This window comes from Prionailurus bengalensis, chromosome A1 (genome assembly GCF_016509475.1).
Source record: "Prionailurus bengalensis isolate Pbe53 chromosome A1, Fcat_Pben_1.1_paternal_pri, whole genome shotgun sequence".
Taxonomy (NCBI): domain Eukaryota; kingdom Metazoa; phylum Chordata; class Mammalia; order Carnivora; family Felidae; genus Prionailurus; species Prionailurus bengalensis.
Genome location: NC_057343.1, coordinates 232,310,562 through 232,430,472, shown reverse-complemented (window position 1 = coordinate 232,430,472; position 119,911 = coordinate 232,310,562). Strand labels below are relative to the sequence as shown.

Here is a 119,911-nt window from a genome sequence, read left to right as displayed (position 1 = left end):
CGTGAAAGGGTCTCAGATGAAAAGTCCCTGACCCTCCCTCGGGGCAGTCCCTCAGATGAATTACTTAGGCATCCTTCTAGAAATATATATATATATATATATATATATATATTTAAAAAAATTTTAGGATGGGATGCCTGGGTGGCTCAGTCGGTTAAGCGTCCGACTTCAGCTCAGGCCATGATCTCGCGGTTTGTGGGTTCAAGCCCCATGTCGGGCTCTGTGCTGACAGCTCAGAGCCTGGAGCCTCCTTCGGATTCTGTGTCTCTCTCCCTCTCTCTGCCCCTCTCCCACTCACACTCTGTCTCTCTCTCTCCTTCAAAAATAAATAAACATTAAAAAATTTTTTTTAAAAATGAAAAAATTGTAGGTTTTATGTAAGTAATCTCTACACCCCACGTGGGGCTTGAACTCGCAAGCCTGAGATCAAGAGTCGCATGGTCTTCTGACTGAGCCGGCTGGGAGCCCCCTAGAAGTATATTTTAAATGTTTCCTCCCCTTCCTGTGTCATCCAGAGGAGTTCCTGTAGCACGTACAGCTTCTTTCTCGTGTTTTGGGGAGAGTGTGCGTGGCCCCTTCGCTCGTGTCGGTCGGTGGCACCCAGAATTGTTGGACGCAGGTGTGCCGTGGCTCACTTAACCATTTCCTGGTCCCGGCTCATCGTGGTGGTTTCGGCTCCTACCATACGCAAGTCGTGAGGAGCCTTGACCTGACCTGTGTACACAAGTGAATGTTTCTCCGGAACAGGTGTGTAGACGGGATTTGCCGGATCGAAGGGAAGGCCGATGTAAATTTCGGTAGGCACGGCTGTGTTGTCCTTTCCAAAGATGCCCGAGAGAGCGAGTGAGGGGATTGGCCCACCCGCAGTGGGCGAGAGAGGCTGTGCCCCCCCCCCCCCCCGCAGCAACACCGGCCGCTCATCAGACTTTCCTCCGATGTTTGCAGTCTGATGACTACAAAGTTGTAGGGAGCCTCTTTTGATGTGTCTTTTGACCATTTTCTTTAAAAAAATTATTTTTTGGGGCGCCTGAGTGGCGCAGTCGGTTAAGCGTCCGACTTCAGCCAGGTCACGATCTCGAGGTCCGTGAGTTCGAGCCCCGCGTCGGGCTCTGGGCTGATGGCTCGGAGCCTGGAGCCTGTTTCCGATCCTGTGTCTCCCTCTCTCTCTGCCCCTCCCCCGTTCATGCTCTGTCTCTCTCTGTCCCAAAAATAAATAAAAACGTTTAAAATAAATAAATAAATAAAAAAATAAAATTTATTTTTTTATGTTTTATTTTTTATATTTGAGAGACAGAGCATGTGCAGGGGAGGGGCAGAGAGAGGGAGACAGAATCCAAAGTAGGTTCCAGGCTCTGAGCTGTCAGCACAGAGCCTGATGCGAGCTCGAACCTATGAACCGTGAGATCATGACCTGAGCCGAAGTTGGCCGTTTAACCGGCTGAGCCACTCACGTGCCACCACCCCCCAAATTTTTTTTTAATGTTTATTTTTGAGAGAGACAGAGAGCATGAGGAGGGGAGGGGCAGACGGAGAAGGAGACAGAACGTGAAGCAGGTTCCAGGCTCTGAGCTGTCCGCACGGAGCCTGATGGGGGGCTCGAACCCACAAACCACAAGATCACAACCCAAGGCAAAGTCCGACGCTTAACCGACTGAGTCACCCAGGTGCCTCAAATTTTATTTTTTTTAAAGTAATCTCTACCCCCAACATGGGGCTCAAACTCCTGACTCCAAGATCAAGACTCTCACACTCCACTGACTGAGCCAGCCAGGTGCCCCTGGGTTATTTTCGATGAGACGGAAAACAACTCCTATTTATTTGGGAAATTCAGCCCTGTCTTTAGGAAGTCTGAAGTCTGACACATTAAAAGATCATAACTCTACTCCCCGAAAATCATAATTATTAAGGAAGGACCTAACTGGGAAGTCACATTTTAAATAAAATTGTCCAGGCCATGACGGTGATTGGAGACTATTTGTATTTGTTGTTTGTGGAAACACAAATGAGGTGTGCATGTGTTGGGTAGAAATATTAGTAAATAGGGAATATGTACGAGGGATAGTCCTTTAGCACAGTGAAAACCGGGGCGTGAAAAGTGACGGGGGTGGTCTTGCCCCCGCTGTTTTCCTGACTGAATCTGCTGGGAGACGGTGAAGCTCCAGGTCCCCGCCCACTGAGGCTAAGGGCGCAGTGGCACAGGCCTCAGGAGGGTGCACCCCAGGGTGCCCTCCCCCATCCGCTGGCTTCCGGAGCAGCGTCTCCACATGGGGCAGTCGTGTGGTCAAGTACGTCATCCCCTGAGGATCTCAGGACGGCCACCTGCCTGTAGCCCCGGTTCCCCTTCACCAGGAGGGGTCGCTGGCTCCCCAGGGTCACTCCTGCCCTCTCCCTTGGTGATAGCTGGTTTGCAGCCGGGGGGCGGGACAGGTGGCCTAGGTGGCCTGAAAGCCCCCGGTCTGCCGACAAAACAAAGTTCGATGTGCAGACGGCTCAGGTCCTTGGTGAGCTGGCCAGCAGCTCCCGATCCCAGGGGTCACCACCTCCCCCCCCTCCCCCACATCAGGGTTGGTGAGGTCACAGCCGTGGGCGGCCGCCACCCAGCACCGCCCACCTCAAGACCTGTTATCCTGCCCGAGCTCATTCTTGGTCTCACTTAAAAAAACAAGCAAACAAACAAAAACCTACAAAATGTTAATACATTTTCCTGGCAAATAAATAAATGAAATGTGTAAATCAGACTCTAACCTGCCTTGATATTTTAAGAGCGGTATTTACAAAACAACACCAAGAAATTCAATCGCAGGGATATGATTTCAACTTTTCTCTAGCTCTTACTGAAAAAAAGAAAACAAAGGGAAATTTGTCAGCGTCGAGAGCCTAGGTGAGAAGAAGCTGGACCCCGGGAGCCAGGGGGCTCTCTCTGGGCCACCAGAGAGACAGGGGGGTTCTGGATTGTCAGGTGGGGGGGGAGTTAGCTTGTAGCGGGAAAGGTTGCAAAGTGTCTTCTCTCCCTGGGCAAAGGAGCCTGGGAATCCCGTCCCCCTAAACTCTGCACACTGAGGGACCCCTTCCCGACACTCGCTGTCCAGCTGTCTCCCACCTTGCTGGCCACTGGTGTCACCAGCCCCTTCTCCTTGCTCGACCCCTGAAGGCGAGAAGCCATGAGCGTAGAGGCCTCGTCTTTGGGGCTGAGTGCCATCTCACAGCATCTGGAACAGGACTTGGCCCATGGCAGCTGCCCCAGGAGTATCTGTGGACTGGCGAGCTGGACTCTGGCCTCCTGACTCGGGACCGAGGCCACGAGCAGAGTTCCGCTCTGTCCCTTGGGCGGCGGCACAGTGGACCCAGGAGCGCGTGGACCCTGGGTCCACCCTACGCCCTTCTGGCTGCAGGGCTCCGGGCAAGGAGCCTGCCTCGTGCTTCCGCGTCCTCGTTTTTGAAGTGGGGATCTTCCTGGTTTGTAGGGTTTTCAGGAAGATTTAATTAAACGACACAAATTGTACCGAGCTCTTTATCAGGGTGGACACGGAACTGGCAGCCAGTAAAAAGTTGTCTCCTTCCTTTCTCTGCTTGAGTCCTCCAGACTCCAGCCCGAGGACAGTCCCAGCGACATCTGCTAACTTGAGACCAGACTCCCAGGCGGGTGAGTGGAGCTCTCCACCCTGCCCTCCCCCCACCGGCTCCCACATACGTCTGCTCACTTCCCCCGGCTCTGAAAGGTCCTTGACTTCACGGAGGCCACATCCGTGACCTACTGGACCTTTCCATCCTGACGCTGGAAGGATGCCGGCCGCAGCCGGCACCTGCACCAAAGGCACTTGGGGTCCCCCAGACAGAACCCCTGCATCCCACAGAGGCAGGAGGAAAGAGAAGAAGGCCTCGCTTCCCTCTCTGTGCCTGGCCCTGGGGCAGCCTTGAGGGCTGAGCTGGGGCCCCCATCCGGGAGTCATTCCGGGTTCTTCCCCATCTGGGCTGTGCTGCCCTCTGAGCTGCTCTCCGTGTCCTCTCCAGAGGTCATTCACAGGGCCGGGGCTGTGTTCCCGGGGGGCGGGGGGTGAGCAGAAGCTGGGGGCGGTCCCACGCACACCTCGGGGAGCCACCAGCCTCCTCATCTCGTCTGCCCAATGGTCAAAAATCTGACCTGCCAGCAGCCGCTTCCTGCCGGCGGAGGGGGGAGTGGTATCGCCTCTGGGGATCCGGCTGATGAGGCCGCGTTGATGAGGGTACTGGCCTCCGACAAGGACCGTGTTCAGCGAAAATGGAAACCAGTGAGATCGGCTCAGTGGTAACCGCGCTGTGGAAAATACCCAGCTTTCCTGGATCCCGTCTGGCTTTTCTCCCAGAGGAGCAGACGGGGAAGATGCTTGGCTTGCTTAATGAAACGGAGTGACAACATGCAGATTCTAGGCGGTGCGGGGCAGGGTCTTTGGAGACGGACAGACGGGTCCAGTCCCGGCTTCACTACACGTTCTCGTTGTGTGACAGCAGCGCTAGTCATTTCCGTAAAGAAGAGTGAATCTCTGAAGGAAGTCTGCACACCCGGCCTGTTGCCTGGACAGAGTCTGGGGGCCACTCTGAGCACAGGCTGTGCACCAGTTGCCTTGACAGACTGTCCTCAGGGGTTGGCCCTCACTTCTCTGCCTCCACGGCCCCCAGGTGACGGGGAATGCCTCTGGAGAACCCTTGCGAATCCCAGCGGAACGTAGGCCAGTGCAATCATGGCCTGCGGCGGGGATGCGGTCAGGCACGTTTGAAAGGCCTTCTGCGTCCTAACAAGCTCCATTAGGAGAGAGAGAATCCGGCCACAGCTCTTCAGCCCCAGGCCCTGTGTGAGTCCCTGCAATGGTGAGCTGCCTTGGATCGTGCATGGTTTCCAAGCGGCTGGAGAGGGGCCCCAGCTCCTCGATCTTAGGGCCACACCGCCAACTGTGGGTAGTCGGCCCCGATCGGTGCTCGGCTCAGCTGCTGCGGTATCCTCAGGGCCAGGAGCAGCATCCCCGACCATCTGGGTCAAGATCTTTCCAACCACCGTGAGAAGGAAGGAGGAAGGGGGTAGGAGGGTGGTCCCCCTCCCCGAGAAGTGCATCATTTCTCCCCAGGGCCTGCAGGGGAGCCCCGCTAACAGGCCCATCCTCGGGCCTTCTGGGAGCAGGGGGTGCCCCCCCGGGTGGACGGTTGCTGCCAACCTGCCCTCCGACCATCCAGCCATCTGGGATTAGAAAAGCAGGCAGAGAGAGAAGCGGGCCTCTGCTCTCAGTCCCAGGTCCGCACGTCAGCACCCAACGGTCCTGGCCCTGGCCCGTGCTGGCATCCGCAGCATTAGAGCTCAGGACGGTGGAGTCTGCCCCTGCCCTGAGAACCGGAGAACACAGCCAACAAGGTGTTTAATTACTGTGAGCTTCTCTTCTCTCTGCTATAAGCAGGTAGAAATTATGCTGCTTTCCTGAAGGACTTATGGACACAGGATGCTTCAGGAAATCAGGACAGGAGAACACACGAGGAGCCTGGCTGGTGGTCTTACTGCAGGTGTCGGAGAGGGTGGAAGGGGGGCCGGCCTCATCGAGCGTCATCCCGGACAACCTTACCCACTCTCCCCAGTTCGGATGTGCTCCCACGGGAACCTCATCCCTGCCCCGTCGTCTCTGGATGGTCTCGCCCCCTTCCTTCCCTCACGCAACCTTGATATTCCGTCTATCGCGTCCTGCTTGTATGCCGACCCAGCAAATATGAGCCTGGTAGTGGGCTGGACGAGTCATTTACCAGGCTTGCCATGACTGCCCCAGGGTGCTCCTTCCCGGGAACTGGCCTCTGGTTTTCTGACCTCATGGTTTCCTGGAGCAGCTGCTGATGGAGGTTGAGGAGTGACGTCTCCCCCCTTTGTTCCAGGGAAAACGCACTCCCGCTCGGCCACGGTGAGCATTTGTATCAAACAGGATTAGGTTCAGCTGCACGTGTGAGAAAACTCAAGAATGATCATCGCCGGCGTCACTGGTATCAATGACCATCATCGTCATTACGATTCATATCACTGTCAAAGCTTACGATGCTACTGTGGGCCAGGCGCCCCAAAACCCTGGAATAGAAAGTCTAATTAGCCTCATTTTACATATGGGGAAACTGAGATAAGGAGAGGTCGAGAGGGGCGCCTGGGTGGCGCAGTCGGTTAAGCGTCCGACTTCAGCCAGGTCACGATCTCGCGGTCCGGGAGTTCGAGCCCCGCGTCAGGCTCTGGGCTGATGGCTCGGAGCCTGGAGCCTGCTTCCGATTCTGTGTCTCCCTCTCTCTCTGCCCCTCGCCCGTTCATGCTCTGTCTCTCTCTGTCCCAAAAATAAATAAACGTTGAAAAAAAAAATTTAAAAGGAGAGGTCGAGAAACCTATCCAAGGTCTCAGGGCTAGTGAGAGGAGGCGCTGACATATACTCAGTGTGTGCTCTGAACTTTGCTGTTGTGGCCAAAAAATAGTGGCTTAAACACTCGAGTGTTTGTTTTTCTCTAAGCGAAGTCTAGAGGCAGGTTGGGGCTGGCATGGTGGTTCCATTGTCATAGGGATCCAGGCTCTTTCTGTCTTTCTGCTCCGTCACCCTTGGCAACAGCGTCCGTTCCCTTGGTTGCCTCATAATCCCAAGTGGCTGCTGGAGCACAGGCCATCATACCTGTTTTCCACATAGGAGAAAGAGGTGAGGGGCAACAACAGGCAAATCTTCTGGATGATCCAACTCCCTAAAGACACCCCCCACTTGTATCACATTCACCAGAACTCTGTCCTGCGCCACGTGTAACTGTCAGGTTGCAAAACAGAGCTGTTAGAAGTGAGCTCCTTGCTTGTACATCTATAATGGGTTCCATTCCCAAGAAGAGGGGGGAAAGGGCCCTGGGAAGAAGCTGGCATCCCTGAAGAAAAGCGGAAAGGTCAGTGTTTTTCTTTGTATTTTCCGCTCTCGGTCAACTCCCAAAGGGCAAGCAGGGGGTGGCCCCATCCTCTTGTCCATCTGATTTTGGGGGACGCTCACCACTGTAGACCAGCTCTCCCCATCGGCTCTCCTTTCGAGCTCCCTGCCCCAGCCCCACTGGAGATGAGGACCCGCAGCATGTCCATAGGGGGGGTCCCATTGACCGCTGGAGGAGACGGGGTCTTGAACTTGGAGTTGGAAGCTGGACTTTAGTCTCTCATGATTTCCTCCCTTTCGTTCTCTGGCTCAGGAGGAATGGGGTCCAAATTTCTCCTAGGTTTACCCATCCTGGGAGCAGGACCCAGCGCCTGTCGGGCTCCGATCCAGATGTTTGACAACCAGAGGACCTCACTGTTGTTCCTCCCACTACTGACGCCTACCACCCCTGGGATGGCTTCCGTGCATTGGCAGAGCAACGTCTGCCCTCTTCTGTGGGGAGACAGAGGAGCCTGGCGACCGTCCGGGTTGTCAGAGGGTAGGGGATGGATGCAATGTGGAAACGGCAGTGGAGCGTTCTGCTCTTCAAAGATTGGTGACGAAGGGGCGCCCAGGTGGCTCGGTCGGTTAAGCGTCCGACTTCAGCTCCGGTCACGATCTCATGGTTAATGGGTTTGAGCCCCCTTGCGGGCTCTGTGCTGACAGCTCGGAGCCTGGAGCCTGCTTCGGATTCTGTGTCCCCGCCCCCCTCTCTGTCCCTCCCCCGCTGACGCTCTGTCTCTTTCTTTCTCAAGAATAAATAAACGTTAAAAAAAAAATTAAAGACGGGTGGTGAACAGCCTAGAGCCTGGTGGTCAGATCAATGTCACTTTGCCACCTTCTAGCCGTGTGAGTGAAGCAGGTTATCTACCGCCCTGTGCTTATGGAATATCAACAGTGGCAGCGTCTACCAGGTAAGGTTGCCGTGAGTCCCTGGCACATGGTAAGTGCTCAGTAGATGCGAGGAGGAAGGTGATGGTGACGGTGATGGTGAAGATAATGGTGGTGGAGGTAGTGGTGGGAAACAGGTCTCCTTGGATGCCTTTGTGATTCCTGAAACACCGTAACTCTGGTTAAGTCTCTAGAGTTGAGACAAAGCAAGTAATAAGTGCTCCGTTATCATTTTCTCATTCTGTTCAGATTACCTAATTGTCCTTGAGGAAAACACTTGTTTATCAAACTGATGCTGGTTCTCTTTCTTAGACATTGTGATGGTTTCTGCCTCCGAGGTAATCATCTTCTGGTTGTGGTGGTGTTTCCTAGGATGACTTTTTGGGGGGATCCTTTTAAGACGCTAAGGGGCTCTATGAGGATAGTTCAAGAACCTATTAAGTTGACAAAAATTTGTTTTAAGGCAGGAAAAAAGCTTCAGCTGTGAAACCCACACAATAAGTACATGAAGGGCTTCGTTAGTTATCTTAACTCACTTAGCATCCTCCCGGGACCGTTAGAGGCATATGACGTGACGTTAATGTCGTCTGAGGGGGGTTCCTGATTATGCTTTAAGGAAATCTGACTTAGGATTACTCCAAACATGGTTTCCTAGGTCCGTTGGTTTGTTTGGGTTGTGATTTTTGTTCACAGGTCCTTTCTCCTCCAAAATCTGCTCAATCTACACGAGTCTGAGCTGGTGCTGGTCAGGATGTGGGTTTCTCACATGGGTCCTACGGGCAAGGATGGGTGTTCACCCACCGTGCTCTGCTCTCCAGGTTGCAGGTGCAGAAGATCCAGGGACCACAAACCCTTGGGCTGCCTTTCTGGCTCTGGCCTGACACCAACTCTGATGTTGGGTAATTCTAGGGACTGGAATTAGGATGAGTCTTAACGTAACCGAAAAAGCTGCTCGTTTGTGCCGAATGACTTCCGCAGTCACACAGGGCTTCCCCGGTTAGTGATGTCACCCTGGCAGATAGGGTTTCTAGAAGTGACTGAACCTGGAAGTCTCTAATCAACTGATGTACAGAGGCTGAGGCATCATTGGCACCGAAGGTGGAGACTTTTGTGGTCAAGCACGTGACTTTTGCAAATGCCTGTTCCGTCTGACGCCCTGAGACCTGTTTTCCAGCCACCTTGTGATGTCATCCAGCTGTGCTGTGCATGTTGCGGCTTAAGAGTAGAACCAACTCACTGGACATCCTCACATCTGAGGGGTAGAAAGGATGTCAGCATCGCACACATGGAGTTGTGGGTCAGAAGCGGCCGCCTCCCCACGAGGTCACAGCTGGTCTTAGTCCTTCTGTGACAGAGACAAGGGCTTGTGGAGGGTTGCTGGTGGGTGTGGAGGGTGGGGACTCTGCCAGGAGACAGGGACATAAGGTGTGGCTGAAGTCCCGGCTGAAGGAGAGCTTCACCTACACAGCTTTCTCTTCCCTCCACATTATGCTCCGAGGCCGGCTCCATAGACAGATGCTGTCTTCCAAGTTCACCCTTCACCCCTCTGCCGTGTGTACGAACTCCGAGGCTCATCAGCTTGAGCCATACAAGGTCCATTTTGGAAAATAGGCTGCAGTCATTTGGAAAGAGTTTCTAGACCTTCTTATGAGAATCTTTAAGTAGCTGAGCCAAAAGCCTGTGTGTCTGTCCTGCCTGTTCTAGGTGAGTGTGCTGAGGGAGCCATGGGGGACATTAATCTCTGCTGTCCTTTGTATCGGTGACTGAGAAAACAGCCGTTATGCTGTGCGCGCTCCCTGAAGGAAAGGGCTTGCTTTATCTAAAATTTTCCATTGCATCCAGGAGCGGATCTGAATCAGGGTGGTTTGCTATTTTCTGCTCCAGGGACGGAAAAGCACACAGAAGTTCCAGCTACATTAGCTGCCTGTACCAAGCATGCCCTTGTCACTGAAACACATATATTTCTTTTTCAAGAGTCCAGGATGAGGGAAATTTGCCTTTAATTATGTAATTTCATTGTGAGAAGTCATGGACTTCTAGAACAGGACCACTGAGGTTTCTCAACCTTGGTATTGTTGACATTTTGGTCTGGATGATTCTTTGTGGTCGGGGCTGCCCTGTGCATTGTAGGAGTTTGGGTTGCACCCCCCGCCTCCACTCGCTGGATGCCACCCCTAGTGCCCCTCTCTTCCTCCCCAGTCCCCGGCTGGGATATTGCCAAAGGTTTTCTGGGGGTAAGATGGCTCCCCCGAGTGAGGACCACAGCCCTAGAGATAATGAAGACTTCGTTAGTATCCAAGTACATTCTGTGTTCTCACTACATAGAGTCAGGATGGTTCGTTTTTGCCTGTCCTCTTGGCTGGGCCACGGGGCCTAGATATTTGGTCGAATGTTATTTTGGATGTTTCTGTGAGGTTTTCGTTGAGATTCACATTGAGATCGGTGGACTTTGAGGGAAGCAGAGTGTCCTCCATCATGTGGGTGGGCTTCATCCAGTCGTGGGAAGGCCTGAGAACAACGGAAGACTGGAGTCCCTCAGCAAGAGGGAATTCTGCCAGCAGATGGCCTTTGAACTTCAACTGCACTGGCTCTTCTCTGGGTCTCGCACCTGCTGGCCTACCCCGCAGATTTTGGACTTGCTGGCCTCCGTAATCACGTGAGCCAATTCCTTAAAACAAATCTCTTTATCTATTTCTCTGGCTAGCTATTCTATCTATCTATCTATCTATTACCTATCATCTATCTATCATCTATCTATCATATCTATCTATCATCTATATCTATGGTCATCTCCCATCGTCTCCTGTTCTGTTTCTCTGGAGAACTCTAGCTAATACAACTATTGAGGAAATTTCAAGTCCTCGGAGTTTCACAGCTCACCACCACCACCCACTCACCCCCTCTCGACTTCAGGAGCATATGGCCGTAGACGCCTCCTGGGACGGTTATGAAATGCCTGGGATTTTTTGGTTTGGTTTTGCTTTTGTTTTGTATACTGCAGAGGCCAGCAGGATACAAAGTCTTGGGGGGAAAAAAAAGTTTACTTTGGGGTTTGTAGAAAGAAGCACGTAACCAGCATGGCAGCTGTGACGTTCGAAAAAGCTGGAGAACAGCAGAAGGGCACCGCCGGCCGCTGAGGCAGGAGGCAGATGTTTTCGAACTAATTCATTAATTAAAAACCTGCTGGGTCTGGCGATCTCTTTCGTCTCCTTCCAGGTCCTCCCTCCAGCCCTGCCCTTTCTTGGGGTGCCTGAAGGCGGTATCTGCCCGGGCCGGGCAGCGCCCTCCACTTTGCCGGTGGTCGTTCCACTGTCTCCAGTGGTTTCCACTGTTTCCGGCTGCTTTTGTTCCCGCCACGGGCCTGCCGCACCCTGAAGCTTGGCTCCCAGTGGGTGCTGGCTCCCTGCGCCCGTGCCTGGCTTGTGAAAGAACCCGGATCAAGGATGGGGAGAGTGTTGTTCGGGTTTGGGCATGTGCTCGTGCCCCCCCTGAGTCGGCATTGGGGGGTCATAGAGCATGGGGTTCTCGAGAGGTCTACAGCAGGGCCCCACCGCCTTCGCCCTGTTTCTTCGGCCTCTTAGTGGTGTTTGCTTTAACCGGGCAGAGTCTCATGGTGTCTCTAGTCTTGCATCCTAAATAACAGCCACCGTGATAGTGATGATAAGTTAAGATCGACTGAGTGCTCACCCCTGTCACACGCACACAGCCTCATCTGGGAAGTTCAGGAAGTTTCCCTTTGGCAGTGATAAAGCCGAGGCCCAGAGAAGAAAAGTGAACTGCTCAGGTACGGAGTGGAGAGTGGCACATGACCTCAGAGGGCCCACGCTTGCTCTGGGCTCCGATGACGGCCGGCACAGCTCCATCAGGGGCGGACCGTGGTTTGAAGAGTGGAGTCGAGGCGGGCCCCCGAGTAGATGGGCATTGGTGCCACCGGCATGCACCTGAGGACGGGACAGGGTGTAATATGGCCCCTGTCTTCCTCCCTGGACCCAGAGAGGGACTGGCACAGGAGGGGATGTGTTGAGAGTGGGGAGCTGGTCTCCCCAGACCAGGCCAGGACCTCGCAGGTGATCCAGAAGGGCCCAGAGAAGGGGTGGGGGGCGGGCGGGGGTCTGCTTCTCTACACCAGGGGAGAGCGCAGGACTCTGGCTCCGTGGGTGCCCCCCCATAACCTCTTGTGTCTTGAATCAACCCAATAACACTTGTGAAAGTCACAGGGGGATGTCTTGCTGAAACCAGTCAAGGGGCTGAGCTTTGTACTAGGGAGACATGAGCCCAAACAGAGCACCGGGCACAGCAGGCAGAGCTAGGGGCCAATGCAAGCCTCGTTGACCTCTGGGTCACGTCTGTCCTAGGGGGTCCTCAGGGTTCTAAGGCTCTACCCCTCCCTGCTGTGCTGATCATTAACCGAGCCTCTCTGGCCTCCTCTCTAATCCCAGACACCGCCTGGATTGGCACCGACCCGGCCCTCCTTTTCTGCAGTCTTCTGTCCCTGCTATCCAAAACCTCCACACCCTGCCAGCACCGTCTGCCCATGTTGGGGGTTCTGTTCTTTTGAAACTGGTATTAACCAGCTATCTAATGAAGCTGGTATCTAATATGACCATAGATGTACCAGTATCAATGATTTTTTCGTATTCTTGCAAAATTGCAAAACCCCTTTCTCTGCATACACAGCGGCCCAATTAGATAGCTGGAGACCTGAGGACCAGAGATGCTAATTGGAGAACTGGATTCGGCAGGGGCAGCACTGGAACCACTGAGTGTGAGCTCTCCCCCCACCTCCACCCCCCCCCCCCCCCCCAGTGCATGGCCTGGCACCCCAAGCCTGCCTCAAGGGCCCCTCACCATCTCTTCATCTCATCATGGGCATGTCTGGGCGGGTCTGCTCCAGACCCGCCTCCTTTAAGGCTCAGCTCAGCACAGGACAGCCGCCCTGCCCTCCCCTTTTAAAAAGGGCAGCAGCTAAGCGAAGCTTCTTGTCCCTGTGGGGTTTTTAGATCAGCATTTGCCCTCCTCACAGCCTTTCTCTGTGGTTTGCATCTTCTGCTTACAGTCACCCTGTGCCTATCCCAACTGCTGGCATCCAGTAACCTTGGGGTTCCCCGTCTCCCCGAGGATTTCAGCACAATCCTTGGGGACTCAGCATCCAAACTGCCCCCTCTAGGCCATCTCATCCTCTCCACTTTCCTCACTTGGATCTTTGCCATCCCGCTGCCTGGCTCCCTCGAATTCCTCTGCCTGCCAGTCCCTCCGGCCATCCTCAGACCCCCAAGGAGGCACCTCCATGGCGTCCGCCCCTCGGGGCTAGCAGGCGGTGAGGTGTGTTACTGAACTTACCCTCTGTGCTAAAACTTCCCGCGCCCACGTCCGAGTGTTCCTGGGGTCTTGCCTTGTCTGGCGATCGGTGCGATGCCGCGGTCCACCTCCGAGGCGGCCCAGAGGGTGCTGGTGGACAGCGCGTGGGAAGTGCTTACTTAGCACAGTAATGAACACCCAGCTTGAGTCAGTGGCGACCTTCCCTGGGCGGAGCCCACGCTCGTCTAGCTGGCTGGCTCGTGGGGTAGGAAAGCACCTGCATTCTGTAACACGTCCTTGGCCTTGGCCCCCATCTCCATCTTGAGGGCAGGCGGCCTCTTCTTTCTCCAGTTCCTCCCCTTCAGGGCTGGAGGAAGCCCTAAGTTGGGATGGAATAATTCCACTACAGACCCACGCGTGTGTGTGTGTCTGTGTCTGTGTGTGTGAACCATTCTTTCTGCGGCTCAGAAACAGGTTTCGTCACCTTTAACCCTGTGCATCAGCCACCCTGCCCTTCACTGCCCTATTCTGCACACGACATCCTCGCAGGCTTTCCTGGTGGCCGAGTGCCCGCCTGTGCAGTGCGAGCTTCAGCTGTCCCCCCGACTCCGCGTATTCTGCTGGGTCCGCGTGGGTTCTGTTCCCTGCTCCCACCCCTTCCCGAGCCTGAGCCTCCTGCACTCCAGCACCTGTGCCATCGGCCCCCGTGGGCCCCGCAGGGGCTTCCTCCGCAAGCACGTTCCAGTAAGTCCCCCGGTCGCCGGTGCCGAACGACTCCTTCCCCGTCAAACCTGCTCTCCCACCAGCTGGGCTCCTCGCAGGCTGCTCCTCTCTGATTCCTGTGAAATCTGGCCTGTCTCTCCTCCTCCCAGACACCCCTGCTCTCGGGTCAGTGAGGGCGATGGAATCAGTCACCTGCTGACGTAGCTCCTCATCCTCCTCCTCCTCCTCAGTCTCCGTGTCCTGCCAGCAGAACTCTCCAGAACCCACGCCCACGCGGCCCCTGGCTTGCCTCTCTCCGCCTGCCTGGCACCTTGGGCTCACATCTCCATTGTGTCCCCAGCGGCCCGTGCCCACTGTCTCCGTCCCCAGGCCCCACTGTCACCCCCACCCTGGCACCACCACACGCCTCGGCCCCTCCTTGTCGAAGCCCTGCTCAGCAGCTCTGTGCGGAGGCCCCACACGGTCTGCCGCCCCCCTCACCTCTTCTCCACGATGGCACCTGCCCCATCATGCCGTCCAGGCCCCCGACGGCAGCACGGTCCCCTCCTCGTGCCCTCGGCATCCAGCCACGCCTGTGGTCCTGTCTTGGCAGCTCCCTTTCTGCGTGGGATTTCTGTTCCTCGGTCCGGCGAGCACCGCAGAGTGGGGCCCGATGCTGAGGAGGCCGTGGCCCTGGGGTCAGAAGGATCTGGAGTCCAGCCTCAGCTCTGCCATTTGTTAACACGGACTTAAAAAAAAATCATTATCGAGATACACTTCCCACGCCAACAATCTGTCCGTTGAAAAAATGCACAATTCGAGGGGCGCCCGGGTGGCTTAGTTGGTGAAGCGTCCAACTCTTGGTTTCGGCTCATGAAACCAAGGTCGTGATCTCACAGTTTCATGGGTTTGAGCCCCGCGTCGGGCTCTTTGCTGACAGTGTGGAGCCTGTTTGGGATTTTCTGTTTCCCTCTCTCTCTGCCCCTCCCCCGCTCACGCTGTCTCTGTCTCTCTCAAAATAAGTAAATAAGCTTAAAGTAAAGCGCACAATTCTGGTTTGGCATATTCACAGATGTGTGCAAGCATCTTCTCAGTTGACTTTTGAGTATTTTCATCGGCTCAGGAAGAAACCCTGTTCCCTTTGGCTCTCACCCACCTCCCTGTCCTCCCTGCCCCCACCAGCCCAAGAGCCATTGTCTTTAGATATTCTCTAGCCTTTCCTATGAACGGAACCCCATAATACATGGTCTTCCGTGGCTGGCATCTTTCACGAGCATAATGTTTTTCTTTTCATTTTTTAAAGTTTATTTTTTGAGAAAAGAGAGAGAGAGAAAGCACAGGCAGGGGAAGAGCAGAGGGGAACAGAAGATCCAAAGATCCAAAGTGGGTTCTGTGCTGACAGCAGGGAGCACGATGTGGGGCTCGAACTCACAAACCGTGAGACCATGACCTGAGCCGAAGTTGGATGCTGAACTGACTGAGCCACCCGAGCGCCCCTGGTTTTCAAGGTTTGTCTGCCTTTAACCTTTTTATGACCAAATATTCTGTTGTACAGATATACTACGTTTTGTTTATCTTCAATTGATGGACATCGAGGTTGTTTGCACCTTTTGGCTATTAAGAACAATGCCACCAGGGGCGCCTGGGGGGCTCAGTCGGTTAAGCGTCCGACTTCAGCTCAGGTCGTGATCTCACGGTTCGTGAGTTCGAGCCCCACGTGGGGCTCTGTGCTGACAGCTTGGAGTCTGCTTGGGATTCTCTCTCTTTCTCAAAAATAAACATTAAAAAAAAAAAGAATCGTGCCGCTAATAAGTGTTTGTGCACACACATTTGTGTGGACGTATGTTTCCATTTCTCTCCATGGCTGCAACCATTTCACATTCCCGATAGCGCTGCACGAGGGTTCTGATTTCTTCACATCCTTGCCAACACCTGCTGTCCTTTGACTTTGTTGATTTTAGCCTTCCTAGTGGGTGCGAGGTGGTCCCTCACTGTGATTTTGATTTGCGTTTCCCTGGTGACCAATGATCCCCAGCATCTTTTCATGTGCTTGGTGGCCATTTGTATATTTCCCTTCGACAAATGTTTGCTGACAGTGGCTTTTGCCACTGGGCACTGGGCTTCAGTCTTCCTGTCTGTGAAATGGGACAGCCACCACCGATGGAAAACTCTTATAGGGAAGAAGATGTGGGATCTGGAAGCATGTGGCTCTGGACTGAGGACATGGGCAGAGACAGCTGCAGCCTCACAAGCCACAGGGACCAGGGGACAGACAGCCTCCTGCGGCTGGAGGCACCAACCACGCCCACACCTCTCCCCTGCTACCTGCAGACGGGCTTTGACTGCTCCCTGGCCGGTAATCTGCAGCGGGTAAAGCATTCTTACGGCTAAGTTTATTCAAAAAAGCGATTTACAAAATAGATAGTCAAACAGTGTGAGCCGGGAGGGAGGTTTCTGGCTTTTCAGCACATGGTTGATGCTCTGGGTTGAACTGTGATTCCCCAAAAGCTATGTTCAAGTCCTACCCCCCAGCATCTGTGAACACGGCCTTATTTGGAAATAGGGTCTTTGCAGATCAAATTCCTTACCATAAGGTCATACTGATTAGGGGGAACCATTCAGTGGTTCAAGTGTCTAAGGACATTGTTCAATGATGGTGTCCTTAGAAGAAAGAAATGTAGACACAGATGCACAGAAAAGATGTCCACGTGACGACGGGGACAGAGATTGGATTTATGCTGAACCAGCAACGCACGCCAAGGAATGCCAGCAGCCATCAGAAAGGGAAAGAGCATCACCCAGGGCCTTCCCAGGGAGCAGGGCTGGGCTGACATCTCGATTTCAAGCTTCTAGACTCCAGAACCATGGAATAATAGATTTCCATTGCTTCAAGCCAGCCAGTTTGTGGTATTTGTTAGGCAATGATGTGGGGAAAATGTAGGTCACAATGATGTTAATAATAAAGGCCTGGGGACAATTCTGTTCCATGTTGGTTGTGTGTTTTGCATTTCTGTCCACCAGCGTTTGACAGAGCCCGACTCCCTGCCCGGTGACGCTAAATACGTGAGACCCTCATTTTGTTCCCAGTCTCTTAAGACGAATGTGCTAATGCAAACAGCGGCTCCAGAGGGGACACGAGGGCTAAGGAAAGGCCAGGCTGGTTGGGAGATGCCAACTCTGGCCTGTCAGATGCCTGACACTCAGGTCCTCACCTGAGGGAGGAGGAGGCCCCGGGTGGGGAAACTTCAGGGGACCCTCCCAGTTCAATCCCAGGGTCTAACAGTTGTGCTCTCCTCCTCCACACAGGGTTCCCGGAGACCTCTGGAGAAAGGTGAATGTCTTTTTCACCAAAAGCTGCTCACAGCCACCCCTGGGCTTACTACTAATTCCTTCTTAAGTCTGTCCCGAAGGGCCTCCCTAGCATAGGGCCAGCTGCTGGGCTCAAGTAATATGTTTTAATCAGCTGCATTAAGCTTTCCCATTTTCAGACATTTTAAAGTAGCTGATGAGACTCAAGGCGTCAGCCGTCCAGAGGGTCGACTTTGTGTCTGGGCAACAATCTGTGAAAGTATCCATGACGTGTGCATGTGCCTGATTCTAGTGAAAGCGTCGGGGAGCCCCTGTAAAATGTAGAAGAAAAAAAAATCTCTGAAATATAAGAAAAAACAAACCATGAGAAGAGATGCGGGACTTTTATTGCAATCGTTAATAATCTTGAGGTCAACAATTGAACTCATTCAGGAAAATATTTTGCGTTTAATGATTTAGAGCCCAGGGCTACATGACAGAAGTAGCTAAAAGTACACGAGAAAAAACGCACCTTGGGAAACAGCCCGGCACCCGGGGCCGCAAAACTAAAAAGTATCAAGGAAAAGGATGCGTCTTAATTTCTGTAGCAGACGGTACAATGGTCCGCCCAGGCCGGACCCGGTCCTGGGAGGTGGCTGCTTACTCACTGTGCTCTGCGACATATGCCCCCCAACAGCCAGCAACCCCCCACCCGCCCTCCCCCCCTAGTCTGCAGCCCTGCAAGCCCGATGATACCAACATCTCCACGGCTAATACTAGATGTGATGACAGGGCACCTTGAGGGTTATTCGCTGGCCCTCAGCAAATCAGCGAGCAGAGAAAGCAAACCTGCCTTTAGAAGGTGAAGCAGCGTTGGGCTCCCCCGTCGGGGAAGGGCGAGGGGCGGGTCTGATGAGGTCTGATGAGGTCACGGTTCCCAGCTGGCAGGTGCGGCTTTGGTAAGGACATCGGGCGGCCGGCGGCGCTGGCCTCCGGCAAACACGGCCGTCGGCGGTGGCCGGTCAGGGCCCGGACAGCACAGCATTCGAGTGGACCGGCCCTTTGGCTTTTCGGAACAATAAAGCACTCGACCGCCGTGAGCCCAAGAGCCGTCCAGGGCCGCTCCGGGCAGGAAGGACGGGCTGCAAGAGTAGGACCGTCTGACTCGCGCAGGTGAACGGCCCGGCAAACCGCACGCGGGCAGAAGAAACTCAGGGCAGTGGGACTGACAGGTGTTTTCTAGCTCACGTGGAACACGGTGTTTCTACCTTCTTCTAGGCAGAGTTTCATCTGCTCTTTCCACAACGCTCTTGCTTTGGGGTTCCAGACCTAGCTTTACGTCCACTCCTCCACCGGTCGGTGGTGGCTTCTAGAACTCAAAAGCGGCTCTAGAGGGGAGGACGAGAAACGCAGGTTTGCCTGATTGCCCCGCTGGAGGCGGTCTGGATCGGGGCCGTGCCGGGTTTGGGACGCACACGGAGATCTCATTCTGGAGCTGTTCCCTTTGCACAGACGGTCTACGTTCTCCTTCTCCAGAAGGTGGTGGCTCCTGGGATTCAAAAGCCATTTCAAAGACGGGAGCTTCTCTTTGGCTTTTCCCAGGAGTACCTGGTGTCCCCCTACAGCGACCCCCTGTCACACGGGAAGGAGAATTCAGTAACGCTGGTGCCACTTTCAAAAGCCTGCCTTGCCCTGCCTTTCTGAAACGCGCCCCTGTGATTCCGAAATGCGTCCCCTAGGTGTTAAGACGCGTTGTCCTGTTACCAAAAAGCATGAAATGGTCCACTTTCCCTCCAGCCTTAGTCTCCTCCTCCCAAATCTGCGCCCTCGACGACCGCTGATGTACAAGTAAAGCTGGGCTTTGAACACTTCACTTAGGTCTCGGCAAGTTCTGCTAAAGGCATGTACAGGGGCACGCTGACCCTCAAACGACATCAACCAGGACTCCCTGCAAACGAGGTTTGGGGTCAGATCCTTTCTAGTGTCAGACATGGAAATTTAAGGCAAAGGACGGGGCGCTTCACTTTGTCTTAGATTTCCCAGGGGAGCAGCGGGTTGAAGAAAACGCCAATTGTCTCTGCCGGGGAGATACCAAAGGTCGGAATATCGAGGCACTGCTGGTGGGGGCGCTGGGGCCTCGCCATTCACTTGCGAGGCTGCTGGATGTGCTGGGTTCTTGGGGAGGGGTGCTTGTCCATGGAGGCGTGGGGCTTCTGGTGAGCCACCTGGGCGGCCGCCGGTGGGAAGTCTTTGTCACCCTGTCAGGAGACAGAATGCACCAGCTCACCAACACTGAACAGCGGGGTAACTCAAGAACAAAGCCCCCGACCCCACGTCCTCTGGCTTCCCCGTAGGGTGGGCAGTGGGCTGGGGAACCTGCTGGCAGGTAGAAGGCTGTCTCCTGGGACCGTGGGGGTCCTGAAGCTGTCTGGGGTGCTGAGGGGGGCACCCAGAGGGTGACAATGCTGTCTGCCCCCCTTGCCGTGAGCTCAGGTCTCCATACGACTCGCTCAGGACTAAGCCGGTATTGGGTGGCTTTCTTCTTCGAGAACTGTGACCTGTACATCCAGGGACAAAACAGAACCAAATCCAGTGTCCTAATTCTGATCTGCTGCCACGGCCGAGTCAGGGCACTTGTTGGGAAGGAGACACAGCCAGGGCAGGGCTGAAAGCCGTGAGATGAAGCCAGATCCAACCTGCTGAGTCTCACAGAAGGCACCCGGCTGTTTGTCGGGGAGGAAATGCCTTCTTGAGACAACAGTGCATGTGTGATGGTGGCTGGGGCCCAGACCATGGCAAGCAGGCTGGAGCCCTGATGTGCAGGGGCTGAGCTGTCACCGTGGGGTGACTCTGGCCTTGTGTCAGCATTTAATTTTCTTTTGTGTATTTGAGGAGCCACCTGTGTGTCCCCCAGGGTCCTGGGGCTCCGTGGTGAGCTGTGTCCAGCAAGAGCATTTTCTTAAGTCCTCACGTGCTAAGGGCTCGGATGTACTGTGAGCCACAGGGCTATGGTTGGCACTGCTGTGCCCTCCCTCAAAGGAGAGTGTGCTGCTGGGTCATTAAAGGAAAATGTTGGGGGACACCTGGGTGGCTCAGTCGGTTAAGCACCCGACTTCAGCCCAGGTCTCGATCTTGTGGTTCGTGGGTTCGAGCCCCGCGTCGGGCTCTGTGCTGACGGCCCAGAGCCTGCAGCCTGTTTCGGATTCTGTCTCTGTCTCTCTCTGCCCCTCCACTGCTCACACACACACTCTCTCTCTCTCTCAAAAAATAAACATTAAAACAAAATTTTTTTTTAAAGTTGGGTTTCACCAGAACTGGGGCTCTTGAAAAGTAAAGGGTGCGACAAACCCCCCCTGAGTTTAGTCTGGGGGCGGCAGACATTTGTGGTAACGGGCCAGACAGTAAATATTTCGGGCTTCGTGGCTCAGCTGCCACTGGAGCAGGAAAGCAGTGTAGACACGCATGAATGGGTGTGGCCGCGTGCGGCTAAAACCGCATCCACAGCTAAAAGGCATCCACGGACACCGGGATGTGAATTTCATGTCATTTTCATGTGTCACAACAGCTAACTCTTATTTCGATTCTTATTAAGTCTTGTTTCGCTGGGGAGCAGCCGACCCTGGCTGAGTCGAAAGAGAAAGGGGAGCACGAGGAAGGCGGGGGGCAGGCAGCTCCGGCTCCTCTGTGTGAGCCCTGCTGGCAGTGCTCGCCACACAGTGCTCGCCGTGGAAGCGCTCCACGGACACGACACAGCCCAAGGGCCTCTGGGCCCCGACAGATGAACGAATGGGGTCTAACAAAGACAGGAGGAGTCCCACAGCACACCGAGGGTTTGGCGGAAAGGCTCTTACCCGGGCGATCACACCAGAGATGAACACGGTCGGTTTGGGTGGGCTGCAAGACAAGAAGAGAAAAGGCGATTTCAGGGAACAACTCACAGAAGTGGAGGGAGGCAGGCAGCGCGAACTGGAGGAGGTGGGTTTGGGGGAGTGTAACAGACGGTGACCCGGGAGGACGGAGGAAGGGGCAGCCGACCTCCTCTAGTATCGCATCCCACCCCCCGCTGGCCATTGGGGCCCTTCTCCCGAGGCTGAGTTCGGGCAGGAGCGGGAGACCAGCAGGCAGCAGGTGAGTCCTGTGCTTTCTTTTGTTGTCGTTCGGGGGGCTGTCCCCAAATTGAGGCTAGGGGCAAGCCCAGGTGTTTTTGTTTCAAGAGACGATGGACACAGGTGCTTCCTGAGGCAGGGAAGAAACAGGGTCGCACTGGGCTGAACTCGGAGACCCCCACCAAGGAGGCATTCTTCCGGGGCCCTTGCAAGGTGCGCGGCTTCTTTCTGGCAGCTTCTAACGGGTGAGATCCCAGAGCCGATGCAAAAGCTCCTGGCCCCTAGGAGACCCAAGTATTAAAAACGCAGGGTCCTTGAGAAGCTACTGTCATTTCTTAACATCTCAAGTCATACTGAGCTCGCCCACCTGTCAGCAAGACTGGGGAGGTGGGGGACAGGACCAAAGCAGTAACTGTGCATTGCTGAAACGCAGACAAGTTCAAACGTGCTGAAGTCAGTTGTCATTCTACCAAGTGGAAATGATCGCAGTTAATAGATGGATATCCATCCTGTCTTTCTTTCTGTGGACAGACACACTTGTTTTCATATTAAACTTCTTACAAAAGAGTCACGTTGTCTTCTGTATTTAGGATACGCCGAGCATACTTTCACGTTAGCATACACTCTCCTGTGCATTTCCGAAAGTGGCTGCACGTCATCATTTAAAAACAGGAGAACACAGTTCCAGGGAGTACACAGGTGTGCACCCCCTGAATGCCTCCACCAGAGGTGAGGGGACCGGGGAGCAAGAGGTGAATACAACGCCAGCCTGGCAGGGAGAGGGTAACGGGGGGTGCGGGCGGCTCCGGTGGGTGGACAGCCTTGCTGGGCAGACAGAGGGGGGTCCATCCCGTGAGCTGCCCAGCTCGCCTCCCACCTGCTCTGCCGGGCATCCTGGGAAGGAAACCACTTGTCTTAGCTTTGTTTTGCCGCAGGCAAAAGTCCCAGTATTCGGTAAGTTCACTGTTTATATCCCTAACAGTTGAGCTAAAATACCCCAAATTCCCCCAAGTGATTTCTGTCACTTCAGGAGACTAAGAAACTTCAAGTCTTACTAAGCAGCACAGAAACGTCCCCTATGTGACTGGTTTTCTTTCGCTTTTGTTGTGTGCTTAAATGGGTTGATTTTTTTTTTCTTTTATTACACATATGATTTGGCTACAGGATCAATAGCCAACCAGAGATGAATGAGTTCAACGCAAGTGTGAGTCCCCCACGTAGTGTATTTGGATTCTAACATTTCATAAATGTTTTAGAAAGGAATATGGTCCTGGCACCATAAAACTTTCTTACATTTTGAATGTTCCTTTAAAAATCTAGGAAGAGGGGCACCTGGGTGGCTCAGTCTTCGGCTCAGGTCATGATCTCGTGAGTTCGAGCCCCGCGTCGGCCTCTGTGCTGACAGCTCAGAGCCTGGAGCCTGCTTTGGGTTCTGTGTCTCCCTCTCTCTGTGCCCCTCCCCTGCTTGTGCTCTGTCTCTCTCTCGAAAAAAAGATTAAATAAACATTAAAAAAAATTAAAAATAGATAAAAAATAAAAATGTGGGAAGAGCCTAAAGCAGGGACGGTTCCATTTCGTCAACTAATCACGCGGCATCACCTTCCAGGGAGGCACCGCCATTGTTTTGTACCAAGAGCGTATGATTGCTTGAATCATCTCCACTTTTCTTGGTTTTGTAACCTCAGTCAAGGCTCTTAAAGGCAGTAGAGACAGCTCCCTCCCCTCAGCAAGAACTGGGTGAGAAAGTCACCCACAGAGAGTGAATCTGGCCAGAGTAAATACACCGTAGAGTGGCTTCCCTGGTCCAAAGTGAGCCCCAAAAGGTGGCCGAGGAAAGCATGAGCCATTATCTATATAGAACACGTATGCCTGGGCGTCCGGGTGGCTCCGTCGGTTAAGTGTCCAATTTCAGCTCAGGTCATGACCTTGCAGTTTTTGCGTTCGAGCCCCACATTGGGCTCTCTGCTGGCAGTACAGAGCCTGCTTCAGATCCTCTGTCTCCCTGTCTCTCTGCCCCTCCCCTGCTCGTGCTCTCTCTCTCAAAAATAAATATTAAAAAAAGCCCACATATGCCCTCTCTCTCTCCCCCTGTCTCTTTCTATACGTGTATGTATACATTCATTATTGAAAAACGGACAAAAGCAGACAAGACAAAAAGTTAAAATCACGTGTAATTCTACCTGTGTGTATAAAACACACAGATGCACATTTACGCCCAGAGCCAGACGATAAGGAAACTGCAGCCATATCAGCAGGTTACGCTCCTGGGGGAGTAGCACCTGGTTCTGGAGAAAGGAGGTGGCCTGTCGCAGGCAGAGTATAGCAGAGTGCCAGCCTGCAGTGGGTCCCACGTCCTGAACCCCTGGAACGCCCGGCCCCCTCCGGATGTCAGTCCCTGCCCGTGGCTCCTGGGATCTGATCATCAGTGCCCGCTCCCCTGTGTGCGTGGAGGAAGGGTCTCCGGACCCTAGGAGCCCCATCACGGGGTCCCACGCTTCCACCCGATGGCCCCCTGACCCTCCTCCAAAGAGCCCTTCAAAGTCTGGGTATTTCCATGCAGGTCGGTCCCTGTGTGTCTCCCACGTTAAACACGAGGGTGGGTTCCAGTCCTTGCCTTGAGAACATCGCGGGACATGTGTGTCAACGATCCTAAGAGGTCACTAATGGCCCTGGTCCAGCCCCAGCATCAGAAAATGCACGTGGAGGGAGGGAGCGGCCCTGCCTGGAATCTTGACTCCCACAGGCTCCCCTCCAGGTGAGTCTTTCAAAGAGACCTCCCCGCACGACAGTAGAGCGTCCAGAGCGACTCTGGGGACTAACAGAGACCCCGAAATAAGAGTGCCCCCAGCCCGGCTCACTCCCTAGGGGGTGTGCAGGGGCTGTGGGCACAGAACCTGAGGATGGTGTGCAAAATGGCGCTCCCCTCGCCGACCCCCGTCTTCCGGAGGCACCTGCGCCTTGACGAGTCCTTACTTAAGCTGTTGGGCTTTAATGGCTTGTTGGATTCGGCTCATAAAGGGAAAGTGTGTCCGTGAAAAGCAAGCTGGACTCAGAGGAAAGAAATACGCTCTGAGAACAGTCTGGGCGATGGGTGGAAGACAGCCGGGTGCTGGTGGCTCTGTACGCCAGATTTTTAAAAAAATTTTTAATATTTATTTACTTTTGAGAGACAGACAGATTGGAGTGGGGGTGGGGCAGACAGAGAGGGAGACACAGAATCCGAACAGGCTCCAGGCTCCGAGCTGTCTGCACAGAGCTGGATGTGGGGCTCGAACCCACGGACCACGAGACAACCACCTGAGACAAAGCTGGACACCCAACCGACTGAGCCACCCAGGCGTCCTGAGCCACCCAGATGTCTTAGGGCATGTATATTCTGTACAAAATGGCCCTTTAGGGTTGCAATGGAGGGAGGGGAGTTTCTGAAACATTCTGCTGAAATTCAGGAACCACCTCTGGTTAGGGGTGAGAAGAGGGAACAGGTGATGGGCGCATAAACCCCATGGCCCCTTTGGAAAGGAATCCGGAAACGGTGGGCAACCCAAATTGCAGAAGTAAACATTAACATTCCATATTAACAGAAATATTACAAGATAAGTAAATACTAAAAAATTCAAAACTCAAATATCCTCTTTTCCAGCCTTTGGTTTTTGGTGTTGTCTTAAGTACATGGCACTGATCGTGCCTACGCGTCAGGCTTCTTGCCGGGCTTACCGGCGGGCACGGGCCCACGGGGTTGCCGAGAGAGCTGTGCAGGGGTGAGGGGTGTGGCCCAGGGAGCCACTGAGGCCACACCACCCCCACGTCTTGGCCATGGCAAGCCCCATTCCTTCCGCCAGGTGCGGGGTTTGCGACCCCCTGTTCAAAGGGACAGGAAGTCGCCCTCTGCGCACCCAGAGGGCCGATCTGGGCAGAGGAGCAGGGGCGCCAAGCTGGCTTCGGTCTGAGCAGACTCTGGGGCGCAGCCAAAACTAGGCATTTTCCATCCAGTTAAGACGCCCGGGAAGCGGCGGTGAAGACCTCAGACTTCATCCGGCTTCCCTGTGCTCCCGCGTCTCCATCTGTCGGTGCTGCTAAGAAATACAGCACCGGAAGCCACAAGGGGAAAAGCCCTGCAGATTTTTAGGTAGGTTTTTTCCATGTTTTTTATTTATTTTTGAGAGAGAGTGTGAGTGGAGGAGGGGCACAGAGAGCGGGACAGAGAATCATCCCAAGCAGGATCCGCACCGGCAGCACCGAGCCCGGTGCGGGGCTCGAACCCACCAACGGCGAGCTTTCAGGACCCGGGCCAAAATCAACAGGCAGACGCTTAACCGACCGAGCCAGCCAGGCGCCCCTGCACTGTTTTAAGTTTTAACAACACATTCAAGAAATGTGCTGTACGTGCACACTCTTACCTAGCCTGCAGGGGAGGCCGGGGCCCGGGCTGGCTCTCGTCAGCGGCAGGTACACGATGCTCCCGAAGACGGTGTGCACTCTCCCCTCCCCGCCCGGTCTGCTTTAAAATCCCAGCTAGCTCAGCAACTAATTTATTTACCGTTGTCGCCGCTGTAAATCGTACAGCTGTACAACGGAGTGGCAATACGTTCACGATGTCACGCAGCCACCTCCACCGCCCGTTTGCAGGGCTCTCGCATCCTTAGGAGACACTAGTAAACAGCAACCCTCAACCCCCTCCCCACCCCCTGCCCACCCTCCTCCTCACCCCCCTCCCCCAACCCCCTCCCCAGTCTCCTCTCCCAACCCCCACCTCCGGTCCCCTCCCCAGCTTCTTCCCCCAACCCCCTCTTCCAGCCCCGTCCCCACCTCCTCCCCAGCCCCCTCCCCAGCCTCCTCTCCCAGCCCCCTTCCTCATCCCCTGCAACTGCTGTTCTACTTTCTGTCCTAAGAAATCAAACTACTCTGGGCACCTCGTATGAGTGGAATCACACAATATTTGTCCTTTTATGCCTGGCTTATTTCACTTAGCATAAGGTCACCCAGGTTGTAGCACCTAGCAGAGTTTCCTTTTTTTAAAAAAAAGTTTATATTTATTTTGAGAGAGAGAGGGAGGGTGGGAAGGGCAGAGAGAGAGAGAGAGGGAGGGAGAATCTCAAGCAGGCTCCACACTGTCAGCTCAGAGCCTGATGCAGGGCTTGAACTCACTAACCGTGAGATCATGACCTGAGCCGAAACCAAGAGTCAGATGCTTCACCACCGACCGAACCACCCAAGTGCCCCAGAACTGCTTTCGTTTTGAGGCTGAATTATATGCCATTATATGGGTAGGTCATGTTCCGTTTTTCCATTCATTGCTGATGGACATTTGACTTGTTTCCACCTTTTTGGCTCTTGTGATTAATGATGCTATGAACACTGGTCTAATAGGATCTGTTTGAGTCCCTGCTTTCAAATCTTTCATGTACACGCTCAGAAGCGGAACTTCTGGGTCATACGGTAATTCGTGTTCAGCTCTGAGGAACCGCCAAGCTGTTTTCCATAGACGTTCCCCCGCTGAGGTTCTCCCCAGCAATGCACAAGGTTCCAGTTTCTGCACATCACCAATACTTGTTCTGCTCTGGGGTTTTTTGATAGTAGCCATCCTAATATGTGAAAAGTGGTGTCTTATTGTTTGGACTTAGCAACTAATTTTTTTTTTCAAATTTTCATTTAAATTCTAGTTGGTTAACATACAGTGCAATATTGGTTTCAGGAGTGGAAGCCAGTGATTCATCACTTACATACGACACCCAGTGCTCATCGCCGAAAGTGCCCTCCTTAATGTCCATCACCCATGTAGGCCATCCCCCCCCCCACCTCCCCTCTCCCCGGCCAGCAACCCTCAGTTTGTTCTCTACATTTAAGAATCTCTTGTGGTTTCCCTCTTTTTTCTTCCCTCTCCCATATGTTCGTCTGTTTTGTTTCTTAAATTCCACCTATGAATGGCATCATAAGGTAATTTGTCTTTCTCTGATGTATTTCGCTTAGCATGATACACTCTAGTTCCATCTACGTGGTTGCAAATGGCAAGATTTCATTCTTTTTGACGGCTGAGTAGTATTCCCCCCACGTATACATATACGCACCACACCTTTATCATCCATCAGTCGATGGACACTGGGCTCTCTCCAGAGTTTGGATATTGTCGATAGTGCTGCTATAAATACTGGGGTGCACGTGGCCCTTCGAATCTGTATTTTAGACTTAGCAAACCAACGTAAGTATATGCTTTCCGGCAGCACAGAATACTACGTATCCATGTATATTGATCAGTCGTTCAAGGTCTTTATGACACAAAACGCCCCCCGGAAATCTTCTTCCCTTCTCTGATACAAAAAAGGCTATAATCACCTGTAAGGACATACGGCAGCTGCCTGTGACAAGATGACCGAAGGCTGACCTCTCCCATGCTACCTAGCGGTGACATCTAGTTCCGCGTGGCTCCTCTTCTGGCACAGACTGTGTTGCGGATTTTCATCAGGGTTGGCCAAAGGGCCCCCTAGCTCTTTGTCTTTTTCCACCTACTATTAATAGAATCTCAAAACTGGTAAACGATTGTTCGTTACATTTGTCTAGTAGAAACGCTTTCTAAGCTCCTTGAGATGTGGTAGCTTAAACGAAAATTCACCAACGAGAAACCCCGGCAAGAGTCTGCTTACAAAGCTGTGTTCGCAAAAACACACATATTTTAAATTCCATTAGGGCTCCATGCACAGCATAACGTACATTTCCAAGATTCTATAAACTGTGATCGCGGCTTTGAGGATTTATTTAATCTGATGAGAATCATTCTGACAGATGTTGTTTTGAAGATGAGCATTACTTTCTCTCAGGAAACAGAGACGGTGAAAAATATTGTTCCTGCCCTCCCCACATCCTCGGGCTTTTCCAGTGTTTAAAAAACCACACTTATCTAAATTTAAGGGAATTGCAACCGAGGCGGAATTAGCAGGGATTAGCGCCCCAGGAACGGCTTCTATCGGCAGAAAACTCCAAACTTCCTCACACCTGCCCTAAGCAGCTGCCAAATATGCACAGAGGTTTCCAAGGCTCACCTGTTCAGGACCACATCACAGTCTCGACAGGGTCCTCTGTCCTGAACTCCAGATCTCATTATTTTATTTCCGAAGTTTCCTTGATGAACAAGCTCCATGCTTCCTTGGCATCCCAGACGGGGGACGAGATGCCAGGAATGCGTGGTGGACGAGCGTCCCCGTGGAAGGCGGACGGCCCTCAGGACTGGGTTTTCTGGTCTCGTCTTTAAATAAAAGTCCCCAGGGGTGAGAAAACCATTCATGGTTTCAAAACTCTGCTAAAAATCTAAAACAGCAATTATTGAAATAAATGGCCACATATTTAATTTAGTGCAACACATCCAAATGACAGTCCAACATGGGATCCACAGAAAAAGCGTCAAGATTACTTTACATTCTTTTTGTGTGTCTTAAGACCTCACGACCTGGACTGTCAGTACAGGCCTCGGGAGGCGTGACGTTTTCTGTCCACTCTGCCAGGAGAGACTCATCCGCCCTGGACGTTAGGGCCGGGAAGGAGGCTAATGCGGCCTGATCCAGCTTTCCTCCCCGTGGACGGCCGCCCTGGCCCGCGCCCTCGCGTCTCTGCACACGTGAGCCTGAGGGCCCTCGGGGAGGCCTCTGCACCATCTGGGGCTCCATCCCACGACCAAGGCCTCTTCTGCGGGACAGGCCTTCGATGTTTGAGGAGGGCTTCCACAAGCCTTGGGGACACCCCCTTCCCAGGCTAAAGGACAGGACTGTAAATTCCTTCACTGTCTGGGGCCCTCCCCCACAACTTCCATTCCAGTGTGGTCTCTTGACCTTTGCCCTGAACCACACCGACACTCCAGATGCACCCCAGCAGCCCAGGCCTCTGCAGGATGCCTACCGGGTCCAGGAACGTTGATGCTCCTCTTCCTCAAAGCTACGGAGAGCAGCGCAGCCCAGGGAAATGATTCTGGGCTCCCTGGCAAGGACCAAAACGCTAAGCTTCCCAGGATTGCTATCGGTAGGCAACATGGTGGGCGTGATTTGTAGCTACTGCTCTGCAGCAACCCTGCTTTCCTAGCTGCTTACATGGGGTCCTTCCTCCTCCTCCTCCCTTTAATTCCGGGGAGCATCTGTTCTAGGTTTCTGTGAACGGCTGGTGATGTTTTATGCCTACGTGAGCGTTTGGTCTATGCCTCCCCAAGTGTGCTGGCAGAGATTAGGGTAGCTTGGTTGCTGTGTAGGAGCATTTTGGGATGGGGACACACACACACACACACACACACACACACACAGTGATCAGTAGGACTGGGAATCCAGACAAGTCACCCATCCCACTGCAAGTAGTCAAAATGGCGGCAAAGGCATTGCTGGAGAGTTCTATTTAACAGAATTATTTTCATGTTAGTGCTTTCGGTCTGGGTTCAAGGAAGGCCACTATGTTATCCTCTGCAAGTATTTTCTCCTCTTCACGTAAATGCACTCTGAAAATATCAGAGGGAGAGGTTTGTATACAGATGGGGTCATAAAAGCCTGTAGCGCGTTGTTTCTTAATTTTTCTAAGGGATGACAATGATCTCAGATGATAATAGCTACTATTTATTGACCACTTACCATGGGCCAGGCACTGAGTTAAGTGCTTTACGTAGAATTATTGTATCTAACCCCCTCAAACTTGTGAGGCAGGAACTACCATGTCCATTTTACAGATGAAGGAATGATAAATTAGAGAGGTTAAGCAGTTTGTCTGAAGGCTGCATGGCCAAGGACCGTGATGACGCGTGACGGGTTTTGTGACAGAAAAGACTTGGCAGAAAGTGATCTGAAATGCTCAGTACTGAGGCCGCCAGCCTCTCCTCCACCCACAGCTCCTGGTCCCAGAACAGGAGACAAGGATGGAAGGAAGACCGGCCGGGACGCTGGCAGTGGTCAGTGGTAACCCAGCGCCATCCAGAAAAGGCTACATCAGGACCCAGGAGCGAGCCATCACGTGACACTCCTTCCTGGTAAGAAAACAGGTGTGCGCCCGGAAGGGGATTTTCCCTAAAAATCTCCCAACAGTCAGAGTTGTCTGGCGAGTCAGGGAGCAGTGCTTACACGAACACTCAGGCCCAGAAGGCTGTGTCAGAGTTTTGATTTCACTTTCCAATAAGCCGCTAACAGTTCTGCGAGAAGAGGCCTCCTCCCCCGAGGACACACGACAGAAGCCACACCCCCGCCAATTTAATCTGCGGGCTGCTCACAAGAGGCGTCGTGCTGCTCCCAGACCGCAGAGACTTTCCGGGGTGCTGTGTGCGGTCAAAAGGGGAGGAAGAGGCAGGACCCACCCAAATGCAGCCCCGCAAATGGAAACACAGTGCACCTGACCGCAGATGACTGTGAGGGCTCCTCTGTGGCCCCAGACGCTGCCATTTCTCTCACACGCCTCAGCCTCGGTCACACTGACTGAGCCCCCTGGGGCCACAAAGCAGGGCTTTCCCCTCAGGGGGTGACCCAGCTCCAGAGGCCGGGTGCAGGCGCAGAAGTAGACATGGTGACCAGCTCTAGGACAGCGACGAACAGGGTGCTCTTCTTAGAGGAGGGGGGGTCATCGCGGACCCCGACAAGGTGACATGTGAGCTGAGTCATGGGAAGGACACGACCTGTGTTCTCATGGAGTTTATGGAAAAGTATATCCCTACCTGGGGTGATATATATATTTCCCAGTAAATGGGAAACAAACCCTTCCTAGCCATTTTTTTTCTTGACATATCTTTCTGGCTTGGCGTTAATTTATTTGGGTTATTAATTTTCTAGACACCAAAATAATAATTAGCATGGCTGGGGACCAGAAGGAAACAGCTTACTTGACTGCATTTCTTTGTAATGTCATTCTTCAAAGACTGACAGTCAAGGTTGTTGGGCGGCCCACAGCACTCCCACAAGATGGCGCTGCTGGTCCTTTTGCTGGCTGTAGGGCCGCAAAGCTCTGGCACGCTCTGCACGGAGGACAGCTGAAGCTGGATGTCCCCGGTGGGTAGGGGCACCTCAGGACGGGCATGTCCCCCGTCTAAGGAACAGATGATTGTCCAGGGAGTCTGTCTAAAGGGAAATAAAACACGACTCAAGGGCTTTAAATAAAATTCTAAATCTAAGGAGAAATAATCTGGAACCCAGTTCCTTCCGGATTTGGTATGTGGAGTTTGTAGATCTTTTTTAAAGGGCCCGAGCAAAGGTACTTTTCTGGGAGAGAATGTCTGAGCCTGTGTTCAAACCTGTCTCCTAACACCTTATTTTCAAGGAGACGACTGAGGCTCGGGGTCAGGAGTGGTGCCATGTCACCCCCTTGCTCACACCTACCGAGCATCTGACCTTGGGACAAATCCTTAGCCAGGCCTGATCCTCCTGAGTCCGTCCTAGAGACGCGTGGGGGTCCAGGTCTCTGAGGGCTTCTCAAACGACTTCTATCCAGATGACATTCCACCCACAGATACATGGCTCACTGTTGGCCCAGATGCCAGCACTTTAACCCCTGCTATTTAGAGAAGGCTGTCAGCCCAAGTCCTGAGTGTGCAGGATGAGTGTGGCGTAGACGTGAACGATGCGTTCTATAGACACTCAGGATCCACTGGGAAAGCTACTGATTGTTTCAACAGGACCTGGGAATCTTCATTTTCCCTCTAGAAAATGAAGCTCCAGAAGCTACTCTGAGCTTAGTGCTCTGTCCATACAGAGATCCCATCGTGTGACTGATGGATTTCCCTTCTTCTCTTTGTCCTTACCTCCTGTCCCTGTTCACTGGACACAGAGAAGGTCCACGCAGCAAGCATTCTAATTGTTAGCTCACATCTCATGGACTTAATGCACAGGGTCGTCCCGGCCAGAGGGAGTGTCTGCGCGCATCACAAGAATGGGTTGACCACATTGGATGAGGGAAACCACGCTTTCGGGCGGGGTGTGGGTGGGCTGCAGGGTGCTGGGCACCTGCACGCTTTAGAAAATCCACCTCATTCGGCCACTGCCTCTGTAGAAAGTTCAGGAAAGATGCAGAAGCATAGAGGAAAGTGTGCAATGGAGCGTTTGAGGACCCTGGCTTTGGAGACAAACGGCTCTGGCTTCAAATCTCAGATCAGATGAGTAGCCTCTCTGAGCCTCAGGGTCCACTTGTGTAATGGGAACACCACCTCTTTCCCAGAATAGTTGACAGTTTAAATGGAATAATGTATACACTGGGCTTAGAATTATGTCTCCGCCAACAGAGTTACATTAAGTGGTAACAGATCCTGAATTAATATCCAAAATAAAGACAGCCCACAAGGTGTTATTGTGTCTTCTAAATTGTAACTTAAAAATTCTTTTCCTTTCTTTCTCTCTCACTCCCTTCTTTCCTCTCTCCTGCCTCCCTCTCTCTTGACTACAGAATTCCAGAGTTTCTTAGAGCTTCTTTGAAGAATGCCAGGGTTTCCATCTTGTTTTCTCACTCCTTGTTCTGAGCTCATACGGTCACACTGGGGTAGGAAGGGAGGGTTTTTACAGAGAGAAAAGGTCCCTTACTGCCAGATTCCTGTATTATTCAAAAGGCATAGGGGGGAAAAAAAAGACTGCCTCCTTTATGTTGCTAAACGTTTCAGGGAAGATACCTTTTTAGGAAGAGTGTAGATTATCATTAAAGACAAGGGCTAAGTTTAAAAAAGAAAAAAAAAACGAAAAAAACAATCTGTGTGTTGTATCACATGGCAATGTAGGAGATGCTGGGAAAAAAGCTTGCCTGTTGGTTGAAGTTCCAAAGCTACACTGTTGGAAGATGTTTGCTGTAGGTGGGTGGCCCCTTGAGAAGCTAAATCAAGGAATATTTTGGTGATACTTGCAAAGGCTCCTCGGTGCCGCCTGGGAAGTTGCTGTTCATAAGTTCTTGTTCTGCAGTCCACTCACTCCGTACAACAGGGAAATGCTCTTTTCTCCGGCTTAGTTTGTATAATTATCAGACAATCTGTGTAACTATCATATTTACGCGTCAAATTTTTTAAACGGTACTTCATTTCCGTTAAGTAGCATTGACACTTAAAGCTATTCCATCTTTGGTTCTGAGCACATCCATGTTTTGGGGTCAGACTCTTGAAGTTCAATTGCAGGGAATGCCGGTGAATAAATAGTTCGTGCTGAGTGGGTGGGTGCTAAAATCAAAGTATTTACTGTCTGTGTTCTGGAATCAGATCCAGTCGGCTGTTCAAGGTCATGGGTCACGTTTACAATTATGTGATTTGGGGAGGAGGGTGTCCATAGTTCCAAGTATGTATTTTCTCTAGCTGTTACAGCTTTAAGGGATTGTGTAAGTAGGAAAAAATCGGACAAGTGTTAACAGAATTCCCATTAGGATGATGTACAAACTGACATTATATCAAATACAGACACCAAGAATCTCACGTGGTCTAGGTCCACTTCCAGCTCCAGGAGAACAGGTGGCTGGCCTGAAATGGGACCAGCCAGCGTGAAGATGTTTTTTCGGGAACACCCGACAAGAAAAAAAGGAGAGATGCCCGATTTCACTTGCTCTCAGGAGATTTTCGGCCACGGGAGCTTTGCATCAAGCAAAAGTCAAAACATGGCCTGGGAGGACTGAACACGGCTTAGGTTAAAGTCAAGTACACGGGATGATGGACAAGAGCTTTCGGATTTCTCTGTTGCTGGATTCGCCTGTAATTATATCCTTAATCCACCCTCCAAAGTCCTGGCAGGGAGGGATTTTGTGAGCTGACAGCAGCAGCAGGAGCCCAGCCAGCCGGGCAGGACACAACACGCTGCTGCCTTCGAAGGTCCCCGGATTGCAAACTCAGCTGCTTCCTGACTGAAAACACTAGCTCCTGGACCCTCCTCGGGTCACGCCGCACCCTCATGCTTTTTCAGCAATTAACAGAAATAGAGGAGCAAAGTCAAGCACCCAGAAATCGAAACCCACCTCTAACTCTGCTTACTTTTACAAACCAGTTAGTGAGTTACGAGGACTTGCGTTCAATCCAAGAGCCCCGCCCTCCCGCACCTGTTTAGAACAGAGGCTCCGGAATATCCAAATAGCGCGCGAGCATGACAGGGACAGGCCGTGGTGTGGACTAACGTCTAAGTCACTTACGCTGGTGAGAAAAGCACTCCGGGCACTGACTAACGTCTTCCTTCACTCCCTGACACTGAACGGTCCTACTGCTCTGATCCCGGTGACCAGCTCACTCCCTGGGTAAATTAATATAGTCAGGACCCTAAGGTTTATTTGTGGTTTGTCTGTTGGTATCAGTTGTTTATTCATTCAACAGACACACGTCTAAAAGTACCAAGCACGCCTCAAAATCGGGCAGCGTTGGAGTTTCATCTGACGCACTTCCTGCTTCCTGCTGTTCAGCAGCTCGAGGGACACCGGGCTCGCCCCCACTGCTCGTCACCGTCTCTTCTCCTCCACTAGCGAGTGTTTGGTGATCATCCGTTGTCTGGGACTCCGCAGTGGGGGGTGGGTGGAGGTGGAAGCCATCAGAGAGCTGGACCCAGGGCCCCTCGAATGTCATCAAGGGGGGACTCCTGTGAGGTTTCCCAGAAGCGGAAAACAGGTCATCATGATTTTCTAGACACAGGTCATTCCTGTTTCAGTGTGGCCAGTCTCCGTAGCAACCATAAGAAAACCGAGCATATCCTTGTCTTCACCCACAGGAAGGACTTCCACGGGCCGATTCTCCGTCAAGGATGCAAAGTCCCCCAGGGCTGCTCCTGGGGACCCTGGGGAACCAGAGCATCTCTCTGCACTTGGTGAATAAGGACCTCAGGTGGAGGAGGAAAGAACAGAAGCACGGGGTAAAGCAAGCTTCCGACACATGGTGCCCTGGACCCCATGCCCGAGGCTCTCGTTACCACTTCCTCCTTCCAAGTGCTCCCTTTAGGCATCTGCTACCTTTCTTTCCATGGGGACAGCCAGAAACCTGCTTTTGCCACCAAAGAAGCATTCAACGTGCCTTGTATGAAAAAGTGAAGCAGATAACAGAACGGTGAGGCAGTTCCGTGGCGCTGAAAAGGAGAACAGGGCCGCCAGACAGAAAACGGGCATTGTGACAGCCAGGTGGCAGCAGACACTTGAGACTCAGTTTCCTCACCCGAAATAAGGAACTAATAACTCCTCTGGAGCTCAGGGGAATTTGGGGAAGATCAAGTGAGCTCCATGTGGTAAGGCAGACTGTACATAAAAGCAGTGACTCAAGGAGAGAACCATTATTAGATTCGTGGGTAAACTGAAGATATATCGAGGCCACATTAGAGAGGGGAGGGAGGACAGGGTGATGGCTATCATATGCAGAGAAGTCAGAGCAGAGAAGCACATCCTTGTGCCTGGAGGACAGCTCCCGGCACCCTTAGGCAATGCTTGGGGACCACGGTGCGGATGTTGCCAGGTGGGGAGAGGACTGAACCAGCAATGACCTGGAGGCCAAGGAGAGACTGTCCCGAGGCCACGGCCATACAAAGTGAGGCTCAGGCTGAGGGAGTGAGGGAAAGTGTAAGAACAGCAAGGTTACAGTTCAGAGTGTAAGAACTCACTCCTCTGAACTTCACAGCAGTGAATCACAATAAATGTAAATGAGCTAAAATGTGATGCAAACAAGGTTGGGACACCTGCTGGGCCTGCAGGAAGAGGCATTTGTTAGGGTTGGGAGAGGTGGACCTTTCAGTTGAAGAGTTGGTTCTGGCTGTGGAGCTCGACCCGACACAGCTGAGGTCTAGAACAGTGCAGATGCCAGTGGCATTGGGGGGTCTGCACACGGGGATCTCTGCATGCCACCAACATGCCTGGGCCCCTGCATCGAATAAGCATTTTCTGGGAAACCACTGGTGCCAGCCACAGGGCTGGGTACTGAGGATACAAATGGGGCCTGCCCTCCTGGAGCCTAACTGCATGAGGGCCCTGGGCTCCCCAGGGTGGACTGGAACTCAACACAGACCTAACCTACTTGCCAGTGAACCCAGGGCCCTTGTTTCTCTAGGTCACATGCTCTAGATAAGATAACCCAATTTTGCTTTGCATTTTGTTAATCAAAACCAGAATACACTGCCTGACAAATGGGAGTCCTCATGTGGGCAGTGGGAGAGAATATTCTCTTCTAGAAACTCTGTGGGTCCTGGAGGAGGGGGTGTAAACCCCTGTGTTTGCACTGTTCCATAGCCTCAGGTAGGCATCTGATGATCAAGCTGTCACCTAGGAAACCAGAGGGACAGACCACAAGGAAAGGTGCTGCCCGGGAGGAAATGGGAAAGGTGAGGGGCAGGGCGCCTGTGGGGGCAAGGCAGGGACTGGGGCATCCACTCACTTTGAGGCTTTTCCTAAGGAAACAAAGGAGATACGTAAACAAAGCACCCAGATCAAAGTCATTTGCATCGATGCTGCCTGTTTCACAAAGGCAGCCGGAATGGGAGCATTTGCTTGGAGGGCTGTCTTAAGGAACTAAGTTCTATCAGGTACAAAGGACCCTAAAGGGGAGCTCTTCTTAAGCTCAAGATGCAATTTGTGCTTTTCCTCGGCATTTGCCTCAAAAAAGTGCTGATCTGACTAGAAAGGAAAAGACAGCATCTTTATGGTGCAGTAACACGGCTGGGAGAGAGTCTTAAACCACTCTCGGTGACATCCGTACAAACATTTTCTGCAATGCAGTCTTCAAAAATGATACAAAGGCAGATGGCATGTTTGTCTTCCTATGTTTTCTAGGAAAAAAGAAGCAGCTAAGCCCTGCTGCGTCCTCCTTGACCGGTGGAGGGGATGCAGAATCAGCCTCAGCTGTCCCTGGGGTGGTCATGCGTCCCTGATTCCTGGGGCTGCTGGCCCGGCCTCGGTCCTGGCATAATTACTAGCCACACCACCTTTCACCCTCAAACCATACTGGTCTAAACATGTTGCAGGGTCACTCCAAGCCGAGATGCAGAATTCTAGAATGAACCTTAACATTCCCGGGGCTTTTAGGAATTTCGTTGTGCATGGAAGAAATGTTAATGTCCCCTCTGGTCTATTAACACTGAGTCAGCTGGGAAACACCTGCTTGAAGGCCAGCTAACATGCTATCTTTCCAATGCCTTCCCCGATCTGCCGGCCTGTGTGGATTCTTTCCCAGCTGTGTTCCCGCAAAAACTTCCCACTTATCCGTGCAGCGTAGACTTTTGCACAACGAGTTCCCCTTGAAGGTCAAGGACGGTGGTGACAATCTGTTGTTCCGAAGCACTGCAGTGTCTGGTGTAGACAGAGCTTCAACAAATGCGGCCAATGCCACGTGAGCACTGCTGGCCCAGGCTGCAGCAGAGGCGGGATCGAATTACCCCAGGGGATTAATTGGGGATGTTTGTTGCCCACGTCTTGGAAATGCACGTGACTCCTTGTGTATGGAGGGCCTCAGAGGTTTGCAAGGGAGCCATCAGAGATCAGGTGGATTTATTTTTGTTACCTACCGACCAGCTGGTGATGGGGAGGGAACCTGGGGTTCTTGAATTAGTAAACGGCTTGAATTAGTGAGAAAGGGCTGAGGCTAAGAGGCCCTTCTTCAGATCACCTCACTTCAAGCTTCCATCGGTCGGATCTTGAAGGACATGGGTGCTAGGGGCAGTAAAAGGAGAAGGAAGGGTCTTCTTTAAACCATTCTCAAGAGTCTGAATTAAGACATTTAACAGGAAAAACCCCATCGTCTTTCTATATGGCAATTCCTGGCAGGTGCCAACAAGGGCTGGATTTCTTAGCAGGACTCTTCCCGTATTTCCCCAAAAATCTAGAATGGGTCAAAAAGTACAGGTAACCAGACTGAGGTCCTGGCTCAAAGGCAGCCAACCTTGTAAAGAAACCGGCGTCTTTTTTATGAAATGCGACTTCACCCATGACAAAAGTCCAGTTCCATGCAAAAGGGACTGTAGCGTCGAAACCATCTTCTCAGGAGCCTGGAGCAGATCAAAATGTGCAGCCTCCGTCACCACCCGTCCCCTCAACGCGGACAGTCTTACAGGCTTTGCCTCTTCAGCTGGATTCTCAAATGCCCGAAGGACCCAGGTCTTCATTTGGAAACTTCTTCCTTACCTACGGCCGTCTCCTAACGATGGTTGCTCATCTCAAGTACATGTTAGGACACACGGCCGGCTGCTGTGGACTCGACTCCCTGTTGTCACCAAGCACTGAAGAACATGAGTGAGGTCCAGTGCCAAGCCAGAGCGGTCACTTATGTGGACACAGAGAGGCTTTTTCCCCCTCAGAAACAGTATTAATGATGCCGAGGTCCCCGTAGTGTCTCACAATCCACGGAACCAAGGGCAGGACACGAAATGCCAGTGAGGGGAGTCTCGGGACTGAGACTGGCTGGCTGGTTTCTGCAGCCCCCGGGTGCGGGCAAACGCCTGACTCCACGTGGACAGGTCGCTTTGCTGTGTCAGGTACTCTACGCTTAGGAGCAGTTGTGTGGGATTCTGTTTTAGCATTCTGGAAGCATCACTGAGGGAGGAGCCCGATGACGTGAGCTCTAAAAGGCCTCTTTTCCCTAACAATTAAAAGAAATATACGAAAGGATCCAGAAGGGATGAGTAAGTTATTAAACTATTAGGAAGTGGCTATAAATGTGCAGTGTTGATTCAGTAATTTACAGCAGACCGGTGCAACAAGACTTCTAAGGCTCACGAAACACTGCTGGCTTCTGGCGGTAGCTGGCTTCCTGGGGTGTGAGCCAACTGCTTCTTTACTGAACAGCCTGGGCGAGGGGGTATCAGGGAGCCTTCTCCCTGGCGGCCTCCCAAAGGGCCCTGATGGAGGGAGAGAGCGGGTCCGTGGTGGGACTGTGCCTTCACCTCCCCCAACCCGGTCCAGAGCCTGGCACCCCCGCCTTGTCTATGGCTTCAAGAGGGAAGCAACGGGAGGGGGCGGGGAGGCGTCTCGCCAGGTGCCACGACAGTGCTGAGCGTTCATCACGGGGCGGCAGCCCGTTACCTTGATCCACAACAGCGTGGCCTGCTCCTCAAACCCTCTGCCGGCGTGGGTGCCATTCGCTTCACCGGTGCCTCAGTTTCCATTATAGCCCCTGACCTCCTACCTGGAACCCGCGGGGCCAGACAGGTTTCAAACTTCAGATTTTTTTTTTCAAAATGTTTAAAGACAACATGTTACATCAATCGTGTATGATGAACACCCCCACAGGGGTCCTGGGGCAACACCCCATATTTAAACTCATTAATATCTTCTACAGCAAAACGTACGGATATTGCACCAAGTATGGAAATTAGCCGGGAAAGGACCATAAGCAGCCTCACACCAGTTCAGTTTTTTGCCACCGTGTGAGTTTCAGCACGAAGACGTAAAACCTTCGCAGTTTCCCGAGGCCTCCGGACTGAGCATTCTGCTTGTCCTGGGGACATGTGGGCACTTTCCGATTACGCCTTGCTAAGCGGCTCCGGCTACCACTCCCTCCGGCACCAACAGACAGAACTGGATTTGGAAGACACAGGAGGGCACAGCCGTCAAGGGGGAAAGAGCAGCCTCGGCTTCACTCACTCTGGGATTACCCGGGGAGGCTGTGGTCGGGTCTATGCATGTATCTATCCAGAGTCAGCACGGTTCACGCATGTAAGCAAAACCTTGGCAAGGCAGAAGAAAACCGATGCGGCCAGAATTTCTCCCCAGTGGTCAGCTCCACCACCTCCTCTCCTGGCGGAGACGACGGACGGCACACGAACACCCCGTCTTACCTCTGCAGGCCTTTTGCTGATCTCCGGAGCCTGTCTGCCCAGGTTCCAGGGCCCTCCGCTGCGAGGTGTGCAGGGTGGGTGGCACACGGGTAGCCCTGGCCTCCTTTTATACAAGGAAGCAGCTGACTGGGAGAGGTGGCCAAGTCCCCCGTGGCCTGGGGGCTGGGAGGAGGCGGGGCCGGGACAAGAACCCGGGTCCTCAGATTCTCCAGCAAACTGCTCTCCTGCCACCCGCCACACGCGCTGTGGCCCACATCTGTTCAGCCCATCTCCGGTCTTGCAATGTGATTTGCGTGACCTTGGTCAACTGAGTCTTTGGCAACACCGCTCCTCCTGTATCCCCTTCATGGGTCAGGCACTAGGACCCGGAGCCAACTAAGGAAACCAGATTAACTTCACTGAACCCATGTTTCCCAAATGCATTTGAATCTGGAACCCTTTGGGGCAGAAGTCCGCATCAGCATCGACACACTCTGGGACGCTGATTAAAGGCAAGTTCGACTGTTGAATTTATGCTTTTATGTAGAGTTGAGAGCAGCGTATCCATCTGGAAAGCGCTTTACCTCAAAGGCTGAAAGAGAACCCACCATGATTATCAGGAGACCCTGTCTAAGAGTCCATTTCTCCACCCTCCTTGTCTTCCTCCTCCACCACCACCGCGGGGCCCCCTCCCGCCACGCACTGTGCCATCACCGGACGGACGGACGAGCCTGAGAATGTTCTACTGCTGTGTGTCTGGCTCTGATGCCCAGCGCCTAGTCTTTGTGGTGGAACAGGAGTGGCCCCTCCAGGCCGGACGCCCCCCTCACGGGCAGGCACTGTCTGCAAATCCTGCTGGGTAACAGGAAGCAGGGGAACTCAACTTTGGTCTAAGACACTGTCTGCTCTCCTCCAATTTTCCTTTCCAACTCAGTACAACCTTTTACGAGCAAGGTGGTGGGAGGGCAGGCTTAAAAGTAAGGTCAAGTCATGCCTTTGCACACTGCTTTTCTTCTGGAATTATTGAACGTATGTATGTGTTGGGAAATTCTAAATCCTTGGTCAGGTGGGAGAGCGGCACCAAGGTCGAAGATCAGTTTCACGAGCCATAACAAAGTGACATTCATTTGGGCAATTACTGCCCCTGAAATCGTGTGAGATCCCCAGAAACAAAGCATTTCTCAAACACGTGTGATCAGGTGGGACGAGAAAGTAGCCACAGTCATCTCCAAATTCTGGCCTGGGAGAGTGAGCTTAGCTCAGCACCGGCAATTATATCAAACGGTGCAACGCTGAAAAGATGCCCTAACACCCGACTGGGCTGCGGTGTCCGGGAACAGCACTGGCCATCTGCCTCCGGTCTGACTTCGTACGTGGAATGCGTCACACAGTGGGGACAGGCAAAGGCGTCCTTCTGAACACACTGGGCCTTAAATATTCTATAAACACCACAGCTATCCGTTTACAGAGTCTTAGGATTTACTTTCAGTTCCAGGTTTTTGACTGTAAAATAACAGAGATAAAGAGACATAATGGAATACTACTAACGAGAGCTAATATTTCTCTCCTATTCTGTGCCAGGAGCTGTTCTAGGTGCCGCAGACACATGACTTATGTAATCTTCACAACAGCCTGCTCAGGGAAGTGCTATCATCACTCACAATCTACGGACGAGGACACCCAGGCCCAGGGAAGTTTAGTAAGCTGCCCAGGCTTACAGCCAGTAAGAGGCGGAGCCAGGCAGGATCCATGGTCATGAACCTGGCCCCTAACAGCAGCCAGTGTTTTCCAAAGTCCAGACCTGAAGCTACCCCAAGACCTTTTGTGGCTATAGCACAATTGTGTGAATTCACCCAAATGTCGCTGGCTTTTAAGGAAATCACACGCACTGGTTAAGACTAACTTTACAAATCAATGCCTAGGCAGATAAGAAACGTTTGTTCTAGGAAGAATTTTGTTTTTGTTTTTTTTTTTTAAGTTTATTTATTTTGAGAGAAAGTGCAAGTGAAGGAGGGGCAGAGAAAGAGGGAGAGAGAATCCCAGGCAGGCTCCACACTGTCAGATTTGGGGCTGGGACCCACAAACTGTGAGATCAGGACCCGAGCTGCAGTCAGATGCTTAACTGACTGAGCCACCCAGGCGCCCTGTAGGAAGAATTTCTTTTAATGGTTTGTGAGACAAAACTATCACGGAATTTTATGAAGAACACACCTTTACTAACTTGAGAACAACAGCTAAGGTCATGAAATGATTTAAAATTTTTAAAAATGTTTTCAATTTATTTTTGAGACAGAGCATGAGCAGGGGAGGGGCAGAGAGAGAGGGAGACACAGAATCCGAAGCAGGCTCCAGGCTCTGAGCCGTCAGCACAGAGCCTGACGTGGGGCTCGAACTCACGGACTGCGAGATCACGACCTGAGCCAAAGTCGGACGCTTAACCGACTGAACCACCCAGGGACCCCAGGTCATGAAATGATTTAAAGTAAAGACATTAACTTGCATCGCAGACTTGGCCAGATGTGTGCCTGTCAAGCCTACACTGCAGGTCAGAGAGCAGGTGGAGGGGGAAGCAGGTCAGCCCCTGCCACTAAGAGGTCCAGGTGCCGGGGAATCCCCATGCACGTAGAGTATTCTGGTCTTTCCTCAGGAACAGTGCAAACCACCGCTGTCTTCCCCTGACCGCGTAACCTTGGCCAAGTGGTTTCTCCTTTCCTGATCGGCATCCCCACAACTGTAAGACACAAGGGGGCAGGCCAAGTCCCAAACCCACATGGAGAAGTCGTAGGGGGTCGGCTTTAAAGAGAAGCCAGCCATCCGCCTCCAAGGCACTGTGCTAGGCTGCACACACCTGAGGCAGCTGGGGGCCAGTGGGGACCAAGTGGTGGGAGATTGACGGGAGGCCTACATTTACACAAACAGCCTGTACTGGGAGGGATGAGACGCTACAGGAGTAGGTACAGCAGGGGCGTCAGGTGCAAGAGCCCGGTGTTTCCGCTGGGCTCCAGAAGACCGGCACTTAGCTGAGCGAGGCGGGCACCAGACCCCAGGTGGGCGGGACCAGGGAGAGGGGGTTGGGGATGGCTCTGTCTTCTCAACGGCAGCACGCTGGGTTGTACCAATTTACAGTTCATTAAAAAAAATTTTTTTTTAAGGTCTGTTTTTGAGGGAGAGAGGGAGAGCAGGGGAGGGGCAGAGAGGGGGTGGGTGGGACACAGAATCTGAAGCAGGCTCTGCGCTGTCAGCACAGAGCCCGATGTGGGGCTCAAACCCAAGAGCTGCGAGATCATGACCTGAGCCGAAGTTGGATGCTTAACTGACTCAGCCACCCCGGTGACCCTATAATAATTTACGGTTCAATATTCAAAATACTTTGCAATATGGCAGCCAGCACTGATCCAAAGGTGGACGCTGGGGGCACCAACCCCCCGAGTCCAGTTCCAGAGTAAATTGTCCACCAGTCGCCCACTTTGGTGCCTGTCATTGCCCCCTTAGGTGCCCAAACTCTTCTTTGGTCCGAAGCACACGAATCAACCTTTCACAGGGCCAAGGAATCCCACTGACGGTGCAAACTCAGCGTTGCTGGAGCTCATTTACCGGGTGGGTTACAGTGCACGGTGCTGCAAAGCCCGGAGAGGACAAGGGGACAGGGGGCCAAAGTAGGACACTAAGGAAGACAAGTTTCATCTTAAGTCAGGCATGCTTTTCGACTCTGCCGTTGCTTAAGCTATTTTCTCAAAGATCTGTCCTGTATTTTGACCATGACCCACAATAAAAAAACTTGGGTCTTTTAACACTGTGACCCTGTGCACACAGACAGACCCACATACATACATGAAGCACATGGTCTGACTCCTACAGCCTGGAATGCACTCTGATATTTTCTGTTTCATCCTATTCTATTAAAAGAAGCGGGGGGGGGGGGGCGCCTGGGTGGCTCAGTTGGTTAAGCATCAGACTTTGGCTCAGGTTATGATCTCACAGCTTGTGGTTCAAGCCCCACGTCGGGCTCTGTGCTGACAGCTCAGAGTCTGGATCCTGTTTCAGATTCTGTCTGTCTGTCTGTCTGTCTCTCTCTCTCTCTCTTAAAAATAAATAATAAACATGAAAAGAAATACTGGTCTCCACCCACTGACCTGCCTTCATGACCCAACACGGGCCACAACCCACAGTTTGGAAAACACAGTCTTCTCTGACGAAATGCACTAAAAGAAACCCTCCCAAACTTCCATTTGCTGCTCACAGGTGCTGTCACAGGGGTGGTTTCTTCTAAGGTGGCTGCACAGACAGGCCACATAAACGAGATGGTAGGAAGAATATTAACCCCTTAAAGAAGGAAGGTTTGGGGGAGAAACCCAAAACACCCGACATGAAAATTTATACACAAATAACTGATATGTTTGTTATACAGAAGTCTTACTTATGCATTAAATCATGCGCCCCCTAGGAGGAATCTACTGGAAGCACTGTAATTAGACAAGTCCGAGTTACAGTATGATCATGAAAGCAACAATACCCTATTTTTTAATAAATATTTTATAATTTGGAATTTAAAAAAGTCTATCACACAACCATTTGGTAGCATTAATACAGATTGGTGAAGTTCTACTGCATGAGTTTGTAAGTGTTTAGATTTGCTGTTCAGAAGTACCCACACTGCCATGAAAAGCCAGGCAGACGATGTGGGAGAGCAGATAACAAAAGCCCAATGTCATGTGATCCCACCACAGTTTAGTTAAGACAGTATAACTGTTTTTTGTTGTGGTGGTTTTATTTCTATTTATTTTTTAACTTTTATTTATTTTTGAGAGACAAAGAGAGACAGAGCAGGAGCAGAGGAGGGGCGGGGAGGGAGAGGGAGACACAGAATCTGAAGCAGGCTCCAGGCTCCGAGCTGTCAGCACAGAGTCCGACGCGGATCTCGAACCCATGAGCCGTGAGATCATGACCTGAGCTGAAGTCAAGGCGCTTAAGTGACCGAGCCACCCAGGTGCCCCAAGATAGTGTAACTGTCACTCTAGGTTTAAGACCCAAACTGATTGTACTTTCGAAGAGGAATGAGGTAAACAGGTGACATGTTAAAGAAATTCCACCTCCGGAGAAGAAGGTCTCATAGCCCAGCCTGCTGCCCAGCTGTCTTCATAAACCTCCCCCCGCACGGGGCACAGGGCTGCACATGGGGTTGTGTGGCTCTCTCGGGCCAGGTCGCAGGCTGAGGGGCCCTGGGAGTTCCCCACAGGAGACCACAGGAGGACACCTGCCTGACCTCTCTGACCACGGGACTTGTTATCAGAGTACTTTCTAGGACCCGCGTGCCAGGAAGCAGGCTTCCAGAAATGCTACACGAGGAACGTGCTCACGGCTCACACTGGCATGGAAAAAGCGGTCAATGCAAAATAAGCTGACATTTAGCTACTTGTAATGTGTCCCAGGTGAGGCCCTCAAAAGAGCTGAGCGGTCGTCTCTAAACACGGTTTGCAGGTGTTTTGCCTGTATTCCTTCAGCGGTGGTTGGACGTGTGGTCCTTCCAGGCAGTATCGGTGCACCTGGGGGTTGGCCGGAGTTGCACATCCTCGGGCCCCTCAGAACCTCCTCAGTCAGAAACCCCAGTGTCTCACCCACCCCCATGGGACGCTGACATGACTCAAGGCTGAGAACCAGGCTGTGCTCTGAGCGGGGGAGGGCAGCACCGAGTTTCTACTCCCCCCACCTTCAGAAACACGTTAGGGAAACTTCACTACCGGTGCTGAGGCAATTCAGTTTTTAATCTGGAAACAGTTTTTAATCTGCATTCACACACACACACACACACACACACACACACACACATTGCAAACACTATCTCCCCGCCCCAACCAGGCCCATCTAGAACATTTCCTCCCTGAGGTCTCGGCGGGGACAGAGCACCCTGGGATCTCCCGGCTGCTATTGGCCACGTGGGAGCCCTGCCAGCCTCTATCGCATTAAACCCTCCGCAAAATCCTCTGAACAAAGTATTACTGCCCCATCTCCAAAATGGGAGACTGAGGCTCAGGGCGTCATGGGGACGTGGCGAAAGCCACAGGGTGACCCTGGCAGAACCGGGTTTAGCCCCATCCGTCATCCTGAGCTCACCTCATGGCACCAAGGTGCCTCCGGGAAACCTGTCCCCAGAGCCACAACACACATGAAACACTGAGTCACGGAGGTCTGCTAAGGGGTATACAGGTGACAGAAGGTTCTTGGTGAGATCAGGTCGACTTTTATATCAGGTCTTGAAGCCTAGTGCAGGGGGTGGGGGGGATGTCCAGAGAGTGAGGAGGGGAGAGCAAAGCAAGACCACAACCTAGTAGTAGACACGATGGGAGGTGCAGGTGTGGGCAACACAGCTGGGGAAGGTCACATCAGGGGACACCTCGAGTGAGGACCGTGCACGGTCTTCTGGAGGTGATGGGGAGCCCCTCACCTTGTAGAGCTCTGCACCTGGCCGTGAGAGGCACGGGCAGACGGTGCCCTCCCACTCGGCCTGTGGTGTGGCCCTGGGGAAAACGCCCCGGTTCAGCTCAGACCCAGGCTTAGAACCCAGACTCAGTCACCCTTCTGCACCGACTCAGCCTGTCCCAGCCTGAGTCCCTCCCAGGGATTGCCTGCGGTGTGTCCATGCTTTCAGGGCTGGCCTTGCCCTCAGGGCTTCGCCCCAGGCCTACCCCCGAGCCCAGCACGTGCAGAGTGTTCTAAGGAGGGGAGAGAGAGATTTTAAAAACACAACTTCCATACTCTGTGGCCTTTCCCCAGGCAGGGAAGCCGAGGCCCAAGCAAGGGTGCACGGGAGCAGGGAGGAGAGTCTTCTGGTATTTGCTAGGCAGCCTCCAGGGCCAGGGACGGGGGAATGCGCAGGTGGCCATTTTCTGGTGGCCTGGCTCTCCTCGGGGGGAACTCTCACCGTCTGGGGGCTCAGACAGTGGAGGTGGGGCAGAGACGGGCTGAGGGGGACAGTCACCTCAGGAAGTAGAAGGTGAGCTGGACGGGGCCCTGCCATGAAATCTGGAGTGAGTCAAGCAGGGTAGGTTGTGTGATTTTCCTCTAGAAACATCCAGACTCTTGCTTCTGGGCACAGAGGGCGCAGTGGGCACAGGACTGGAGGTGCACACAGCGTGCTGTGTGTGTTCGTGCTGGGGGGTGGCTGCAAGAGCCCCTCCATCTTGGGCTTTAAGGTGCAAGGTGGACGAAAGAGAAGCAGGTATGGAGGGACGGACAGATGGCATTTAGTTTGTCTTGGGCAGGGCAGGTGGCAAGGGCTAGAGAGCTGGGTACAGGGTTAGCTGTAGACGCACGGTCTGAAACACCGTGCTCACCCTGGGAGCACGTCGGGCGAGGAAAGAAGGGACAGAGGAAAAAATGCGATGTAGCTAATAAAATCACAATTGAGAGTCTTCATTTAAACATGAGTCAATGTAAAACTTAACCTCTTGGAAGTATTTGAAATTGTCAAACGTGGCATAAACCCTGCCAGGGGTCCACGCTTCCCGGTTTGGGAATGAGGGAGAGGGAAGGCTCATACTCTCCTGTTTGCTTAGAGGGAGAGGTTAAGGGCAGGCAGACCTAGGGGTCGGCGTGGCCAACAGTTACCTGCGGCCCCCAGCCGCCTGGCTGCACGGTCTCCCACCCAGCTTGGGCCTGAAGCTCTTCTCTTTAGAAACCGGGGCTCTGGCAGATGCACTTGGCCTTGTCTAGTGTCATTCATACCCTGGGAGGGCTGCGCTGGCCACACTTTCTTACTCTTGGCATTTAAAATCCTCAGGACCCCTAAGGCACTTTCTCTTCTGCTTCACTCTTGGTGCCTCTCCATGCTCTGCCCTACAAGGGCTGTGCCCCGTCCTCCGGATTAGCCCATCACTAGCTGATTCAGGGTGAGGTACCTCTTTCCATCCTTCTCACGCTGCCCTCCGAGTGGGGCCTCAAGGCCCGCGGTGGTGCGTAAGTGATCTAGGGCATGATACTCCCTTAAAGAGAAGACAGTCTCAGGGAAACAGAGAACACAGGCAGCCGGGAAGGCCTCAGCAGGTGATGACCCCATGCTAAGGGAGGGGCTGTTACAGGCAGTACGGCGGCCCCCAGGCCTAACCCCCAGGACCTCAGAATGTGACCGTAGCTGGAGACAGGGTGTTTCAAGAGATCATTTAGTTAAAATGAGGTCATCAGGGTGGGTCCCAATCCACTATGAGAGGGGACCTTATAAGAAGAGAGAATTTGGACACAGACACGCACAGAGGGAACCAGGCGAAGACACGGCCGGGAGACAGCCATCCACAAGCCAAGGAGAGAGGCCTCAGGAGACCCCAATACCGCCAGCACCTTGATCTTGGACTTCCAGCCTCCACGAATGTGCCAGGAAGCACATTTCTGTTGTTTACGCCGCCCAGCCTATGACTCTGTGACGGCCTGAGCCGGCTGACACAGAGGGACGTCGAGCTCATGTGCAGAGAAGTCCGGTGGGGGCAGACCCCGGGACTGCAGCAGTGAGGGAAAGCTTCGTGACGAAGGAGATCGTGTGGGCCTAGAAGGGTCGATACCGTTTGGGTAAGCGAGTGGACATGGCCTGCTCAGGCCCCAGATTCAGGGAAACGTGCGGGAAGAGAGGTCTTCGAGGAAGGCTGGATGGCACGAGGCTGGCTGGGCTACAAAGGGCAGGCACCCACGAGACCACCGGGAGCTGTCGGCCACGGCCAGGCCAGCGTGTGGCTCTACACATGAGCCTTGAAGTCCTGGCTGAAAGAGCCCTTAACTTTCCCAGTGATCAACAACGGGCATTCGTAAAGTGCCTCATCCTGTGCAGACCGGGGTCTTTTCCCCCTGTGAGGGGTCTTCATTTTTACCCCCATGTTACACCCAAGAAGCCCAAGCCCAGGCTCTAGGGCTTTAAGTGTTTCTTCCACGACCACACAAGCAGCAGGTCACAAATCTGGGAGGGAAGGTCAAGTTTTGAGCCCCAAGCTGAGCTCCCCGGGCTCCACGCCCCTGCAGAGGCGAGCTGAAGCCAGACGTGGGACGGTGCCGTCCCTCCAGCCAGCAGACAGGTCTGGCCAGGCGGCCAGGCCGGGGAGAGCCATTCGGCGGGTAGCCACCATCGGGGCGAGGACTGGGGCGGGAGGACAGGCAAGTTCTCGAATGGGGAACAGAAAACAGCACTGAGGTCTGAGGGCGGGGCGTCAGGGGACATTGATCGTACGAGGGGAAATCTCATCTGTCTGCCTGTGCATGTTCTCTACATGTGGCTACGACCAGGCAGTCAGGACTCACAGCACGCGGACTTGGAACTCAGCCGTGGGTTCTTTCCACGGTGAAGGCACATCTGGGGTTTGGAAGTCTGAGCATCATGCCGACACCCAGGTCCTCGAAGAGCTGTGTGATGTAAACCTGACCTGTAAGTTGAGACATAAACGTGTTGATCTAACGTGGCTCTGAGAGGAACAGGATGAGGTTCTCTTAACCCAAGGGGCTCTGAAACAGAAATCAGGGCACCCAAGAACCGGGAACGGGGGAGACCAACCAACGGACCGTGTACCTTTGTTCTCATCAGCACCTAACTGACATGTAACGTTCCCTTTCCCCAGGGATTCAGCAGCGAGCTGCCGCTGTGTGGGCAGCACCCGGGACCCCATCTCACAGTAGCCTTGCCACAGGCAGGTGTCTTAAAACGTCGTGCCGTTCACTACTACCTCAAAGTGACAGCGGCCATTAGACCTGTCATGAAATCTTGTTATTACAGTTTTAAAGGAATAACTATGTCATAGTTTAAAATAATATTTTGATAAGTGCATCTCCTACTTCTTAGGGCAAGAAAACCTGTAATATGAGCAAACAAAAAGAAAACTGGGAAGAACGTAAAGGAACGAATTTGAAAGGGTTTCGAGAAGGAAGGCACAGCTGTGCAGACACGCACACTGTGGGGTCTCCCATCGGGGGTCATGGGTCCCCCCTGTAGGGACTTCCTGAAGTTGAGCCTTAAGTGCCCGCAGCACAGTGAAGGGGACGGGGAGGAATGGGGAGCACAGGTGCTGAGCGGCTACTAGAGAGAGTGGGGAAGTCTTAGCAGGTGTCCCGGGTTTGCTCCTTAGAAGGAACACTCCAGAGCATTCAGGAAGTGACAGCCTGGCTCTAAATACATCAGGGGTAACTTTCCAGCCCAGGTGCTACTGACGCGCCCACCCACCTGCGGGTGACACTCAGGTAGCCGAGTCCATGGTCTGTTCCCCTCTCCCCATGGGGACACAGGGACACAGGGTGGAAGTCTGACCGGTTGTGGGTTCCCACAGCAGCAGCTTCTGACTTTGAGAAACTCTGGCAACTGGCTGCTGTCTGCCTGACCTGTGGGCCATCGGACAGGTACTTCTTGAGGACCCGGCAAATGTGCTTATAAAGTAGCTGCTGGGTTAGGGGCCCCTGGGGGTCTCAGTCAGTTAAGCGTCTGACTTCGGCTCAGGTCATGATCTCACAGTTCCTGGGTTCGAGCCTCGCGTCGGACTCTGTGCTGACAGCTTGGAGCCTGGAGCTGCTTCGGATTCTCGCTCCCGGCCCCCCCCCCCCCCCCCCACTTGCACCCTGTCTCTGTCTCTCAAAAATAAATAAACAATAAAATAGCTGCTGGGTCACTTCTAGGTGAACAGCACCCCTTGAAAGCAATTCCCCAGAGTTATCTGGGGAGCAGAAAGAAGAAAAATGCTAAGAACTGCCACAACCAGCAGGAAATCAATGCGTTAATGAACGTTTCTAGGCAAACAGGGCCAGTGCTCCGAGGGCACAAAGCAGGGCAGGCTGCTGTAGGAAAGGAGCCCCCGCCTTGTCCGTCATCCGAGCTCCCCGGCCATGAAAACTCACCGTGGAATTTTAACAGGGAGAACGCACACAGGTATTTATCACTTTCCATGTCAGTTTGTCACATGTAACAATTAATTTGATGATCCCAAGTTGGACGTGACCTGAGCCCTCTTGATGATGCGGCAGCCTTGACTCAGCGGAGATGCATACCAGTTTTAATTTCTCTAGCAGAGGACACGAGGATACACCAGGGTCGCCCTCAGTAATTTCTATACCTCCCGACTCAGCGCCCACCCCACGGTGGCAGTGCCCCTCTGGCTGACAGCCGGGGCCAATTTTAGGAAGCCTGGGGTCTCGGCATGCTTACTGGTTGTGCACAGTTTCCAGACACAACAGTGGGGGCACAGGAGACACTGAGTGCCACCCGCAGAGAATCAGGGGGAAAACGGGGCTGCAGAAGGTCTGAAATCGTGTCAGCAGGGAAATAAAGCTTGATAAGAGAAATCGTGATTTATGAGAAACTTTTCAGGAACAGATCAGTCGTGCCAAGTAAACACCCTTGGAAGTCTGTATGCCCCTGGGCAGCAAGAAGACATCTTTTCTGTGTTGCGTTCCTCCCACAGCAGCTGCTAACCGCAAACCTGGTCCCTGCTGCCGGGGGGTCAGCTGTGGGCTGTCACACCCCACCAGGCAGGTGCCACGGGGAGGTACCAGTCACGCTAAGGAAACCCATCGGGGAAACGTCAACGTCTACCTGACAACGCCTAGCCCCTGACAATACCCTGCTCACACCCACCACCCAACAGCTAATGCTCACGGCGGTTCTTTCTCACAATTACTATTCCCCATCACCCTTTAGACTGCAGTTAGCAAGAAGCCCACAGAACCGAGTATCCGTCACGGAAGCTGGATAGCAAGACTTTCAGTAATCAATGTACCGAAAAATCCTCTTTACACATCCTCAGGCTTCTGGCCATTGGGGCCGCAAAGTCCTGGCCATTAGAAGGCACGGTCATCCTTCAGAGCCGTGTCCCTTGATAAAATGTCAATGACAAAGAAACATAGGCAGATAGACCTATGTATCTGCTGCCTCGCAAGCCTCCGGCTGCCACAGACAGTCCCCTTGGAAGAGTAAGCAGTTTATAAAAGAAGGCTACACATCCAGTCTCTCCAAAACAGCAATTATAGTCACAAACTCTTAAGCTGATAGAAGAGAGAAGATACAGTATTAATAGCCCACTGGATCAAAACAGAAGACAATGTTACAAACCAAGGAAAAGAATTCAGCCGCCCTTCCACATATATATGTATCTCCTCTCCTAGAGATACAATTCGCGGAGCAAAGCTCACTCAGCCAGCTCCTGGTGCAGCTGGCTCACCTCAGGTCGTCTAACTGGGGCCTCCTCATCCACCCTGGCGCTTTGTAAGAACAACTCAGTGGCTACGGAACCTTGGAAACGATACTCAGCTCCCCTGGGTCATCCTAACACGAGTGTTGGTAGGGCCATGTCTTGGGGACTCTCGGGAAGAAATAACAGATGACGAATGGAGATATATAGGAATGATCATTAAGAATACCCAGGCAGGAAATAAAACAAAGCAGTGCTTGAGCATTTTTAGTAAAGGAAAAGAGAGCAGGCTACAGTCCCTAATTAACACGGAGCACTTCGTGAGGAGAGATTATACGGCAGGCTCTGGGCCAGATACTAAAGCAAAAGAATAAATGTGTGAAACCCAGCTCCTGCCTCATTAAAAATCTTGGTCTGAGTTGGCTACACATTTTATTATATGCTATTATCTTCATCCTCATTGTACTGCTGAGTTGTGACAACTTCGGTGTTGACAAAGGGCTCCCAAGGATCTATGAAAAGGAGCCTCGTCCTTCCTCCTCTGCCTCGTAGTGGGGACTGTGTGTTACCTGAGTGCATCTTCAGGGTGTTCACTTGGAAGATTATTGAAGCAAATACTGAAATACAAATGATGCATTGTTTGGGTGCAGAAAAAAAACCATACAGCACTAAAGAAACAAGAGATTTGTTCAACAAACCATAGCTCACAGACAGTCCATTTCCTTCTGTTATCCTAAAAATGTCATACAGTAATTCTTAGTAAAAACTTTAAAAAGACTTAAAAGCACAGTGCCTTTAATCCTGTTTAAGTTTGAAACGACTCATCGCCCACCCAGGATCGACTCTACCATCATCGCAGGGCAAAGGGTCCCACTGAAGACCTATCGGCGTCTCCAAGTTTCGTGAGGACTCACTTGTGTTTTCTCGTCTCCTCCGGAGTCCAGCAAAGTCCCTGCCACAGAACAGGAACTTCACACATGCGTGCTTTTAGTTTGCTTCAAAGCCTATAGGTGTTCATTTTTCCTCATTCTATTTTCATCATAAAAGTCCCACAAGAGAAAAGACTCATCTACAAATGTCATGCTGTCGATGAAGAGACAGGCTCGGAAGGCTAGTGCCGTAGGTGGGACGACCCAGGAGCCATGGATCAGGACGTGGGGAGTCTCCCAGCGCAGACTTTTCCTGGCCAAGCTGCTTCATGCACATTTCAGGCAGACAACGGGAAGCCTGAGCCTAGGAGACTATATGTCCCTAAACTGCTTGGTTTCATAGTCGTAAAGATGGTCTAGGATCAAAAAAGAAAGCTACAAAGACCAACAGAAAAACGAACAGACAAAAGACCCAGTCTGAGTTGGGTCAAACTCAAGCTTCAAGTGGAAACATTTCTCTTTCCTGGTTCTGTTGTCCCCTAAAGGATGCCAGCTCAGTGACTCAGAGGGAGGAGCCCTTGTGTTCACCCCCAGGCTTGGGTTTCCAGTACCTCCCATCCAGGGACCACGGCCACACAGGCGCAGAGTCTGGAGCTCTGAGTGCCCAGAAGATGCTGGGGGTTCCATGGACACCTGCAGCCCTGGGCCTCCTTCCCCCGCCTCTCGGCTTCAGGCTTCAGACCTCTGACCCAACAAAGGCAACAAAGTCCTTTCTCATAGAAATCCACCGCCCAGGCTCCGCCTTGCTGGAGCTGGAAGGGTTGACATTTGTTTCTATCTATAATCACATTCGGAGCCTCTGGCAAAATGAAAACACACTCTTCCATTCTTTAGCAGTGTTTGTTTTGGGCCCATGGGGGCACCACCCTTCCCATTTAAGGCTTTTTACTTCTTTTTTCCACTTAAAGTCAAAATGAATTCAGTAGCCATGAGTCATCAGTTTTACCCTAACTTCCTCTTATTTGTGCTTTTCTGCTCTGATTTCCTCTCTTTGCTGACTTTAGGAATCTCCGTCCGATCTATGGCTTCTAAAATCAAGATGGCCCCAGTCTTGGTGCTCTGTGTCTCCCACGCACTGGGCTGGGCGCTTCTGAGGCGGATGGTCATTTTCCTGGCTCTGTGGCTTCTGTCACGGAGATCTCAGCACTTGCTGGAGCCGTGCTGCCATTATTCAGGCCGAGGCAGTGGGGCATGCCCTCGTGGGAACCCGTGTCACCTGCACTGTGCCTCGTACAGCTGCAAGCAGGAGTTGACAGTTGGGGTAGAAGAAAAATCCCAGAAACTCTATCTTAAGTGAGCTTGGCTGGAAACAACCTTAGTGCTGCAAATATGTCTCTGAACTTTTAAAATTCAGAGTAAACAATGAGGTTCTCTTCTCAATAATTGCCCCCAAATTCTTTGGAAAAAGAGGGTTGGTTAGTTGCCAGAACACAAGCGGTGGGTAGCACAGTGGCAAGTCTTTGGAACAGGACAGATTTGGATTCAAATCTTACTTGTGTCATTTCCTGTTAGGATGACCTTGGGCATGTCGGCAGCGTTTCTCAGCAGATTTCCTCATCCATAACGAGAGACACTGCCTCCCTTTGCAGGCGGTGAGGACAAAGTAAGACTAAGTATATAAGGCACCTGGTCTAACGGTGGCTTGTATTTGTCATTATTTGGCCGTCTGACTTTCCAAATGATGCTAAATTGCTTGTTTGATAGCAGGGACAGTCTTCTGAACTTCTTATTCCCCAGGGCCCAGTTAAGATGAGACATATTATACACTCAACAGGCTGACTGACACTTTTGAAATAGATTAAAGTCCCATAAAAAAGTCCAACAGCTAGGAGGTGCCTGGGTGGCTCAGTCAAACATCAGGCTCTTGGTTTCAGCTCAGGTCATGATCTCACAATTAATGGGCTCAAGTCCCGAATCGGGCTTTGCACTGAAAGCTGCAGAGTCTGCTTGGGATTCTCTCTCTCTGCAACCCCCTCCCCCTCCACCCTTCCCTTGCTTGTGCTCTCTTCCTCTCTCTCTCTCTCTCAAAGTAAATAAACAAACATTAAAAAAAAAAAAGCCCAATATATAGTTCTCACTTATACTGTCTTTCTTCTCCTGTCTGGAGTACTTCTAAATCGGATGATCAATTAGGAAGTTGTATTTATTTATAGATAGCGAAAGGATAAATTATTCACATAACATTTTTAAAAATATTTTTTATGTTTATTTTTGAGAGAGAGAGAGAGAGAGAGAGCACACATGAGTGGGGGGGGGGCAGAGAGAGGAGACACAGAATCTGAGCTGTCACACAGAGCCTCACGTGGGGCTTGAACTCATGAACAGCAAGATCATGACCTGAGCTGAAGTCAGACACTCAACTGACTGAGCCATCCAGGCGCCCCTCATATAACATTTTTTACATCTGACGTAGTGTTGACACATTTCTGAGAAGCACATAAACTTTATCAGCGTTACAGAGACTGGAATGGGGTCTCACTACTCCAAGTGGGATAAGAACAAGCCGCGCCCCCTGGGAGCCTGTGAGAAACGGGGTCTCAGGCCCCACCCCAGACCTGCTGAGGTGGGATCTGCATTCCCAGGGGATTTGTAAGCACTTTGAAATTTGAGAGCCTCTGCCCTCTTCTTGGTCAGAGGAGACAGGCTATGGGATGGTGACAGCGCTGGTGGGGGGACTTGGGAGACCAGGATTCTGCTGGTTGCTGAGTAGCCTCTATCACTTCTGCTTAGCTGAGCAGCAACGGTAATCACATCACTGTACAGGCTTCTTCTGTGTGCACCTGCATGTACACACACACACACACACACACACACACGGAAGACACAGGCCTCTGGGACAATTCCACAGCTGATGTAATACTCAACGGTGAAACACTGAGAGCTTTGCTGAGAAGATCAAAAGCAAGAAAAGGTGCCTGCTCTCAAAACTCCTATTCTATTAACAGTACTAGGAGTCCTAGCCAGAGCAATCAGGCAAGAAACAGAAATAACAGGCATACTGTCCGAAAGGAAGAGGTAAAGCTGTCTCTGTTTATAGATGACGTAATCTTAAAAAATCCCAATGGCTTCACTAAAACAGTGTTAGAAGTGATAAACAAATTCCATAAAGATGCGGGATACAAAATCAATACACAGAAATCGACTACCTTTCTAGTCACAAACAACAAACTAGCCAAAAAAGACATTTAAAAAATCCCATTTGCGATAGCATCACAAATTATAAAATACTTACGAATACATTTAATAAAGGAGGTGAAAGATCTACACACTGAAAACTGTACAATGCTGATGAGAGAAACTGAAGAAGAGGCAAGTAAATGGAAAGACAGCCTGTGCTCATGGATCGAAAGAATTAACACTGTTAAAAGGTCCAGACCACTCAGAGCAATCCACACATTCGAAGCAGTCGTTACCCAAATTCCAATGACATTTTTCACAGAAATAGTAGAAAACAATCTTAAACTTGGTATGGACCCACAAAGACCCCAAATAGCCAAAGGAATCCTGAGAAAGAAGAACAAAGCTGGAGACATCACACTTCTTGGTTTCAAACTATATTACAAAGCTACTGTAACCAAAACAGTATGGTACTGACCCAAAAAAACAGACCCAGACCAATGGGACAGAATCCAGAGTCCAGAAATCCACACCCCCCCACACACTTAAAGTTCTGGGGGAACATTCAGACTCAGCCCAAGGGACAGGCAAAAAAGACAACGGAGAGCTGTGGTGGACAACTGACACTCAATTTGTTTTGCCTTGTTTTCCGGAGCTTCAGGGAAGTGAGATATAAAGAGAAGGTGTAAGAGTCATAGATTCTGGGGTCAAGAAATTAAAATAGTGATGCTGACGTAGAATCTTTGTTTTCTAAATATTTATTTTGAGACAGAGAGAGTGCGTGAGTGCATGCACAGACACGCCGGACTTGATCTCATGAACCTCGAGATCATGACCTGAGCCAAAATCAGGAGTCAGATGCTTAGCCAACCGAGCCACCCAGGTGCCCCCTGATGTATCATCTCACAGATCTAAGAATGTTCTTTAGAAACCCGACCTGCCACGAAGTCCAGGTAAATGGGTATCATCACCACACTCCTAGGTTCCACTTAGGGGGAACTCAGGAGGGACATATCTTGCCCGAAGGTAGGAATTCTGGGCAGGCACGCTGCAGCACGCCTTTGCGCAGCCATGGAGAGATACACTGGCACACGCAGCCCTTGTGCCAAAGTGAGTATAGAGAGGGAAGAGATCCACAGAGGACGAGGCAGTGGGGACGGAGCCAGCCCGGCCCTCCCTCCGGCATCAGCAACATCACCTCCTTTGCCTTTTGCAAAATGCTCGTTTACACCATTTGCCCTGACTCAGACTCCCCGTATTTCTGCCTTATCGCAATTCTGCATATGCTTCTAGGTTCAGAGTATCAACTTCCCCATGTTAATTGACAGCGTGTTAACTAACAACATTCACGTTGTGTCAATTGTCCTGGTGTTTCGGTCCACCCACAGAACTTAGCCAAAATTGCAGGAGGGCAGTTACCCTTTCCCCACAAAGGGGGCAGAACTATCCCATCATGTCCACTTTCTACTGACGCCACGTGTGCAGAAAGCTAACCTTCGCTGCAGAGCTCAAGCTGTCCTGGAGGAGAAGAATTAGTACTTCTGGAACCAAGCTTAAGTTTTACAGTCAACTGCCATCTTGGAAGGTAAGTGCCCACATCAAAACTTCCTATTTCTGCTCTGGCATCTTAGCGGTCCTTCCCTTCCTTCCCCACCTCCCTCGACACCCCCCAGAAAATAGCAATTACTCCTCCATATTTAGTCAGACTGGCTGAAGATGCTCTAAATCTCCTTGTCATCGTGCTGAGAGAGCCTGCCACGAAGGAACAGTGAACAGATGTCATTTAAGCTCTAGTCCCAACATACAAATTCAAAATTATCTAGAATACAAAGTTAGTGGTGGCAGTCCAACTTTTGGACAGACTCCTGGAGTACCACAGACACACTGTTTTCTCCACTGCTATGCAGCTGTCCTGGGGGGAGCTGTATTTTGCAGAATGTGAGGGGGGCCACGGCCAGCCACCTTTCCACCGGCACACCGAACAACCCACGATTGTGCCCTAATCGCAAAATCCTTAACCTCAGACTTGACCATGATTCTTGAAGCAACATCCGTGAAGATCCTAGTCTGGTTTCCCCTTAGGGGAAGACCCATCTTTCCCGTGGTGCCATGTCAACGGTGGAACAGAAATGGCTGGAACATGGTTGTGAAAATTTCTCTTTGAGACCCTGCTTTCAAATCTTTTGGAGATATACCCAGAAGTTGGCAAGGGCTTAATTTTAATATAAAAAAACGTTGTGGGTCTCTACCCTGTAGATGTTTTGCTTTTGGTATCTAGACCCTTCTAGATCTTTGGTAACATCTGACATCTTCCTTGGATTAGGTGATCTATCAGGTCATGTCCAGCTCTAAATCTGATGATTCTATGAGAATTCCTCGATTATAACACTATCCTCATGACTCCAGTCCAAATTCGTTTTACATTAATGACTGCAGCCCTGCGTTAGAGGTTGTACACAGCCAAAAGCCAAAGTAAGTATCTTGCCCAGAGAGAGCTCTGGGTCCAATAGAAGATGTCCATAAGAATAAAGACTGGGGCGCCTGGGTGGCGCAGTCGGTTAAGCGTCTGACTTCAGCCAGGTCACGATCTCGCGGTCCGGGAGTTCGAGCCCCGCGTCAGGCTCTGGGCTGATGGCTCGGAGCCTGGAGCCTGTTTCCGATTCTGTGTCTCCCTCTCTCTCTGCCCCTCCCCCACTCATGCTCTGTCTCTCTCTGTCCCAAAAATAAATAAACGTTGAAAAAAAAAAAAAAAAAAGAATAAAGACTTTTCTTCCTCCACGCTGGCCTTACCGCACTGACCTCCTTTTCTAGCTGGGAAATAAGAAGTAATCAAGTTAATAAAGTTGATTAACTATTTTGCCTTTAAAAAAAAAATCTTTATTTATTTTTGAAAAGAAAGAAAGACAGAATGTGAGCAGGAGAGGGACAGAGAGGGAGACACAGAATCCGAAGCAGGCTCCAGGCTCTGGGCGGTCAGCACAGAGCCCGACACAGGGCTTGAACTCACGAACGCGAAATCATGACCCGAGCCGATGTCAGATGTTTAACCTACTGAGCCACCCAGGCGTCCCAACTATTTTCCCTTTAAAGAATCAGAGTCTAAGCTGTATTATCACTGATTCACCAAAGTGTTTTCTGAGTGCTGTGGATTCTGAGACAGTTGAAGTCAATAGAGTGTATTTAAATAGAAGGTTTAAAAATTTCAGGCATAATCATTAGAATGTAGCAAATTCCATAAAGGGCTCTTGTTTCTATGTAGTTATTCTTATATGTAGCATTATTCCATGAAGCTACTATTCCATGCTTCATTCTATAAAGTCCAAGCACTGGAGAGCTGATTTAAATTCAGTTCATATGTTTATGTAATAAGAAAATGCTCCTGATAAATAGTGCAACCCTTTGAGTAACACCATGAAAACAAAAGACTCATCCGTTCCAAGAGGCTGACTCCACTGCAGATACACAGAGCGGTGTCTGGAGGGGAAAACTGATAGCTCCATTTCCCTGCTTCCCTCCTTCCATCTGATAAAAAGAGCTCTCCCACTGTGGGGGGGGGGGGGGTGACAGTCTTATAAGGAGGCTGCAGGCCTGTGGAGAGAGAGGGAGCAGGCATGGGCGCTCAGAAGCTAAGCCATCACTCCTGGTCCCCGCATCCGTTCCGGAACCAGATGTTGCCTACGAGCTGATCGGTGGCAGCACCAGGCGCCAGGGGAACGCTGGGCCTTCAGCACTGTCCTTCTCAGCCCCAAATGGAAGGGGTCCAGCCAAGCTCCCGGGCCACATGGATGCCCGTATGCTCCGTCCCACGGCAGAGCATCGAGCTTCTGAATCGCTACCTGCCAGACTCGAGCGTTCCGTTGGAGCCCATCTCCGTGAAAAGAGAACTCAGAGGCTGAGTTCCTGACGATGCTAATGCCTGCGAGTTCTGGGACACTTCGTGGTCTGTGTTCATCGGGCACTTCCGGGAAAAACGTTTTTTTAATGTTTATTTATTTTTGAGAGAGAGACACACACACACACACACACACACACACACACACAGCACGAGCAGGAGGAGGGCAGGGAGAGAGAGAGAGGGAGACACAGAATCCAAAGCAGACTCCGGGCTCTGAGCTGTCAGCACACAGCCCGATGCGGGGCTCGAACTCACAGACCGCAAGAGGAAGTCTGAGCGCAAGTCGGATGCTTAACCGACTGAGCCACCCAGGGGCCCCGGATCCCCTTCCAATTTCTCAGTTAAAGTCCTTACCCCCAGTATCTCAAAATGTCATCTTGTTTGGAAATGGGGTGGTTACAAGTGTGGTCGGTTAAGATGAGGTCACAGTGGGGCAGGGAGGGATCCTAACCCAACAGGATGGCGTCCTTATGAAAGGGGAGACTGGACACAGACACAGGCACAGGAGGAACGCCAGGTGAAGATCTGTATGTGGCCACCAGCCAAGGAACTAAGTGCCAGCCACCGGGGGAGACACCTGGAAAGCCTCCTTCCCCAGTGCCTCCGAGGGCACTTGGCTCCACTGACATCCTTGTCTCTAGAACTTCGAGAGAACGCCTCTGCTGTGGAAACCACCCGTCTGTGGCACTTCGTTCCGGAAGCCCTAGGAAATGGATACCCTGCTTCTTCGGGAGAGGCTGCCAGCCTGATAGGAGTTCACACCTGCTGGAAGCTGGGGACTCGGCCCTCCCGAGCAGAGGGAGGGAGGGCTGACATCAGGACAGGCTGCAGACTCTGTGACTGCAGATGGACACCCCTCCCCCGGCAGCCCGTCACAGGGGCCACCGGCCGACCCGGGCAGCCGTGTGGGGATGTGGGGACCCGCACCTGCTCTGTCAGCGTTCTCCTGCCCAAGCTGCCACCGGCTGAAGGATCACTTTCGCCGCTCCCTGCCGGTATACGAATGCTGACGCTGCACCCCCGCCCCGTGTCACCTGCAGACGTAGAGCACTGATCTACGAGTCTCGCGTAGGCAAACGTGGCAGTGAAAGGCGCCCACCTGCGCCCAGAGTCTCCCCCATTTTGTCACCGCGGCAGTCAGGGCTGTTCGGCGCTCTTCGGGCCGCCGTGAGATCTCGGGCTTTCTATTCTGGGCTCACACGGTGCCCTCAGAACCGCTTCTCCCTGCAGGAGGCATCTCAGGCCACAAGCGGGTGACAGCCACGTACCCCCTTCCCAAGGACATTCCGGGTCGCCTGATGCCACCACATCAACTCTCTGCCCTCGGCCCAGGGCAGGGGTCTGTGGCCGCCGTGTCACGGGCCCCGCCCGCCAGCACAGGGCGCCCGCAACAGGACAGACGTTGGTAGCCGGTGGGCACTCAGCACCCCCAGCCCACTGCATCTTCACGCATCTCAGGGAGGACACAGCTCTTCTAAACGGCAGCTGACAACTGGCCTGGATAGAAAAGACCACAGTGGAAAGTGCGGATGATGCTGACATTGGCTCAACAATGGTGCAACTAACGTTCCAACACAGATGATGGCTTACAGAAGTAATCTCAGGCGGGTAGGCTGTGCTATCCCTTACCTTCAGTTATAAAGGTTTATTTCTTTTTTTTAAATATGAAATTTATTGTCAGATTGGTTTCCATAAACACCCAGTGCTCAGCCCAACAAGTGCCCTCCTCAATGCCCATCACCCCCTTTCCCCTCCCTCCAACCCCCCCCCCCCATCAACCCTCAGTTTATAGTTTATTCTCAGTTTTTAAGAGTCTCTTATGGTTTGGCTCCCTCCCTCTCTACCTTTTTTTTCCCCTTCCCCTTCCCCATGGTCTTCTGTTAAGTTTCTCGGAATCTGTTTATTTCTTAAGAATTCACTTTAGGGGCACTTGGGCGACTCAGTCAGTTAAGCGTCTGACTTCGGCTCAGGTCACGATCTCATCGTCTGTGAATTCGAGCCCGATATTGGGCTCTCTGCAGTCAGGGCAGAGCCCGCTTTGGATCCTCTGTCTCCCTCACTCTCTGCCCCTACCCCACTCGCACTCTCCGTCTCCCTCAAAAATAAATAAACGTTAAAAAAAAATTTTTTTTAGCGTTCCTGTATCCCTTGGGGGATGGGAGGGAGGGGAAAGGGGGTGATGGGCATTGAGGAGGGCACTTGTTGGGATAAGCACTGAGTGTTGTATAGAAACCAATCTGACAATAAATTATATTTAAAAAAATTTTTTTAATTCACTTTAAGTGAGACAACCATTAAAAATGGCCACAGGTTAGCACTGGCATCTGTTAGAGACTGAACTTCTTTCCCCCAAACGGCTATGTAAAATCCTAACCCCAGTACCTCAGAATTTGACCTTTCTAGGAAATAGGGTCTTTACAGAAGTAACTGAGTTAAAATGAAGTCTCTAGGGCCGGCCCTAATCCAATGACTGATGTCCTTACAAAAAGGGGAAACTTGGACCCAGAGACAGACATACACAGAGAGATGATGTGAAGAGACACAGGGTGAGCACCACGTGGACAGATCGACACAGATCGAGGTGAGGCATCTATAAGCCAAGGAATGCCAAGGATGGCCAGCAAACCACCAGAAACCAGGGCTGGGGGCACAGGACATATCCTCCCTCACAGCCTCAGAAGGAACCAACCTTGGGGACACCTGATCTTGGACTTCCAGCCTCCACCACTGTGAGGCGCTATGCGTCAGTTATTTTAGCCACTGCTTTGTTGCATGTGTTATGGTGGCCCCGTAGTAATACGGCATCCATACAGTGATGACTTCCAGGCAAGGTCACGGGTGAACGCTAAAAGCAGCAGGTGGAATTCTGATGAGAAACAAACACTCGCAGCACTTTTGGTGGTGGTCCACAGACATGCGCAGAGCAGCAAAAAATGATCATTGACGTGTAGTTCCATACGAGGTCGGACAAGATGGCACTCTGCTGTCTTCTTTCAGTTTTTACGCTGCAAACAAGTGTCCTTTTCATGGTCGCCAGTGTAAGGATACCCTTTGTTTTTTAAATTTTTATGTTTTTAATGTTTATTTTTGAGACATACACACACACACACACACACACACACACACACACAGAGCAAGCAGGGAAGGGGCAGAGAGAGAAGGAGACACAGAATCCGAAGCAGGCTCCAGGCTCTGAGCTGTCAGCACAGAGTCCAACGCGGGGCTCGAACTCGTAAACCGTGAGATCATGACCTGAGCCGAATTTGGACGCTTAATCGATGGAGCCACCCAGGCGCCCCAGAATACTCCTTGTTTTATAATTAATACATACGCTGGGGGAGATATTTGAGACTATGCAAATATCCTGTTTCTCCTTAGACTTCCTCCCACTCTTCGTAACATCCATTGGTGGACCTTGTCTGCAACGGTGACTGAGCTGTTTGCCTGTTGGTGATGGTCTATTTCCTTCCTTACATAATTCTTAATTAAAATTCTGCTGTGAGAGCTGTCTCTTCTCCTCATTTATATATTCAATTACTTATATCAGGATGCGCTTAGGGATGTTTATTTTACCTTGTGGGTTATAATCCAGTACTGTCATTTGGCTGCTGACTGCCCCAGCTTTGGCCATGAGGAGCTCCTCCCAGTGGCCTTCTGTCCTGATGAGCCCCATCATCTGTCACACTGCATCCTCTTGTCCTGGCCCTACAAGCTGTTCCAGGCTCATCTAGGATTTTTCCTGCCCCGGCCCTGGAATTTACCACTTCTGCAAGGAACCCTGGTTCCCGTGATGGGGGAGAAGTGTTTGAAACAAAGATCCGGGTCCAAGTGACGCTCAGGGTTACATGGGTGTCAGTTCTCATAGGTGTTTAGGCTCCTGCTGAACACAGCAAGGAAATACAGGTATGAGCACCAACCCTCCCCATCTGTCTTTATTTTTTCTTTTTAAAAGCTTATTTATTTATTTTGAGAGACAGAGAGAGAGGGAGATAGATGTGGGGGAGGGACGGAGAGAGAGGGAGAGAAAGCATCCCAAGCAGGTTCCACCCTGTCAGCGCAGAGCCCGACGCGTGGCTTGAACTCATGAACCATGAGCTGATGACCTGAGCTGAAATCAAGTCACAGACTTAACCAACTGAGCCACCCAGGCGCCCCATCTTTACTTCTGCCTGTATGTACACATCTGGATGTTGTCTCCTATCCATCCACCCATCTTTTAAAACTGAGTTCATACGAATACCTCTAATTCAATTCAACGCCACAAAGCTCATTTCAGTTCCCTCTTTCCAGCTGTAACCTCTCCCTCTGGCAGTGAGAAGCTTCACTCTCAGTATCCACGACATATTTATATACTTGTTCAAACACCAAGGCAATTTCAGAATTGCTAACCCAAACCCCTGTAAGAAACACATCTACTAACTAGTGTGCAGCATTTTGGGACAGGTGTGTGTGTGTGTGCGTGTGCGTGTGCATGTGTGTGTGTGTGTTTGTGTGTGTTGTTGTCTTCAGTCTTAGAGTATCCGGTCAGAATAATGTTTTCCAAAATTATTGGTTAAGGTATTTTCTTCCCCAGTCCTTTTAATGGCTTAGAGTAATCATCTGTATTACAATTAAGTTCACCTCTTCCTGTTCGGATTCCATTCTGGATCTCTCCCACACGTGGCAAAATTTGAATTGTTTGCTTATTTTTCGGGTACGTGAGGTTCTAAGTCAGGGTGAAAAGACGGCCACGCTCAGCCAGGGCTGTCCCTCCGGGTCCTTATCAATCCCACCCTTATCTCCTTCTTCCTTCCACCCCTCTCTCCCCGACCTCGCCCACACCCAGACCCTTGCATTTCTCGTCACTCCTCCTGTCACGTACGCTTTTCAATCTCTTGTCCCAAGCTCCACTCGTGGTAGGACCTCAGGACATGTTCGACACTGAACCGTGTTCTCTAGCGAGTCTTACCGGCTCCTGAAATCCATGCTGTGTCTGCAATTTCCCCTTCACCTAATCACAGTGAGCACTTCATCTCAATACACTCGACACGAGGCTTTGGGGAAAACCATGGCTTTCCTTAATTGGGTCAGTTCTGACATGGGATCTAGCAGCTACTCAGGACAGCACTGGCAAAGAATTTCAAAGCTCTAGGCCTCTTCTGGGCCATGAAGAGCCACACGGAGCTAGTGCCCAGCTTGACAGGAACTCTAGGGCAACATTTTCAAATTTCTGCTACTTCCTTTTTTTCCTTTTTAAAATGTAGCATCTCAAAACGGCCTGGCAGTCTAGGAAATTATCTGTAAAACCCCAGAAAATGACAAGATTAAAGGGAGGAAGAATAGCATGAATATGTGCAACACAAAACAATTGCAAGTAAAAGTTGTGTGTGTGTGTGTGTGTGTGTGTGTGTGTGTGTGTCACACAATAATGCTCCAGTTATTCTGTGATCAGTATTTGATTTTCAGATTAATGAGGAAGGAAGCCACCAGAGATGAGTCAGGAAATGTAAAGACGAGCCAGTTATAAAAGCCTGGAAAGGAAAGCAGAGAGCTTTGCAAACACAGATCTAAGGAGGAAACTGGCATTTGAGACTCTACACTTATTTTTATGTCCAGAGGACACCTGGACCCAAACGTGAAACATCATCAAACTTTAGGACCAGGGTCATGTGGATGTTGAAGTCACATGCCATGATACGTCCAACAGAATAATGAAATGTTTGACAAAGTCTGTACATAAGCAGGCCTTTTTATAGGTAAAGTAAAGACAGCCTATCCCGCCTCCCCGAAACCCTAGAAAATGATAATCACACCATCTACTGACAGCAAAGCTGCATGGGTGGAATCACGGGCTAGAGGACTATGGGAAAGGTCACGGGCAATCCGGACTCAACCAGTTTAGGGACTGGATTTACATTCCGTCAATATACTCTGCTTACTGTGTCAATTTGGGGGCTTCTACAGCATATTAGGGGCCAGACAGAATCAGGGCTGAATCCTGGCCTGGCCACTCACTGGCTACGTGTCACTGGGCCAGATCACCTCCCTAAGCTTCGGTTTCTTCATCTCTATAATGGGCACAGTAATACCCGCCTATAGGTGGTTTGAGCTTTATTTTTTTTTTTTAATATTTTTTTAATGTTTATTTATTTTTGTGAGAGAGAGCAGGGGAGGGGCACTGAGAAAGAGAGGAGGACAGAGGACTGGAAGCAGGCTCTCTCTGTGCTGACGGCAGAGAGCCGGATGCGGGGCCCAAACTCACGAACCCTGAGATCATGACCTAAGCCCAGATGGAGAGTCGGATGCATTAACCCAGGCGCCCAGGTGGTGTGAGCTTTACATCTGATGTGAAGCACTTAGGAAGTGCCCAGAACAAAACAGGTGCTCCATTTGCAAGCACAGCCTAAGGTCGATAGTGAGGACTCTGGACTCTGCTGGAATACTGGCTCTGCCACTCATTTGCTGTGCCACATTGGGGAAGTCAATTAACCCCTCTGAGCTGTTGAAGGGGGAGTAGCAATCTGGAATGGGGTTAATCGATAACCAACTCAGAAACAGGGATGATAAGAAATAGAGTAGTTGCAAGGATTTAATGAACTAATGCAGACAGGGTACCAAGGACAGGGCCAGATGTCCTGCATTCTAGAATACTGGCGACGGTGACGGGTTGTGATGACTCAGTCAGCCCACCAGACAGCTGAGGAGTGCTTAGTAGTGGAAATAATCTCTTACGAAGAGTACCAGGCGGGGCGCAGAGGCCTGGAAGGACGTGTGTCGGCAACATTTGTCGACGGCTTAAGGGCCTTGAGAGGCTAACCCCATCTGCCAACGGCGTGTCAAGTGGTTTAACCCACAGTGGTCAAGAGCAAGGCCGAAGTCAAGAGCACAGGAGCCAACACACTCCTAAGGCACATATTACAGCAATGTCGCTGCAGGGAGAAAACAAACAAACAAACAAACAAACAAACAAACAACCCTTGCTCACATGTTATGCAAACCCTGCTCTGCAATCAGCCTGCTTCGGAGTTCTTGGCCCCACAGAGAAGAAATCTTTGAGGTAGGACGTTAAGGTCCAGGGTGCCGCTGTGCTCACGCCTGTGTCTTGCACTCAATCGTCCTCTGGCATATTTATGTAAATAGCATGTCTTCCCTAAACGCTGTATTTCACCTCATGAAAAAAAATCAATAGAAAGAAAACGAGTAGGCTGTTCGGTCTGTATTTCTAGACATGCTAATAAATGATCAACTCTCACTATATTGACACCATTTCACAGGGAAATAGCTATTTGCGCCTTACTTCACTGGAACTCTCGCAGAAAAGTGTGTTCCATCTGCTCCCCAGCCAAGTCTCTCTCTCTCATCCTCTTTGTCCCTTATGGAATGACTGGATATAAAGACGGGGCCTCCCAGGTTTTGTGGTGGAGGAAATCCCACAGGCCCACGCTCTCCTACTCGATACTGAGTTCAAGAAATGTCCAAAAACTGAAAGTTTCCTTGTAACTCAGACGGAGGCAAAAGTTAACCTGAGCTGACCCAACTCTGTAAATTTAAAAACATCATACACAGATTCCAATATGCTGCCTGAGGCCTCACTACGGGTGCTACGTGTTCATGGTTTCATCCTCTTAGGACCCCCAAATTTCTTAATTCTGAAATAAATTGGGCCCCAAGGTTTTCAGATACAGGACTGTGGACCTCTAGGAGAGTTACCGATGCTGTTATGTTCCAAACATGGCTTTGTGAAAATAGCCAGTGAGGCAGGCAATTCTAGAATTTTCTTAACTGAGCTGTCAGCACAGAGCCCGACGTGGGTCTCGAGCTCGTGAACTGCGAGATCACGACCTGAGCTGGAGTCGGATGCCCATCTGACTGAGCCACCCAGGCGCCCCAACTGCCTCCTTCTTTTAAAAAAGAACCTCGACATGGCTGATCTCATGATTTAAAACGGGCAATAATCGCCCAGAAAGTTTGCCCCTACTTTTGTTTGCCCCCAGGTGACTGCACTATAACTCATACCCTACAGGGACACGTGGGGTTTCTGAGAACATGGATGTCTTTTCAGGGGACATGTGTTCTTGGGAGCTACTCTTTGGAAGCCTGGCCTGTTTGGGCCCTGTTAGACCCAGGTTTAAATCCCGGATCCAATAACTTGCGAGGCACACGGCACAGGCACGTGGACCTGTGTCCCATGTGAAAATCGGGGAGATTTTCAGTTCAGCGGGACTGTTGGACTGAAACAAGGAGATGAGCAGAAACATGGGTTAGCTACCTTCCAGACCCTTCCCACGCTGGCTTTCCTCCTCCAGCCGGTGGAGACACCCTCTGGGGACACGGCGTAAGGCAGAAGGCCTGGGGTTCACTCTTTTTCGCAGACAAGCTCAGAGAGACGTGTATGTATTTGTGGCCCACGTTTGCATATTACAGGGTGGAAAGGAATAGATTTGCAGCGAGGTTCTGCAGCCAAACCCGACATCAGAACCTCCCAGGAAAACTGGGGGCGCCGCAGACAGATGAGCTGTCGGGGACCCGGGGAGTGAGGGGCAGAGAGGTCATTTAAGGACACCTGGACGCACCTCAGGGTGTGGCCCCACTGGTTTCGATTTGGCTGAAGAACCAGAGTCCAGATACCTGTGGACGGTTTTAAATCTGTAGCTCACTGTCTTAGCTGCACAGATGCCAGCCCGCCCCAGAGATTCAACCAGAACGGCGTTTTCACAGGTCTCAAGGCGATTTCAATACTGTCGTGGAAACTGAGGGCACTGCCCATGGACTGACAGTAAGCATACGCCCCGCCTGAGTCAGGGCAGAGGCTCCAGATGCCCGCTTCTCCCGTCTGGGGACAGAGCCTCACTGAGTAGGAAAGAAACACGCGGCGCAGGACCCCACAGGGCGAGGGGTCACCAGACGTGCAGGGAGGACAACAAACCTCACGTGTAACCGAGTGACGCGGCTGTGAAACACACACAGTCGCCCGCGTGCTCACCTGGGACTCTCCCATCCCTGGTCGTCCTTGTCTTTCTCTTCTTTGGTGTCTCCCGAATGCGGGTGCTTCTGCACGATGCGCATTCCGCCAGCTTTCACTACAACAGAAACAGAGTGGGGTGTGATTGATGTGGCAACGCAAGCACCAGACAGAGGCCCAGGGGAGCTAGCTGGAAAGGTTCGCCCCCCGCCCCCCCCACGGCCACACGTTAGTCCCGACGACCGGGCAGTGACAACGATTAACGACAGAGGTCAGTGTGAGGACGACGCGGCAGCCAAGGCGATCTTTGACTCCAGATCCACTCAGACGCTTTCCAAGGCTCTTGTTTGTTCCATTTGTTTCTTACAAGAACTTTGCAAGAGCAGGAGCGGACCCGGAGGATAAGCCACGTGGACAAGGTGGCTGCTTGCTATGGGTTCTTTCTGTACATCGTCTTGACTCAACGGGGTCCCCCTTAATCCCCGCCCTGTGACATTTTCTCAAATACTGATGATGCTGTGGATGGGACCATGCAGCCACAGGTGACACGGGACAGCTGCCGTGCCACGGTCACAGAGCCCACGCGGGCAGAAGCCAAAACGTCTGTGGCAGCCGTTCCCAAACTACATTGTGAAGCCTCATTGTGGGCACACGTTAACTGTTTTTAAAAGTGGCCTTCCTGACACATAATTCACACACAAGCTGCCCGCCCACGGGGCACAATCAATGGTTGTGAGTGTGCTCCGAACTGCTGTATGGCGATCGCCACAATCGACTCCAGCACGCCGTCATCACTCCAGACAGAAACCCCATCCCCGCTAACGGCCCCTCCCCAGGCGCCCCTCCCCCCAGCTCATAGCAGCCCCTCGTCTGGCTTTGCCTGTTGTGCGTATCTGGCCTGCTTCTTTCACTCGGCATGTTTCCAAAATTCATCCACGCACCAGCCCGCGTCAGCCCTTCATTCCTTTTTATGGCTGCATGGTGGTGTTCTTGGCACGGAAGACCACATTTTCCGCGTCCCTTTGTCTGTTGGACACCCAGGTTGTTTCCGCCTTGTGCCTAGTATGAAGGATGCAGCCATGAGCGACGTGTGTCCAAGTTTGTGTGTGGAGACGTGGATATACACCTTCCCTCCCGTGGGCGCACGCTTAGGAGTGGGGTAGCTGTGTTCCACGGTGACTGTACCCATCCTTCTGAGAAGCTGCCAAGCGGCTTTCCAAGGCCATGGCGCCATTTCACACGCCAACCGGTCTGTGGGTTCCCGTTTCTCCGCATGCTCGTCGACACTTGTTACTGGCTAACTTTTTCATTGGGGCCATCCTAATGGGTGTGGAGTGTTATCTTATTGTACTTTGACTTGTGTTTCCTCAATGGCTAATACGTTAATACTGCCTTCCAAGAAAACAAACACAAAAACAAAACACCAAAAATGGGGACTCTAGGATCTGTTAGCGTGGGAAATGCTAGGTTGAACAAATTAATGCATTTCCTCAAGACAGATTTTCTCGGCCGTTAGCATGCATTGTGAGCTTTATGAGGGGCACAGGGCAGAGCACCTTCCCCACGTTCATATGACGCCACGAGTCCCTCCCACCCCAGTAATGCTGGTTCTCATCCTTCAGGACCATAGTCCTCCACAGAAGAGTTTGGAAATGCCGGCCTTATATCCTCAAACAGCCAGCCTCCCGTGACTGTCACGGGCACGTGCTGTGGGGTCAGTAAGCCACCACATTGCCCTCAGCTGTATGGTTTTGGACTATTTAGCCCCTCAAAGCCTCGCTGCTTCATCTGCAGAAAGGGGGTAAGAGATGCATCCTGAGATCTTTAAATAAGAGAAGCTGTTGAAACCTTACCCCCGTGCGACAGTGTTCGGAGGTGGGGCCTCAGGGAGGTGATTAGGTCATGAGGGTAGAGCCCTCCTGGATGGGATTAGGGCTCGTATGAAAGACCCCCAGCCCCCACCCCACTGAGGTACCCTGTCCTTTCCCCCCGTGTGAGGACGCAGCAAAAAGATGGCTATCTACGCACCAGCCAGCCAAATCACTAGCCGCCGAACCTGCTGGTGCCTTGATCTTGGACCTCTAGACTCCAGCACCACGAGAGGCTTCTGTTGTTTATAAGCCATCAGTCTGTGGTGCTCCGACACAGCAGCCCGAACAGGACTAAGGCGGCGAGTACTTGAAACAAAGTGCAGCCCAGTGACCGGTGCTCACCGCCCTCAGGGTCGTGGTGTGGGGCTCTCCGTGTAGCCCCCCCTCCTGCGCACAGCTCTGCTCACAGACAGTCAACATGGCAGACCGTGTCCTCGGGCCCCTGCTGAATTAAGAAAAGTCCAGGGCAAGCTTCCTTATGATTCTAAAGAACAGGAAGGAGAATGTGAAAAACATGCTCAGGTTCCCACACTCGGGGGTTATTAGTTTTCAATTTCCCAGCCAGAGTTTGCGGCCTGGGCTTCAGGAGGCCGACAGCACCTGCTTCGAGGCCAACAGCGCCTAGCAGCAAGCAGCCCGTCGGAAAAATGCAAAGCAGAGGGCGGGTAACATAAAGGACTGTGTCTGAGGACACATCTGCCACCAATACGAATTCTCTTCAAGGGGACCTTCTACCTGGAAAGGAGGAAATATAATCCTGTGTGGGAATTCTTCCAAAAATCTGTTTTAAAAAAATTTTGATGTTTAGTTTTGAAGGAGAGAGACAGAGCGCAAGTGGGGGAAGGGCAGAAAGAGAGGGAGACGCAGAATCCGGAGCAGGCTCCAGGCTCCGAGCCGTTAGCACAGAGCCCGACGCGGGGCTCGAACTCACAGACCGTGAGATCATGACCTGAGCCGAAGTCGGATGCTTAACCGACAGAGCCACCCAGGCACCCTGAGCCCATCTGTTGATTTTTATTTCAATCATTTTATTTTTCACTTCTAGGGCATTTCCAATTCACCCTGTCTTTTACTTGATAGGGTCTTTTTCGTGTCTTGTGTTTTTAAGTCTTTTCTGTGTGCAATCGTTTTAGGCACACTCGTGTCATTGTACATTCAATTACTGTATGATCTGAGGTCCTTGGCAGTCTAATCCCACTGCAAGTTTTGTCTGCTGACTGTCATGCTCATTCTGGTGATTGTACATTATGAGCTCTCCTTCAGAATGGCTTTGTCTGTGGGGGCCTCTGGGGCCTGGGGCGCAGGCGGCCTCCCTTCGGAAAGATGTTGTACACTTGTGTGAAACCAGTACAGGCACCCGGAAATCCTTTTTACGTCAGATTTCTCAGAACAGGGATTGCCAAGCTGTAGCTTTGAACTCCTAGCCCCGGTAAAGGCAGGCCTGCGTTTACACGTTCTTAGGGAGACTTCTTCTTCCCCATCGGAGCCCAGGCTGAAGGAGAGCGGTTCCCCACCATCCCGTTGTGCTGCTGGGCATATGGGCTTCTCCCTTGCTCCACAGGTTTGACCTCTGAGCACCCCATTTTATGTTGGGTCTTGGGTTAATGAGCCTGGTGGGGTGGGCCCTAATCCAACATACTGGTGTCCTTATACAAAGAGGAAGAGAAACCACCACCTGCCTCATGTGGGCCCAAGGCTCATGCTAACTGTTCTGAATTTGTTTCTTCTTCGGGAGTGGTTCCTGGGGATCTCCCTCACTTTGGGCTCAGATTTTTTTTTTTTTTTTTTATGAAAAGAAAGCAAGCAAAAACACCACTGCAGGTGGCTTATCACAATATTCCAGGTTGAGTAGTCTGTCAAACCTTAAGAAACAGAAACTGAAAGAAAATTCTGTAACATGTTAAGATAATTTTCTACTCTATTGAAATGTAAGATCAGAGAGTTATGTTTTTGGCTAAAGGGGGCTGTAAGAATTGTCCCCCTAAAACTTTTTTTTTCTAAAAAATTTTTTTTAAGTTTATTTATTTTTAGGGTGCCTGGGTGACTCAGTCGGTTGAGTGCCTGACTTCGGCTCAGGTCATGATCTCACGGTTTGTGAGTTCAGGCCCCGAGTCGGGCTCTGTGCTGACAGCTCAGAGCCTGGAGCCTGCTTCGGATTCTGTGTCTCCCTCTCTCTCTGCCCCTCCCCTGCTCACACTCTGTCAATCTCTCTCTCAAAAAAATAAACATTAAAAAAAATTTAAAAAAAATAAAGTTTATTTATTTTTGAGAGACACAGAGAGACAGAGAATGAGCAGGGGAGGAACAGAGAGAGAGGGAAACACACAATCAAAAGCAGGCTCCAGGCTCTGAGCTGCCAGCACAGACCCCGATGTGGGGCTCGAACCCACAAACCCACGAGATCATGACCTAAGCCAAAGTCAGATGCTTAACTGAGCCACCCGGGCACCCTTTAAAGTTTTTTAAAATTCATTTCCTCCCCATATATCCCACCCTTTGCCCACACCCATTAGAAATCGATCAAAGCTACTATGGGCTGTGTTGTGTCCCCCGAGTTCACATGTTGAAGCCCTCAGCCCTGTCACCTCAGAATGTAGTTGCAGATAGGGCCTTTAAAGAGGTGAGGAAGTTAAAATGAGGCTGTTAGGGTGGGTCCTAATCCAATAGGGCTGGTGTCCGTCTAAGAGAAAGAAAGGACGCTGGGGATGCCGCCACAGAGAAAAAGTCACACGAGGACACAGCAAGAAGACAGCGGTCTGCAAGCCCAGGAGAGAGGCCTCAGGAGAAACCCGCCAGCACCTTGATCTTAGCCCTCCAGTCTCCAAGCACTTTGAGAAAACGAAACCCCACCTGTGGGATTTTGTTACAGCAGCTGGAGGTGACTAATACTCAGGCCCGTTTAAAAAACAATGCCTGACTCGTGTCAACTTGGCAGACATAACACTTTGAAACTACAGCTCACAGATATGTTCTAGAAATGGACGAAAGTGAAAAGGGCTGTATAACCATACAAAGAAAGCCGCCCGTGAAGGTCCAGTCGACATTTGAAATAAGCCAGCCCAAAGCTCCACGGCTCTGTCGAAGTCACTACACGTCAAGGCTCAGTCACCGCCCCCCCCCCCCCCATTAGCACTTCATTTAATTTGGTTTATAAAAACAATGAACTTCATCAATCCCTCACAGCGTGTGTGGTGATTAATGCAGGAATAAAAAGTGGCAATAATAATAATAACTCAACACCGAGACACATTCATTTCAACTGGCGATAACTGCCAAAATCTATGACAGCATTTATTGTGGCTGTTTTATCGCCGTCACTAGAACTCCTCATTTGTAAAAAATACAAAGGCCAGAGTTATTTTTGCAGAAATCTTTGCAAATGTGAGTATTTTTAGGAGACATTAGGAAAAAAGAACTCGGAATTTCTCTCAAATGAAAGAATCCCAGATGCCTCTTAGAAGCGCTGTGCACATGTCAGGGGCATGATCCTGGAGTCAGATCCCTGGGTTCCAATCCTGGCTCTGCCCGGGTGTGTGCGTGCACACGCGCGTCTCTTCGCACGTGTGTGTGTTGCTGCCGTTCTCTGTGGCTCGGGGTGCTCCGTCTGGGAGGAAGGGGAGACCGTGCTCTCCCAGCAGGGGGTGCGGAGGACTAAATGACTTAGCCCATGTGACACGGCTCCCCCAGTGCCTGGCACGTGGCGAGGGCTCGGCCGGTAGCTGCTCCTATTAAATGGGTTTTAACCCTCAGCATCTAGTACTTAGACCTCCACAGCCTGTGTCCTCGGTGCTGGCCTTTCCCTCACGACAGTCACCTAAGATGTAAGACGGGATGAAGGTCCAGGCTTGTGGGGATGGGGGATGGGGGAGACACCCTGTAAAGCGCTCCGCTGATGTGGTCAGCTACCCAACAGCAGGACCGTTGTCAGTGTATCACCATCTAAGTGTGGAAGCTTCCGGGGAATCAGATCCCGGCTCATTCTTCGGCTTCACTCTTCCTCACCATTTCACCATACGGCTATGTGCAGGCACCGTTCTCACCACTGGCCTCGTGATCTCCCACCTCACAGGTACCGCGGGGTGGATCCCGAGGGTGAGGCGGGGGGAGCCGGCGGGCCGAGCCAGCACAGAGCCGGATCCGGCCCTGCGGCCTGTGCCCTTAACCGCACCCTGCAGGCCTTTCTCTGCTTGGACCTTCCAGAATACAGAGAGCATCACGGACCGCATAGAAAGACACAGTGATGGCCCGGGCAGGCTCTGATTACTGCCACCAGGCTGGGGAAGACCATGAGTTTGACCTTCAAAGCTCTCTGCAGAGAGCTTCCTGCCTAAGGGGTAAAGGGAGGGGGGGAAGCATCTTCCTTGGTCAGACTTTGCCAGGGGGGACATATTGAGCACACTCTCCTGTGGCCGGGGCATCCCCTCAGGGGTCGGGGTGTGCTGGCTGTAAGGGGGTCGCTGGTGGCTTTCTCTGTCCCTGCTCAGTAGCAGGCTAGAGGGCCCCACAGCTGGAAGTCGGGCAGGGGGACGAGAAGGCTCTCCCTAGGATTACTCACGTGTCAGCCCCCGTTTCACACAAATATCCCCAAAGCACTAACTGCAGGTGTCCCAGCGCATCGTGAAAAGTGTACCGCACCTTTGTTCTTACCTGACAAGAGCCGCTGAAATGTTATTCGAGGGAAAGCTAGTCCAGCAAAAAGAAGGGGTGCGAGGGTCCCAGAACTGTTCAGGTGAGAAGAAAAGGAACCAGACCAGAAGCCAGCCGGAAGCTGTAGGTTAGGAGCAAACCCAATAATCTCAGGCAGGGCAGGTGAGCCGGGTGGAAGGTGGAGCCGGGCCCCCCACCCCGCCCCCCAGGGCTGGGAGGTCAGGTGGAGATGGGGGCAAAGGAGCAAGGTCCACGGCAGTTAGCAGCTACAGCTCCCCAGGAGCGGGCACGGAGAACTCACTGGCCAGCAGTCCTGACAGGGGCTTCCAGGTCCACAGGCGGCGGGGTGGGGGGTGGGGGGGGAAGTGTGTGTGTGGGGGGGAAGCAATGACTTGTGCTAAAAAATGAGCCCCTGAAAAATTTCCAAACTTACCCCTGATGGTTTGATCCCTAAGAGAGCAGAGGAAGAATGGAGGGAAACTGCTTTTCTGTGCTTAGAATCGAAGACGAAGGTGGCAAGGCCCTGACATTATACAGGGCAATCTGGTCACTTTCCAGGGGTGGAAATGAAGTTCAGGGTCATGGCGTGATGGCCTTGGAGCTCTGGATCAGACCTAGACAGGCCGGGCTGCCCTCCGCAGCCGTGCGCGCTCCATTCTGCAACGGGGCTGTGACCCAAAGGACAAACTGCACGGTGACTGGACCAGGATGGGGACCCTGCTGGGCAGCCTGGGCCAAAGCTGAGGAGGGGGTGGGGGCAGCCACACGGGTATCCTTCAGTTTAGGGAAGCCAGTCCCTAAAAGTGCAGGGAGGATAGGGTCCGAGCCTGGAAGCCCAGCAGAGAAACCTGGCACCAGCAACTGGAGCATAAGGCTGGACTGGAGCATAAGGCTAGGGGTTCACTCCCCATCCCAGCCGCCCTTGCAGGTAGGCTGGGGCCACTGAACTGGGTTCTGGCCAAGGCTGGCTACAGCAGCCAAAGAAAAGTGATGCAGTGACACGTGGAAGTCACAGGTGTGACCGTAAGCCCCCACACCATGGCCTACACCCACTGTCCCCTCCGCACAGGCCATGCCAGCGGGGGCCCCGGCCCCTGCACTTTCTCCTTGTGGGAGGGCCGCCTGCCCGAAAGGGAAACAAACCTCGACCAGTTCAGCCCGGGATTCTGGGGTGTCTGTTAGGGCAGTGAGCACTATTGGACTTACTGATAGAACTGTAATTAATACTTCATACTTTTAATATAACTGGGACTAATACAGTACTTGATACAATAGTGAGTGTTCCCTATATAAACACAAAGATTCCCCAAGCGGGGAAGGGGAAAGCATGTCCCGAACCAAGCACGAATGCATGGGGCGTCGTCCTGAATGGGAGGAACATACACAGAGCACGAAGCAAAGTCCTGAAGAGCAAAGTGAAACCTAAACTGTGTTTTAGAAATGCTGAGCTCCACCCTGACTTGAAGCGTCTGAAAAAAAAATGCAGTGACTAGAAGGGCCTTTTTTTTTTTTTTCCTTTTCTTGGCATGTCAGGAGCGAAGGCAGACCTCTTCCCTGTACTCTTCCAGCGTTAATCAGTGACTGGGTTGAGGACACTGGGGGCAAGCTCAGCAAATCTGTGGCTTTATGCTTTAATACAATAAAAGACAAATTAGTCTTTCATTGCTAGCAATACACTGGCCTCGGTAACATGAAAAACCTTCTGGCGATGATTTAGGGAGAACCATCACCCACAATCTTTTAAATGCATCCTTAACTCACATTTGAGTGACTGACGTAACAAAGAATTCAATTATCGTGAAGTTGCTAAAAAAAGTAGTCTACTTCCCGTTTTACTTTAAATAAATACAGTCGTGTTTATGTTTCCGTACGACTCAGCTCTAGAAGGGATGGGAAGTCTACTTTTCAAAGAAAACCATATGTAAAATTAGTAACGCTCAAAGCTATCCCATAGATATACGAGAACTTTACTGACATATGGTGTTGGCTACCCTGGGAGATGGAGGGGAACGGGGCCAGCAAAATGTTTTGAAGAGTGAGATTTTATCCACGTCGCTGCCACAAACTCCCGAAGACAGGCAGAAATGAGTAATAGTGTGTCTGATAATTACGTTCTCCTTTCTGCCGTGGCGCACTGGTCCTGCTGTGTGATGCAACAGAACCTGGCTAATTCTAACTTTGCTAATCTGTATTTGCAAGAATGCTCATAAAACGAGCGGTCTCAGCCCATTTCTCCGCAGATACTTTGTAGCTGAGAGCAGTGGGAGGTCTCCAATCTTAAATTAAGACTTCATTACTTTTGCCAAGGGCCCGGCCGGGATGACAGGAGCACTGTAGCCTGGGAGGTGATGCCTCCACCAGTCTTGCCCGGAAGCTGGTATTTAAGGTGGTGCTTTGTGCCACTTTGGGGAGCTACTCCGTTTTCCTTGGTCTCTCCCATAAGTACAGGAGGCATCCGTGTTACCAAACTTCTGTTTGTTTTTCTCTTGTCAGTCTGTCTTTTGTGAGCAGTAGGAGGGTCCTCAGCCAAGAATTTAGAAGGGTAGAGGGAAACACTGGCACACGGTAACACTCAGCACAGGCTGGTTACTACTTTGGCTGCTAAGATGCTACCTAAACTGGCTCACAGCCTCCCTGCATCACTACCACTCACTGGAGGCAGCTCAGAAGTTCAGGGACCTTGTGCATCCTGCATGCTCTGTCTGGGGAAAGTGAGAGGTGAGAAGAGGCTCGGCTTGGGAGAAACTCACTAGGGAGCTATGTATTATTTTGTGCCTGACACTGTGCCAGCCCCCGGGGATGAAGATCTCAGTAAGTCCCAGGCAGAAGCAAGAAGAAGAGAGGCAGACAGGCGCACGTAAGTGTGACAGTAAGGAAACGGAATGTCGTAGGGATGCACAGGAGGGTCCCTGGTGCAGACAGCAATAACGAGAAAACACAAAAGAACATGAAGACAGTCATGGGAGAGAATTTTATTGTTTCTGATTGAGAATGTAGGCACAAGTCTTTGTCATCCAACTTAAGCACTTAATGAGAGGGTTCCTAAAGTTTTTAAGGTTGTTATTTGATTTATGAACGGTGCTCTTGGCTATCTTTGATGATTATTCTTTATTATAGCAGGTCTTTCTTTTCTTTCTTTCTCTCTCCCTTTCTTTCTTTTTAAATTCTGTAATAACATCTACTCTGCAGAGCTTCCTACTCTCTGGCCGGAGTAAGCAAGCAGACCCTGAGCTTCCCCGCAGGGAACTCTGTGATCTGGGAGAGTGCGCTGAGGGGCACTACTGGGAAGCAAAATACCGCAAGCCAAGCCGCAGAAAGCAAAAAGCCCCTTTCTAACCTGCGCCCCTGGGCCAGGATGCCAGGCCCTTCCTCCGACTCTGGCCAAGAGTGACCAGTCTCAGAAAATGCAGAATAACAGTGACAGATCCCTAAGCAGCTCCTTCTTGACTGGGAACCCAAAGGCTGAAGGACCTGTCCTGAAGTCACTTGAGTTTACCTGTGGGGTTAAACGCCCTTTGGCTCTGATTCTGATGGATGGAAGGGACTGAGCTGAAGAGTGTCCTGGGCTTTCCCAGAGGAAGGTCAGCTGGCCCAACCCTCCCATTTCAAAGATTAGGAAAAGTAAGCCCCAGAGAAGTGACAGGCCTCAAAACTTAGAACCCCAGGTTCACTGCTCAACAGCACAAAAGTTGGTTCCTTGCACCTCAGGGCATAAATAAGCCATTCAGTTCGTAATTCGCAAAGCCTAGCTGTTCACAATTCACAGAAAATCAGAGTCCTTTACGAAATTTCTCCCAGGGAGTTAACAATGTACAGTTTATACCTCTGATCTTAAAAATCTCCATATGGATATGTCTCTCCATGCAATTTAATTACTGCTACGTGGATTTGGTATCATTCCAACAGATACGCTTTAATGCCACTCATTCCCCCGGGACAGGGGAGCCATGGGCAGACTAATGCCACATAGTCCAAGGACATGACTGCAACCGGAGGGGTTCCTTCCTGCAGAACCGCCCAGGTGAGCAGGCAGCTGGACGTGGATCCCTGTCAGGAGGAATCCAAGGTCAGAGTTACCTTTAAAAGAAATCCCTCTGAGGTCCTGTTTTTTGTAACTAATGCAATACAAATGGCCCCAAAGCCTGTCTTCCCCAAATCCCACGCCTCCTAAGTCCCCACACGGCGGTCAGCCATTTTTCTTCCCTAGTGCCAGTTAGTTTCCGTGTTGTTGAGAGCTTTTTTCACCAGTGAAAAATATTACCTACTCTGGAATGCACCTTATTGAAAAACTGCTCCGTTGCCCCTGTTGAGGCAGAGACTTAGTGTCCTAACGTGAGGACAGCAGATGGCGATTAGGCGACTCTACTGGAACAAGAATGGGCCCAAATGGGGCACAGAAAGCAGCCACGTTTCCATAAGGCTTCTGTTATTAGAAGGCTGAGTTCATAAGACTAACGTGTACAGTTTAGACTCTGAAAGACCCCCACACACAGAGGCGCCGGTAGCCTTTGAGTCTCTCCCTGTGTCCTTCCATATGGATCGATTGTCATTCCAGAGACAGCGACCCATTTGGCCAGAGTCGAAAGAACAAACGGGAACCCTGCTCCGAGAGGGAAGAGGTGGGCCCTAGGAACTTAAAAAGTCTGCTTAGATTAGTTTTTTTTTTTTTTTTTCCTCGAGAAAGCTGACTCTTTATCCTGGATTTAATTAACTTCCTTGGCTCATAAGTTCAGGATTTGCAACAACAACAAAAAAAGTCCGAGGAAAAACTTTTAAGAAAGAGCTGGATGCGAAAGAAAGTCGGGAAGGGGAGGGGGGAATCACACTGAGTGATTAATGATAAAAATTATTTCCGCTTCTCTAGTTCTTTTATCCGCACGAAATGCTGTCAGCCTACAATTAATTGTCACCACGACACGACACACACGGACTTTTCAGCGTTCCGGCTGCCCGTTTTCCTAAGACATCTGTCTGTCCCTTCTAAGTACGCACTCGGCCCAAACTTTCTCGGGGGAAGTTGTGCAAGCGACTTTCTTCCAATCATTCTGATTTGCATGCAACTCCCACGGGCTGGCGAAGCCGGGGGCGCTCGGAGCCCAGGCGGAGCCCCCGAGCGGAGCCCCCGAGCGGCCCCCGCGCCCCGCAGCCGGGGCGGACGCCCCCGCCCGGAGCCCCCTCCGCGCCCCGCGTCCGCAGGTTCGAGCCCGCCCTCGCGCCCCGCGGCGGGAGAGAAAGTGGGAACGAGTCAGTACCGGCGGGCGGATGTCCGGCTTTCGTCTCTAGCTTCCCCTCGGGAGGCGAAGACATGATGCGACCGCGCGTTCGAGGGGCTGCGACGGCGACGGCGACCACGGCGGGCTCGCGAGCCGGGAGGGAGGCGCGCGCGAGCTTGAGCGCCGGGCTGCGAAGGAGGCGCGCGCGGCGGGGCCGCGCACGGAGGCAGCAACTGCGGTCGCCGGGAGGGGGCGCGGCCGCCGCGCGCCGACGTGGCGCGTCCCCCTTGCCCGCGGCTGCGCGTTGTCGTCACTGCGCCCGGCCCCGCCCAGCCGGCCCCGGCCCCTCCCTCCCGCTCTGTGCACTGAGCATGCGCGGCTGGCAGCGCCACGTTGGAAGCTGCGGCCGCGGGCGCCGGAGGAAGGAGGAGGGTGAGGGTGGGGTGTTTGCGGTTAGAGGAGGCGGGGCTGATGCTGGCACAGACTCCGGCAGGAGATCGAAAGGGCCCAGCGGGAGGGTGGCCGCTTCTCGCGCCGCGCTTCACCCCTCCCCCCCGCCGGAGGGGCGGTGACGGAGGTGCGGAAACTGCCGCCGGGGTGGAGCGCGCAGGGGGTGATGCAGGTTGTCTGGGAACCGGCCCGCGGCCAGGTGTGCACACCCAGCTCACACTTGGAGCGACTAATTATGTGCGGAAATGAGACCCCACGTGGGACCGACTAGGAGCCTGAGGATTGCAGGGATTTGCTCAAAGACCCTGCATATGGGAGTGCCCCCCGCAGCCCCCAGGAGAAACACAGCGCTGTGAAGCCAGGGACCAGGACTGAGTTCTTGCGCTGCTGCCTCTGTGCCCCCCGGCGTGCTGTTGCGATGGATCTGGGTTCTGGCCAAAGCTGATCCTTAGCCTTCGTGCCCTGCTTCACATCACTCCCGCCTTCTCAAGCGCTTTGCAATTGCAGGTATCCTCTCCTGCACCATCCATCCCGCCTTGCCGAATTAGCGTTCAAACATGCCCAGTGGCTTCAGGAAAGGAAATACCATCGTCTCTCTTGGCTGTACATCCTACCCTTGGCAATACAACTGATCAAAGAGGTTAAACACCTCACTCCCCCTTTACCCCTCAGCCCAGTCCAATCCAGCTGCCCCCGAGGTTACCCTCAAACAGGTATGGTTCTTTTATCAAGGTTACTTATGACCTCCATGCTGCCCAATCCGGTGGTCACCTTTCCATCTCATCCTGCTTGACCTGTCAGCATTGACCTAGCTGACCGTCCCCCTCCTCCTTAGCCTCCTCCTAACTCTGTTAGGTGTGTTGGCTTTATTTCTAGATTTATAGACGTTTGAATATTCTAAGGCTCATCATCAGCCTTCTTCTGTCTGGATCTTGTTTTATGGCAACATGCAGGCCCATGGGGATGACTGTCGTTCATTTACTTACGGACAACAAATCTGCAAACCCATTTCTCTACCCCTGTTTCTCCACTAAGCTTCAGACTCCCACTGTCTCCTTGACCTCTGGGTGCCTAACCCAACGCTGCCCAAGTGTGCATCACAGCACATATGCATGTTCTACCCACTGGGGCTTTCTCCCCACATTTCAATAGCATTAAGAGCAACATCGTTGTTGGCCAGGCGGCTGTCATGATGTAGTTGTCATTCTTTTACATTCATTCACATCAAAACTCGCAGACAGGTGTCAGCAGCTTAGAAGGAAATCCGAAATAAATAGCAGAGCGCTCTTTTAAAGAGGTGAGCCATCACTAACACTCTAAATGGAACAGTGGGAAAATCCACAGACACTCTGGATATGGATCCTGAATGGAAAGGACCTTTAAGGATACCTAACCAATTAATTGTATGAAGATTTTCCTTTTTATGTACGTGCATGAGTGCTATGTAAAGACTCATGTCTTAATAATTCTGAAAGAACCGTTTCTAAGAAGTATAAAATAATTCTAGAAAACATTGTGTTATAGTTTAATTGGCAGCATTTTTGCCCCTAGTGGGACATAAAGCTGCATGTGAAGAGTGATGACGTCTTCAGGGGCATGTGGCATTGCTAGGGAACCCTGGGGTAAAAGAAAGAAGCTTCTGAGGAGGGAGTCAAGTTACTCAAGGACCTTGGTGGCCCCACTGGGCTGCCCTGAGGCCTGTTCTGGGACTACGCTGACTGGAACACCCTGGTGTGATAGTCATGTCTAGTTTTACATGTTCAAAGCAGCATTCCTGATTCTTGCACCTAGCCCCAAATACCTTTCCACCTAGAATAGCATCCAGACTACGGTGTGGGGTACCTGCCTAATCAATAGCATTACTACTGAAGAAAATGTGGTTGTGTAAGGAACTTGACTTGGAAAAAAACCGTCTGAGTTTTTCCCAGCCTCCCTTGCAGCTAGGGGAGGACACATTCTGCCATGGAAATGTAAGTGGAGGTTTGTTGGGAGATTTGTGGCAAAATTTTGCACGTTTGGTGTGAAAACTGCTCTTTCTCGTGTTGACCTCGTGGCTCACACTGCCTCGAATTCAGACAGCAGGTGCAAAGCAGAGCAATCCTATTGCAACCGTGAGGCAACTAAGGGCACGAATGCCATGTGCTCAGGGTGGCAGAATACACGGGCTTGAGGTTCTTGGTCGGGTGTGTGTGTGGGGGGGCTCCGCAGAGCAATGGACCCGCTTCCAGACCATTTAGATCAAGTCTCTGTGGTCGGTGTCTTTACATGTGGCCAAATGCAACCCCCAGCACGTGTGGCCTCCCAGGCCCTGTGTGATGGGGGCTGTGCCCGCCTCTAGGAGCTCATCTCTCGTGGCCCATTTCTGATACTCCTCGAGTGTGATAAGCCAATTCTTCCCTTTGGGCCTTAGCATTAGCCATTCCCTCCACCTGGAACTCTTTCCTCCAGATTATCCCCCCAGAATCCTTCTTATTCTGGAGCCAGCTTTTCCATAGGGCCTCCCCTGCCCACCAGATCTGAAGCAGCCAGTTAGGTACGTGACTCTCATCCCTTTGTCTTCACGGCACCTCATCCTCCTCCAGAATCCCTCATCCGTCTTCTGGGTGTCAGCTGTCTGTCTCCTCTGACTAGCACTGGTTGAGTGCCAGCCCCAAAAGAGGAGAGACCTTGTCCAGTTTGCCCACTGCATGCTCAGCACCCAAAACCAAGGTGGGCACATCAAAAGCGTTCAAGGGATGCCTGGGTGGCTCAGTCGGTTAAGCATCCAAGTCTTAATTTTGGCTTAGGCCATGATCTCACCATTCATGATTCTGAACTGACAGCGTGGAGCCTGCTTGGGATTCTCTCTCGCTCGCTCTCTGCCCCTCCTCTGCTCGCGTTCTCTCACAAAACTGAGATAAATAAACATTAAAAAATAAATAAAAAGCACTCAATGGATATTCTCGCTCATAACTCCAGAGCATGGATGCATTTAATTTCCCACAATTGTTACCAAAATGAAGAGCAGTGAATGAGGACTATGCAGAGAATGGCAACATCAGTACAGATGGCCGCTTGTCCTTTCTTACATTTGCTCCTGCCGTGAACACGTTTGTGTATGCATGTGTGTACGTGCATGCGTGTTTGTGTGTGTGTGTATGTGTGTGTGTGTGTGTGTGCGCGCTCACATGCATATGCATGGGCGTGTCCAGCCTCACCAGTCCCAGATGCCTGAGGATAAATGCCAGGCACCACCCATTGGAAAGTTTCTATATGGCCATGCACACTCAGATTTTGTTAGAATTGCTGGGTGACTAATCTTATTTGAAGCTCACTGTAATTCTGAGAGCAAGGCAGTTTTTTTTACCAAGAAAAACAAAAGCAGACAGAAGAAAGGATTGTTGGGTTGACATGGGACACAACTCTCGACTGCACACTGGGACCAGAAGCTGGATTTTTGAAGCCCCAATACCATTTTCTCCCGCCTTCCAAATAGAGTTTTGTGAGCTATTTCCCCCTTCTTCTCTAAGTAGACTTGCCCAATCCCAAATGGTGCTGGAAGAAATGGTGCTGAATGTAAGATACTTCTTTTTCAATTAAAAAATTTTTTTTATTTTAGATGAGAGTGTGCAGGGGAAAGGGCAGAGGGAGAGAGAGACAGAGACAGACAGAGAGAGAGGGAGAATCTTAAGTAGGCTCCGTGCTCAGCTCGGAGCCTGATTTGGGGCTCGATCCCATAACCCTGGGATGATGACCTGAGTGGAAATCAGCAGTTGGACACTCAACTGACGGAGCCACCCAGGCACCCCTGTAAGATACGTCTTAATGTGAATACTGTAAGCACTGGAAAAAGTATTGGAAGAAGGAACAGAAAATGCAGACCCTCTTTTCCATGTGTGCATGTTGTACCCCGGGCTACATCCCTGGAACTTTCTGAGCCTGTTTCCTTGTCTGCACAATCCCTCAGAGAGGTGAACACTAACCTCCCCCAAGACTGGTGTGAGATCAGGATTGAGTGCTGCCTGTGCTCCATGTAGCTCTGCCTCACCACATTAACCATCCACGAGATCCTGAGACCCAAGGACTTCTCCGCCCTCACTCATGGAGAAACCCAGTCTGCGAAAGGCCAAGCATGGGAATCGGTGGCTGGTACCTGGAGACCCGAGAGAACCCTGTGCTGGCCACCGTCCTGCCCTGTAAGCCTCAACATACCGTAGAATGTAGTGTTACTACTACAAAGGGAGTTTTCATGAGAATTCATGGAATCCATGAGCTATCCTATAGCGTATTGAAATAACCCCACCTATCAATCACTGTGGTGAACATTGCTTCTTTATTCCAGACTGGCCCGTACGTTATGTCTTCTCGTGCTGTTTGTCTGATGGATGAGAGTTTTTATATTTGTACTCACTATGCAGAATTTATTTTCCATCGTTGATATTGCTCAGAAAGGGAGAGCAGCATTCTTGACTTTGTAACATCCAAGGTATTTCTTACTATATTATGGAGGTTTTAAATAATATTAATTTGAATATAACTTATATGACACCCCCCCCACACACATACAGTACTTGAAAAGAATATGCATGTCCTAGAGCCAAATAAAAATCATAGAACACCACACATCTTACACACACACACACACACACACACACACACACACACGAGGAATCCTTTGGGATTTCATTGGGCTTCAACTTGTCAGTCACAGGGTAATTGAGAAGCACTTTGAGGCATTTTTAAAAAGTAATTTAACAGCTAATAAAAGACACGGAGGTCGATTTTAGTCGCATATGAGGTTACCCTCTGGCTAAGGATGTTTGAAGAAAAAAATAAGCAGCGTGAATCTTGGCAACACATTTTTATCTGTATTTGGACGTTAGAAAATAGAAGCCACAAACAGGATGAGAGCGCTACTGCCGTGAATACTGATTTCCCACGGAACCGCACCTGCTACGGAGGCGATTTATGCAAAGTGTGTTCCAGCAGGGAGTAATGGTGTGTGTGTGGGGGGGGGGGGGGGGGCAAGGACAATCTTGTTTCCGGCTCTTTCGCAGAGTCATTATTTGACCTTGCACCGCATTTCGTGATTGTGGTTCCATAGTGGAGGCCGTAATACGAATCCTACTCGGGGATTCAAACAGTTATTCAATATTATGCCTTAGCATTTATCTCCTTATATAAAATTCTTACAAGGGTGTATGAATTGCTATAAGTAGAAAAAATAAACATGACAAAGGCATCAAGAATAAAGAGGCTTTCAGCAAGATAAAATCATCTCAAGGGAGTCTGAAATTGAAGAACAACATATTTTGGTTAGCTTTTTTTTTTTTTTTAAATCTATTCAGGATTCAGTGGTACTAGGATATTATTTTACCCTTTTCCCATTAAGAAAATTCAAAAGTTTCCTCAGGGAGAGTATGTCATTGTTAGAGAGCTTAAGTGAACGACGAACAGGATGTTGGGGGGCTGCTTCTGCCTTTCGGCCGTGAGCCTCTGCTCACACCGTCCATGTGGGATCGGTCTGGGAAGGAGAATCTACAAATGACGGAGTGCTCGTCTTGGGGGCTGCAGACCAAGGTTTGAGACCCAGCCTGATCACACTATGTGTGGCATTGGGGAAACACTATCCTCTCTGGGTCTCAGAGCCTCCTCCCACCCCGCCTTAAAAATGGGAGTAATCATACACCCCTCTAGAATGTTTACAAGAAGTGCATGGGATCACATATTGAAGATGCTTGGTAAACTTTAAAGAACTAAATACAAGTCTGCCCAAAGCACATGACTTGTTGGAGATTTTAGAGAAATCGCAAAATAAACCTATACTTGTATACTCAAGAGGGAATGAAAGTGGAAAAAAAAAAAAGCAAACAGCGTTTCAGTATCGTAAAAAAAGATAGTTTTGACCTCATAGCTCCCCTGAATGGGTATAGGGAAACTCCAGGAGTCCCCGGACCACAGTTTGAAGACTGCTGTTCGAGATCATTCTTTAGACACATTGATTTAAGATTAAGAATAAAAAAGCATTTAGGTTAAAAAACAACCACCACCCTGTAGTTGGTGGAGATGTCAGCCTTACGATAGGCTCGAACCGCAGTGCCATCTGGCATCCCCTAGAGTGGTCCAGGTTAGCCGGTGGGCACTCAGGACTGATTCACAGGTGCTGGGCCAGCCAGGTCACATGCGGGGGTGGCGTGAGCTTGTCTTCCCAAATGACAGCTGCAGCCCCCACTGGCTGGGCTTCCCCACTCCCCACCGCCGTTTCCAGATGGGCAAAGCCCTCCTGTTGTGCTGCTTGCTTTCAGAAAAGCAGTTTGAGAAATCTTAGAGGTCTGATAGCCTTACTGACACCAGTTTTCAAAAGAGCTGTTTTCACAGGCTTTTTAAAAAAAAACAAACATATAATTGACATATAACATTGTATAAGGGTAAGGTACACAATGTGATAGTTTGATATATTTATATATTATAATATGATCATCACCTTAGCATTAGCTAACATTTCTATCGTGTCACTTAATTATCATTTGTGTGTGTGTGTGTGTGTGTGTGGCCAGAACAATTAAGACCTAGTCTTTTAGCAGCTTTGAAATTTATAATAAAGTGTTTGTGACTGTAATCGCTGTGCTATGCATTACATTTACAGAACTTATTTATTTACTAGTTGCAAGTTTGTGCCCTTTTTCTTTTTTTTTAAAGTAGGCTTCGTGCCCAGCACAGAGCCCAGGGTGGGGCCTAAACTCATGACCCTGAGATCAAGATCTGAGCGGATGAGATCAAGAGTCAGATACTTAACCAACTGAGCCACCTAGGCACCCCAAGTCTGTACTCTTAAACATCTCCCCAATTCCTCCAACCCCCAGCTCCTAGCAACCACCGATCTTCCCTCTGTTTCTATGATTCAACTTTTTTAGATTCCCCATATGAGTGATATCACACAGTAGTTGTCTTTCCCTGACTTATCTCGCTTAGCATAACGCCCTCAGGATCCAACCCACGCACATCCCATTAACTAAGGAAGTAAAAAACCTGTACAGTGGAAACTACAAGAGTTTGGCGAGAAAAATTGAAGACACAAACGAATGGAAAGGTTATCCCATGTTCACGGATTAGAAAAATTAATGTAGTTCAAAAGTCCACACCACCCTAAACCATCTATAGATTCTAGGGGGTCCCTGTCAAAATTTGAATTGTTTCTTGCAGAAATAGCAAAAACAATTCACAGACTTTTAAATAAGAAACGGCAGAAGATCTCAAAGAGGAGGCTATTGGCCATTTCTTTCCCCTCCAAAGCTGCGGGTTGTGCCTTCTCTTAAGAAGCACAGATGTTTTGACTACTACATAGGAGATATTTGGACGCCTTTCATTAAGAGCGCTTTTTATAAACACACTAAAAAATAAAATTAATATACTTTAGAAAACCTAAATAATAGAGCAATGCCCAAAGGAGAATTTGGACACTTCTTGGTGACACATGTCCCCACTTCTTAGTAATCCTATCAGCATTAGGATGATAACATTTAATAACATCTGGCTTCCAGAAAAAAAATAGATAAGGATTCTTTTTAATTGTCTTATTTTGTGCACTGTCCCTCAGTTTATGTTAGTCTGATGTTTCCCTCATTCCCTGTTATACAGGGGTTATGGATTTTTGGAAGGAAGACCATGGAAGGGAAGCGTCATTTTCTCTCCACATAATTTCAAGGGCACATGCTATCAGTATAGGTTATCATAGGTGAGGTTATTTTATAGATTTAAGTTAATGTACTGGTAAGTTCAGCTATTTATGAGGAATCAGTGTGAAGGGGCTAAGTTATTTGTGTCATAACTTTCAACTGATAAGCCTGTATCAACAAGCATACACATGGCTATGATTCTGGAAGATTCTGGAAGATACCTTTGGGCACTTCTTCACTTTCTCTCTCTCTCTCTCTCTCTCTCTCTCTCTCTCTCTCTCTCCTTTGCTAATGAGAGGAAGAGAGTTTTATTCTCTCTCACTATTCTGAGGTTAGAGTTGGCAAATAATTGCCCTAACAAATTTAAAGCCTATTTTCCCTGCTGAGGTTACCTGGGTTTCCTTTTAAGCCATCTTTCTTCCCGGCGAAGTGATTTAACAAAACCGATTAATTATTCCACTCGGGTGGAAGTATCTGTGTGTGACTTTGCAGGCTAGAGAAGGCTGTAAATAATGATTTCAGTGGGCATCCTCCTTCTCACCATGTTTGCGGAAAAGCCAGCTCAGCTTTTGCTCAAGTTTTAGGGGAAAGTCCGAGCTTGGGAAATACAATTGCGATTGATCTAGATAAGAACAAATCTCAAGCCCATCCTTCAGGCTTGGAGGGACCCTCGGGGGCACCATTCAGAGCTTTTTACTGACATAAATTAATAAACTGCCTTTGGCCATGGAAAAGATAAAAGAAAATATGCAAGCTTCCGTAGCTCGCTTGAGACTTACAACATGACCATTCATCTTCCTAACAAAGAACCACGGAGTGTTTGGGTAAAGAAAAGTTACGCTGAAGGGATCCCTTGCAGGGTCCGTGGAAAAGGTGATGTGACTTCACGCCCACAGATAGCAGAGACGGGTCTAGTTTTTCGTCCTTTGCACCCTTACAAATCGCACATAAATAAAAAGCAGTGCCCCTAATGGATTCATTACACAATTTGAAGCCTTGCTGTCCACCCTCTCCCTGCTCCCCTGCACCCGCCGCCCCCCGCCCCCGGCAATTCTACCTTGCTATTTTTTTTCTGATACTGAAGTCTGTCCTATCCCATTAGACACACCGTTTACCGCAGGCTCTTTCCATCAACTGCCCTCTGCTTTTATCCCAGGTTCCCTGGGATTCATTTCCAGCTTCCCCAACTTTCACTGAGCTGATTGGAGAACTGAATGTTCCTTGAGATTCCAGGCAGAAGGCTGGTGCTGCTATGGTAGCTGAGAGACAGAAAGGAGCCCTGTCCTTATCTACTCATGAGGGGATCCTGGGAGACATGTGCTGGCCTGAGCTCTCTCCTGGGGTCCTTGTCCTCTTCCTATGATCCCAGGGGTTTAATGGCAGGGGAGGGAGGCACAGTTGGCTACCAGGCCCTGAGGATAAATCTAGGAATCTCAAGACTCGGAAGGAGTTTATTGATTTCATAGACTTTGTTTCATTCAACAAATATTTTTGAGGACGTACCCTATGCCAGGCCCTTTTCTAGAAAGTGAAGATAAGGTCTCAGCCTTCTTAGAGCTTACATTCTAGTCTGTCGGAGGCTGAAACTGTGCATAGTGAGCGACAGACATAAGCGTCTGATATTCTCCTCTAAAACAAACTGAAATGATGAACAACTTCCCAGTTTCTGAAGCTTTGCAGTGTTAACATGCTGGGTTGTTTCTAAACAAAGACTTCATAGAGTTCCCTGAGACACATTTTAAAAGATAAAATTCAAGTGTCACGTCATCCCCGGTTCTCCGTGCCTTTGCCGGTAAGATCCTTCAGGAAGAAATGTGGGGTGGGGAGAGGCTATCTTGTGCTCCCCTTACCCTTTCAGGCATCGCTTATGCCCTGCAAGCTAGGGGTGGTGGCAGTCCTTTATCCTCTGGAGCAGGAGTGGGCAAATTCCCTTGTACCCATGACTGGTCTGGCTCTGGTTTCTAGAAGCTCAGAATTGAAAAATCATCACAAGCAAGCCTCTTCTTGTATCTTCGCTATAGGTTTAGAAATTATTTTTATGAGCCTTTCCTCCCATTTACATTACCGGTATCCCCTCAACAGATGGGATTGTCATGGTTGGCCCAATGTTCTTTTGTTGTGTCGTTCAGTAAAATAAATGAATGGAAGTTCTCTTCTAGGTGACTAGGTAGAAATTCATCATTAGGATGGCGAGGGGAAACTTTCAGGCAATTCCAGGCCTTCCACACTCACCCCAATGCCTCGACAGTCACACAACTTCTAACATGATTCTAGGCGACAGGACAGTTCAAGGTCACATGTTCTCTATTTTGGATGATGGTGGTCAATACGGATTCGATATGATTTGCCTGTGTTTACGATGAAGCATTTAATACATGTGTCACCCGAATGCCTTTGTCAGAAACAGTAGCCTGCTAGCTCTACTTTTACTGCTAACTTCTGTTTTATTCTCAAATAGAATACGGGCTATTTTCTGTGACACTTGGCAAACTACGACCTGTGAATAAAATTTTGCCTGAGGTCTGCTGTGTAAATAAAGTTTTATTGGAACACAGCCATGCCCCTTTGCGTACATGTTGCTCCATGCTACTTTCGTGTTACCATGGCAAGGTTGAGTAGTTGTGACAGAGGTCACGTGGCCTCCTAAGCCAAAAATACTTACTGTCTGGTCCTTGGTAGCCTGCTTGCTCACCCCTATAGACTACAGGATCAACAAAAAGTAGAAGCAAAGGGATTTGCCCTCGGTAAATATTCTGATAACGGATCACTTCGGGGTTTATGTTTAAGCCTTTATTTCTTAGGAAACGTGACACAGGTAGACCCTTCCAGAGAGTGCCATCTTTCCGATCTGTGACATGGTGACATGTGCCATGAGGAACGGTTTATGGTGGAACGTAGGAAGACCTTGTCCGAGGGGCCACGTTGAAACTCTTCTTTGACTCAGAATATGACAGGCAGCCTCACAGATAACGTCCCCCCAGTCCCCTCCTCCTTGCGATAATATCTTTGTATAAGATGCTTCCCTCCGGTGTGGGCTGGGCCTAATGACTCGCTTCCACTGGACAGAATATGGCAACAGTGACGAATGTCGCTTCTGAGACTAGGTTATAAAAAGACTGGTTTCTATCTCTTGTTCTTTCTTGCTCGCCTCGTTTGCTTACCTTTGGCAGAGCCAGCCTGGGAAGCGGTCCTGTGAGGATGATACCCGCGTGGTAGGAGATGGGGCCCTGACAATAACCATGTGAGTGAACTGGAAGCTGATTCTTGGCACCCGCCCCTGATGAGACCCCAGTTCTGTCCAACAGCTTGACTGCCTCCTCCCGAGAGGCTCTGAGCCAGAGGCACCCCGCTAAGCCACCCTGGATTCCTACCCGCAGAGACGGCAAAATAATTAATGTGTGTTGTTTTAAGCCACTACATTTTGGAGGTAATTTGTCATGCAACTGTAGGTAACTATTACCCAGGGAAAAAAGACCGGAGCTGAATTAGGGAACGATATAGCTTTTGGGCTTATATAACTTACTCAATCTGCTTTGTTTAAGTTGAATGAAATTAGACACTATTACACAGGTAAAGTAGTGACCTTTCCAAGTGCACTGTTATTTTCCACGAGTTCACATACCCCACCTGTTGGCAAACACTCACGGAGGCTACATGTCCTGGCCCTCGCATAGGCTGGCACACTGCTCGGGGGCGGGCAGGACCCTCCGGTGGGTCTTCCCCTGTATTTACTCACAGACCTGGTCCGTGGGGGCCCCTCGTGGCTGCCTGGGTGGCGGGGGCATCAGGGGGCGCTGGGAGGCTGTGGCTGGAGCCGCGTGGGCAACGGAGGCAGGACCGCTGCCGCGGCTGCTTGGGCCTGGATGGAAGCCAATTTGGGCGGAGACAAATCGGTTCATTTTGTGTTCTTCACCTTTCTCTTCTCATGTACGTTCGTGGAATCTTGACGTGGGGATCCTTTCTGAATCTGGCATATGCTTAGAACGACACAGGCACGGACGCCTGGACCCACACAGACACACACGTGTTGTGCACACACTTTGCACAACAAGGTGGAGGGCTAACAGAGCTGAAGAATTACTTCGAAGCTTGTCCGGCCCTAAACAAAGCATCCACGTGCTGGACCTTGTGGCTGTTTTTTCAAAATGCGTATCTGGGTCCTGTCCTGACCTAATTGAATCAAAGTCTCCGGTCAGCCCAGGAGCCTGTATTTATATGGTGGCAATCTGGTCACATCTGCCCCCAGCCCCCACGGGAGGCTGCCGCGTGTTTGGTGAGTGGGGAACCTGTTTCAGTTTGCTAGGGCCGCCTTAACAAACAACCACAGATCAGGGGGATTAAACCACACAAATTTATTGTCTCCCAGTTCTGGAGGCTGGAAGTCCAAGGTCAAGGCGTCAGCGCGTGGGTCCCTTCTGCGGTTGGGAGGGAGTGTCTGCTCCAGGCCCCTGTCCTCGCCCTGCGGAAAGCCCTCTTCTCCCTGCGTCTCTGTGTGTCATCTTCTGTTTACGTGTGTGAATGTTCACATTTCCCTATTTGCAAAGACAACAGCTATATTGGATTGGCTTCCACTCTAATCACCTCATGTTAATTGGATTACTTCCATAAAGACCCTGTCTCCAAATAAAGCCCTAGGCTGAGATACTGGGGCTTAGGGCTCCAATACATCTTTTTTTGGGGGGGGAGGGACAATTGGGCCCCTATTAACACCCCTTTACATAATAGAGGACTATGTCATGAGTATTCCATAATGTTGAGATGATCAGAGCTACTGTTTTTGGGTGCTTACTCTCTGTGCTAAGTGTTTTACATGCGCTTCTTAATTTAATTTAATTTTACTTTACTTATTTTTATTATTTTTTCAAATATAATGTATTGTCAAATTGGCTAACATACAGTGCGTAAAGTGTGCTCTTGGCTTTGGGGGTAGATTCCCGTGGTTCATCGCTTACATACGACACCCAGTGCTCATCCCAACAAGTGCCCCCCTCAATGCCCATCACCCACTTACCCCTCTCCCCCACCCCCACCATCCACCGTCAGTTTGTTCTCTGTGTTTAAGAGTCTCTTGTGGTTTGCCTCCTTCCCTCTCTGTTTGTAACTATTTTTCCCCTTCCCCTCCCCCATGGTCTTCTGTTAAGTTTCTCAAATTCCACATATGAGTGAAAACATATGATATCTGTCCTTCTCTGACTTATTTCACTCAGCATAATACCCTCCAGTTCCATCTACGTTGCTGCGAATGGCATGATTTCATTCTTTCTCATTGCCAAGTAGTATTCCATGGTATATATAAACCACATCTTCATCAGTTGATGGACATTTGGGCTCTTTCCATAATTTGGCCATGGTTGAAGCCGCTGCTATAAATATTGGGGTGCACGTGCCCCTCTGTGTCAGCACTCCTGTATCCTTTGGGTAAATTCCCAGCAGTGCTGTCGCTGGGTCATAAGGTAGATCTATTTTTAATTTTTTGAGGAACCTCCACACTGTTTTCCAGAGCGGCTGCACCAGTTTGCACTCCCACCAACATGCACCATTTAATTTTAACCTTCACTGCCAACGTTGACGAAACTGCTATGTTTCCCAATTTGGAGATAATAGCTGAGGTTCACAGAAATTAGCTAACTTGCCCAAGGCCTCACCACTAGCAGATGGCAGCGCAGGGATGATGCGGACGCCATGCTTTCTTTCTGCTGTATATTCAGTTGTCCAAAGCTCTAACTGGTGCAGAAATCCTCTTCCCCTTAGCCAGTATTTGCTTTCCTATTTCCTTGGCCTAAATTCTTTGTTCTGCTTGGATGGCAGGGCGGCTGCGCTCCTCCTCATTGTCAGACCCTTGTAAGTTTCTCGGCCCTTTCAAGCCTTCACTTTTCCAGGGTACACACCATGGGTCCTCTGACCACAGTGGTTCCGTGTTCCCGGACCTCTCCAGTTTGCTGATGAGCACTTTACGGTGTTGTCCCCCGTGCAGTCTGGAGCTGGGCTTGGACACAGTCCTGCTCCAACTGTGCTGGCTTGTTATGCTCAGAGGAAACAAAAATCTCCCAGCTGCACGTGCACGGTGTCCCATCAGTCCAGGGCACACGTGGTTTCCGTCCTTTCTGTGTAAGTGCATCAGAATATAGGCTAAGCACACATTGCAAGCCAGAACTCCATGCATGCGCCCACTGTGTAGACCAGGGCAAAGTTATAAACTGAGGCACGTCAGGCCTAGTGTTCCAGACAGAGCGAAGGCCCTACTGTGGGGGTCGTTGCCCAGGTTTCCAGCTCACCGGGCTGTGCCAACACCAAACTCCCCGTGAGCAGGGCTCTCAGGGTGAGCAAGCCAGCAGCGTGGCTTTGCCGATGGCGTGTTTGGTTTCTTCCCTCTCCCGGGTGACTGCAAATCTCCTGTGTATCTGAAACCAGGAAGGACTTTCCTCTTCTCCATCTTACTGTCTTACTTTAGCTAACGTAGTTGCCCTTTAGGTAACTTTCGAGAGATGGTTACTGTCCCAGACCTGTGGTTTTGTACTTGGGCTTCTGAACTATTGAAGAGATTGACATCATCACCCTGAGCGTGGTCTTGCAGCCTGCCTGGTCTTAGCACTTACTATGGGACAGGTGCCTGGCTGCTTAGCCCTCCCTCTCTTCCTCACCAACAGTGATGGGCTCTGGTTCCAGGCATTGTTCTAGATCCCAGAGATCCCGGGTTGAACAAGACAGACAAGGTTCCTGCTCTCAGGGACATTCTAACAGTGGGTCAACTGGTGACAACGAAGTAAACCAATTAAGTGCATTCAGGTTGTGCGAACAGCAGTGTTGGAAATAAACAGGACAATAAGGTGTGTATGTGTGCGTGTGTGTGTGCACCTGTGTGTGCATGTGTGTGTGTGTATGTGCATAAGCCTCCTCCTTCTAGATTCCTCCAATGCTAAACTCTCCAGTTTCTAATTTACACGCCATTAGCCAAGTTACATTCTATTGACCCACCTTATGTCAGCACCCGGTCACCTGTGTCACCTCCCTTCATTTGCCAGGTAAGGGTCATGCAAAGTAAATTTTGAATTTATCCCAATTGTGGAATTAAAATGATTAAATAAGCACTCAACCACCAGACAATTATAAGTGGGTCTCGCCAGTGTTCTTGTCGAGTCCCGAATGACTGTGGGCATGGGGTATGAAATGACCTGCTTGCTAGCACCTCCCTTACATAAGCATCCACGGAGGCAAAGCAGCACCTGGAGAGTTTGTGGAGTCGAGGAAGGGGATCTCTTTCCTGTTGCTCTGCCCCCCATCTCCTGCACTTATCCAAATAAGAAGAGAGTGGCCATCCCTGGCTTACCGTCAGATGAAAACTTGGGACCAGGGTGCCGGGCCTGGGACTCTATCCAGAAATGAAGACGGTGCATTTTTCTGGAGCTTCTCCATTCCTCATGCTTGGGGACCCCAAGCTGGCCCACTGAGTCAGGGGCTCCAACGGGCCCCTGCATGGGGAAAGAAGATCTGTGAGTGAGGCTTGGAGGCAGCCAGGAATGGGATTCTTATAAGAACAGGAGCACTTGGGTGGCTCAGTCGGTGAAGCATCTGACTCTTGGTTTCCACTCAGGTCATGATCTCGTGTTTCCTGAGATCCAGCCCCAGCATTGGGCTCTGTGCCAACAGCACTGAACCTGTTTGGGATTCTCTCTCTCCCTCATTTTCTGCCCTTCCCCCCTCAAAATAAATACATAAACTTAAAATATATTTATATTAGAGAACAAGCACTGTCGTTCCAAGGTGCAAGAGGCCCTCAGACCCTGGGAGGAGAGACGGCTCTTACCAGGTCCCTGTTTTCCTGAGGCTCAGCAGGAAAGGACTGAATATCCCAACCCCTTGCATGGAGCCCTTACTGAGGTGGACAGCCTTGTAGGCTCCTTCCTTCCTTCCTTCCTTCCTTCCCTCCTTCCCCCCTCCCTCCCTCTCTCCCTCTCTGCCCACCTCCCTTCCTTCTTTCCTTCCTTTTTTCCTTCCTTCCTTCCACATTTCAGGCGAACAATCTCATTGGAGTGGAAGGCCCTGGCCTCTTTAAACAGGTACTAGCAGACCGAACTGCCTATCTCCTGAGCATCGAGGTGATGGTGTGGGTGCTGCTCTGAGCCCAGCCCCAGGTGCCTCTGAAATCTTGCCCTGGGTTGGAGTAGTCCTCAAAGGAACCTCGCAGCCTGCTCTCATGTGGCCCCTGGATGGGGGATGAGGCTAACTTTTGGGCCATCACTGCTGCTTCCAGGCTTCTGTACACATGTCCCCACACACGTGGGGGTAGGGGCAGCTGGGCTCCCTCTCCTGCTGCCCATGACTGGAGCCCACTGTTTCCTTGGAGTTTGCTCTGTGAGCCGGCTGCCTCCTTCCTGCCTTTCCCACACTGGCTCCCTCTCTTCATTGCCATCACCGAAGCTGGGCCTCCCCTCGTTAACCTTCCTTTAGCCCCTGTTCTTTCCTCCTTCCAGGCAAAGGTTTCCAGCTCTGCAGAGCTCATTTCCTGTGAACCTTCTGTCCATCTTCTGTCCAAGCCTCTGCCATCTACTCTGAGGCAGAGGTGCCAGGAGTCCTTCATTCCTGATGCTTTGGACTTTGGCCAAAGCAGGAAGCAGGAAGTGAGAAGCAGGGAACCGGAAGTGAGAAGCAGGGAACCGGAAGTGAGAAGCAGGGAACAGGAAGTGAGAAGCAGGGAACCGGAAGTGAGAAGCAGGGAACAGGAAGCAGTTGTTTTCTGCTGCTTCAGGTGTCCTTCCTCTGGGGTCCAGGAAACTTCATGCCCAGGGCCAGTAAGATTAGGGAGGCAGAGAACCCTGCCCTTGGGGCTAACCTGCAGAGAATATTCAGGAAACTTGTTGACCTGCATGCTGATTTCAGCTACTAGAGAAATAACAGTATGAGATAAGAAAAAAATATATATCGAGATCTATTGTAGAAGTAATTCCAATCACGGTTATTTGAATGAACTACTGGTCATTCATGCCTATTTGTCATGGGGTAGATAGACCCTCGTGCACACAAAAAGAAGTCTACTGAACTTTGAGGCAAGTTTTCTTCAATTATAAAGTCAAATCTGGCTCATACTTGCGCCCACCTTCCTGGTATGTTGCTTGGGTACCATGGTCTAAAAAACAGAGAGACACTGGCCTGTAATGAACGTGGAGCAGGGACCCCACTGTGGACATTTTATCAAACAGGCTACTTGTGTTTCTTCCTTTCTGCAGTTGCCACATCATGGAAAATCTACGTGCAAATAAAAGTTTCCCGTCAAATAGTATCTCAAATGACCTTTAGCATCTGTCTCTAAACCATGCATTCTCAAAGGGGAATCCTCAAGAGAGCATAAAAGTCATACTCCTTTGTACATTGTTCATGCAGGTTTTTATGTGTCAAGCACAGATATGCATCCAATACATAGATAGATAGTGTGTCTTTAACATTAAAATTTCATCGGGGGAAGGGATTTGAACAAAAATGTCTTAAACGGCTCATGACGGGGGGTGGACAATAAAGGTTGAGAAATGTGCCTAAATGGGTACTTTTAGCATTCTTCTATTTTACAGTATTACCTTCTAATTAGTTTTTCAATAGAAATGTGGATTTTCGTATCTTGCACTTGCTTAAAGTCAGACAGATCTATTGAAAGTCTGTTACTGCCAGAAGGCAACATTCATCCATCTTAGCCATTGCACAGTGGCCCCCAGGAGAGTCTTCTAGCTGGGAAATCTGCCATGCTATTATAAAATAATAAGGCTGCTTATTGTCCACAGCTCGTGGAAGCAGTCTCATTATTATTTTATGGTCAAATCTCTGGCGATAATAGTACTGATAATTATAACGCCGTATTTCATGAAAGCGAGACTCTATTGATTGTAAGATGTGCCATTAAAATTTGACACAATGCTAGGATGCTGCAGACTGTCAGTTTCACTGAAGAAATGTTAAAATGTGGGGAAGTGGGGAAGCACATTTTCGGGCCAATGGAGAACAGAAATGATAGCTGATAACCTCTGACTCTTTACCACGTGCCTGGTTTATCTCACTGAACACTCTCAACAGGGTGATGCCTGTTACATATGATGATACTTATTATCATCCCCATTTCTTAGATGAGGACAACTAAGATTCATATAGGTTAAGTAACTTGCCCAGGATTGCACAGCTCCAAAATGTTGGAAGAAAGAATCAACTCCAGGACCCTCATGCCTTAGCCTTCTGGTGAACATTAGGCTACATCTTCCTTTACCCCTCTTCAACTCCCAGTTGCCCCAAAAAGCAGATGTACTTCAGTTCACTCAACACACAAGTTTCTAGAGGTGGCACAAAATAGAACGCTCATATCTCACAAATTCACAAGGGGAATTTTAGTTTTCAAAGGCATGCTATGGAAAGAATGCTTTCGTGCTGTGGCCTCCCCACTCCCTTCTGATCTGCTGGAATGAGAATTGACCTTGAAGACAGAAGGACCAGGGTTTGATCCTCACTTCTGCACATACCTGCAGTGATAACGTCGCTGAAAGTTCACCTTTCTGAGTTTCAGTGTCTAAGTATGAGTCTTGAAGCCTGTGCCTCATAAATCCAAGCTCTCATAGCCACATGGCTTCATTAATAAACTCCTGAAGGATGAGAAGTTAAACCCACACTCCTAATAGGTTTATAGCTTTCTGCTTGGGGGTTGCTGTCAGCGAGAGGTGTTCTATTTTTATCTCTCTTTTGCCTTTGTTCTGATTGCTATTCTGTAAATGATCTCGGCCATCCAGAGTGTATTTAGCTCATTCGGCTGGGACACTTCCTTAATGGTATAGAGATAACCAATTGTAGAGTTTATATTGGAATAGAGAATTCACCTCCCTCAAGAATATTATAATCTTAACTTATTGTTTGAGGCTCCATTGCTTTTGGGTAAATACGAAAATGTGTTTTCTCTTTCTCTATTCCAGTGGGCAGTTTTTCAAATGGACTGTAACAGAAGCCTCTCTGTTTGCACTGGGAGTCATCTCAGGTTTACATTCAGAAAACCTAATAAAAATGTGAGCAGGAAACAACCGAGCTAAAGCAGGAATGAAAAGAAATTGTTTGATGAGGATTTTGCAGAATAATGGCCCAGGGCTGTCCTCGTAGTAGGACCTGGTGGTTTCTTGGGAAAGGGGGCAGGTGTGTGTGTTCACCCCAGGTAATCATTCCCAAAGCTTCCAATGCCCCTTAGTCCCTTGTGCAAAACTACACACATTAGTCAGAGGATCCTTCCACACTGGCCTTGCTTAGATTTGGGTGTGTTTCCAGTAAGTTCTTCTTCTTTTCTGACTTTGTGTGCTATAAAGCTGTTTGAAGTTACTTTAAACCAGACTCAAAAAGATAAAAAAAAAATTCCATAAGAAATGGTGACTGCCAGAGATTGCCCAGTAATACTTATTCTGCCGATTTCTGGAGAGAAAAACGTTCTAAATTTGTTAACTATAGGTTTCGCCAAAAGTCAAAAGGAAGGTTTTCTCTTCCCTAATATTCTTCTATAGTTTTAGTTTGCTTGAGTAAATATTGTCAACTGAATAAATAAACTTTGGCCTGTAGCTGGGAAGGTGATTTGGTTTTGTTTCTTCCTAGGGTTTGGCATCATGGTCTCTGACCGGGAAGACATCTGCTCCTGTGCTTCACACTGGTGCCTCTCTGGCCCCTGAACCATTGCCGGAGCTCCTGGAGCTGTCTTTGCTGGTGTCTCTCCCAACCTGACTTTCAGTGATGTCATGCTGGTAGCTTGAAACTGACCTTGAGAAAGTTTCTACACCACAGAAATCAACAAATCCTACAAGCCAGGGCCTTCTCCCTGCCCCTCTCCCACCTTGGGAACCCATGTTAAATACTGATGGTCCTCCAGCGCCTATGGTGTCAAATCTTGGTGACAAACCGTGGAGGACACGTTATAAGTATTGGACGGAAAGTCACTGTTGGGACTACATGAGTCTCATTTTAGACCTCGAGACACCTGCACGTTGAAAGTAAGGTGATGGGGAATCACGTGTCATGCTAATGGAGCATCAGCTAACACACAAATTCAGTACAGTCACAGGATACAAAATCAATGTACAGAAATCGGTTGCATTTTTATACACCAATAATGAAGCAGCAGAAAACCAGAATCGATCCCATTTACAATTGCACCCCAAACCATAAGATATCTAGACATAAATCTAAGCAAAGAGGTAAAAGATTTCTACTCTGAAAACTATAGAACACTTGTGAGAGAAACAGAAGAGGACTCAAAGAAATGGAAAAAAATTCCATGCTCATGGGTTGGAAGAACAAAAAAGTTTTAAATGTCTATATTATCCAAAGGACTCTACACATTTAATGCAATCCCCATCAAAATAACACCAGAATTCTTCACAGAGCTAGAATAAACAATCTTAAGATTTGTATGGAAACACAAAAGACCCCAAATAGCCAAAGCAATCTTGAAAAAGAAAAGCAAAGCAGGAGGTATCACAATTCTGGACTTAAAGCTACATTACAAAGCTTTAGTCATCAAGACAGTATGGTACTGGCACAAAAACGAACACAGAGATCAATGGAACACAATAGAAAACCCAGAAATTGACCCATAACTATATGGCCAACTCATCTTTGACAAAGCAGGAAAAAATATCCAATGGAAAAAAGATAGTCTCTTCAACAAATGGTGTTGAGAAAACTGGATAGCTACATGCAAAAGAATGAAACCGGACCACTTTTTATGCCATACATAAAAATAAATTCAAAATGGACGAAAGAGTTAAATGTGAGACAGGAAACCATCAAATCCTAGAGGAAGTCAGAGGCAGCAACCTCTTTGACCTTGGCCGTAGCAACTTCTTACTAGACACATCTCCGGAGGCAAGGGAAACAAAAGCACACATGAACGGTTGGGACCTCATCAAGATAAAAAGCGTCTGCACAGTGAAGGAAACAACCAACAAAACTAAAAGGCAACCAATGGGATGGGAGATGGTGTTTGCAAATGATATATAAGATAAAGGGTTAGTATCCAAAAATCTATAAATAACTTACCAAACTCAACACCCAAAAAACAAACAATCCAATTAAGAAATGGGCAGAAGGCATGAACAGACATTTTTCCAATGAAGACATCCAGATGGCTATCAGGCACATGAAAAGATGCTCAACATCACTCATCATCAGGGAAATACAAATCAAAACCACAATAAGCTATCACCTCACACCTGTCAGAATGGCTAAAATTCATAACTCAGGAAACAACAGGTGCTGGTGAGGATGCAGAGAAACAGGAACCCTCTTACACTGTTGGTGGGAATGCAAACTGGTGCAGCCACTCTGGAAAACAGTATGGAGGTTCCTCAAAATTTGAAAATAGAACTACCTTATGACCCAGCAATTGAACTACTAGGTATTTACCCAAAGGATACAAAACTACTGATTTGAAGGGGTACCTGCACCCTGAGGTTTATAGCAGCATTGTCAAGAGCTGTATTATGGAAAGAGCCCAAATATCCATCGACTGATAAATGGATAAAGAAAATGTGTTATGGATATACAATGGAATATTAGTCATGAAAAGAATGTAATTTCGCCATTTTGCAAAGATGTGGATGGACCTGGAGTGTATTAAACGAAGCAAAATAAGTCAGAGAAAGACAAATACCGAATGATTTCACTCATATGTGGAATTTAAGAAACAAAGCAGATGAACACAGGGGAAAAAAGAGAGAGGCAAACCATAAAACAAACTCTTAATTATAGAGAACAAACCGAAGGTTGCTGGAGGGGAGGTGGGCGGGGCAATGGGCTAGATGGGGGATGGGCATTAAGGAGGGTCCTTGTGATTGATAAGCACTGGGTGTTGTATGCAAGTGATGAATCACTAAATTCTATGCCTGAAGCTAATATTACACTACATGTTGACTAACTAGAATTTACATAGAAACTTGAAACAAAAAATAAATAAAATATTTGCTAAGTTGTTATACAGATTGCTGTAGGCTTAGATTGGAATATTTTGTTTTCTTCAGAAATATTTTCATCAAAATGATACTAATTATACATGAGTTATATTTTCAAAAAATATATGAACAAAAACAAGTCACTGTTTGGGAACCTGGTCTGGGGGTTTACAAGCAGGTGAGCAAGCTGGGCATTATGATTGCCATCACTGCTGCCGTCACTCAGCTGGAAGCTGTCGCTGTGCCCGTGTGTGTGTGCGTGTGTGTGTATGTGCAAACCTGTATCTGTATGTGAGAAGCTGTGTGTGCCCCTATGTGTGTGCCTGTGTGGTTGAACCTGTGTGTGTGCACGTGTGTGCATTCATGCAGGTGTCTGTGTGTACGTGTGAGGAGTGTGTGAGCGTGTGTGTGTGCGTGTACATGTGCCCCGAAGCTCCTGAAGGTGAGTGCATACAGCAGCCCCCCTTGGATAGGGCTGGGCGTTCACGAGCCATGTCAAAGAGCTCCTCAGGGCCGTGCACGGCTTTGTGGGAGTGAGGAATGGCCATCTGGAAGAATATGAGGACGGGGGCGACTCTGATCACGTCAGTCTCCCTTTTCTTGCCCACTGCTCCTTCCTGTCTGTTAAACTTAACATTCAGGAACTTTTAAGGAGGAAACGGTGCCCAATGGGGAGGCAGGTGGAGGATGAAGGAGGAGGGAGTGTTAGTGCTGCCTAGTTGCCTGGCAATAGTGGGAGTTGAGGCCCGGCTGTATGTCAGAGCCTCGGGGCTTCTCTGGAACCTTCCAGCTGGGCTTCTCCTTCCTCATCAATGAAAATGAAGACTGACCTCAGGTCCCTGCGCCTTTGTCCAGCGCTTGGTTGTTGTCTGGCCACTGCAGCTACTGTTCAGGCTCTCAGGCCTGAGTCATCGCCCAGAGTTAGAGATGTGGGCAGGAGCCCCGGCCTCCTCTTCGTGCCCCGAGGCTGTGTTGTTCCAGTCCTTACATGCCCTTGTTACGGTTTGCCTCTTTGCTCTACAATCCTCACACATCACTCCCGCTGTAGCTAAACCTCACAGGGATCCACAGGGGTAGGTCCTTTATAATCCCACTTAAGTGTTGGGGGAAACTGAGGTCTCAAGACACGAAGCAACTGGCCCCAAATCTAACAGTCAGCAAGTAGCAGAGGCAGGTGTGGAAGCCAAGTTTCCAGACTCTCAGCCACACTTCTGTCTTCTCTGGAGGCCAGAAGCAATCTTTCTGTTTATTTGCAGCGTTCTGAGATCCCTAAAGCGACTCGCTTCAACGCATTTTTTTTAAATATTCTTTTTTTGTTTTTGTTTTTTATTCTGAGAGAGGGAGAGAGAGAGCATGTGTGCATGAGGGAGCTGGGAGGGGGGGCGGGCAGAGAGAGGGAGAGAGAGAATCTCAGGCGGTTTCCTTGCAGAGTCTGATGCAGGGCTTGAACTCATGAACTGTGAGATGATGACCTGAGCTGAGATCGGGTGCTTAACCGACTGAGCCACCAGGTACGCCTCTCTTCAAACCATTCTGTGTGTCAAGCATAACCAGCAGAATCCTTCCTTCCCAGGCCAATGTGAGGGTCTTGGTGTGGGTTGGCTCCAGTTTCTTTCTTTCTTTCTTTCTTTCTTTCTTTCTTTCTTTCTTTCTTTCTTTTTTTTTTGAATTTTTAAAATGTTCATCTACTTTTGAGAGAGAGAGAGAGAGTGGGGGAGGAACAGAGAGAGCGGGAGACACAGAATCTGAAGCAGGTTCCAGACTCAGCTGTCAGCACAGAGCCCGACGTGGGGCTCGAACCCACGTAATTATGACCTGAGCCAAAGTTGGACGCTTAACCGACTGAGCCACCCAGGCGCCCCTGTTCCTTTTCTTTTTTTTTAATTTTTTTTTTCTCAATGTTTATTTATTTTTGGGACAGAGAGAGACAGAGCATGAACGGGGGAGGGGCAGAGAGAGAGGGAGACACAGAATCGGAAACAGGCTCCAGGCTCTGAGCCATCAGCCCAGAGCCTGACGCGGGGCTCGAACTCACGGACCGCGAGATCGTGACCTGGCTGAAGTCGGACGCTTAACCGACTGCGCCACCCAGGCGCCCCATCCTTTTCTTAACTGGAACCACTTGTCTGTCTGAGCATCGCTGTCGCTTTACTGCCTGCTAGTAAAAGGGAATATGCTAACATTTTACAAGTTTATGAATTTCATAAATTTTTGATTTTTAGCAGGGGCTTCAGGCCGATTCCCCATCTTTCTCCCGGTAAGTCGTTGTTCTAAAGGCAGCACTTTCTACTGAATCATAAAAATGTTCACCGTGGACAAGGCAGCGACATGATTGGAATCATTGAGAGACGTCCACTTTTGTTCCACTTGCTTACTGTTAACAGATGTCAGAGCGAGGCTGCTCTTCAGCATTCCGTAAAAATTTTGACTATTGATACTTAGGTAATCACAAAAATATGTTGGGAATAACATATTCCAGATATTATCTGTTTCTAACGGCTCGTTTCAGTTTTGAACAGAAGAATGTCAAGCCTTGAAGTATTCTAGAGCTCTGAGGGGCTTGGTTGGAAATAAGGATGTTCTTTGGCGGGATGCAAAGTATAAAACATATTCCTTTTCCCTTTGCTTCGGTGGGAGGAGTGTTCTTATACGACACATCTCACGTGTACCTGACAGCTGCTTTCTCCATCAGAGCGCTCAAAAGTTTCCTGAATCAAACTCAGAGAGAAATCTTAGAATGTTCCTCACCTTGAGGTGTTGTGGGGTCACACACAACGATGTGTGCCAAGACCTCTTCATATGTTGAGCATAAGCTACTGGATATGGTGAATGTTCCAAACCTCCTGAGCGGCCTTGTTCCAGGTGCTAGTAGCCCTGACCTTGGTCAAAGCCATTGTTCTTGATCTGCTCTTTTATTTTTTAGGTGTGTGGACGGCTATCCTCTCTCACGCAAAAATATCCTCTTGACCTCGGAATCATCAACAAGGTCTCAAATGATGTCTTTCCAGTGGTCCTACTCAGCAAGCATTTACAGGTCACCAGACCAACCTGTAACTATTTTCCATATGGTGGGATTAGGATGATCTTACACATGGTTTTCTCTCAGCCCTCACAATCCAACTTGTGGAATGGATCTCAATTCCTTACCCCTCCCACTTCCCAAGCCCTTCGTCAAGTGACTCTGCTGCCCTGTTTATCAAGATGTGATATCTATTCCCCGACCCCTGAGTGTAGGTCACCTTGAGACTTGCATTGTCTCAAAGACGGCAGATGGGACAGTGTGGCAGGGACCTTGCGTACTTCTGTCCTTTCTCATGCTGGGCTACTTTGCCACGAGGACATGGCTAGGCTAGCCTGTTTGACGACTGTCCCAGCCACGGCCACCCCAGAGCAGCATGTCCCCAGCCACCCTGCCCACTGATCACAGACTCATGAGCATGCCAAGCCGAGAACAGCCTGGCCCAGATCACTGGAACCACACAACTAACTCGTAAATGATAAACAGTTGTAGTTTTAAGGCATAGAACTTTGGGACATTTTGTCACTCATCCATAACTAACTGATACGCTTCAAGCACAATAAGCGTTTGGTAAATATGGCTAGTGCTTTCATTTTTTATTCAGCTCACCGAACAGGTCCTGGTTGCACCACAGTGACCCTCCCCTTTCCGTGTGACTTTCCTCTCCAGTCCTCCTTTCCCTCTCTGTGCCAAGCCCGTGCCTCACAGCCACTGAACATCGTCCACTCCCCGCTTTCCATTTCCCTCTATAGAGCTCAAGAAAACACAAACCGAAGACCCTCTTCCTAGTAGAACAAAGAGCAGACTGCATCAAATTCCTGGCACCACGTTACATTTACGTAACAAATGAACAGTGAAACGTGGCTTGAATCCCATCACTGGTGTCTGACATCAATTGGACCTCTTTCCGTGTCTTTTAAGCAGGAGCGTGAACCAAGTCCTCATCCTCGTGGCTGTCCAGGCAAGCCCAAGAGTGCCAAGCACCAAGGGAAGACTGGGACAGAGTTGAACTTGGTGGAGTTGAATTTGGTGGAGAGACACCCCGTCTACCTGGGTCTCGATCCTACCCGTGCCAGCTGCCATTCGACCCCGGCCCAACCAGTCATCCTCTCTAAATGTGCTTCTCGCCCCGTAAAGTAGGAATAATTCTGTCTGCCCTCCTTATCTCCTACCTCATCGCAAGGATTCAATTAGGCGGCATGTGTGGGAGTGCTTTGCAAACTATTGTGAACTCTGCAGTGCTATGTGAGGCACTGTTGTGATTGTTACCATTTCAGGTCCAGCAGGGAGCTTGGATCTGGGAAGAAAAGCATTGTGACTCCTGTCAGAAAAGATGCCTGGCAAACACGAAGAGCATAGTCTGGAGAAAGCTGACGAGCCCACAGTTGGGATTCTGCACTGGGGTTTAGAAACACGAGCACCAGGACGCCGAAGACATTGGAAAGAGTCCAGGGGAAAAGCGACGTGAGTCACTCCAGAACAGAAGGCCCAACTTGGGAGGGAGTCGGCAGGAAACGTGTGCGCTTGGGCTCCCGGGACTTTGTACTTGTTTTCCCAGGTTCTTCCAAGGCGAAGCTGTTTCAGGGATATGAAACCTGCTGTGGCGTGAGGGCTGATGTACAGACAGGGCCCTCCGGACTCTGCTCCTCGTCTGAGTGAAGGCAACAGAGATGCACCAGAGGAAGGGGAGCCAAACTCTTCCACGTGGACCAGTGAGAGTTACACGGATTGGGGTACGTTTGGCTGCAAGCAGCAGACAAGCTAACAGCAACATCAGCTGGGACTCAACTCCCCCCCTCCACCCCCCCCCCGCCCCCTCTGCTGTCCTTGGTGGCCTGGCTTGTCCTGCTAGGCTGGCTTCCCTCACCGTTCAAAGATGGCTGCTGCAACTCCAGGCATAGCACACAGTTGACAGTCCTATTTTGCGAGCAGGGAATAATTTCTCAGATGTTTGGCAGCAGATCCCCCCCCCCCCCCCCCATCGTACTTGACCATGACTGCATCTCCCTTCCAAACCTGAATCAGCTACCTACATGGGGTATAAAATGGTAGTGACTGGCTTAGACCAATCAAGATTCGTCCTGGGACTGGAGAGAGAGCCTGGTCCTCACAGACACAGAGCCTTCCAGCTGCTGAACACAGTTGGGATTCTGATGGCGAGCGAGGAGGAGAGCTTCTGGGGGCATCGGCCGCTAATAGCCGCATCCCCGTGGCCCATGTGACCCCTTAATGATCTGAGCCCAATTCAAGACTTGGCTGCTCAACTGACTGAGCCATCCAGGCACCCCTAATGGCTTCCAGTTTCTTAACATTAGGGCAAAATTCTTCCCCCAGGCCTTTAAGGGACCTTATGATGTGGCACTGACCTATTTTTGCTGTCTTCACTGCTCGTGTAGCCACCTTCCATACTTTGCTCACACTAGATTGGCTTCGGTGCAGTGGCCATGACCTGTGTTCCCCTACCTCTGGACCTTTGCACAGATTGTCCTCCCCCCCACCAGAAAATATGTTTGCACTCCCCAACCATGTCCCTCCCATTCCTAACTGTTGAAATTATGTCCATTCCTAAAGCCTGGCCTGAATGCCTCCTGTAGGTCACTCTCAACACCCCCCATCACTTTGCAAAATCTCATGATAGACATCATATTCTGCCCCACGTTGTACTTAGTGGGTTGTTGATTAACCTCCTCTGTTAATTCTGTAAAATTCTTGAGCATGGACTCTACATCTCGCTCAGCTTTCCATCTTCAATTGAGGATGGTTAGACACGTAGTGTATTTTCACAAATGTGAGGAGAATTACAATAACAGGCCAGACTGAAAACTAGATCGAAACTAGGGCCCAGCAATGAAAACAGTGTCCGTAAAAATAAGAAGTCCAAAAGAAGGACTAAAAGGGAGTCAGTTCTGATATGACCCAGAGGAAGATGTGAAATCCTGGGAAGAAACCTGAACAGAAGAAAGACAGAATGACTTCCCCCTGGTATTGCTGCTGTATTTTAAAACCCAGGCTATTCAAGATAGCACTTTGGCTGAATATTCTAGAATGTTTTCTGAAAGGGAAACATTTGATCTCTGGAGACAACTCCCCAGAAGCTTTGCCTTGGAAGGCTGGCTGGACAGCGGAGCTTCTGAAGTCTTTTTACTCTGGATGGACTTGCCTTTGCGATGCTTCAGTAGAGAGTGAACAGCGGTTTTCAGCAGGGAGCAGCAGGCTTCCAAGTGCACGCGTACGCCCTGAAAACCATCTACTCTGTGGACACATGGAAACCATTTGTAAGTCGTAAGTGTGGGTTTGCCTGGATCTGCGGGAACACAATCAAAGGGAAAGTGACTTATATAATCTCTCCCTTCCCATGTGCTTTTGGGGCCGGACTTGAGCGAGGCACTCAATCAAAGGTTAGAAAAAATAATAAGAAAACAAAACACAAAAGTCACACCTCTCCCCCCAAACGCCTGCAAACTGAGAGAGAACACTTTGTTCTCACTGCAAGAGAAAACTGGGAGATAAACCTGTTAGCCACGTGAATCTAGTGGGAAAACGGGTGGATGCTTCCCCTAGTGAATCTTAAACCAGTAAGATTCGCCCCTCACCTTTTCTTTTCTTTTTTCTTTCTTTTCCCCTTCATCTGTCCATTAGCGAGGCTTGCTCGCGAGGACTTGAGTAGCTTCTCTAATGATCCCCAGGCATCCCCGGCACAGCGGCACATTAAAACGCATCGAGAAGCTGAAAAAAGGGGGAAGGAGCCATAGCAGCAATGTGGCAATTCAGTGGGGAGTAAAACGGGCTGGTGTCCCTGGGGCTCTGCTTTGTGGCTCGGCGGAGAGGTGGGGGTGCTCTGTGTCCCTGGCACATGCCTGATGGTGTTGGATTTCTGTTGGATTTCTAGTGTCCTGGCTGCCAAAGCCATGAGGTTTCTGGGAGGAAGGACGTCAAGCTGGAGACGCGGAGGTGGGGATGATGTGACGTTGGGGTGAGTGCTGGAAAGACCCCACCCACCCAGACACTCTCACTCAGCTGCTAAGCGTCTAGAGTCCAGCTCCTGGAAGCAGAGCCTGATACGGGGAGGCTGGTGCAGGGGGTTGATTGAAGAAGTGCTCTCGGGACGAGGGAGGAAGGCATCCGGGGACGAAGTGGGGCATGGGGGCAGCTAAGCGAGGGTGTGGGCTCCACTGGAGGCCAGCCTCAGCCCGATCCCATGGGAGGCCCTGAAGCATGAGCCGTGCCCCACAGTTGGTTTCTTCTGAGGCAAGAAGGCTGGGCTTTTGTCTTTCCATGGCCACCGATCACTGGCCGTGGGGGGTGGCCAGGCGGGGTGACACCCGCCAGGACAGCAGGGATGCTCAGGAGAAGGAACAGGAGCGAGTTACCCCCCGCAGTCGTGTCATGGGGTTATCGTCAAAGAGCCGCAGACCAGAAGCTTCCACAACAGACATTTACTGTCTTCCGGTTCTGGAGGCCAAATCAATGTGTCTGCAGGGCTGGTCCCTTCTGAGGGTGGTGAGGCAGGATCCGTTCCAGGCTTTTCTCCGCGGCCTGTGCAGGGCTGCCTTCTCCTGCGTCTCCTCGCCTCATCCTCCCTCTCCGTGCCTGTGTCTCCTTTCTATGAGGAAGCAAGTCATACGGGGTTAGGGCCCACCCTAATGACTTCATTTTAACTTGATCACCTCTGTAAGGACCCGTCTCCAAGAAAGTCACAATACGAGGTCCTGGGGTTAGGCGTGCAACGGGGGCGTTTGGGGGGGGGAGGAAAAACACGATTCAACCCATAACACCAGCAGCGTTCTTCTCAGCAGTGGAGGGGATGGGTGTGCCCACCAGCCCGTAAGGAGGAGCCGGGCAGGGTCCCCCAGTGCCCGCTCCACACAGAACCTGAAAAGCGAGCTCCAGGGTTGGGTCATTTTAGTCATGACCCCTGCTTTCACCTGCTGGGAAACCGCTAAGAGCCATTAAACACAGGTTCGGTGCAGAAGAGCACTTTTCTCCACAAAGACACCATGTGACTAAGACGCAGCGTGTGGAACTGGGGGTGGGGACGGGTTGGAGGCTAAGGTGAGAAACCAGGACCAACCAAGCTCCCCAGGTGGCCTCAGGCCAGCTCGGGAGTGAGGGAGCCACGCTGTCGGGAAGCAGTCGGGGTCTCCTGCTCTGACGGGAAGGGGTGATGAAAATTAGGGTTTAGGGAGAAACGGTGTCATCCTGGAGATGAAAAGGTAGGAGTGACACGGAGGAGGGTAACAAGACACCAGATTTCTCCCTGTGTGCGTAGAGCTGCCTGGCTCCCGAATTCCACCTGCTGCCTGCACCTCGGCTCCCCCCTCTGGGCTACTGTCCTCATGCAGGAACCTCAGATCCCTGGCTGGTGACCCTCGGCTCCCCCCTCTGGCTACGGTCCTCGTCCAGGGACCTCAGACCCCTGGCTGGTGACCCTCGGCTCCCCCCTCTGGCTACGGTCCTCGTCCAGGGACCTCAGACCCCTGGCTGGTGACCCTCGGCTCCCCCCTCTGGCTACGGTCCTCGTCCTGGAACCTCAGACCCCCGGCTGGTGACCCTCGGCTCCCCCCTCTGGCTACGGTCCTCGTCCTGGAACCTCAGACCCCCGGCTGGTGACCCTCGGCTCCCCCCTCTGGCTACGGTCCTTGTCCTGGAACCTCAGACCCCTGGCTGGTGACCCTCGGCTCCCCCCTCTGGCTACTGTCCTCATCCAGGGACCTCAGACCCCTGGCTGGTGATGACCGATGCGATCCCAGTGGTCGCATAGATCCACACTTGAAGTCTGTCCTGCTCTCTGACAGGCTTCGCACAGGACAAAGTTGAAAAGCCTGGGAACCGTGGCCACTTCTGAAGGTCCGAGGGGAGTTCTTGGGCACAGTGGGCACAAGTAGGTTTTCACAAGCTCCTTATTTGACGGAGAAACTGCTTCTGTCTTCTTTCAGAAAGAAAAGGAGCAGCGTTTCTGATCGAAAACACTTTTTAGTCTTGGGGGTTTGATTCTTGCAGAGAAAAGACACCCTTTGCAGGGACCTTTCTCTGTTGCTATTTGGTGAAAAGGAGGCTGTGGGCACAAGGGCAGGAAAGGCCAGCTGGAGACCACCGGAGGTGGGTGATGTGGTGCAGAGGTGTTTCTGGCTTTACAGAGCTGGCTTGGGAGCAACTTCAACTCCTTGCTAGGAGTTTAAGATAGGTAAAGTATGTAAGTGTGCCTTGTGTACTGTGTATCATTCCATCTAAACAAAAGTAACAGGAAAGACTTCACATCAGGAACGAGTTACTATTATTAAACTCCCAAGTTGTGCTCCCCTCCCCCCACGCCCACTGCGTTGGCTTATAGATGTTACATTTGTGTGTGTGTGTGTGTGTTTCTTTTTTGTTTAAGAGAGAGCTGGGGGGTGGGGGGTGGGGAGGGGAAGGGGCAGAGGGAGAGAATCTTGAGGTGGGGCTGGATCTCACCACCATGAGATCATGACCTAAGCAGAAATCAAGAGGCAGATGCTTCACCAACCGAACCACCCAGGAGCCCCTCTTGTTTGTTTGCTGGAATCAGGGTGCTAGCAAGGCCCCGGGCAGGGCTCTGGGTGACATCTCTCTTACAGGGTCTTAATACATGGGTTTCCCCCCGCAGTTATTGGCTGATGCCAATAGATTTTATCCTGTAGATTCTCCAGCAGTCTGACTCTTGCTGACTCATCGTCCTTGGGACCCTGAGCCTGTCCCTCTGTCTGCTGTCCTTCCTATGAAGTGGTAGGAGGGTGGAGGGTCAGAATCAGATTTGATCTATTTGGCAAGGCTACTCTTGTGTGCTGGGGTTGTTGTGCCCAGAATTCGTGATCCCCAAAGACCACTAGGGAGCCGAGTCTGATGCAAAAGCAAAAGAGCCTTTATTCGAGCTAGCTCGGGCTCAGTCCCCTACCTGCACCGACGCAGCGGTGAGATACCAGGGAGAGAGAGAGAGTTTCAAAAGCACAAAGGTTTTATAGGGGTCTAGGGACAGCCGATTGGCTGGGGAAGGGGCGTGGCCTCGGCCGATTGGCTGGGGAAGGGTCAGAGTCCCGCCACGCAGGTCGCTGGGCGTGTTTTGATCAGGAAGCTTGAATGGGTGAGCGGGAGGTCACTCAAAGGGAGGAGGCGTGGTCTAGGTGAAGGACACAGAACAAGATGGAGCCGGCCGGCGTAGGCCCGCCCTTTCAGGGTGAGCTTCCTTCCACCGGAAAGAATCAAGGATTACCTACCTGGCTGTCTGTGGTGTTGGACACTGGACGAGCATATTCTTCTTGTTTTTTTTTTTTTCTTTTATAATTCTCTAAAAATATAAAACCATTCTTAGCTTGAGGGCTGTACAAAACAATCCCCAATTGACTAAATCCATTACTTTATTAGAGATGGCAAAATGGTCTCACTCTCCAATCTTCATTTAGTAGCTGGATTATTTCTATAAAGTAGAAGTTTCTCCTTATCACCGATTTGATAACCCTGAGGGACAGTTCATTTAAGAAGGGCAGAATAAATGCTTGGATTTTTTCTCTTTACTTACTGCTTTTAATAATAATGAGTTCCTAGACTTTTCCCCAAAGAAAATCAAAACTTTAAAGAACATTATTATGAATGTATGGATTTAACCATATGTCACATGTTCTCATCCAATGTATTGATTGTCCTTATTGAGAATCAAATTTGCTGCCTTGGACCACATTGGTCCCTGATTTTTTTTTTTTTTTTTTTTTTTTTTTTTTTTTTGAGAAGGAGAGCACAAGCATGCCCATGAGCATATGCAGGGAAAGGGCAGAGGGAGAGGGAGGGAGAGAATCTTAAGCAGGCTCCATGCCCAATGTGGAGCCTGATGTGGGGCTCGATCCCACGACAGTCATGATCTGAGCCAAAATCAAGAGTCAGACACTTAACCGATTGAGCCACCCAGGCACCCCCTTAATTTTTAAGATAATTTTATTGAGGTGCATAATTCACATGCCAGTTCACCTATTTAAAGGATTGTTTTTAGTATATTGTTTTTACTATATTCGGAGTTGCACAGTCATCATTAAGATCAAGTTTAGAACATTTTGTCACCCCAAAAGAAACCCTGTATCCATTAGCTCTCACTCCCAGCTGCCCTCTGCCTGCCTCCTCCTCCTTCACACCCCCAGACCTAGGCAACCTCTAATAGACTTTCTGTCCCCATGGATAAGCCCATTCTGGAGAGTCCATACAATATAATTATACAACATGTGGTCTTTTGTGCCTGGATTCTTTTGGCAAAATGCCTTCAAAGTTCATCCATGCTGTAACAGGTGTCTATACTTTGTTTCCTTTTATTGCATAATAACATTCTATTCTATGGGTATACACATTTTATTTACCCATCCTTCCATTGATGGACATTTGGGTTGTTTCCATTTGGACCCCAAGTTATTTCATAGAACCCTAGCAATTCTCGATAGCTTCCCTGTTTTCTGGTGTGATACGATGTTCAGACTCATCTCATACATTAATAACCCAGACCCGTAAGAGCCTATTTTCCAAGGAGTACTTACTCCCTCAAGTGGGAAAATTGAAGTCAAACTCTGGGTGCTGGGGATTCTCATTGCTATTGGGCTGGTCATTGATTCTGGGACTTGCAGCAGACAGAGATAGGAAATATTTTTGTGTATTTATCTGCTGTTTAAGATAAGTTCTATCCAGAGTTCATGCTTAAACTTCCAATTCAAAGTTTAGGGCCATTGTTTTTACTTAGCCTCATCAATCTTACATTTGGATTTTTTCTTCTACGCTAAAATTCAGGATCTCAGTGACACCAATGCAATTAATCATTTGCATTATCCCACAACGCACACATACAAATTTCAAATCACAATATCAACATTTGCAGGAGCAATATATTCACTGAAAACAATTTAAGATTTGCTTGAAGTTATTTTTGCCTTAGAGAGTTGTCACTGCAGAGGTACATTCCTTTGTGTGGTTATGCTATCTCCTCGATATCATTTAAGTTCATTTGGTTCACTTTATTTTTGATTCTTAGGGATTGTTTTTCAAGTTAATTTTGTTTTATAGCTATGCTCTTAAGATTAAATCTACAGAATAAGATTTATTCAAAGGAGTCTAGCTTTAATCTCTATCCTCTCTATTCTATTCCTTCTTTCCATAGGCCCCCATTAATGTTTTTAAAATTTTAAGTAAATTCCCATATATATTCATATTTTCCTTTTTCTTAGCCTATCGTATTTACTGTTCTCCGCCTTTCTTTTTCCATTTGATTATACATCTTAGAGATCACCTCATAATGGAAATCTTCCTCATTCTTTTTTTTTTTAATTGTTAATGTTTATTTATTTTTGACGGGGGGTGGGGGAGAGAGACAGAGCGACAGAGAGACAGAGCATGAGGGGAAGAAGCAGAGAGAGAGGGAGACACAGAATCCAAAACAGGCTCCAGGCTCTTAGCTGTCAGCACAGAGCCCGATGCAGGGCTCGAACTCACAAACCATGAGATCGTGACCTGAGTTGAAGTTGGATGCTTAACCGACTGAGCCACCATGGCGCCCCACTTTTTTTTTAAATACTGCAAAATAGGGGCGCCTGGGTGGCTCAGTCGGTTGAGCGTCCGACTTCAGCTCAGGTCACGATCTCGCGGTCCGTGAGTTCGAGCCCCGCGTCGGGCTCTGGGCTGATAGCCCAGAGCCTGGAGCCTGCTTCCGATTCTGTGTCTCCCTCTCTCTCTGCCCCTCCCCCGTTCATGCTCTGTCTCTCTCTGTCTCAAAAATAAATAAATGTTAAAAAAAATTAAAAAAAATACTGCAAAATACCTTAGAACTTTGTAGATATACCTGGTTAATTCACCTTGAGTCTAACTGATGGACAATTGGGTTGCCCCAAGTTTTGTGCAGTCTCACAAATAGTGCTGTAATGAACAGCCTTTTGAATATAGGTTTTCAAATTTTTGCCAGTGTATCATTGGGTTAGATCCTAGAAGTGCGACAGGTAAAGGAAAAGCACATGTTGTCAGATTTGGGGATTTTGCCAATACATTAATTCATGAAGGGTTGCAAATGGTGATATTTAAATTCCATCATTCATGTATTAGCTGGGACAGCTCCATAAAGGGAAAACTCCTTTTATCACCTTTTTGATTATAGTAAACAACAGTCCATTTAGGAAAGGCAGGATAAATGTTTGATCCTTTCTCTTCTCTTCCTTAGTTTCACAGTAATGAATTGCTTCTCAGGCATCCTCCAGGGAGGAACAACAAAGACTTCTGTGCCTGTATGTGTCATTATGAACATACAGATGTAGCCACATTTGATGTGTTTCAATCCAGTGGTATTTCAGTATAATTTTAATTTGGATTTCCCTTATTATGAGCTAGGTTGAACATCTTTTTATTTGTCTAAGAATCAGTCACATTTATTTTTCCATAAACCACTTATATCTATATATCTAATCTATATCTGTCTATATCTATATCTATATCTATCTATCATCTATCATCTATCTATCTATCTATCTATCTATCATCTATGTATCTATGTATAGATAGATGACATTTCAGTAGAGTTCCTGACTTTTTTTCCTCTTATTTTTAGAACCTCTTTATCATTAGACATTGACTCTCCGATGCATTTTCATGGGGGTCTCCTGTCTTCTCACTTCGCTTATGCTTTTTTTTTTTTGCCATAAAAGTTTTTCTTTTGTAATGAGACGAATCAATCTTTTTCACTTATTGCTTCTAGATTTTAAGTCTTAGTTAAGAAAGTTTTATTCACTTTGAGTTAAAGAGAAATTCAGTCATATTTTCTTCTAGAATTTTGTGGTTTTCTCTTTTTTACTATTTAAATAAACACCATTCGCCATTTATCCCGGTGTACACGCAGCATGAGCAGAGGATTTGTTTCCCCCCTATGGCTATGCAGTTAGCTCAACACCACTTGTGAAAAAGTCCGTCTTTTCCCTACTGTATTAAGATGTTGTCTTTGTTGTTTGCTAAATGTTCATATCCATGTGCATCTGTTTCAGGATTTTCTGTCCTGGGTCATGTATGTTTATTCAAACACCAGTAGAAACCCTTTTAGATCATAGAAGCTTCGTAGTGTGTGTTAATATCTGATAGGTCCAGCCACCCTCCCCTCCCCTCCCCCATTCCTGTTCTTTTCAGGGTTCTGCTTGCTTGTTTGTTATTCCTTTTTTTAACGTTTAGTTTTTAATTCATTTTTGAGAGAGAGGGAGACGAGGGGTAGAGAGAGAGGGAGACACAGATTCGAAGCAGGTTCCAGGCTCTGAGCTGTCAGCACAGAGCCTGACGCGGGGCTCAAACTCACGAACCGTGAGATCATGATCTGAGCCAAAATCAAGAGTTGGACTGAGCCACCGACTGAGTCACCCCGGTGCCTGCTTGTGCATTATTCTAAATCAACTCTATAACCAGCCTGTCTCCCCAGAGAGAAAAAAATTCTGATAATTTTTAATATTTAAATCACAATAAACTTATACATTAGTTTAGTGAAAACTGATTCCTTTTTGATGCCAAATCATCCTATCTGAGAATGTGGAGTGCCTTCCTGTTTGTTCGAGACGATTCTTGTGTCATTTAGGAGTGTTTTCTAGTTTTCTTCACTGGGTTTCAGACGTTCTTCTGCAAGATTTGTGCCTAAATATTTTCTTCTTTTTCCTGTCATGAATGTGGTCTTCTTTTCTATCTTTGTACTAGTTTTTGTTTATGATATATAATGAGTCTCTATTTTTCGTTGTTAATTAAAAAAAATCACTACCTTACAAAGTCTCTAATTGTCATAGTAGCTTTTCCTTTGATTCTTTTCAGTTTTCCCGATACATAAATATGAAGTGAAAACATTTTTTTTGTATTAGCAGCTCTGAAGAAATGTTTGAAATCGGAATCTCTGAGAGAGTACGCCTCTCGTGAAACATGTGAAGGGTATCAGTGTAATATCCACCACTGTTGGCAACTAGGAAAACTGTCTGCAAGGAAAGAAAATGCAGCTTTTTGAGTGTTCAGACTGGCATCTCCAAGTTATAAAGTTGGCTTTTGCGTTGCGAAAGTGTTAGTTTTCTCTCCTTTCTCTGAAGGCTTTTCCTTCTGTCTTTACCCCATTTCCTTATATATTAACATGCATCCAGGAATGTCCTTCCTGCACAGACCCTTACAGCTTTTTGCCCTTTTCGATTTCTTCCTGTAGCCAGTCTTTACTGTTTGGCCAGTCTCTGATTCATTGTAGTTCTCCTTCTCTCTCTTTTTTGGTCTTACGCTTTCGTTTTTCGTTATTTTCTCCTTTCTATCCATTGACGAGAACATGGGAGAGTAATGAGGACTAAGCAAAAAAATGAAATCCGATCCAGGAAAAGAGGTCTCGAAACTATCGTATGAAAACTTTTTACTATACGTGTTTATGGCTTTGTTCCTAGAAAGGCTGATTTTTGTGTGCAGTGTAAAGCCAACAGTCCGTAGCTTAGCTTATCCTGAAGATCCCAGATAATAAGAATAATGGTGAAAATCCCCATTTAGTGGGCAGCTCCCATGTGCCAGAATCTGTGCTGGAAGGTCATCCATTCACTCAACTAATATTCATTGAGTTCCAGGAACCTTCAACGTGCTGTGGATAAAGTCTGAATTCTCAGTCCTCACTGAGCTTACACTGTAGGAGGAAGACAGAAAATAAATGACATCAGTCAACAAAATATATGAGACCCATCATCGCCCTGCTCCTCTAGAAGTTAAAGGTTGTGGCCAGAGTGGGGAGAATATTCTTATAGGGACATTGGCTTTTGCTTGGCAGGAGTTGAGAAGCTGCTGGAGGGCGGTCTTACAGCGGACGGGTGATGTAATCCGGCGTATGTGTTTTCACAGGGCGGTCACGACCCTGCAAAGTCAGTGATTCAGGCTCCAGAAATGCGATAATTTCCTGATGGTCACACAGAGAGAGGGTGGTGGAGTCAGGACTTGAAATCGGCTGCTCTTGGTCAAAAGTCCTTGCTCTATCTACTGGGAATATTTCCTTCCAAATATGTTAGTTGCAAAGTTTTTTTTTATAAGAATATTTTTTATTTGTATTTTGAAAGAGAGAGAGGGGGTGGGAGGGGCAGAGAGAAAAGGAGAGAGAAAATCCCAGGCAGGTTCCCATCAGTGCAAAGCCCTATGCGGGGCTCGATCTCACCAACCGAGAGATCATGGCCTGAGCCGAAATCAAGAGTCTGACACTTAACCAGCGGAGCCCCCCGGGCGTCTCGTTTATGCCTCCTTTCAGGCCTGCATATTTCTGCTTGATGGAGAGTGAAGTTGGATTGGGTCTGCATTCTTTCACTCAGTCCCAAAGCATTTATTCACTTCCTGTCAAGCGTATGGCAGTGTAAACTGTACTGTGGTGAATGAAAAAGGCAGAAGACAAGGTCTCGACTCTCAGGAAGTTTATAGACAAGCTGGAAAGAGAAGACAGAATTTGTCTGTAAATTATTTAAATCCAGTGATTTTTATTTTGGGAGGTTCTTACTTGTTTCATTTAACCACCTGAAAGAAAATTGCTATATCATATATATGTATATATGTGTGTGTGTGTGTGTGTGTATATATGTATATATATACATATGTATATATAGCGATATATATAATATAGCAATACAGCAATATATGTATTATATATATAGCAATATATATATTGCTATATATATAATATATGTTATATATAAATATATATTATATATATAGCAATATATATATACACACATAATATATATTTATATATTATATATATAAATAATATATATTTATATATTATATATATAAATAATATATATAAATAATATATATTATATATATAAATAATATATATTTATATATATTATATATATAAATATATAAAATATATAATTTATATATATTTATATATATTTATATATATTATGTGTATATATATTTTTTTTTTTTTTTGAGAGAGAGAAAGCCCCGCCTGAGAACTGGAAACAGACAAAAGTATAGGATATCCTCTTGGCTTTTATGGATTTTGACTTCCAGCCTGACTACTCAGCATATGAAAAGATGATTCCCTCCCTCTCCAACCCCGAGCCTTGCGAACCCAACCCACGATCAGAAAATCCAGCTGTGCACTGGCTGTTTCTCACCTGGTCGCCGGGAATAGAGATTCAGCAATCCCCGCTCAACTGACAATGTTGCCAGCGACACCCAAGGCCAAGGAAAC

At 49.9% G+C, this 119,911-nt stretch overlaps 1 protein-coding gene and 1 long non-coding RNA gene across 4 annotated transcripts; both read right to left on the bottom strand.

Moving 5' to 3' along the window:
• Positions 1–16,188: 16,188 nt before the first annotated feature.
• LOC122495335 (death associated protein) lies at positions 16,189–81,054 on the bottom strand. 3 transcript variants are annotated; one of them, XR_006300413.1, is made up of 5 exons: positions 80,678–80,887; positions 68,929–69,025; positions 20,957–20,999; positions 17,959–19,363; positions 16,189–17,437 (listed from the first exon to the last, which is right to left on the bottom strand). XR_006300413.1 is itself a non-coding variant. In XM_043601023.1 (4 exons), the coding sequence occupies exons 1-4, from the start codon at positions 80,730–80,732 to the stop codon at positions 19,250–19,252; spliced, it is 309 nt and encodes a 102-aa protein (XP_043456958.1). In that variant the 5' UTR covers positions 80,733–81,054; the 3' UTR covers positions 17,491–19,249. The 3 variants fall into 3 exon arrangements, 2 of the variants coding, with proteins under 2 accessions (XP_043456958.1, XP_043456959.1); XM_043601023.1 differs by lacking the exon at positions 16,189–17,437 and having other exon boundaries at positions 17,491–19,363; positions 80,678–81,054; XM_043601024.1 differs by lacking the exons at positions 16,189–17,437; positions 17,959–19,363; positions 20,957–20,999 and adding an exon at positions 46,941–49,280 and having other exon boundaries at positions 80,678–80,900.
• Positions 81,055–89,085: 8,031 nt separating this feature from the next.
• Positions 89,086–100,887, bottom strand: LOC122479856. Its single transcript, XR_006296449.1, has 3 exons — positions 100,785–100,887; positions 92,480–92,483; positions 89,086–89,097 (listed from the first exon to the last, which is right to left on the bottom strand). It is a non-coding gene; the product is annotated as an uncharacterized LOC122479856 (long non-coding RNA).
• Between the last annotated feature and the right edge of the window lie 19,024 nt (positions 100,888–119,911).

Coding starts and splice junctions, on each gene's coding strand:
- LOC122495335 (XM_043601023.1), bottom strand. CDS start 80,732: ATGTCTTCGCCTCCCGAGGGGAAGCTAGAGACGAAAGCCGGACATCCG. Junction 69,026..80,677: donor AGCCGGACATCCGCCCGCCG/GTACTGACTCGT, acceptor TTTCTGTTGTAG/TGAAAGCTGGCGGAATGCGC. Junction 19,364..20,956: donor TCTCTGGTGTGATCGCCCGG/GTAAGAGCCTTT, acceptor GTCTCCTGACAG/GGTGACAAAGACTTCCCACC.